We start from the raw sequence: 144,179 nt of genomic DNA, 5'->3' as shown, positions 1-144,179 counted from the left end.
GCAACGAAACGACGCATGCGTCGTCAAACGCGGCAAAACGCGAACAAAAAAAACGCATGCGTTTTTCATGTTAAATATAGGAAAACACGACGCATGCGTGTATATGCGGTAGAAACGCTGCGGCAAAAAAACGCAAATGTGAAACCAGCCTTACTCCTTCTACTCTACTACTCATGGATCTCTCTTGCGAATTGATTTGGCGCTAGGTAATGAATTGTTGACACAATTGATTTGTAGAGTGGGATATCTTCCAAGAGTGATCTCATAGTAACATAGTAACATAGTAACATAGTAACATAGTTAGTAAGGCCGAAAAAAGACATTTGTCCATCCAGTTCAGCCTATATTCCATCATAATAAATCCCCAGATCTACGTCCTTCTACAGAACCTAATAATTATATGATACAATATTGTTCTGCTCCAGGAAGACATCCAGGCCTCTCTTGAACCCCTCGACTGAGTTCGCCATCACCACCTCCTCAGGCAAGCAATTCCAGATTCTCACTGCCCTAACAGTAAAGAATCCTCTTCTATGTTGGTGGAAAAACCTTCTCTCCTCCAGACGCAAAGAATGCCCCCTTGTGCCCGTCACCTTCCTTGGTATAAACAGATCCTCAGCGAGATATTTGTATTGTCCCCTTATATACTTATACATGGTTATTAGATCGCCCCTCAGTCGTCTTTTTTCTAGACTAAATAATCCTAATTTCGCTAATCTATCTGGGTATTGTAGTTCTCCCATCCCCTTTATTAATTTTGTTGCCCTCCTTTGTACTCTCTCTAGTTCCATTATATCCTTCATGAGCACCGGTGCCCAAAACTGGACACAGTACTCCATGTGCGGTCTAACTAGGGATTTGTACAGAGGCAGTATAATGCTCTCATCATGTGTATCCAGACCTCTTTTAATGCACCCCATGATCCTGTTTGCCTTCGCAGCTGCTGCCTGGCACTGGCTGCTCCAGGTAAGTTTATCATTAACTAGGATCCCCAAGTCCTTCTCCCTGTCAGATTTACCCAGTGGTTTCCCATTCAGTGTGTAATGGTGATATTGATTCCTTCTTCCCATGTGTATAACCTTACATTTATCATTGTTAAACCTCATCTGCCACCTTTCAGCCTAAGTTTCCAACTTATCCAGATCCATCTGTAGCAGAATACTATCTTCTCTTGTATTAACTGCTTTACATAGTTTTGTATCATCTGCAAATATCGATATTTTACTGTGTAAACCTTCTACCAGATCATTAATGAATATGTTGAAGAGAACAGGTCCCAATACCGACCCCTGCGGTACCCCACTGGTCACAGCGACCCAGTTAGAGACTATACCATTTATAACCACCCTCTGCTTTCTATCACTAAGCCATAAACCTCTGGAGCTGCTTATTAAAAAGACCGAGGGGTGGTCTAGACAGGGGAGTGGGTGGAGGCTCCATCCACTATGGTTGGAACATATTAATACGGAAGCAACAAAGGGGTAGTTAGACGAATATTGGCAGATCAATGAAGGTAGTATTTACAGACGAGTGGTGTGGGATGCCATGATGGAATATTTGAGGGATCTTCTGTTTCAAAAAATTTCTAGATGTAAGTCTAAAACTAGGTTGGTTGACAGGGCACTGATGGAGGCTTTAGAAAGGGTGGAAAGGGAACTGATAGTGAACCTGTCAGTGGAGAGTCAGAATGGGCTCAAGAAAGCTCAGGAGGGAGTCAACGAACTCTATAAAGAAAGTAGGGAGGAAAAGAGCTTTCCAGAAGGCACGATTCTATGATGAGGGTGAAAGGGTGGGGCATTTTCTATCAGTAGTGGCGGCAGCACAAAGGGAATCCTCATTTGTATACAAGCTGAAGATGGAAGAGGGGATGGAGGTCGTAGATACGGAGGATATACCGGAATATTTTAGATGGTTTTATGACGAGCTATACTCTTCAGGAGCCTCATCAGCAGAGATGGAAGGATTTCTTGGGGCGACAGGACTCCCTAGGATCGCAGAGAGTGACAGGAGGAGACGAAGTGCCTGTAATACAGGAGGAGGTTGAAACAGCAATAATATCTATGACAAATAATAGGGCTCCGGGGGAGGACGGACTCCCGGGTGAGATCTATAAACAGTTGGTTAAGATGGTAGCACCTAGACTAAAGGCTGTCTTCTAGGAGGCTGTGGAGTGTGGTGCACTGCCATTGTTCATGAGGCTGTGATAGTGGTCATCCCTAAGGAAGGTAGAGATCCAAAGTTGGCAGTCCTACAGTCCTTTTGCGGCAGTTCAAGTATCTGGGCATTCAGGTATTGCTCCTGCTCTAGAGCTATATAGACCTGAATCTGATCCCGCTACTGGGTAAGTTCAGAAGCAAGGTGGGGGCATGGCGTAGATGATATCTATCAATAGTAGGAAGGATCATTCTGATTAAAATGGTGCTGATGTCCCAGGTGTTGTACGTGCTGCACAATGCCCCATATTGTTACCTAAACGGTGGATCCGTACAATCAATTCTATATTTAGGGATCTTGTGTGTGGGAAAAAACAACCAAGGATTAGACTGGAAATATTACAGAGGCCCAAAGATGAGGGGAGCTAGGACTCCCGAGTCTGTGAATTTTTTATCTAGCAGCTCTGGACCAACAGCTGAGGGGATGGAGAGAGACAGAAGTCACGGGTTCGGTGTAGCAAATATTGACTCGGGTACTGGGGAAAGACTCATTGGTTCAAGGACTGGAGGCAGGTAGTTTTAGAAAACTGAGACTGGCATGCCCCACTCTGGCCCTGGTTTAAAAACTGAATGAGAAGGAATTCAATACATGGCCCAATTACAGGACTCGCGGGGACTAGTGACTTTTGAGAAACTACAGGAGGAATAAGAGTTATCTGAGACCTGTGGATTACAGTATAGATAGCTCTGTCGCGCTTACATGGCGCAGAGTAAGACTGTTTCTATGAAAGTCCAAAGAGACATATTGGTGGACTATGTGTGTAGTGATGGGAGAACAAAAGGAGTTATGTCAGGTATTTAGAAGGACTTAATGCACACCTTTTTAATCAATTACCAGATTAAGGCTAAAGAGAAGTGGCAAGACGAATTGGGACTGATAGAAGAGGATAAGTGGATGGTGATTATGGAATACATACCCCAATTGTCACTGAGTGAGCCAGGTATACTCTCACAAAAATATGTGTGCCTTAGAGTGTACAGGACCCCTGAAAGACGATATAGGGCAGGACTGAGACAGACATCTGACTGTCCTCGTTGTCATGCGATGGGGTCGGGATCTTACATATGTTGTGGCAGTGCTCCAGACTGGGCTCATACTGGACAGCGGCTATTAACACTATGGAGGGAGTGTATGACTGTAGGATTGAGAGGGATCCTGTAGTTTGTACTGTAGTTATGGTACTATATAAATAAATAATAATGTGGAGGAGATTCAGATTCAAAATCAGCTCAAATTGGCGATATCTAGGTTGTTATACATTGCACGTAAATTAATAGCTAGGTATTGGATAAATGAAGAACCACCGATGATACAAGAATTTTTTAGACAATCAGACTTTATTGTAAATATGGAAAAAGGTATTTATGCCAAAAGAAAAAGGGAAAAAAACATTCAATGCATTGTGGACACCGTGGATGGAGAGATGATGATCCTGAAAGGAGTATGTGCTTCTGAGTATTTGTTGCTGATGTTTCTATAAGGGGGGAGTGAGGGGATGTGCTGTAATTGAAAATTTGTGACCTTGTTGGACATTGTAATACCTGGACTCTGTTTCTTTGTTTGAATTTTGTTAATAAAAATCTGATTAAAAAAATAATAAAGAAACACACACAGATTAAAAATATGTATTTTAAATATAAAAACAGACACCATCTCTCACCCATTTATTTACAAAAAAAAAAAACACATGCAGGTCCAATGTAGACCACAAGGTACCGCGTAATCCACATCGAGGTCCCAAGATGATCCCCGGCTCCAATACATACAGAAGCCACAGTGACATCATAAAAAGTGACCACTCCCTGTGTATGCCATTCACACACTATGGGTGGCATGGAAGCTGCCACCTGTGAGGTCACCTGAGATTACAGTTTGCGGTTATCACAGTACCCTCTGTGTGAGCCGCCAGCTGTCACTTGAGGTGAACTCAAGGAGCACAGTGACCGGCAATACGCATAACCGGGCAGAATCACTGTAGTAGGTTGGATTGCCGGATTGCCCCCTGCGTGACACGGTGGCACTACAGTATGGAAGTCCGACAGTGAACCGGTAGAATCATTAGAGTACATCAGATTATTGAATCACTGTTGGACTGCGTTGCCCATTAAAATTTGTTATACAACCCCTTGCAAAAATTATGGAAGCACCGGCCTTGGAGGATGTTCATCCAGGTGTTTAATTTTGTAGAAAAAAAAGCAGATCACAGACATGGCACAAAACATTTCAAATGGCAACTTTCTGGCTTTAGGAAACACTAAAAGAAATCAAGAACAAAAAATTCCTGACACTGAAGTGGCCTATAAAGTATATAGTTTGAAGTCTGGGATCTGCCTATATATATTTAGTTTTCCGACTGTTTCGGATAACATGATAGATGATTTTAGGGTTTTCTTCGTCTAGTCTCGCTTGAATATAGGTTAATATTAAATAGTCTCCTAATAAGTCGCCTTTGGTGAGGACGACAAAACCCATAGAAATGAGAGGCTTGGAGAGCGAGTGTGTATATGTCACCTCACCTCACCTTATATACTGATATGTGGGGTAAATGTTTTTTCTATTAGTCACCTTCTGACTAACCTTCAGGGGGTGAATTGTGGGTATAGTTTTACATTTGGAATTAATAAAGTTTAGTTTAATCCTTTTGTCAGTGAATCTTCTAATCAAGGGATAATTATATACATACAGTGTATAATTTTTTTTTCTTAGTAAACTTATTCCTGATCTTTGGCCTCATTAAAATATAAACACTCATACTCTGCTGTTGCATGGCCTCTGCTTCAAAGGTGTTGAGACTCAGTACCCTGGGGCTTATGTGAGTTTGTCACATCACTCGAGCCCTGCGCCCAATCAGCCCCAGCTTCACTGTTACCGTCTTCGGACGTATTGAATATCAACAGGAAGCCAGGGCTGTAGCTGCTCTCTGACTTCCTCATGATGCTCGATTTGTCCGAAGGTGGGGACAGTGACACCAGCGCTGATTGGGCACAGGGCTCACATGACGTAAAAACTTCCAAAGAGAACCAAGAACGCAAGTGCTGAAACGGTGCCAGCATGGGAGTTTTGTATAAGTGTTTTTATTTTAAAAGAACCAAACATGAGGAATGAGAAGGGGTTGTCCAACTAGTGGACAACCTTTTTAAACATCAATAATCCCACACAGAGAAAAGTCATTATCATACCGAGAGTGAGAAATTAATTACTGGATAATCATATTTTGTTGACCATCAAAAATAACTCAGACCGGGAGAACCTATATATATTAATTACAAATTGTACAAAAACAGCGGCTTGGGTTTATCCCTTCCCCACATGTGCCATACTAGTACTGCTCTGCGGGAACTGTGTTCCCGCAAAACGCAGTACTAGTACGGCGGCACGATCGCGCAGCCTCACGCTGAGCGCTGCGGCGATCGCGTGCGGGTGTCAGCTGTATATGACAGCTGATACCCTGCAGCAATGCCCACGATCGGCGCTAGCGCCGATCATGGGCATTTAACCCCTCTGATGCCGCTGTCAGTAGTGACAGCGACATAGAGGGGCATCGCGCAGGGACGGGGGCTCCCTGCGCTCTCCCCTCGGAACAAGATGCGATTGCATTGTTCCGTGTTCTGGAAGGAGTCCCCAGATCCAAAATGGCCGCGGGGCTCCTTCCGGGTCCTGAAGTGAGATGGCTAGCCGGCGCCTGCTCAGAGCAAGCGCCGGAAAACCTCTTGTACTGCCTGTCAGATCGCTGATCTGACACAGTGCTATGCAAAGTGTCAGATCAGCGATCTGATCTAATATAGTGATGTCCCACCCTGGGACAATGTTAGAAAGTAAAAAAAAAAAACCAAATAAAGAAAAAAAATAATTCCCAATAAATCCATTTATTTATGTAAATAAAAAAACAAACAATAAAAGTACACATATTTGGTATCGCTGCGTCCGTAACGACCCGCTCTATAAAACTATCCCACTAGCTAACCCATTCAGTGGACACCGCAAAAAAATAAATAAAAAGCGAGGCAAAAAACAACGCTTTATTATCATACCGGTGAACAAAAAGTGGAATCACACGCGATCAAAAAGCCGGATATAAATAAACATGGTACTGCTGAAAACATCATCTTGTCCCGCAAAAAAAAGCCGCCATACAGCATCATCGGCAGAAAAATAAAAAAGTTATAGCTCTCAGAATAAAGCGATGCAAAACCAATTATTTTTTATATAAAATAGTTTTTATTGCAAAGAGGGCCAAAAGATAATAAAATGATAAAAATTAGGTATCGCTGTAATCGTACTGTCCTGAAGAATAAAGCTGCTTTATCAATTTTACCACACGTGGAACGGTATAAACGCCCCCCTAATAGAAATTCAGGAATTGCTGTTTTTTGTTAATTCTGCCTCCCAAAAATTGGAATAAAAAGCGATAAAATGTCATGTGCCCGAAAATGGTACCAATAAAAACGTCAACTCGTCCCGCAAAAAAACAAGACCTCACATAACTCTGTGGGCCAAAATATGGATAAATTATAGCTCTCAAAATGCGGTGATGCAAAAAGCGTCTTTCAGTGTGTGACGGCTGCCAATCATAAAAATCCGCCAAAAAAACACTATAAAAGTAAATCAAACCCCCCTTCATCATCCCCTTAGTTAGGGAAAAGTAATAAAACTTTAAAAAATGTATTTATTTCCATTTTCCCATTAGGGTTAGGGTTGGGGCTAAAGTTAGGGTTGGGGCTAAAGTTAGGGTTCGGCTTAGGGTTGGGACTAGGGGCTAAAGTTAGGGTTAGGGTTGGGGCTAAAGTTAGGATTTGGATTACATTCACAGTTGGGATTAGGGTTGGGACAAGGGTTAGGGGTGTGGTTAGGGTTATGGTTGGGATTAGGGTTAGAGATATGTTTGGGTTAGGGTTTCAGTTAGAATTGGGGGGTTTCCACTGTTTAGGCACATCAGGGGCTCTCCAAACGCGACATGGCGTCCGATCACAATTCCAGCCAATTCTGCGTTGAAAAACTAAAACAGTGCTCCTTCCCTTCCGAGTGCTCCCGTGCGCTCAAACAGGGGTTTACCCCCACATACAGGGTATCAGCGTACTCAGGACAAATTGGACAACAAATTTTGGGGTCCAATTTCTCCTGTTACCCTTTGTTAAAATACAAAACCGGGGGCTAAAAAATAATTTTTTGTGGGAAAAGGATATTTTATTTTCATGGCTCTGTGTTATAAACTGTAGTGAAACACTTGGGCATTCAAAGTTCTCACAACACATCTAGATTTCTTGGGGGGTCTAGTTTCCAATATGGGGTCACTTGTGGGGGTTTCTACTCTTTAGGTACATCAGGGGCTCTACAAATGCAACGTGATGCCTGTGCACCAATCCATCTAAGCCTGCATTCCAAACGGCGCTCCTTCCCTTCCGAGCTCTGCCGTGCGCCCAAACAGTGGTTCCCCCCCCACATATGGGGTATCAGCGTACTCAGGACAAATTGGACAACAACTTTTGAAGTCCAATTTGGCCTGTTAGAAAGGAAAAATGATTTTTTAATTTTCACGGCTCTACATTCTAAACTTTAGTGAAACAATAGGGGGTTCAAAGTGCTCACCTCACATCTAGATAAGTTCCGTAGGGGTTCTACTTTCCAAAATGGTGTCACTTGTGGGGGGATTCCACTGTTTAGGCACATCAGGGGCTCTCCAAATGCGACATGGTGTCTAATTTCAATTCCAGCCAATTTTGCATTGAAAAGTCAAACGGCGCTCCTTCCCTTTCGAGCTCTGCCATGCGCCCACACACGGGGTATCAGCGTACTCAGGACAAATTGCACAACAACTTTTGGGGTCCAATTTGTCCTGCTACCCTTGGGAAAATAAAAAATTTGGGGTGAAAAGATCATTTTTTGTGAAAAAATATGATTTTTTTTTTACGGCTCTACATTATAAACGTCTGTGAAGCACTTGGAGGTTCAAAGTGCTCACCACACATCTAGATTAGTTCCTTAGGGGGTCTACTTTCCAAAATGGTGTCACTTGTGGGGGGTTTCCACTGTTTAGGCACATCAGAGGCTCTCCAAACGCGACATGGTGTCCGATCTCAATTCCAGCAAATTTTAAATTGAAAAGTCAAATGGTGCTGCTTCCCTTCCGAGCTCTGCCATGCGCCCAAACAGCGGTTTACCCCCACATATTGGGTATCAGCGTGCTCAGAACCAATTGTACAATGACTTTTGTGGTCCAATTTCTCCTGTTAACTTTTTGAATGTGGTTTTGAGTACCTTGAGGGGTACAGTTTTTAGAATGGTGTCACTTTTGGGCATTTTCTGTCATATAGACCCCTCAAAGTTACTTCAAGTGTGAGATGGTCCCTAAAAAAAATGGTTTTGCAAATTTTGTTGTAAAAATTAGAAATCGCTGGTCAATTTTTAACCCTTATGACTTCCTAACAAAAAAATTATGTTTCCAAAACTGTGCTAATGTAAAGCAGACATGTGGGTAATGTTATTTGTTAACTATTTTGTATGATATGACTCTCTAATTTAAGGGCACAAAAACTAAAATTTTAAAAATGGCTAAATTTTCAAAATTTTCGCCAAATTTCCATTTTTTTTCACAAATAAACGCAAGTCAAATCGAATAAATTTTACCACTATCATAATGTACAATATGTCACAAGAAAACATTCTCAGAATCACCAGGATCCGTTGAAGCGTTTCAGAGTTATGACCTCAAAGTGACAGTGGTCAGAATTGAAAAAAATGGCCTGGTCAGGAAGTTGAAAACAGGCTTCGGGGTGAAGGCGTTAAGGATGGAATATTATATGGGAGTTTTATGGAATAAATTCAAGGTGAGAATATTACATGGGAGTTTTTTAGAATAAACCAAATACCAGCAGAAAATAAACAACCCAAAACAAACAATTATCAGTAAAAATAACTCATCTTTGTTAGGTAAAGTATAAAAGAATTGCACCATTTTCCGATACCCGTCGTATCTCCATTTTTCATGATCTCGGGTTGGGTGTGGGCTCATTTTTGTGTGCCGAGCTGACCTTTTTAAGGGAATACCATTTTGGCGCAGATGCAATCTTTTGATCGCCCATTATTGCATCTTAATGCAATGTTGCGGCGACCAAAAAAGCGTACTTCAGGCGTTTTGATTTGTCTCATTGCGCCGTTTAGCGATCGGGTTAATTCTTTGTTTTATATTGATTGATGGGGCAATTCTGAGTGCAGCAATACCAAATAAGTATGTTTTGATTTTTTTTTATAGTTTTATTTTAAATGGGGCAAAAGGGTGGTATTTGAACTTATACATATATTTTTAAGTTTTTTAAAAACATTTTTTTTTATTTTTGGCATTGCGAAGACATGCAGCATTTTATCTTAATTAACCAGACGAATATTTTTAGCAAACGAAGCATAATAGACTGTTAGGTCGGCCTCACACTAGCGTGTTTAACGGACGTAAGAGAGGTGCAGAAAATACGGATTGCATACAGTACAATGATTTTCTATGCCCCAGCTCCTATCAGCCGTATTTTACTGATCCGTATTATATGGTCTTCTATGGCTGTAGAAAATTGCAGCATGCTGCGTTTGTCACCGTATTGCGCAAAATATACGCCAATGAAAGTCTATGGGGGCGAGAAAAATACAGATTACAGGTGGACCAGCAGTGTGACTTGCGAGAAATACGCAGCGGTGTTCTATAGAAAAGCCGGCAATTCAGTGCGGTGTACAGTAAAATCACACTGACAGGTTGGAATAGAATAGCTAAGATAAATGTCTACACATAGTATAGGGGTATATACATATATATATGTTAGTGAGACACATATATGTATATATATATTAATATTTCATACAGCGCTAGATAGCTTAAAAGCCGGTAATTTTTTTTACTTGCGTATTGCACACTACTAATGTTAGTAGTGTTTATGTGCAAAATTTGGGCGCTCTAGCTATTAAATTAAAGGGTTAAATCGCAAAAAAATTTGGTGTGGGCTCCCGCGCAATTTTCTCCACCAGAATGGTAAAGCCAGTGACTGAGGGCAGCATACAACATAAGGATGGGTTGAGAGCTATTGAGTTCTTAGGTACATCAGTCCTCCCAGTTGATAGAAAAAATGTGGTACTTTAATTACTTGAGTTCACGCTCACACAATTTTTTTGTTTTTAAGGGGTCCTTCTTCCTGCAGGTCCAGGGGACAGCTATGGGGGGCATCGTATGCACCTGCATATGCTAATCTTTTCCTGGGGTTGTGGGAGAGGGACCTCCTCCTGTCAGATCAGCTGTCGTCAATGTGCCGTGTCCTATCTTGGATGTGGTACATTGATGACATATTGCTGATCTGGCAGGGGTCAGCGGATTCTTTGAAATAATTTTTTCTTTTTTTGAATAATAATGACTGCAACATTCATCTTACTTACCAAAGGAACTTTAATGAAATTGAATTTCTTGATGCTAAACTTAAAAGGGATGGTAATGATGAGCTACAGACAAATATTTTTTGTAAAGAGACCGCCACAAATATGCTTTTGCATGCCTTCTACTCCCACCCTAGTCATGTTATTCAATGTGTTCCTACAGGACAATTTTTGTGTCTCCGTAGACTATGTTCTACGGAGAGTGACTTCCTTATCCAAGCATATGACCTTACACTCTGCTTAATTGAACGTGGTTACAGCAAGTGGATTACAAAAAAGGGCAAAAAATTCCACGAGACACAATCTCCTCTATAACACTCAGGTTAAAGGGGACAATGATATTGTCCAATTTATAACCAATTATCATTCCCAGTTTCCATTATTGAGGAAGGCACTTGATAAATCTTGGCCTATTCTCAAAAGCCGATCCGGTTATCTCGAGGTTCCTACCTGAGAGGGCTGCCATCTTGCCACGTCATGGAATCTTCGTGATATTTTGTGCACAGCCATTATATGGGCGAACCAACAAAAACCTTTTTGAGTACCATGGCTGTGAGGTGTGGATGTGTCCCGTGTGTCGCTGCATAGCATGTCCGATCATTGAACGCAGTGATACATTTTCAAATGCTAATCAATCACGAACTTATAAGAAAAAAATCACATGCACAAGTACTGTCATTTATTACGCTACGTGTCCCTGTGTGAAAATGTATGTGGGTTTCACAACACGCCAATTAAAGGTGCGCACAAGGGAGCACGTACTCTGATTAGCTGCAGCTGCGACCAATGTGGATACATCCACACTCAAAACAATTCCTCGTCACTTTAAACTTCATCATGGGTGTGATGGCAGCCTTCTCAGGGATTGACATGATTGATGGTAATATTTGGGGGGGTGCCTTTGGGGGAGGTGTCTCTAGGAAATTTGCCCAGTTGGAGTCCAGATGAACTTGGACTTTGTGCACATTACATCCATCTGGAATCAATGAAAATATAAATTATGCCCTTTTTCTGTGATCACTTGTGTATTTTTGCTTTTATATATATCTCTATATGTATTTATTTTCATTATGTCATTTTTTACTTGGATATTAATTTTGTTTGTCTCTTGTGCTGTAGTTTCTACAGCCTAGGTGATTTTGTCTATATTGGCTTCGGTTTAAGATCTCTTCAGTGAAGACCAGAATTTGATAACCTCCTTTATGAAGATCTTGTGGATTTGGAGACGGATATTGCGATGATTCATGTCTCTTTATTGTTGTAAAAATGCTGCTATTATATGGATATATTATGTGTAATTCACCTGTCTCTTTACCGTGTGTAATAAATCTTTTTTTAATTGAGGGAGGCTTTCCAGTCTGTTCATTCATTCTCATACTCTTACCGCTATCCCTGTACCGTCAGTATGCCCCCTGCCTGTACACACGAGTTGGCTCTGCCTCGGTGCCCCCTCCTGGCTTTCGGCGTCTCTATGCGGTGATACACCTCGCTGCATGCCGATGCTGGGGGGCGTCGCAGTAGTCATAGTGACACGCGCGTCACCTCCGGCCGTGGACATGACTTCCGGTCAGGTGACACCGCACAGATTGATGTGAATGGTGGCAGTAAATATAAGAGGAGCACCAGAGAAGGGTTGCGTGTGCCCCTTGATGAAGGCGCACACACCCCTCTTGGCCCCTTCCAGGAGCGGCGCACTCTGCACTTTATTTAAATGTAATCTTTCCACTGGTAACCATTGTTTTTTGCTGGGGATGCATTATGTGATTCACCATAAGCTTTATACTTACCATATAGGGCCAGTAGTGTTATACCTGTAGCGCAGACCACAATATGTGATTTATTATGGAGTAATATACATGTTCATTATTCTGTGTAATTTGCTCTTATTGCTCTGGGTGGGTGTTCGTGGGGGTAAGTGTGCCCTTTTAGTTATGGCCTATGTTCCAGTTATCATCTGTCTACATGTCGATATTTTTATGGCCTGATGGCAAAAATTGGTCTAGGGCATATTGTTTTTTTCCAAATTCTGTGGACTCAGCCCAAATTCTCTTGAGAAGTTCCACTTTTGAGCCAGGTCACTCTGACATATGGACAGTTCTGGAAAGTTCCTCCACATTTTCTTATGTTCTATATCTCATATCCCAGGATGTGTTTGACAACCCATTGAATAACTCATATTTATGCCAGATCATTGTGTAATGCCTCATTTCCCTTTTATATTGTCATATAAAAGACCACCCTATCAATTCATTAAACAGAGACTATTTGGAAAGACAACAAGCAGTCTGTCTCTCTGATTATTACTTCATAGCTTGGCTACCCCAGACAGAAAAAAACCTAAGGAGATATGGAAATCCCTCCTCTAATACTCCAGACTTACTACTGTCCGAGCGTGACAGTAAGCTTCATCAAGATGAGGAGTTTCTCCATTTGTTGCAGGGGAAGAAAAAGGCTGCATTGGTAGCATTCACATTAGTGGTAACTAATTTTTTTTAGAAAACTCAAAAGCAGATAACTATGAAGAGTTGGTGGAAAATCTCCTCAAAACATATGAGGATCTTGGCTGTAACATATCCTTAAGGCTATGTGCACACGTTCAGGAATGTGTGCAGATTTTTCATGCAATTTTCCTGAAGAAAACCTGATGTTTTCTTCCGGAAATCCGCATGCGTTTTAGGTGCGTTTTTGATGCGTTTTTTTCTAGCGTTTTTAATGCGTTTTTAAGCGTTTTTAATAACAAATAAAGTTGGTTAAAAAAAAAAGGAAAAAAAGAGACTCTCACAGGTCATTTCCTGTTCCATCCTCGCTTCTCCATTTTGCTTTTTTGCTGCTTTCAACATGCCGCACGTTCAGCCCCATTGGCGTCTTTCGCCACAACAAAACCATCTTTTGTTGCTGACGGCACTGATTTTGCTGCACCACCACACTGAGCAGGTAATATAATGTCATTAGATGTGCACACTATGCGGACTATGCTGTGGATTTGTAGTGTTTCTGTTGCTGCTGATCGGCTACTTCCCACTTCCGTAACGCTTCCTCGCAATCTGTCGTTTTGGGATAAAACGGATCCTGCATATGTGCTTGCAGGATTTTATTTTCCCATACACTTGTATTAGCAATGGTTTGCGATGTTTTGCCGTACGTTGCATCCATTGTGCGATGTATGTGTCTTTTTTTGGCAGACCGTCGACACGTAAAATCCTTACCTATATGTTTTTCTTGGTGCATCGCATCCGCCATTTTTGACTGCTCATGTGCACCAGAAAATACACCCCCTCCTCCCCAGACTGCAGAATGGGCAGCGGATGTGTATAAAAAATACATCTGCTGCCCACGTCATGCAGTTATTTCACAACGTCCATGGGTATGTCGGCGTCAGTGTATTGCGACGGAACAGTACTGATGGAAGTGAAAGTAGCCTTAGCAGCGATTGTCTATGCGTTGTACAGTACCATATACAGTGGGGCAAAAAAGTATTTAGTCAGTCAGCAATAGTGCAAGTTCCACCACTTAAAAAGATGAGAGGCGTCTGTAATTTACATCATAGGTAGACCTCAACTATGGGAGACAAACTGAGAAAAAAAAATCCAGAAAATCACATTGTCTGTTTTTTTATCATTTTTTTTGCATATTATGGTGGAAAATAAGTATTTGGTCAGAAACAAACAATCAAGATTTCTGGCTCTCACAGACCTGTAACTTCTTCTTTAAGAGTCTCCTCTTTCCTCCACTCATTAACTGTAGTAATGGCACCTGTTTAAACTTATTATCAGTATAAAAAGACACCTGTGCACACCCTCAAACAGTCTGACTCCAAACTCCACTATGGTGAAGACCAAAGAGCTGTCAAAGGACACCAGAAACAAAATTGTAGCCCTGCACCAGGCTGGGAAGACTGAATCTGCAATAGCCAACCAGCTTGGAGTGAAGAAATCAACAGTGGGAGCAATAATTAGAAAATGGAAGACATACAAGACCACTGATAATCTCCCTCGATCTGGGGCTCCACGCAAAATCCCACCCCGTGGGGTCAGAATGATCACAAGAACGGTGAGCAAAAATCCCAGAACCACGCGGGGGGACCTAGTGAATGAACTGCAGAGAGCTGGGACCAATGTAACAAGGCCTACCATAAGTAACACACTACGCCACCATGGACTCAGATCCTGCAGTGCCAGACGTGTCCCACTGCTTAAGCCAGTACATGTCCGGGCCCGTCTGAAGTTTGCTAGAGAGCATTTGGATGATCCAGAGGAGTTTTGGGAGAATGTCCTATGGTCTGATGAAACCAAACTGGAACTGTTTGGTAGAAACACAACTTGTCGTGTTTGGAGGAAAAAGAATACTGAGTTGCATCCATCAAACACCATACCTACTGTAAAGCATGGTGGTGGAAACATCATGCTTTGGGGCTGTTTCTCTGCAAAGGGGCCAGGACGACTGATCCGGGTACATGAAAGAATGAATGGGGCCATGTATCGTGAGATTTTGAGTGCAAACCTCCTTCCATCAGCAAGGGCATTGAAGATGAAAAGTGGCTGGGTCTTTCAACATGACAATGATCCAAAGCACACCGCCAGGGCAACGAAGGAGTGGCTTCGTAAGAAGCATTTCAAGGTCCTGGAGTGGCCTAGCCAGTCTCCAGATCTCAACCCTATAGAAAACCTTTGGAGGGAGTTGAAAGTCCGTGTTGCCAAGCGAAAAGCCAAAAACATCACTGCTCTAGAGGAGATCTGCATGGAGGAATGGGCCAACATACCAACAACAGTGTGTGGCAACCTTGTGAAGACTTACAGAAAACGTTTGACCTCTGTCATTGCCAACAAAGGATATATTACAAAGTATTGAGATGAAATTTTGTTTCTGACCAAATACTTATTTTCCACCATAATATGCAAATAAAATGTTAAAAAAACAGACAATGTGATTTTCTGGATTTTTTTTTCTTAGTTTGTCTCCCATAGTTGAGGTCTACCTATGATGTAAATTACAGATGCCTCTCATCTTTTTAAGTGGTGGAACTTGCACTATTGCTGACTGACTAAATACTTTTTTGCCCCACTGTATATATATATGTAATTGTCTATTTTTCCGTATGTCTGTCTGTCTGTCTGTCTGTATTTCTGTCTGTCCTTGAAATCCCGTGTCCCTGCATGGTCGATGCCGCCAGGCAGGCCTCGACCAATCAGCGACGGGCACAGTACCGACTTTGAAATACCGCGTCTCTGATTGGTCGAGGCCGCCAGGCCAATCAGCAACGGGCACATCGACGTTGATGTCAAAATGGTTGCCATGGCGATGATGATGTCATAAAGGTTGCCTCGATCAAACATCGACGGACACAGTCTGCCGCGAATTCTTGAATCATCATTGTCCATATACTACTGGGACATGCATATTCTAGAATACCCGATGCGTGAGAATCGTGCCACAATTCTGTGTAAATAATAAATACTATATTCTCCCATAGGAGCAATCTCGGAGAAGGAATAGAAGACGTCCAAAACGGATGTGGGTTCATCCCATTATTAATGAGCGGGAGGAAAAGGGACACTTCCATGTCCTTTACCAAGATTTAAGGAGGTAAGATATAGGTAGAAATGATATATTGTCTTCTGTGTTCACCTTTTTTTTTTTTGATGTTATAAACTGTTGTGTTATATATCTGTGGTTTGAGAATTTTTTTTTTTTTTTACATTCAGTTTTCCTGAAAAATTTATCCAGTTTAGCCGGCTTACGATTCAGGCATTTGATCGCCTTCTTATAATTCTGGCTCCACAACTCAGCTACGAAGACACATGTATGCGAAGATCAATCTCTGCTGAGGAAAGGCTGCTCATCACCTTGCGGTAAGGCCCTTTTTAAAAAAAAAAAAAATAAAAAAAAAAACTCCACACATTGGCCCCATAGTTAATGCTGCAACAGTGCCCCCATAATGCTGCTATTACGTCCCAATGCTGCCAGTTCCTCCATAATGCTGCTATTACGTCCCAATGCTGCCAGTGCCTCCATAATGCTGCCACTGCGCCACAATACTGTTAGTGCCCCTATAATGCTGCTGCTGCCACAGTGCCGCCATAATGCTGCCAGTGCGCCACAATGCTGCTAGTGCCCCTATAATGCTGCCACAGTGCCGCCATAATGCTGACAGTGCGCTACAATGCTGCCATTGCCCCCATAATGCTGCAATTATGTCCCAATGCTGCCAGTGCCCCCATATTTCTGCCACTGCGCCACAATGTTTACAGATCTAGTGCCCCTGAATCGTACTAGTTATGTTGTCATGCATATTTTCATAATTATTTAAAATATTCTAATTTTTTCACATTTTTTTCCAGGTTTTTGGCCACAGGAGAGAGCTACACATCCCTGCACCTCCAATTTAGGGTTGGCAAATCCACCATCTCTCTAATTGTGAGGTGCACATGTGCCGTCATCTGGCAGAAGTTGCAGCCCATCGTGATGCCTTGCCCAACCGAAGAGACTTGGCTGCAGGTAGCAGCAGGCTTTCAGTCTGTGGCCAATTTCCCCAACTGCATAGGTGCTGTCGATGGCAAACATGTGAGAGTGCTGAAGCCACCAAGATCAGGATCACGCTTCTTTAATTATAAAAAATATTTTTCTGTGGTCCTGATGGCGGTGGCTGATGCCCATTACAAGTTTGTTGCCATCGACGTTGGTGCTTATGGCAGTTCTGGGGACTCTCGGGTGCTGCAATCATCACAGATTGGACTTCAAATTCTTCAAGATGGCGGAACGCTCCCAGCCCCAAGACCTTTGCCTGGTTCCACACATCCTGTACCCTTTGTGATGGTATCGGATGAGGCATTTCCCTTAAAAACTAACCTGCTGCGCCCATACCCACGAAGGGCACTGGATGACCGGCGGAGGATTTTCAACTATCGGCTGAGCCGTGCACGAAAATATGTGGAATGCACCTTTGGGATCATGTGTAGTCAGTGGAGGATCTTTCACACTGCCATCCAGCTAGATACGGAGACCGTGGACACTGTGATCAAGGCATGCTGTGTTCTCCACAACTACGTTCGGGAATACAGCACAGAGGTAGTTGAGGAGTCACAGCTGTCTGAATTAATTGCAGTGGACAACTTGGGTCAAGGCAGGCAATCCATCTCGGGGGTGCGTGTGCGAGAAACCTTCACTGACTACTTCATGAGTCCTGAAGGTGCCGTGCACTGGCAATACTCCTGTGCCGGTGTTGAGCAGCATGAACAGCAGAGAAGATCGAACACTTAATCCCCATCAAGATGTCAGCCTGTTCAGAAGAGCAAATCGGATGGCTAACCCCAAAACAATCACAGCCCTTGTGTTCTTCATCAGTACAGCTGAGCAGATTGGATGGCTAACCCCATGCATTCAATGTCCTTTTGATCTTTATCATTTAAAAAACAAAAGGAATTAATAAATAAGAATTTTGTTTGAAAAATCAAACCTTGTGTCCGCAACTTACTCTTTAGTCACTGACAGTTATTATCCCATTACTCACAGTTCATAATTTGCTAATTGAAATAAACTTTTTTTAGAATAAGAAATTACCAGACATTTTTGCAAAAAACAAATTTAGTTTTTATTCATAAATAACACTGTGTACTACACATAAAAACAAAACGTCTTTAAATGACGTTGGTATTATAACACAAGGACAAACATTGTCCAGAACAGTCCATCAAAAATGGACAATATAACAACCTGTCAATAGGACAAAATACTGCATCAACAATGGATTTGTGAACAACCTGTCAACAGAACAGTTGGGTTGGGGACAGAAATCCAAACAAATTGACCTTTGTCTGGACACACATATTTCCCAAAAATATATGTATAATTTTTTTCCAAAACAAAATATGTGTACTACACATAAAAATGTAACGTCGGTAACAGACGTAGCTTGTAGAAAAAAAGGACAAACATTGTCCAAAACAGTCCATCAAGAATGGACGCTATCAAAACCTGTCAACAGGACAAAAGTGCATCAACTATGGATTTTTGAACAACCTGTCAACAGGACAGGGGGGTTTAGGACCTAATTCATCAAAATTGCTGGTACTCTGGCTCGTACCCATACCCCGGAAACATATCTTGCGACGAAATACTCGTGTTTTGGGAAACATTATGGTCAGAACTTTGACGAGTTGGACAGTGGCTTGAATTATAGGCTTCAGCTGCGTCGGGCCTGTGTGCTGCATGAAAAAACCTTTGAGAAGCAGCTGCTGGTGGTGGTGGTGGCGGCCCACTTGGGATCGTAAATGCTTTCATAATTCCCACCACTATGTCTTGTGGTGGGGGGATTGCTGATGGGACAGCAGCAGACATTAGGACTGCACTAACTGCTGTCATGCACAGGCTCTGCCTGTCCCATGTCATGGACCTTAGGCGGCTAGCTACCACAGATCCAAATTTATCCATTTCATCTTGTGGAGATGAATGGTCTATCATATTGAGGGTTCGACTTGTGAGTGCCTCAATGGCACCAGTCGAACCATCCTTTTTTTTCCCCTTCTTGGGTGCTGGCCTAACCATTGGCACAGGACGGGCAGAACCAGACCCCAACCCAGTGGGCCTTGAACCCCCAACAAAGGAGCTGGACGCAGCAGAAGAGGCAGGAACAGCAGCGGAAGACAACACCGCCGCATCCACCGCAGATGACGAACTTGCCACAGTACAGGTGGGGGGCATAACTGCAGCTTGCATGGATGATGACTGCCTAGGCAAGGGTGGATTTGGTGAGGAGCAAATAGGATAGTCCTCCACCTCCTCTCCATCACCCAGCTCCAGGCTGTTGTCTTCCTGGACCGGTGGGGTTAAGGCCCTAACATTGCCTTCAGTTCTGTACAAGGAATAAAAAAAGACTTTGTCAATACAAGAGTACTGTGAAACGTGGAAAATTCCAATAAATATATATATATATATATATATATATAAAACTTACCGCCGCAAATTTCTGCTTGTTAAAATGAATTGCAGCTGGTCTGCAAACGGCACCCTCTTTTTTGAGGGCGAGCTGCCACTTTCTACCTTCTGTGCCTTCATCAGTCTGTCGGTCACTGATCTCCAACGTTTTTTCACATCTTCCACTGAAATTGAAAAATTTATAAAAATTAGAAAGGAAATAGATGGTGGCCCAGTTCTAACGCATCGGCTACTACAGAATATGCATGAACACGTAGTATATTGGACAGGACAAGTACTATATTGCCCAGCCACGTATGTCCACAAGTTTAACCAATCCAAAGTGGCACTGGACAGAGGGGATTTATGATCAGGTTGTGCAGTGATTTTGCAGAGACCGCTGACACGACAGGTACTGCTGCATCGAACTTGCCGCTTGCACTGTTAAGGACAGGGCGGGAGGTCGGAGGGTGAGAATAACGTTATTTTTATTATTTTTTAATTTCAATCTTTGTACTATTGATGCTGCATACGCAGAATCTATAGTAAAAACATTGTCAAACAGGGTTAGGTGTATAACCAGAATGCGTAACACCTCGCCTTGTTAACGATGTCATTAACCCTGTGTGAGGCATGACTAGAGGGGAGTATGGAACGGGCACTGACTGCGGTGAGGAAAGAGCGGCCATATTGACGCCAGTCTGAGCCCGTCGCACATTGGTTGTGACAATGTTTGTGTGCTTTTTGCCACAACAAACCAGCCACTTGGATTACATGAAAGACAAAATCACCAAACAATGAATATCCGTGACAGAAGGCCAGACCTAAAGAGGGAAGTGACACAAATAGACAATTAGATAGTACATACGTAATAAAAATAACACGAATTTAACATACTTACAAATAAGTTTTTGGCCCGCTTTTGGTAGCTGAGGCCACTGTGGATAAATTTCTGTTACAATGGCTGGCCAGGCATCACGTTTAGAGGCGGAGGCTTTGTACTCCTCACTCGCACGGTCCCAGACCTCCGGGTGTTTTTCTATCTACAATTTTGATAGAGAACCAGTCACTATATTTGATAAAATTATTATTTTGATAAGAAATATAAAAAAAATCAGTACACTTATGGTGCCACGATTCTAACGCAGCAGTTATTAGACATATGTATTTCTGTATATAGCAGCCACATACTATGTAGCACAGTCCACGACATTTTTTAGAATACCCGATGTGTGAATACAGGCCACGCAGTACATAACAGTGTACACGCAGTATATGGTCGGCGTCACACTCAGCATAAGACAATACGGTCCGTATTTTACGGCCGTAAATCGGTGACAATTCCCCAAAATATTGGTCCATATCTCCTACGTAGGCAGGGTGTGTCAGCGTATTTAGCGCATGGCATCCTCCGTATGTAATCCGTATGGCATCCGTACTGCGAGATTTTCTCGCAGGCTTGCAAAACCGACATGCGGACATACAATGGATCCATGTGCTCCAAAAAATAATAAAAACATATACACTCTCTCTCTCACTCTCTATATATATATATTTATATATATATATATATATATATATGTGTTAGTGAGACACATATATATATATATATATATATATATATATATATATATATACATATATATATATTTCATACAGCGGTAGTTAGCTTAAAAGCCGGTAATTAAATTCCCGACTTTTGCTATCTCCTTCCTAAACCCGACATGATATGTGACATGGTTACATACAGTAAACCATCTCATATCCCCATTTTTTTGCCTTTCCACACTAATATTGTTAGTAGTGTGTATGTGCAATATTTGGGCTTTCTATCTACTAAATTAAAGGGTTAATTTGGAAAAAAAATGGCGTGGGCTCCCGCGCAATTTTCTCTGCCAGAGTAGTAAAGCCAGTGACTGAGGGCAGATATTAATAGCCTGGAGAGGGTCCATGGTTATTGGCCCCCCCCCCCGGCTAAAAACATCTGCCCCCAGCCACCCCAGAAAAGGCACATCTGGAAGATGCGCCTATTCTGGCACTTGGCCACTCTCTTCCCATTCCCGTGTAGCGGTGGGATATGGGGTAATGAAGGGTTAATGCCACCTTGCTATTGTAAGGTGACATTAAGCCAGATTAATAATGGAGAGGCGTCAATTATTACGCCTATCCATTATTAATCCAATTTTAGTAAAGGGTTAAAAAATACACACACACATTATGTAAAATGATTTTAATGAAATAAAAACGAAGGTTGTTGTAATAATTTATTGAACCCTCAATCCATCTGAAGACCCTCGCCCTGTGACAAAGAAAAAATAATAAACCAACAATATCCTTACCCTCCGCAGATCTGTAACGTCCAACGATGTAAATCCATCTGAAGGGGTTAAAATATTTTGCAGCCACGAGCTTTGCTAATGCAGTCATGCTCATGGCTGCAAAAACCCCGGAGAATGTAGGTAAAGTTGGTCAATGACCTATATTTACCTGCATTTGTGGTGAGGCGCCCTCTGCTGGATATTTCTAGATCGTGGGAACTTTCCTAGAAAGCTCCCAGGCTCTAGTTCATAAGAGGGCGCCCTCTGCTGGTTGTCCTCATATGAACTAGAGCCTGGGAGCTTTCTAGGAAAGTTCCCACGATCTAGAAACATCCAGCAGAGGGCGCCTCACCACAAATGCAGGTAAATATAGGTCATTGACCAACTTTGCCTACATTCTTTGGGGTTTTTGCAGCCATGAGCTTGACTGCATTAGCAAAGCTCGTGGCTGCAAAATATTTTAACCCCTTCAGATGGATTTACATCGTTGGACGTTACAGATCTGCGGAGGGTAAGGATATTGTTGGTTTATTATTTTTTCTTTGTCACAGGGCGAGGGTCTTCAGATGGATTGAGGGTTCAATAAATTATTACAACAACCTTCGTTTTTATTTCATTAAAATCATTTTACATAATGTGTGTGTGTATTTTTTAACCCTTTACTAAAATTGGATTAATAATGGATAGGCGTCTTATTGACGCCTCTCCATTATTAATCTGGCTTAATGTCACCTTACAATAGCAAGGTGGCATTAACCCTTCATTACCCCATATCCCACCGCTACACGGGAATGGGAAGAGAGTGGCCAAGTGCCAGAATAGGCGCATCTTCCAGATGTGCCTTTTCTGGGGTGGCTGGGGGCAGATGTTTTTAGCTGGGGGGGGGCCAAAAACCGTGGACCCTCTCCAGGCTATTAATATCTGCCCTCAGTCACTGGCTTTACTACTCTGGCGGAGAAAATTGCGCGGGAGCCCACGCCATTTTTTTCGGCCATTTAACCCTTAATTTGCCTTCAACCATTAAAATTTAATAGCTACAGGCAAGTAAAGGGTTAATGGCGTAAAAAAATGGCGTGGGCTCCCGCGCAATTTTCTCCGCCAGAGTAGTAAAGCCAATGACTGAGGGCAGATATTAATAGCTTGGAGAGGGTCCACGGTTTTTGGCCCCCCCCCAGCTAAAAACATCTGCCCCCAGCCACCCCAGAACAGGCACATCTGGAAGATGCGCCTATTCTGGCACTTGGCCACTCTCTTCCCACTCCCGTGTAGCGGTGGGATATGGGGTAATGAAGGGTTAATGCCACCTTGCTATTGTAAGGTGACATTAAGCCAGATTAATAATGGAGAGGCGTCAATAAGACGCCTATCCATTATTAATCCAATTTTAGTAAAGGGTTAAAAAAAAAACACAGTCTGGAAAAAGTATTTTAATTAAATGATCACAACAGGTTTTTGACAATTTTTTTATTTTACAGCAAAGGGTTAACTATTCTGGCTGACCGGAGATGGACTGATAAGTTCATCTCCGGTCAGCCCGTGAGTCCGCGCAGCCGCAGTGATCAAAGAACGAGTCCCCCCGAACAGCGCGAGCTGCCTTCGGGAGAACTCGGTATACAATGAACGGGATCGCTTTACGATCCCGTTCATTGTATCGGCGGCCGCGGTTTAGAGCAGCCGCATGTTATGTGGCTGCTCTAAACTGTAGATCATCGTGGGACACTCGTTTATTTGGATGCTGCGGAGGGTAGGTATATGTTGTGGTTTGTTTTTTTACTATTTTTTCTGACGAGGGATTCGTGGAATTGGGCGTATAGGTGAGTATGGGTTTTTTATTTTTTTATTTATTTGAGGTGGCGATTGGCGGGGACAGGTAAGTATATTTTATTTTCACAGGTAACCACTGGTCACCAATGAAAGTTTATAGGGGTGTGGGGGGGTTTAATACGGGCCACTGGCCACCAATGAAACTTTATAGGGAGGGGGGGGGGTTAATAAGGGCCACTGGCCACCAATGAAACTTTATAGGGAGGGGGGGGGGGTTAATAAGGGCCACTGGCCACCAATGAAACTTTATAGGGAGGTGGGGGGTTAATACGGGCCACTGGCCACCAATGAAACTTTATAGGGAGGTGGGGGGTTAATACGGGCCACTGGCCACCAATGAAACTTTATAGGGAGGTGGGGGGTTAATACGGGCCACTGGCCGCCAATGAAACTTTATAGGGAGGTGGGGGGTTAATACGGGCCACTGGCCACCAATGAAACTTTATAGGGAGGGGGGGGGGTTAATACGGGCCACTGGCCACCAATGAAACTTTATAGGGAGGGGGGGGGAATACGGGCCACTGGCCACCAATGAAACTTTATAGGGAAAGAGGGGGGCATCGTGGATTTAAAAAAAAGTGTTTTTTTGCACGCAGGAACAGTTCGATGGGAAATACTGCTCCCATCGAGCTGAGCCTGCTGCTACTATAGGGAATAGACATAGGCCGATGGGAGTAGTAGTAGTCTCATCGGCCTATGTCTGACAACACACATACACCATATACACCACACACACGAACACACACATAGACACTTACCACACTAATCATGAAAGGCACATCCAGCGCCATCCGGTCATACCAGTCCATGCTGGCAGCCATCATCCAGGAAGACGAATATTGTCTTCCTGGATTATGGGATGCTCCTGGCATGATGGGATGGCCATGTGACTTCCGGTCGGCCGCACTGTGTACCTCCGCAAATCTGCTTGAATTCCGCAAATTTTTTATAAATTTGCGGAATTCAAGCGGTACAATACAAGTCTATGGGCACGGAATCGCCGCGATTCCGCAAATTAATGAACATGCTGCGTATTTTACCGCGAATCTTTTCCGCTGCGGAAAAATGCTCAGTATGTGCACATAATTTGCGGTTTCCATTATAATTGATAGGATGCTTAATCTTAGCGTTTTTTTCGCGGTTTTATAGCGTTTTTATAGCGAAAAACCGCGGGAAAACCGCGATAAAAACGCTACGTGTGCACACAGCCTAAAGATTCATTTCTTACCTTCGCATCTAGACTTTTTTCAATCAAACTGCGGATCACTGAGCGACAAACACAGTGAGAGATTTCACCAAGAAATTGCGGCTATGGATAAAATATGTCAAGGAAAATAGAATCCATAAATGCTTGCAGATTACTGTTGGACAATTTTAAGAGATGATCCAATGCAGGAGTACAAGAAACAAGCAAAAATGTGTCGTCACTCAATGGGGATCACATTTTGTACAGCAATTTCTGTAACTGTTTATAATTTGCAAAAGTGTTTTAGCTATTTGAGTTTCCTCTAAATAAATATCAGAAAATTGGCCTAACAAAATATTCTGCATCTTTGTTTGCAAAAATAATGTTTCAAAGTACTGAAACTCATTATATAGAAGGATCTCCAAATAAACATTTTGTTAATTATGCATACCTATGCAAAAAAAAAACGCCCACAAAATAAGTACAATAGCAAGTCTGTTAAATATATGAACAAGCTGAAAATAAGAGTACATGCTAATAAATAAGCATGTATTTTATTGAAACAATTCATTGCAAATACAAACATATAACACAGTCAGTGCGGGAAGCTGACGGCGGGGGACGTGACAGACATCGGAATGTGAGTATGTAGTTTTTTTGTTTTTTTTTTACTTTTACAATGGTAACCAGGATAAATATCGGGTTACTAAGCGTGGCCCTGCACTTAGTAACCCGATGTTTACCCTGGTTACCCGGGGACTTCGGCATCGTTGAAGACAGTTTCAACGACGCCGAAGTCGTTCCCCTGATCATTGGTCGCTGGAGAGAGCTGTCTGTGTGACAGCTCCCCAGCGACCACACAACGACTTACCAACGATCACGGCCAGGTCGTATCGCTGGTGGTGATCGTTGGTAAGTCGTTTAGTGTAACGGTACCTTTAGAGGAGCTGGAAGTGCTGTTTGTATTAGGATAGTGAAGGGGTTAATGAGTGCAAACAGTCAATAATTAAACATGACATAATAACCATCCTAGGAACAGTCAAAATTAGAGTATACATATTAAGCAAGTGTACATATGTCTGAAATGTTCAGTGTAGCACTGTTTATAAAATGGATGTCTGACAGTCTATGCACTATGGGTAAGTGAGATATAAGAGCACATCCATTTTAGCCCATACCCTGAAGACAGACATAGTGATAATAAAAGTATCACCTACAAATGTGTAAGCACATCGAATGACTAAGAGGATGGTAGCGCAAAACACACAGGTTAAGCATAACAGCAGTTACCCATTGGTGTAATTATTGCAGCATCCCAGCTTGCTATACCCGACGTACGTTTCGCTTTTGGTTGCTTCCCCCTGAGGATTGAAAATTCTTCAGCTGCTCACTCAGGACATGCAGCCTCTGTGCAGGTCCAGTTACCTTTCCTTTCCTGCTCTGCAGCAATCAGGTTAAGGCCGGCTTCACATTCAGCGTATGAAAATACGGTCCGTATATTACGGCCGTAATACGCAGAAAAGTCCCGAAAATAGTGGTCCGTAGCTCCTCCGTAGGCAGGGTGTTTCAGCGTTTTTTGCGCATGGCATCCTCCGTATGTAATCCGTATGTCATCCGTACTGCATGTTTTTATCGCAGGCTTGCAAAACCGACATACGGATATACAAGGGATCCATGTGTAAAAAAAAACAAAAAACATATATACTGTCTATATATATCAGTAGACACATATATATTAATATTTCACATTCACAATATTTCACATTCATATTACACATATATATATATTAATATTTCATCCAGCGCGATGTAGCAGAAAGCCGGTAATTCAATTACCGGCTTTTGCTTTCTCCTTCCTAAAACCCGACATGATATGAGACCTGGTTTACATACAGTAAACCATCTCATATCCCCATTTTTTTTGCATATTCCACACTACTAATGTCAGTAGTGTGTCTATGCAAAATTTGGCCGTTCTAGCTAGTAAATTAAGGGGTTAAATGGCAGAAAAAATTGGCGTGGGCTCCCGCACAATTTTCTCTGCCAGAATGTAGGTAAAGTAGGTCATTGACCTATATTTACCTGCATTTGCGGTGAGGCGCCCTCTGCTGGCTGTTCTTAGATCGTGGGAACTAGAAAGCTCCCTGGCTCGAGTTCATAAGAGGGCGCCCTCTGCTGGTTGTCCTCATATGAACTCGAGCCAGGGAGCTTTCTAGGAAAGTTCCCACGATCTAGGAACAACCAGCAGAGGGCGCCTCACCGCAAATGCAGGTAAATATAGGTCAATGACCTACTTTACCTACATTCTCCGGGTTTTTGCAGACATGAGCTGCTGCATTAGCAAAGCTCGTGTCTGCAAAATATTTTAACCCCTTCAGATGGATTTACATCGTTGGACTTTACAGATCTGCGGAAGGTAAGGATATTGTTGGTTTATTATGTTTTTTTTTGTTACAGAACGAGGGTCTTCAGTCATTGGATTGGGCGTTCAATAAAATATTACAACAACCTTTGTTTTTATTTCATTAAAATAATTTTTAATAATGTGTTTGTGTATTTTTTTTAACCCTTTACTAGTATTGGATTAATAATGGATAGGTGTCATAATTGACGCCTCTCCATTATTAATTTGGCTTAATGTCACCTTACAATAGCAAGGTGGCATTAACCCTTCATTACCCCATATCCCACCGCTACACGGGAATGGGAAGAGAGTGGCCAAGTGCCAGAATAGGCGCATCTTCCAGATGTGCCTTTTCTGGGGTGGCTGGGGGCAGGTGTTTTTAGCCAGGGGGGGGGCCAATAACCGTGGACCCTCTCCAGGCTATTAATATCTGCCCTCAGTCACTGGCTTTACTACTCTGGCGGAGAAAATTGTGCGGGAGCCCACGCCAATTTTTTCCGCCATTTAACCCTTTAATTTACTAGCTAGAACGGCCAAATTTTGCATAGACACACTACTAACATTAGTAGTGTGGAATATGCAAAAAAAATGGGGATATGAGAGGGTTTACTGTATGTAAACCAGGTCTCATATCACGTCGGGTTTAGGAAGGAGAAATCAAAAGCCGGTAATTGAATTACCGGCTTTCTGCTATATCGCGCTGGATGAAATATTAATATATATACATATATGTGTCTACTGACATATATATATATATATATATATATATATATATGTGTATATATATAGACAGTATATATATTTTTTTTATTTTACACAGGGATCCCTTGTATAGCCGTATGTCGGTTTTGCAGGCCTGCGATAAAAACACGCAGTACGGATGACATACGGATTACATACGGAGGATGCCATGCACAAAAAACGCTGAAACACCCTGCCTACGGAGGAGCTACGGACCACTATTTTCGGGACTTTTCAGCGTATTACGGCCGTAATATACGGACCGTATTTTCATACGCTGTGTGTGACGCCGGCCTTATACAAACCTCCCATGAAGGTGCCGTTCCAGCGGTGTTGACACGTGTGTTCCCTGGGCTCATGTGAGGTTACATAGTAACATAGTAACATAGTTAGTAAGGCCGAAAAAAGACATTTGTCCATCCAGTTCAGCCTATATTCCATCATAATAAATACCCAGATCTACGTCCTTCTACAGAACCTAATAATTGTATGATACAATATTGTTCTGCTCCAGGAAGACATCCAGGCCTCTCTTGAACCCCTCGACTGAGTTCGCCATCACCACCTCCTCAGGCAAGCAATTCCAGATTCTCACTGCTCTAACAGTAAAGAATCCTCTTCTATGTTGGTGGAAAAACCTTCTCTCCTCCAGACGCAAAGAATGCCCCCTTGTGCCCGTCACCTTGTCCGTCAGGTTGTTACATCATGTGAGCTGTGTGCCAAATCAGCAGCGCTATCTTCACTGTCCCCACCTTCATACAAAAGGAACATCAAGAGGAAGTCAGAGAGCAGCCGCAGTCTTGGCATCCTGTTGATTTTCAAAACATCAGAAGGCAGTGAAGTCAGCACTGATTAGACACAAGGCTTGTGTGATGTATCAACCTCAAATGAGTTCAGGGAATGCGAGTCAAAACACCGCAGGAATATCACCAACATGGGAGGTGAGTATGAGTGTTATTATTTTAACGAGGCCAAACATGAGGAATGACAAAGGGTTGTCCCATTTTCGGTTCAAACATTTCCAGCATTTTGAATATGAAAAAGGCCTCTCCCCTGAGTGACTTCTCTGATGTTTATTAAGAGATGATTTCCAAGCAAAACAGTTTCCACATTAAGAATATAAAAACGGCTTCTCCATTGTGTGACTGTCCTGGTGGCAAAGAAGAGATGCTTTCTTCACAAAACATTTTCCACATTCTGAACAGGAAAAAGGCTTCTCTCCTGTGTGGGTTCTCTGATGTCTATCAAGATGCACTTTCTGGTTAAAACATTTTCCACATTTTGAACATCCAAAAGGTTTCTCCCCTGTGTGAATTCTCTGGTGATTAACAAGAATCCATTTCTGGTTAAAACATTTTCCACATTCTGAACATTTAAAAGGCTTCATCCCTTTGTGGGTTCTCTGGTGACTAAGAAAAGATGATTTCTTTACAAAACATTTCTCACATTCTGAACATGAAAATGGCTTCACTCCTGAGTGAGTTCTCCGATGTGTATCAAGAGATAATATCTCTGTAGAACATTTTTCATATTCTGAACAGGAAAAAGGCTTCTCCCCTTTATGGGTTGTCTGATGGATAACAACATCTGATTTCTGGATAAAACGTTTCCCACATTCTGAACATGAAAAAGGCTTTTCACCTGTGTGAGTTTTCTGATGTTTGATAAGACTTGATTTCTCTGTAAAACATTTCCCACATTCTGAACATGAAAAGGGCTTCTCACCTGTGTGAGTTCTCTGATGTTTAACAAGACTTGATTTCTCTGTAAAACATTTCCCACATTCTGAACATGAAAAGGGCTTCTCACCTGTGTGAGTTCTTTGGTGTATAACAAGATTCCATTTTTGGTAAAAACATTTCTCACATTCTGAGCATGAAAAAGGCTTCTCTCCTGTGTGACTTCTCTGGTGCTTAACAAAATGTGATTTCTGTGTAAAATATTTCCCACATTCTAAACAGGAAAAAGGCTTCTCTCCTGTGTGAATTCTCTGGTGTTTAATCAAATCTGATTTTTGGTTAAAACGTTTCTCACATTCTGAGCATGAAAAAGGCTTTTCCCCTGTGTGAGTTCTCTGGTGCTTAACAAAATTTGATTTCTGTGTAAAATATTTCCCACATTCTGAACAGGAAAAAGGCTTTTTCCCAGTGTGAGTTATCTGGTGCTTAACAAAATTTGATTTCTGCGTAAAATATTTCCCACATTCTGAACATGAAAATGTTTTTTTCCCTTTGTGAGTTCTTTGGTGACAAACAAGATTTGATTTCTGGTTAAAACATTTCCCACACTTGGAACAAGAAAATCTATTCACTACTTTGCAATTTTTTTTATGCTTAGGAAAAGACTTTTTGAGGGGAAAACTATTTCCAGATTCTGAACATGAAAATGACTTCTTTGCTTTAGGAGCAGTTCGTTTTTTAACGCTTATTTTAGGACTTTGATTTTCCTTACTGGTTGGTAATGAATCAAAAGACAGGACCTGTTTCCAAGGACCAGATGACAGATCTTTTCTGTGAAAGGATGATAGTATATCTGGAGTAATGGCATTCACTTCAATTGTATCTAGTGGGATCTCAAGATCATTTGATTTAAAAATTAAAGATGTCTGCTGTTCCTCTGATCTCCTGGTACAATTATCTGCCAAGAATAAAATCAATTATTATTTTTGAATAAAATACCCTTGAATTTTATATATATTTTAACATTTATACTTAACCCCTTCATGACCCAGCCTATTTTGACCTTAAAGACCTTGCCGTTTTTTGCAATTCTGACCAGTGTCCCTTTATGAGGTAATAACTCAGGAACGCTTCAATGGATCCTAGCGGTTCTGAGATTGTTTTTTCGTGACATATTGGGCTTCGTGTTAGTGGTAAATTTAGGTCAATAAATTCTGTGTTTATTTGTGATAAAAACGGAAATTTGGCGAAAATTTTGAAAATTTCGCAATTTTCACATTTTGAATTTTTATTCTGTTAAACCAGAGAGTTATGTGACACAAAATAGTTAATAAATAACATTTACCACATGTATACTTTACATCAGCACAATTTTGGAAACAAAATTTTTTTTTGCTAGGAAGTTATAAGGGTTAAAATTTGACCAGCGATTTCTCATTTTTACAACGAAATTTACAAAACCATTTTTTTTTAGGGACCACCTCACTTTTGAAGTCAGTTTGAGGGGTCTATATGGCTGAAAATACCCAAAAGTGACACCATTCTAAAAACTGCACCCCTCAAGGTACTCAAAACCACATTCAAGAAGTTTATTAACCATTCAGGTGCTTCACAGCAGCAGAAGCAACATGGAAGGAAAAAATGAACATTTAACTTTTTAGTCACAAAAATGATTTTTCAGCAACAATTTTTTTATTTTCCCAATGGTAAAAGGAGAAACTGAACAACGAAAGTTGTTGTCCAATTTGTCCTGAGTACGCTGATACCTCATATGTGGGGGTAAACCACTGTTTGGGCGCACGGCAGGGCTTGGAAGGGAAGGAGCGCCATTTGACTTTTTGAATGAAAAATTGGCTGCACTCTTTAGCGGACACCATGTCACGTTTGGAGAGCCCCCGTGTGCCTAAAAATTGGAGCTCCCCCACAAGTGACCCCATTTTGGAAACTAGACGCCCCAAGGAACTTATCTAGATGCATAGTGAGCCCTTTAAACCCCCAGGTGCTTCACAAATTGATCCGTAAAAATGAAAAAGTACTTTTTTTTTCACAAAAAAATTCTTTTCGCCTCAATTTTTTCATTTTCACATGGACAACAGGATAAAATGGATCCTAAAATTTGTTGAGCAATTTCTCCCGAGTACGCCGATACCTCATATGTGGGGGTAAACCACTGTGTGGGCACACGGCAGGGCTCGGAAGGGAAGGCGCGCCATTTGACTTTTTGAATGGAAAATTAGCTCCAATTGTTAGCGGACACCATGTCGCGTTTGGAGAGCCCCTGTGTGCCTATGCATTGGAGCTCCCCCACAAGTGACCCCATTTTGGAAACTAGACCCTCCAAGGAACTTATCTAGATGCATACTGAGCACTTTAAACCCCCAGGTGCTTCACAGAAGTTTATAATGCAGAGCCATGAAAATAAAAAATAATTTTTCTTTTCTCAAAAATGATTTTTTAGCCTGGAATTTCCTATTTTGCCAATGGTAATAGGAGAAATTGGACCACTAATGTTGTTGTCCAGTTTGTCCTGAGTACGCAGATACCCCATATGTGGGGGTAAACCACTGTTTGGGCGCACGGCAGGGCTCAGAAGGTGAGGGAAAGCCATTTGGCTTTTTAAATGGAAAATTAGCTCCAATCATTAGCGGACACCATGTCGCGTTTGGAGAGCCCCTGTGTGCCTAAACATTGGAGATCCCCCACAAATGACCCCAGTTTGGAAACTAGACCCCCAAAGGAACTAATCTAGATGTGTGGTGAGAACTTTGAACCCCCAAGTGCTTCACAGAAGTTTATAACGCAGAGCCATAAAAATAAAAATTTCTTTTCTCAAAAATGATTTTTTAGCCCGCAATTTTTTATTTTCCCAAGGGTAACAGGAGAAATTTGACCCCAAAAGTTGTTGTCCAGTTTCTCCTGAGTACGCTGATACCCCATATGTGGGGGTAAACCACTGTTTAGGCACATGCTGGGGCTCGGAAGTGAAGTAGTGACGTTTTGGAATGCAGACTTTGATGGAATGCTCTGCGGGCGTCACATTGCGTTTGCAGAGCCCCTGATGTGGCTAAACAGTAGAAACCCCCCACAAGTGACCCCATTTTGGAAACTAGACCCCGAAATGAAGTTATCTAGATGTGAGGTGAGCACTTTGAACCCCCAAGTGCTTCACAGAAGTTTATAACGCAGAGCCGTGAAAATAATAAATATGTTTTCTTTCCTCAAAAATAATTTTTTTAGCCCAGAATTTTTTATTTTCCCAAGGGTTACAGGAGAAATTGGACCACAAAAGTTGTTGTCCAGTTTCTCCTGAGTAAGCTCATACCCCATGTGTGGGGGTAAACCACTGTTTGGGCACACGTCGGGGCTCAGAAGGGAAGTAGTGACTTTTGAAATGCAGACTTTGATGGAATGGTCTGCGGGCGTCACGTTGCGTTTGCAGAGCCCCTGGTGTGCCTAAACACTAGAAACCCCCCACAAGTGACCCCATTTTGGAAACTAGACCCCAAAGGAACTTATCTAGATATGTGGTGAGCACTTTGAACCCCCAAGTGCTTCACAGACGTTTACTACGCATAGCCGTGAAAATAAAAAATAATTTTTCTTTCCTCAAAAATGATGTTTTAGCAAGCAATTTTTTATTTTCTCAAGGGTAACAGGAGAAATTGGACCCCAATAATTGTTGCGCAGTTTGTCCTGAGTATGCTGGTACCCCATATGTGGGGGTAAACCACTGTTTGGGCACACGTCGGGGCTCGGAAGTGAGGGAGCACCATTTGACTTTTTGAATACAAGATTGGCTGGAATCAATGGTTGCGCCATGTTGCGTTTGGAGACCCCTGATGTGCCTAAACAGTGGAAACCCCTCAATTCTACCTCCAACACTAACCCCAACACACCCCTAACCCTAATCCCAACTGTAGCCATAACCCTAATCACAACCCTAACCACAACCCTAATTCCAACACTAACCCCAACACACCCCTAACCCTAACCACAACCCTAATTCCAACCCTAACCCTAAGGCTATGTGCCCACGTTGCGGATTCGTGTGAGATTTTTCAGCATCATTTTTGAAAAATCCGTGGGTAAAAGGCACTGCGTTTTACCTGCGGATTTACCGCGGATTGCCAGTGTTTTTTGTGCGGATTTCACCTGTGGATTCCTATTGAGGAACAGGTGTAAAACGCTGCGGAATCCGCACAAACAATTGACATGCTGCGGAAAATACAACGCAGCGTTTCCGCGTGGTATTTTCCGCACCATGGGCACAGCGGATTTGGTTTTCCATAGGTTTACATGGTACTGTAAACCTGATGGAACACTGCTGCGGATCCGCAGCCAAATCCGCACCGTGTGCACATAGCCTAATTCTGAAGGTATGTGCACACGCTGCGGAAAACGCTGCGGATCCGCAGCAGTTTCCCATGAGTTTACAGTTCAATGTAAACATATGGGAAACAAAAATCGCTGTACACATGCTGCAGAAAAACTGCACGGAAACGCAGCGGTTTACATTCCGCAGCATGTCACTTCTTTGTGCGGATTCCGCAGCGGTTTTACAACTGCTCCAATAGAAAATCGCAGTTGTAAAACCGCAGTGAAATGCGCAGAAAAACCGCGGTAAATCCGCGATAAATCTACAGCGGTTTAGCCCTGCGGATTTATCAAATCCTCTGCGGAAAAATCCACAGAGGACCAGAATACGTGTGCACATACCGATACCCTAACCCTAGCCCTAACCCTACCCCTAACCCTACCGCTAACCCTAACCCTACCCCTAACCCTACCCCTAACCCTAGTTCTTACCCCAACATTAGTGGGAAAAAAAATTCTTTATTTTTTTTTATTGTCCCTACCTATGGGGGTGACAAAGGGGGGGGGTCATTTACTATTTTTTTTATTTTGATCACTGAGATATAATCTATCTCAGTGATCAAAACTCACTTTGGAACGAATCTGCCGGCCGGCAGATTCGGCGGGCGCACTGCACATGCGCCCGCCATTTTGGAAGATGGCGGCGCCCGGGAAAGAAGACGGACGGACCCCGGGTAAGTATAAGGGGGGGGAGATCAGGGCACGGGTTGGACGTCGGAGCACGGGGGGGGTGGATCGGAGCACGGGGGGGGGGATGGATCGGAACACGGGGGGTGGTGGATCGGAACACGGGGGGGTGGATTGGAGCACGGGGTGGGGGATCGCTGTGCGGGGGGGTGGATCGGAGCACGGGGGGGATCGCTGTGTGGGGGGGTGATCGGAGTGCGGGTGGGTTTGATTGGAGCACGGGGGGTGTGATTGGAGCACGGGGGAGCGGACAGGAGGACGGGGGAGCGGAGCGGAGCACAGGACGGAGGGGAGCGGAGCACAGATCGGGGGGCTGGGGGAGCGATCGGTGGGGTGGGGTGGGGGCACAGTAGTGTTTCCAGCCATGGCCGATGATATTGCAGCATCGGCCATGGCTGGATTGTAATATTTCACCAGTTTTTTAGGTGAAATATTACAAATCGCTCTGATTGGCAGTTTCACTTTCAACAGCCAATCAGAGCGATCGTAGCCACGGGGGGGTGAAGCCACCCCCCCTGGGCTAAACTACCACTCCCCCTGTCCCTGCAGATCGGGTGAAATGGGAGTTAACCCTTTCACCCGATCTGCAGGGACGCGATCTTTCTGTGACACAGCATATGCGTCACAGGTCGGATTGGCACCGACTTTCATGACGCATACGCTGTGTCACAGGTCGGGAAGGGGTTAAACAGGGTAATGACAGTTCACAGTCTAATAGAAAACCTCATAGGATGAGCCAGTATAGCATGGTGTTCAACTGTTAATTCACTCAGCACCAACCTACATCTCCTCCCTCATCTCAGTCTACCACCCTACCCATGCTCTCTGTTCTGCTAATGACCTGAGGTTAGCATCCTCAATAATAAGAACCTCCCACTCCCGTCTCCAAAACTTTTCACGTGCTGCACCAATTCTTTAGGATGCACTACCCAGGTTAATGTGATTAATCCCCACAGTTTTAAGGGTTCATTAAAAATGCATTTGTTCAGACTGGCCTATCGTCTCAACGCATTAACCTAACTATCCCTGTGTTGCTCATTAAAAAAATTTACCATAACCAGGTTCCTCGCATCATGTTCCCCCATGCTTTATGCATTTAATAGCCCATTGTGTCTGTACTGTTACATACTTAGGCTGATAACCAGTTCATGCAGCATTACATGAACACCCGATTCTTACACTTTGGCTGGTCCGAACAGCAAAGCAATTTTTACCATCCACCTTTCGCGTCTCCCCTTTTCCTCATAGTTTGTAAGCTTGCGAGCAGGGTCCTCATCCCTCTTGGTATCTGTTTTGATCTATGTGTTTATTGTTATGCTGTAATGTCTATTGTATGTACAAGTCCCCTCTAAAATGTAAAGTGCTGTGGAATATGTTGGCACTATAGAAATAAAATTATTATTATTATCATGGTGTGTACCATCTCCTACAGGAGCTGCTCCTGCAACTTCTGCTTGTCATCAGGCAATTTCTTATTCATTCTGCAGGTGACGCTGGTGATGGAGGAGACGTTAGAACCAGATGCTCTGGCACAAGCTCTGTTCAGCCACTAAGATTAGGGTTGCTGGGACAAGTAGTACCATCCAGTCTGGCAGTACAGGTGTGTGTGCTGTCCAGCTGAAGTAATCTGTTCCTTGCGTCAGTGAACTAGAGAGCACCATACCCTACTAAAACTTCAAGCATATTTCTGGAAGCTGACAAGTACACCCTTATTCTCCTTTGGCTCAGTCCTCTGTGCTCAGCTTCTGGCTTGTGTATTTGTTTCCTGTTGTTACCATGGCCTGTTTACTGACTACTCTTGTGTCTTCTGATTATCTATTTTCTCTAAACACCTGGTTCTGAAGCAGCTATCTGACTATTCTTCTTTCCATGTCACACCATAGAAGAGCAGGTATCACCAGGGCCCAAGCTTAAGAGTCTATGTGTAAGTCCAGATCCATGTAAAGGGATTAAAGTATGATGTGCAAAGCAAACCTTGAGATCTGAAAAATGAGGTAGATAGTGCCAAGCCTGGTCACAGGGGCCATCTTCTGAGCTGCCAGATGACCACGAACAGTGCCCCCATTACATTGTGTCTGCAAACAATTCCAGCAAAATCTGCATTCAAATGGCTAAATGGTGCTACTTCCCTTCTTAACCTGTCACCTGCTTAGACAGTAGTGTGTTGCGAATTCGGTTGTCGGGCTCCCTCCTGTGGTCATGAATGGTACTTCGGCTGGTTCTGTCCATGGACTTCCTCTGGTGGGTGTTTCTGAGTTTCACAGGTGACGAGGTTAATTCGTTAGCTGCTGCTCTATTTAACTCCACTTAGATCTTTGCTCCATGCCACCTGTCAATGTTCCAGTATTGGTCTGTTCACTCCTGGATCGTTCTTGTGACCTGTCTTCCCATCAGAAGCTAAGTTCCAGCTTGTATTTCTTTGGTTTGCTATTTTTCTGTCCAGCTTGCTATTTATTTGTTGTCTTGCTTGCTGGAAGCTCTGGGACGCAGAGGGAGCGCCTCCGCACCGTGAGTCGGTGCGGAGGGTCTTTTTGCGCCCTCTGCGTGGTCTTTTTGTAGGTTTTTGTGCTGACCGCAAAGTAACCTTTCCTATCATCGGTCTGTTCAGTAAGTCGGGCCTCACTTTGCTAAATCTATTTAATCTCTGTGTTTGTATTTTCATCTTTACTCACAGTCATTATATGTGGGGGGCTGCCTTTTCCTTTGGGGAATTTCTCTGAGGCAAGGTAGGCTTTATTTTTCTATCTTCAGGGCTAGCTAGTTTCTTAGGCTGTGCCGAGTTGCATAGGGAGCGTTAGGAGCAATCCACGGCTATTTCTAGTGTGTTTGATAAGTTTAGGGATTGCGGTCAGCAGAGTTCCCACGTCCCAGAGCTCGTCCTTATTATCAGTAACTATCAGGTCATTCCGTGTGCTCTTAACCACCAGGTCCATTATTGTCCTGACCACCAGGTCATAACAGTACAGGTGGCCCAAAGTACTAATGCATCTCAATAGAGGGATAAGAGAAGTTCTGAGACCATTTTTTTTTTCTTTACAGTGTGTTTTGTCTTTATTTTCCCCTTTACCTCTGGGTGGTTCAGGACACTGGTGTAAACATGGACATTCAAGGTCTGTCCTCTTGGATGGATAATCTCACTACAAGGATACAAAATATTCAAGATTTTGTGGTTCAGAATCCGATGTCAGAGCCTAGGATTTCAATTCCTGATTTGTTTTTTGGTGATAGATCTAAGTTCTTGAATTTCAAAAATAATTGTAAATTGTTTCTTGCCTTGAAACCTCGCTCCTCAGGTGACCCTGTTCAACAAGTAAAGATCATTATTTCTTTGTTACGTGGTGGCCCTCAAGACTGGGCATTTTCCCTTGCGCCAGGAGATCCGGCATTGCGTGATGTTGATGCGTTTTTCCTGGCGCTTGGATTGCTTTATGACGAACCTAATTCAGTGGATCAGGCAGAGAAAATCTTGCTGGCTCTGTGTCAGGGTCAGGATGAAGCGGAGATATATTGTCAGAAGTTTAGAAAGTGGTCTGTGCTCACTCAGTGGAATGAATGTGCCCTGGCAGCAATCTTCAGAAAGGGTCTCTCTGAAGCCCTTAAGGATGTCATGGTGGGGTTTCCCATGCCTGCTGGTCTGAATGAGTCTATGCCCTTGGCCATTCAGATCGATCGACGCTTGCGTGAGCGTAAAGCTGTGCACCATTTGGCGGTACTATCTGAGCATGGGCCTGAGCCTATGCAATGTGATAGGACTTTGACCAGAGCTGAACGGCAAGAACACAGACGTCGGAATGGGCTATGTTTTTACTGTGGTGATTCCACTCATGCTATCTCCGATTGTCCTAAGCGCACTAAGCGGTTCGCTAGGTCTGCCACCATTGGTACGGTACAGTCTAAATTTCTTTTGTCTGTTACTCTGATTTGCTCTTTGTCATCCTATTCTGTTATGGCATTTGTGGATTCAGGCGCTGCCCTGAATTTGATGGACTTGGAGTATGCTAGGCGCTGTAGTTTTTTCTTGGAGCCCTTGCAGTATCCTATTCCATTGAGAGGAATTGATGCTACGCCTTTGGCCAAGAATAAGCCTCAGTATTGGACCCAATTGACCATGTGCATGGCTCCTGCACATCAGGACGATATCCGCTTTCTGGTGTTGCATAATCTGCATGATGTGGTCGTTTTGGGGTTGCCATGGCTACAGGTTCATAATCCAGTATTGGACTGGAAATCTATGTCTGTGTCCAGATGGGGTTGTCAGGGGGTACATGGTCATGTTCCATTTTTGTCTATTTCGTCTTCCAGTCCTTCTGAAGTTCCAGAGTTTTTGTCAGATTATCGGGATGTATTTGATGAGCCCAAAGCCAGTGCCCTACCTCCTCATAGGGATTGCGATTGTGCAATTAAGTTGATTCCTGGTAGTAAGTTTCCTAAGGGTCGATTGTTCAATTTATCTGTGCCAGAACACGCCGCTATGCGGAGTTATATAAAGGAATCCTTGGAGAAAGGCCATATTCGCCCGTCGTCATCACCGTTAGGAGCAGGGTTCTTTTTTGTGGCCAAGAAGGATGGTTCTTTGAGACCTTGTATTGATTACCGCCTTCTTAATAAAATTACAGTCAAATTTCAGTATCCTTTGCCGTTGCTGTCTGATTTGTTTGCTCGTATTAAAGGGGCTAGTTGGTTCACCAAGATAGATCTTCGAGGGGCGTATAATCTTGTGCGTATTAAACAAGGCGATGAATGGAAAACAGCATTTAATACGCCCGAGGGCCATTTTGAGTACCTGGTTATGCCATTCGGGCTTTCCAATGCTCCATCAGTATTTCAGTCCTTTATGCATGACATCTTCCGAGAGTACCTGGATAAATTCCTGATTGTGTATTTGGATGATATTTTGGTCTTTTCGGATGATTGGGAGTCTCATGTGAAGCAGGTCAGAATGGTGTTCCAGGTCCTTCGTGCGAATTCCTTGTTTGTGAAGGGGTCAAAGTGTCTCTTTGGAGTTCAGAAGGTTTCATTTTTGGGGTTCATATTTTCCCCTTCTACTATCGAGATGGACCCTGTTAAAGTCCAGGCCATTTACGATTGGACTCAGCCGACATCTGTGAAGAGCCTGCAAAAGTTCCTGGGCTTTGCTAATTTTTATCGGCGCTTCATCGCTAATTTTTCTACTGTTGCTAAACCGTTGACTGATTTGACCAAGAAGGGTGCTGATGTGGTCAATTGGTCTTCTGCGGCTGTAGAGGCTTTTCAGGAGTTGAAGCGTCGTTTTTCTTCTGCCCCTGTGTTGTGCCAGCCAGATGTTTCGCTTCCGTTTCAGGTTGAGGTTGAGGCTTCTGAGATTGGAGCAGGGGCTGTTTTGTCGCAAAGAAGTTCTGAGGGCTCGGTGATGAAGCCATGTGCTTTCTTTTCTAGAAAGTTTTCGCCTACTGAGCGTAACTATGATGTTGGTAATCGTGAATTGTTGGCCATGAAGTGGGCATTCGAGGAGTGGCGTCATTGGCTGGAAGGAGCCAAGCATCGCGTGGTGGTCTTGACAGATCACAAGAATTTGACTTATCTTGAGTCTGCCAAACGGTTGAGTCCGAGACAGGCTCGATGGTCATTGTTTTTCTCCCGTTTTGATTTTGTGGTTTCGTACCTTCCGGGCTCTAAGAATGTGAAGGCTGATGCCCTGTCAAGGAGTTTTGTGCCTGACTCTACGGGTGTTCCTGAGCCGGCGGGTATTCTCAAAGAGGGGGTAATTTTGTCTGCCATCTCCCCTGATTTGCGGCGGGTGCTGCAAAAATTTCAGGCTGATAGACCTGACCGTTGCTCAGCGGAGAAACTGTTTGTCCCTGATAGATGGACTAGTAGAGTTATCTCTGAGATTCATTGTTCAGTGTTGGCTGGGCATCCTGGAATCTTTGGTACCAGAGATTTGGTGGCTAGATCCTTCTGGTGGCCGTCTTTGTCGCGGGATGTGCGTTCTTTTGTGCAGTCCTGTGGGACTTGTGCTCGGGCTAAGCCCTGCTGTTCTCGTGCCAGTGGGTTGCTTTTGCCCTTGCCGGTCCCGAAGAGGTCCTGGACGCATATTTCTATGGATTTTATTTCGGATCTCCCCGTCTCTCAAAAGATGTCGGTCATTTGGGAGGTTTGTGATCGCTTTTCTAAGATGGTCCATTTGGTACCTTTGTCTAAATTGCCTTCCTCCTCTGATTTGGTGCCATTATTTTTCCAGCATGTGGTTCGTTTACATGGTATCCCGGAGAACTTCATTTCTGACAGAGGTTCCCAGTTTTTTTTCAAGGTTTTGGCGATCCTTTTGTGCTAGGATGGGCATTGATTTGTCTTTTTCCTCGGCTTTCCATCCTCAGACAAATGGCCAAACCGAACGAACTAATCAAACTTTGGAAACATATCTGAGATGCTTTGTTTCTGCTGATCAGGATGATTGGGTGTCCTTTTTGCCGTTGGCTGAGTTCGCCCTTAATAATCGGGCCAGCTCGGCTACTTTGGTTTCGCCGTTTCTCTGCAATTCTGGTTTCCATCCTTGTTTCTCTTCAGGGCAGGTTGAGTCTTCGGACTGTCCTGGTGTACATACTGTGGTGGATAGGTTGCAGCAGATTTGGACTCATGTGGTGGACAATTTGACATTGTCCCAGGAGAAGGCTCAACGTTTCGCTAACCGCCGGCGCTGTGTGGGTCCCCGACTTCGTGTTGGGGATTTGGTTTGGTTGTCGTCTCGTTATGTTCCTATGAAGGTTTCCTCTCCTAAGTTTAAGCCTCGTTTCATTGGTCCGTATAAGATTTCTGAGGTTATCAATCCTGTGTCATTTCGTTTGGCCCTTCCTGCTTCTTTTGCCATCCATAATGTGTTCCATAGGTCGTTATTGCGGAGATACGTGGCGCCTGTGGTTCCATCCGTTGATCCTCCTGCCCCGATGTTAGTTGAGGGGGAGTTGGAGTATGTGGTGGAGAAGATTTTGGATTCTCGTGTTTCGAGACGGAAACTCCAGTACCTGGTCAAGTGGAAGGGTTATGGTCAGGAAGATAATTCCTGGGTTTTTGCCTCTGATGTTCATGCTGCCGATCTGGTTCGTGCCTTTCATTTGGCTCATCCTGGTCGGCCTGGGGGCTCTGGTGAGGGTTCGGTGACCCCTCCTCAAGGGGGGGTGTACTGTTGTGAATTCTGTTGTCGGTCTCCCTCCTGTGGTCATGAATGGTACTTCGGCTGGTTCTGTCCATGGACTTCCTCTGGTGGGTGTTTCTGAGTTTCACAGGTGACGAGGTTATTTCGTTAGCTGCTGCTCTATTTAACTCCACTTAGATCTTTGCTCCATGCCACCTGTCAATGTTCCAGTATTGGTCTGTTCACTCCTGGATCGTTCTTGTGACCTGTCTTCCCATCAGAAGCTAAGTTCCAGCTTGTATTTCTTTGGTTTGCTATTTTTCTGTCCAGCTTGCTATTTATTTGTTGTCTTGCTTGCTGGAAGCTCTGGGACGCAGAGGGAGCGCCTCCGCACCGTGAGTCGGTGCGGAGGGTCTTTTTGCGCCCTCTGCGTGGTCTTTTTGTAGGTTTTTGTGCTGACCGCAAAGTAACCTTTCCTATCCTCGGTCTGTTCAGTAAGTCGGGCCTCACTTTGCTAAATCTATTTAATCTCTGTGTTTGTATTTTCATCTTTACTCACAGTCATTATATGTGGGGGGCTGCCTTTTCCTTTGGGGAATTTCTCTGAGGCAAGGTAGGCTTTATTTTTCTATCTTCAGGGCTAGCTAGTTTCTTAGGCTGTGCCGAGATGCATAAGGAGCGTTAGGCGCAATCCACGGCTATTTCTAGTGTGTTTGAGGTTTAGGGATTGCGGTCAGCAGAGTTCCCACGTCCCAGAGCTCGTCCTTATTATCAGTAACTATCAGGTCATTCCGTGTGCTCTTAACCACCAGGTCCATTATTGTCCTGACCACCAGGTCATAACAGTAGTGTACAACTGTATATAGGGTATTGGCGGAGTCAAGAGATAATGGAAAATAATTTGTTAGGTCCATTTGTTTTCTATTATCCTTTGTGAAGAATTCTAAAGTTATTACCACAAAGTGACATGTCAGATTTGAAAAATGGGACCTGATTATGAACACAAATCTGGCTGTGGGAAGTGGTTAAATCAGAGTATATTAGGCACTAACTACTGTAGTAAAAAATTATGAGTATAGACAATAACACATCTACTCAAATAATAAAACTCAACAGTCTTCATCAGTAGAAAATAATCAGCTAGTGGAAAAACCTCTCTAGAGTAATTAGAGTATGTGGCTCAGTGGCTCTTGGCAATCTAAACTAGCGTAAGGTCCAATATTTTCTGTCAGATGAGTTTCTTGAAGAAATAATAGACAGTTAAAGAAAACTTTTTAAAATAGTGCAGAGCTGAGATGTCTTAAATTTAGACTTTGGGCATTTGTAAGAGGCAAAGGAGACCTTTTTTTACCTAAAGACTACCATGGAGCTACAGACTGATAAGAATCTGTGACTTCTCTGCATTTAGTGGTTACTTCTCACCTGCGCGGTTATCTGTAGGAATCTCCTCTTTACACCACTCATCTCCCATCACATATGTCTCTGTATATTTAATATGGGTCAGATCTTCACACTGAAACAAATATTGTAAAAGTATAAAAGTCACAGACAGATGGAGAAGTTATGATCTGCTCTAACAACCTGCCATCTCCACCATTCTCGTTACACAAGTATAAAACATATAATACTGGTGGATAAAACAAGACTGAGCACAAGACCTTCACAGCCGTCTACACATCATAGGGGAGATCTCATGACACCTTCTCTCCATCTACCTGATGATCTTGGAGAACATGGGGATCTTCTTGTTTACACTCCTGTTCAAGAAGAAGATGGGGACATCTCTCTGGTGTTGTCCTCTTACTGGATAGAACTGGAAAAAACACATACACGGACTGAATTCATTATTTACATACAGATAATTATAGGCCGTGTGTATTTAATACTGTCTATTACCTGGTAATTTGAGGGGCTGGGGAACCTCCATCATGACGTCCTTGTACAGATCTTTGTGTCCTTCTAAATAGTCCAATTCCTCCATGGAGAAATAGATAGCGACATCCTGATACCTTATAGGAACCTGACACATACAATGATACCATCATCCCGCCAATCCCTTCATAGCGTTACAATGTCCCACATTCCCAGCAGTGTCACCTCTCCAGTCAGCAGCTCAATCATCTTGTAGGCAAGTTCTAGGATCTTCTGGTCATTAATGTCCTCATGTATCAGGGGGTGAGGTGGAGGACCCGTGATTGGGCTCAGGGGTCTTCCCCATCCTTCAGACACAGGGTCCTGACAGGTCTCTCTCTTCTTCACTACTGTGTAATTCTGACAATGGAGAGACATTAATAAATCTCACTACAGACATTCCCATAGATAAGAATGATGTAATGTGACGTCATCAGAATCTCTCACCTCTCCAGTAAGCCGGAAGATGATCTCTAGGGTGAGGTGTAATATCTTTTCTGCCATCTTGTCTCTGTTCATATCAATCTTTGATGGGTAAAGCCAAAAAAACTGTCTTAATATAGAAGATGTCCACTGAGAGGATATTGAAAATACCTGAATAGGAAGAAGTTGAGCTGATGAAACATCATGAAGAATTATGTTTAATAATACAATTACTGGAGACAATAAGGGAAACATATCAGCAGATAGAACTTGTAGATTTTATAATCGGTAGTCTAAAACACAAGTTGAGTGGCTGACCAATATATCTCCTTTATGCACTCTTCCGTGTTTGTTATAACAGACCTAGTCGAGGATTATTAAAGGTGATAGTTTTCCCACCAAATAGAAAGGACACTTGTGGCTATGGGAGGTTTTTACTTGCTACAGTTCTAGTGGGATTTACTCGGTAAAGTGCCTTTGTGGTAAAGTGGACGTTGGACAAACTTCACCATTAACCCCTTAGTGACAGAACCAATTTGGTACTTAATGACCGAGCCAATTTTTACAATTCTGACCACTGTCACTTTATGAGGTTATAACTCTGGAACGCTTCAACGGATCTCGCTGATTCTGAGATTGTTTTTTCGTGACATATTGTACTTCATGTTAGTGGTAACATTTCTTCGATACTATTTGCGATTATTTATGAAAAAACGGAAATATGGCGAAAATTTTTAAAATTTTGCAATTTTCAAACTTTGTATTTGTATGCCCTTAAATCAGAGAGGTATGTCACGAAAAATAGTTAATAAATAACATTTCCCACATGTCTACTTTACATCAGCACAATTTTGGAAACAACATTTTTTTTTGTTAGGGAGTTATAAGGGTTAAAAGTTGACCAGCAATTTCTCATTTTTACAACACCATTAGGGACCACATCACATTTGAAGTCATTTTGAGGGGTCTATATGATAGAAAATAACGAAGTGTGACACCATTCTAAAAACTACACCCCTCAAGGTTCTCAAAACCACATTCAAGAAGTTTATTAACCCTTTACGTGCTTCACAGGAACTGAAACAATGTGGAAGGAAAAAATGAACATTTAACTTTTTTTTGCAAATATTTTAATTCAGAACTATTTTTTTTTTATTTTCACATGTGTAAAAACAGAAATGTAACCATAAATTTTGTTATGCAATTTCTCCTGAATACGCCAATACCCCATATGTGGGGGTAAACCACTTTTTGGGCGCACCGCAGAACTTGGAAGTGAAGGAGCGCCGTTTGACTTTTTCAATGCAGAATTGGCTGGAATTGAGATCGGACGCCATGTCACGTTTAGAGAGCCCCTGATGTGCCTAAACAGTGGAAACTCCCCACAAGTGACACCATTTTGGAAACTAGACCCCTTAAGGAACTTATCTAGATGTGTGGTGAGCACTTTGGACCCCCAAGTGCTTCACAGAAGTTTATAACGTAGAGCCGTGAAAATAAAAAAATGGCATTTGTTTACACAAAAATTATCTTTTTGCCCACAAATTCTTATTTTCACAAGGGTAACAGGAGAAATTAGACCACAAAAGTTGTTGTGCGATTTCTCCTGAATACGTCGATACCCCATATGTGAGGGTAAACCACTGTTTGGGCGCACCGCAGAGCTTGGAAGTGAAGGAGTGCCGTTTTACTTTTTCAATGTAGAATTGTCTAAAATTGCGATCGGACGCCATGTCGCGTTTGGAGAGCCCCTAATGTACCTAAACAGTGGAAACCCCCCACAAGTGACCCCATTTTGGAAACTAGATCCCCCATGGAACTTATCTAGATGTGTGGTGAGAACTTTGAATGCCCAAGTGCTTCACAGAAGTTTATAATGCAGAGTCGTGAAAATAAAAAATATATTTTTTTTCCACAAAAAAGATTTTGTAGCTCCCACGTTTTTATTTTCACAAGGGTAACAGGAGAAATTGGACCACTAAAGTTGTTGTCCAATTTATCCCGTGTACGCTGATGCCCCATATGTGGGGGTAAACCACTGTTTTGGCGCACGGCAGAGCTCGGAAGGGAAGGAGCGCCATTTTGGAATGCAGACTTAGATAGAATGGTCTGTGGGCGTTATGTTGCGTTTGCAGAGCCCCTGATGTACCTAAACAGTAGTATCCCCCCACAAGTGAATCCCGAGTATGCTGATGCCCTATATGTGGGGGTAACCCACTGTTTGGGCGCACGGCAGAGCTCAGAAGGGAGGGAGCACCATTTGACATTTTGAGCGCAAAATTGGCTGTCGTGTTTGGAGACCCCCTGATGTACCTAAACAGTGGAAACCCCCCAATTCTAGCTCCAACCCTAACTCCAACACACCCCTAACCCTAATCCCAACCCGATCCATAATCCTAATCACTAACCCTAACGATAATCACAACCCTTACCCCAAAACAACCCTAATGTCAACCCTAACCATAACCCTAATCAAAACCCTAAATCCAACACACCCCTAATCCTAATCTCAACTCTAACCTCAAACCTAACCCTAATCCCAATACACCCCTAATCACAACCCTAACCTTAACCCTAATCCCAAACCTAACCCTAATCCCAAGCGTAACCCTAATGCCAACCCTAATCCAAACCCTAACCCTAATCCCAACTCTAACCCTAACTTTAGCCGCAACCCTAGCCCTAACTTTTATCCCCAACCCTAGCCCTTACTCTAACCCTAAATTTAGCCCCAACCCTAACCCTAGCCCTAACTTTAGCTCCAACCCTAACCCTAGCCCTAACTTTAGCCCCAACCCTAACCCTAGCCCTAAGGCTACTTTCACACTTGCGTCGTTTGGCATCCGTCGCAATCCGTCGTTTTGGACAAAAAATGGATCCTGCAAATGTGCCCACAGGATGCGTTTTTTGCCCATAGACTTGTATTGCCGACGGATCGCGACGGATGGCCACACATCACGTCCATCGTGCACTGGATCAGTTGTGTTTTGGCAGACCGTCCGCACAAAAAAATGTTCAATGTAACTTTTTTGTACGTCGCGTCCGCCATTTCTGACCGCGCATGCGTGGCCGTATCTCCGCCCCCTCCTCCCCAGGACATAGATTGGGCAGCGGATGCGTGGAAAAATTACATCTGCTGCCCACGTTGTGCACAATTTTCACAACGTGCGTCGGTATGTCGGGCCGACGCATTGCGACGGCCCCGTACCGACGTAAGTGTGAAAGAACCCTAACCCTAAATTTAGCCCCAACCCTAACCCTAAATTTAGCCCCAACCCTAACCCTAAATTTAGCCCCAACGCTAACCCTAATTTTAGCCCCAACTGCTCTTCTCCTGAGAGGACGCAGGAGGACCCAGGGACACCGGTAAGTATGGCAGGGTCCCTGAATCCCCCTATTTCTCTGTCCTCTGATGTGCGATCACATCAGAGGACAGAGAATTACACATTGCTTTTTTTTTTTTTTTTGCGGTCGCCGGTAAACAGTTAATTACAGGCAATCGCAAAACAGGGTCGGTAAAACCGACCCCAATCATGTTCTTTGGAGTCTCGGCTACCCCTGGCAGCCGAGACCCCAAAGATCCTCCCGGTGCCGGCCCATCAAGAGAATGCCAAGAGTGTGCAAAGCAGTCATCAAAGCAAAAGGTGGATACTTTGAAGAACCAAGATATAACACATATTTTCAGTTGTTTCACACTTTTTTGTTAAGTATATAATTCCACAGGTGTTAATTCATAGTTTTGATGCCTTCAGTGTGAATTTACAATTTTTAGTCATGAAAATACCAAAAAAATCTTTAAATGAGAAGGTGTGTCCAAACTTTTGGTCTGTACTGTATTTCTAGTATTAATAAGTTATAATCCTGTCACTCACTGGAGGTGCGGTTGTTGTTTGTTTCTTTCCCTTTGTTGTTTCTGGTGTGATTTATTATCTCTATGTCATGTATGTGCATTGGTTCTGACATTGGGGATCTTGTTGTCAAGTGGCAATCACTATATAAGGAACACCCAAGGGATATGACGGAAGCTTGTAAAAGGTGTCCGCCTCCGCAACGTGGCAACAGGTGCGTGTTCACACCACAACTCCCTTTTCATGACGTCTCTATGAAACGCTGCTTGTGCTAATAGCTGATGAATCTCACGTCATGGATCTGACAGGATCTTCTCCTGGATTGTTATATAGGACTTACAGGAGGAAACAGAAAGCAGAATGTCCAGCAAGTTTCTGCCTTATGTTCATGCAAATTCCCTGAAGAATTATCAATTGTATCTACTAAAATGCTCGAGTGCTCGTTACTCGAATCTAGTAGGTCGGAAGCTCCGATAGACCTGATTCGAGTACCTAGTATGATGAAAGTTAATAAGAAATTTGAGCATTTTTCCTAAAACCCTAACAGGAAGGCTGGCGGGCAGGAAAATTGCTGAAATGAATGGAAACAGCGCTCAAATGGAATTCGAACAGCATGAGAGCCGCACTCCACATCTACTATATAATTGTCTAAGGGTCACTTCTGTCTTTCTGTCTGTCTTTCTGTCACAGATATTCATTAGTCACGGCCTCTGTCTGTCATGGAATCCAAGTCGCTGATTGGTCGTGCCCGCAGTCCGGCAGGAATATGTCCGCTCTTTCCTCCCTGCAGTCAGTCAGTGCCCGCTCCATACTCCCCTCCAGTCAGCCCTCATACAGGGTTAATGCCAGCGATACCGGACCGCGGTGTAACACACTCCGGTTACGCAGCTATTGACCCTGTGTGACCAACTTATTACTATTGATGCTGCGTATGCAGCATCAATAGTAAAACAATCTAATGTTAAAAATAATAATTAAAAAAAAGTTATTCTAACCCTCCGCCGTCGCGTCCTGTCCTCGGCACTGCAAGCGGCAGGTTCTGCTTGAAAAGATGCTATGGGAGAAGGACCTTCCATGACATCACGGTCATGTGACCGCGACGTAATCACAGGTCCTGCGCTCATATCAATCCTGGGACCGGAAGCTGCCGGGTGCACCGCACACAAGCGCCGGAACTACAATGGGCTCTTCGGATGGTGAGTATGTTTCTTTTTTATTTTGCAACCTGTTACATACATGCCTGGGCAATATACTAAGTAGCTGGGCAATATACTACGTGTCTGTGCTGTATACTACGTGACTGGACAATATACTACGTTGCTGTGCAATATACTACGTGGCTCTGTGCTGTATACTACGTCGCTGTGCAATATACTACGTGACTGGGCAATATACTATGTGGCTCTGCTGTATACTACATCGCTGTGCAATATACTACATGGATGGGCAATATACTACATGGCTCTGTGCTGAATACTACGTCGCTGTGCAATATACTACGTGACTGGGCACTATACTACGTCACTGGGCAATATACTACGTCACTGGGCAATATACTACGTGGCTGGGCAATATACTACGTTGCTGTGCAATATACTACGTGGCTGGGCAATATACTACGTGGCTCTGTGCTGTATACTACGTCGCTGTGCAATATACTACGTGACTGGGCAATATACTATGTGGCTCTGCTGTATACTACATCGCTGTGCAATATACTACATGGATGGGCAATATACTACATGGCTCTGTGCTGAATACTACGTCGCTGTGCAATATACTACGTGACTGGGCACTATACTACGTCACTGGGCAATATACTACGTCACTGGGCAATATACTACGTGGCTGGGCAATATACTACGTGGCTGGGCAATATACTACGTGGCTGGGCAATATACTACGTGGCTGGACAATATACTACGTGACTGGGCAATATACTACATCGTTGGACAATATACTACGTCGCTGGACAATATACTACGTGACTGGGCAATATACTACGTGACTGGGCAATATACTACGTGACTGGGCAATATACTACGTGGCTGGGCAATATACTACGTGGCTGGACAATATACTACGTGACTGGGCAATATACTACGTGACTGGGCAATATACTACGTGGCTGGGCAATATACTACGTGGCTGGGCAATATACTACGTGGCTGGGCAATATGCTACGTGGCTGGGCAATATGCTACGTGGCTGGGCAACATAATACGTGGCTGGCCAATATAGTACGTGGCTGGCCAATATACTACGTGACTGGGCAATATACTACGTGACTGGGCAATATACTACGTGACTGGGCAATATACTACGTGACTGGGCAATATACTACGTGGCTGGGCAATATACTACGTGACTGGGCAATATACTACGTGACTGGGCAATATACTACGTGACTGGGCAATATACTACGTGGCTGGGCAATATACTACGTGGCTGGACAATATACTACGTGACTGGGCAATATACTACGTGGCTAGCCAATATACTACGTGACTGGGCAATATACTACGTGACTGGGCAATATACTACGTGGCTGGGCAATATACTACGTGGCTGGGCAATCTACTACGTGGCTGGCCAATATAGTACGTGGCTGGCCAATATACTATGTGACTGGGCAATACACTACGTGACTGGGCAATATACTACGTGACTGGGCAATATACTACGTGGCTGGGCAATATACTACGTGGCTGGGCAATATACTACGTGACTGGGCAATATACTACGTGACTGGGCAATATACTACGTGACTGGGCAATATACTACGTGGCTGGGCAATATACTACGTGACTGGGCAATATACTACGTGACTGGGCAATATACTACGTGGCTGGGCAATATACTACGTGGCTGGGCAATATACTACGTGGCTGGCCAATATACTATGTGACTGGGCAATACACTACGTGACTGGGCAATATACTACGTGACTGGGCAATATACTACGTGGCTGGGCAATATACTACGTGGCTGGGCAATATACTACGTGGCTGGGCAATATACTACGTGACTGGGCAATATACTACGTGACTGGCCAATATACTATGTGACTGGGCAATACACTACGTGGCTCTGTGCTGTATACTACGTGGCTGGGCAATATACTACGTGGACATGCATATTCTAGAATACCCGATGTGTTAGAATCGGGCCACCATCTAGTAGAGAATAATGGAACCTCCACCACTTACCTCCACCTGCAGAGCCGCACTCCACATATATGGCTGCTCTGTGCGCACAGGACCTGTGATGAGGTCACAGGAGGGGAGGAGTCAGGGGTCACATGATCAGGGGCCTCAGTGAATGATCTGAGTGAAGAGGCTACATGGAAACTTCTCCTCAGTCAGTGACGTTTCCGCCATTATTTCCCCTCACTACTGGCACAAATAGACCCCACACATGAGGGAATTATTACCAGCTACCCGACGTCTACTATATGGTGACATATGATTGTGTGATCGACTCTATACGAGGAGCTAAAATGCGGAAATCTTGTTTATTTAACCCCTTCCAGAGTCTGGCTAATGCTCATATATGGCCATCCATCTCTCCAGTTGCCGTGGGGTTTTTTTGTAAAAAAAAAAAAAAAATGGAGGGCTGCGTCTGTGCTTGGATTTTAGAGAGATTAATAAAATCACGGTTCACAATCCCTCTCCTTTACCCATTATACCTGACCTGTTTAACCAATTACCTAGAGATACATGGTTTCACAAACTTAATGTGAGAGGGGCATCTAACCTTGCACACGTACATCAGGGTGATGAATGGAAGACCGCATTCAATACCCCTGAGGGTCATAATGAAAATTTGGTGCTGCCATTTGGATTAACCAATACTCGGACAGTCTTTCAAAGTTTCTTAAAGACTTTTTTTGCTCACTGGTGGGTAGATTTGTGGTAATTTACCTGGATGACATATTGAGTTTCTCCCATACTCTGGAGAAGCATCGTGAGCCTGTCAGACAGGTTCTGCAGATCCTACATGACAACTATTTGCTAAATTGAAAAATTGTGAATTTGAGGTACAGCAGGTCCAGATCTTAGAACATTTGGTTTCTACTTTGGGATATCAGATGGATCCCATTAAGATCCAAGCAGTCATTGATTGGATATAACCTAGTAACCTGAAAGCGTTGCAGAGATTTGTTGGCTTTGCAAATTTTAATCGGAAGTGCCTTGTGCAGGCGTGTACTACGGAGGACAGAGAATGAACTTCAATCCAATATTGCAGCCAGCATGCAGCCAGCGGGTAAGGAAAGGGTGAATCAAAAACCCCAAAACCCCGCCTCCATGGCTGAAGATTGTTCCCTCCAAATTCAGGTGACAGAGTCCCTTTAAGAACTTTTTGGTCATAACCAAGTGTTACTCTGGCATCACACAATCAATGGAGTGAGAAATTAGTGAATAATCTCAAGAACCTTTTTTACATGCAAACAGAAAGGTTCATAAAACAATTCATCACATGATAAAATGTAGTCCAGGAACTCAGATACAGTCCAGTATGGATAAATACCCGGGAGATGAAAGTCACAATCCTCCACTTAGAGATAGATATGACAGTGTGGCTCCAGATACGTCTCCGTATAGAATCCCTCAGCTAAATTTCCAGGGCAATCTAGATTTCTCCAAGTCTCTCTGGGGCAAAGGCCTTAGCATTAACATCCCACAAAGGATATATCTTGCTTGTTTCTCTCTTCAGAAGGATAGAAAATCTTTCTTTATACCCACATGTGTGTTTCAGGTCAGCATCAACAGGTCAGGGGGGAGATGGGATGAGTTTAACTCTCATTGTCAAGTAAGCAAAAGTGTGCAGCATATTTTTCAGAGTTCCATTAAAGGGAACCTGTCACCTGAATTTGGCGGGACTGGTTTTGGGTCATATGGGCGGAGTTTTGGGGTGTCTGATTCACCCTTTCCTTACCCGCTGGCTGCATGCTGGCTGCAATATTGGATTGAAGTTCATTCTCTGTCCTCTGTAGTACATGCCTGCACAAGGCAAGATTGCTTTGCGCAGGCGTGTACTATGGAGGACAAAGAATGAACTTCAATCCAATATTGCAGCCAGCATGCAGCCAGCGGGTAAGGAAAGGGTGAATCAAACACCCGAAAACTCCGCCCATATGACCCAAAACCAGTCCCGCCAAATTCAGGTGACAGAGTCCCTTTAAAGTGTTCACATAGTCTGTTAGTCTCAGGGTGATATGAGGTGGTGTGGATAGATCAAACACTACAGGTATGACAGACGGTCTGGACCAGGGATGACATGAACTGAGTCTCTTGATACAATAATATTTCACTGGGGAACCCTAGCAGGGTAAAGATGGTAACAACCTTCACTGCTATAATAATGGACAGGGCCACGGCTTCAGGATATCGTGCGGCATAGTCCACCAGTTTCAAGATGTATTTTTTCCCTGACCAGCTGGGATGGGCCAAAGGTCCTATGATGTACACAACTACATGTTGAAATGGTTCCCTTCTTCAGTTTTGGGCAAGGGCTATGTTTGCTGACACACATCGCAGGTGTGCAATGATGAGCTACCGACTGCGAGATGCCAGGCCAGAAAAATTTTGGGTGAGTCTTTTTAGTCCTTTTAGTCCCTTGATGCCCAGCGAAAGGGATGTCAAGGGCCAGTTGGAGTAGCTGGGCCCTGTACTTCTGAGAGACAATGAGTTGCCCAGTCGCTGTGTAAGGAGGTGGCAGAGGACCTCAGTGCTCCCTCTCTCCTTCCTTCATGACCCCGATCACTTGATATAAACATGTTCTTAATATATTGTGTTAATGTTGTTCTCACTGTATGTGCCTTGAAATTCCATTGAACTGCCTCATATTGATGTGATGTATTTGCCAGGCACGATCGTGTGTAAATGTGTCTATATCCTTTCATTGTGTGGAGTCCCAATTTAAATCATCTATGTTCTATGTCTTTATTGCTTTGCTGTGTTTGCTCTGTATATTGTTCTGTGTCATTGTATTAGAGTTAGGGAAAGGAAGGAGTTAAGGATGTGGGCTGGGTCAGCAGCAGCAAAATGCGCAGGAAGCTGCTGCTCCAGTCAGTAGCCCAGCCACTTTGGCCTGGACAGGAGTGTGGTTTTCAGTCTGGGCATTGCCAGACTCCCAGGAGGGAGAAGAGCTGTTGCACCGGGCACAAAGGGACATTGCCAGACTCCCAGGAGGGAGAGGATTTGCTGCCTCTGACCAAGGACTAATTATTCAAAGACTGCAGCACGAGCCCCAGGACTCTGGAAAGGCCCCCCGCTGAAGGGGTTTTAAGCACCCAGATCCCAGCGAGTGGACTACTGTAAATCTCGGCTATTGTGGGGCTGTTGCGGGTACAGCTGTGGACAGCATCAGGGAAAGAGCAGGGATCCAGTGTTGTACTCTATTTCATCATCCCTGTCATTTTCATTATCCATGTTATTAAAAAAGTTTCTTCCCTGTTGAGCTATAGACTTTGCTTGTGGATTGTGTTCATTGCATCCATCTCTGGGGCAGCACGGTGGCGCAGTGGATAGCACAGCAGCGCTGGAGTCCTGGGTTCAAACCCCACTAAGGACAACATCTGCAAAGAGTTTGTATGTTCTCTCCGTATTTGCGTGGGTTTCCTCCAGGTACTCCGGTTTCCTCCAACATTCCAAAGACATACTGATAGGGAATTTAGATTGTGAGCCCCAACGGGGACAGCGATGATAATGTGTGCAAAACTGTAAAGCCCTGCGGAATATGTTGGCGCAAAATAAAGGTTATTATTTATTATTATCTCTGAACAAGGTACCCGGGGTGCTCACTGACTGTCACTTAAAGTTGGCTTGGCTGGGACTACTACAGCTGCTTCAGGGATGCCTGAACCTTTGTTGCACAATAATACAATCCCTTTTCTTGGGTGAAGCTATCCCCATTGTCTCCCACATGACCAGTTTCTGCCCTTATCCTAAGGAATGCCAAGGTAGTGTCACCCTCTGCTTCTCTTCTAAACTCATCTGTTGGAACACAAGACTCTTCAAATGTAGAAGCAGGGAACAGATTGCTTACCAACTCTGATGGGAGTCGTGCTTTCTCCCCGGTAAAGTTCGGATGTCGTGGTGCCTGAAGGGCCTGTATTCGGGTAACGGCTCCCACAAAATAGCACTGTAACCTTTCCTCAGGTGGATGGAGTGCACAAAATTCTCCAGACGAGGTGGGAGTGCTTGGTGCTCACTCCGAGTCCTTGAGGCAGAGCTGAATTGCAGGTGCCCAGGCTGCCCACACCCATAACATCTCCTCTCTGTGATTCCCTCAGGTCATGGTTGGAACTATCAGGGCCCAGGATTGTAAGGTGTGGTTGTCATCAGCCTGCAGCTGAGTGAAGGGGCAGATATAAGAGGAGGGGGCTGGGGCACGGGACCAGGTTGTGATTGTTTATACAGAAGCCTCTTCCATTGTGGTTGGATAGTAAGGGCCTCATCAGCCAGGGATGCAGCTCTGTCCAAGGTGTGCGGTGTGCGCTTCCAAACCCATTCCCGTATTTCTGTGGGGCACTTGGCAATAAATTGTTCTATAAGGAACACCTGTATAACATCTTCCACAGTGAAGGCATTTTCCTCTTCCATCCATCTCCGACATACCTGGAACATCTTATGGGCATACATCCTACTCGATCCCCCTGTGGTGCATGTGAGGTCTCGGAACTGGGCCCTATATGAATCTGGGGTAATAACGTGGTAATCCATAATAGTCCATTTTACAATGTTATAATCCCAGTTCTGCTGTGAGTCGATGGTACGGTAAGCCTCCGCAATGCTTCCGTTCCGAAGTCCCACTAACAAATGCATCCAGCCAGAGTGGAGCACCTCCACACACTGCTGCTCAAAGTCCTTGAAGAACCCCTCCACATCTCCGGAGACCTCATCAAATGGCATGAAGCCCATCCGGGTAATCAGTCCAGGCTCCCGGATTGTTAGGTTTGCACTCCAAATTACATTACTCCCTCTTTGGGGCTCCATTACTTCTTGTCTCCGCAGTGCTTGGCAAGCAGCCTCCTCTTTATACTCCTGAAGAATGCCTGAGCTCAGAACTGCCATTCATTCTTCGTACCATACCAACCATTGGCTTTTTGGGGTGGGGATCCCCGTTTCCAGTGCTTGTCCATTAGACATCTGTGAGGAGGTGGTCTGTCTAGCAACCACCAGTAGATCAATTAAGGCCTGTTTAGTCAGTCACTGGTAGTTCAGGCCCAGATCTCTAGCTCTCGACTGTAGACTGGAAACACTCCAGTTTCTGTATTCGCACTGTGGGTGGTTCTCCATGGAGTTGCTCTCTGTTCATCCCACTGCTTCCACTAATTGTCATGGGGTCCTACTCTGGTATCTCACAATCAACAGAGCGAGAGATGAGTGAACAGTTTTAAGAACCTTTATTACATGCAAACCGAAAGGTTCATAAAACAATCTAGCACGGAGAAAATATAATAGTCCAGGAACACAAATACAGTCCAGTAATGGGATAAATGACCTGGAAGATGAGAGTCACAATGCTCAGCTTACAGATTGATATAGCAGTGTGGCTCCAATACTTCTCCGTAAAGTCTTCTCCAGCAGTATTTTCAGGGCAATCCGGTTTTCTGCAAGTCTCTCTGGAGTGCTGGCCTTAACATCAACATCATAGAAAAACCACAAGAATAGGACTACAAATCCTCCAAAAATTCAAGATTTAATACAGCACAAAGGGACTGCAGAGTTTACCTGTCCAGGTATCTGAACTAGTGCACTCCTAGGATGCAGCAAGCCCATGTGATAAAGATGGCGGCAATACAGGTGCAAAACATTGATGTGGCAACCACTGATGAGGCAACCACTCAAATAACAGCATGCAATTTGGAAAGCATCCTACAGTTGTATGAACAGAGACTTAAAAACAGACCAAATACACATTTAAAAGAAAAACAAAAGGGAAAAGGTAGAAGTTAATTATATGCTCCATAGCTCAAATAAAAGGGTATCCACAAGCATAAGAAAAACAACTTTTTTGAAAAACAAAACATGTGAATAGATGCAGTGCCTTGATTAGTGTTGATACAGGAAAGATATATATCTTGGTACCGTGTTAGCCAGTAGATAGAAAAATATTTAGAATTGAGAGTCCTCAGTGGTTGATACCTTTTAATGGCTAACTGAAAAGATGGTAACAAATTGCAAGCTTTCAAGACTACATACGTCTCTTCATCAGGCAAAGACTAAAACAAATTCTGAAGAATCACATATTTATGGACAACATAGTATAGAAAAAAAAGGGGGAAAAACTATGGATAAGACAGGTGACATGAAGCAGAATTACCAAAATTTGATTAGTGTTGAGCATTCCAATACTGAAATATCGGCTATCGACCGATATTCCCTGTATCGGAGTTCCAATACTGAGTTCCGATACGTTTAGAATATGGAATACCGGAGTCGCAAAGTCCCATAATGCAATGAGCCAGTTTGATTTTAATTAGCCAATGAGGATCCTAAGAAGTGTGGGCACATCCTGTTAGGCATGTTAACTAATGGCATGGCTGTGATTGGCAGCTGAAATGATGTCATGATGCACTATAATGGAGTGTGGGCGGTGCGTGGGCAGAGACTGCGTGTCTGTGTATGCGGGCGGGGTCTGTGCGGGACCGTCGGGGGTCTGTGAGGGCCTGCCGGGGTCTGTGCGGACCTGTCGGGGGTCTGTGCGGGCTGCCGGGGGTCTGTGCGGGCCTCTCGGGTGTCTGTGCGGGCTGTCGCGGGTCTGTGCGGGCTGTCGGGGGTCTGTGCGGGCCTCTCGGGGGACTGTACAGGCCTCTTGGGGGTCTGTGCGAGCCTCTCGGGGGTCTGTGCGGGCCTCTCGGGGGTCTGTGTGAGCCTGCTGGGGGTCTGTGCGGGCCTCTCGGGGGTCTGTGCGGGCCTCTCGGGGGTCTGTGCGGGCCTCTCGGGGGTCTGTGCGGGCTTCTTGGGGGTCTGTGCGGGCCTCTCAGGGGTCTGTGCGGGCCTCTCGGGGTCTGCGCGGGCCTCTCGGAGGTCTTTGTGTCTGTGTGCAGGCATCGTCCGATGGGGCTACAATGACAGTGATTGACACATTAGCCAATGATGGGACAGTAGTAGTCCCATCATCCGGCTAATGTGTTGAATGTAAAAAAAAACACAAACATGCATTCTACATACTACATACATACAACAGACCCCCGAGAGGCCCGCACAGACCCCCGAGAGGCTCGCACAGACCCCAAACCAGGGATTCAAGCTTCAGGAGGCTAATTTGCATATTCCAGGTGCCTTCTGGGAGAAGCGAAGTCTCCCTAAGCTAGAAGATCGTTGGGTACAGCCGGGACCAGCTGCTTCGAAAGCATCACCAAACCAGGGATTCAAGCTTCAGGAGGCTAATTTGCATATTCCAGGTGCCTTCTGGGAGAAGCGAAGTCTCCCTAAGCTAGAAGATCGTTGGGTACAGCCGGGACCAGCTGCTTCGAAAGCATCACCAAACCAGGGATTCAAGCTTCAGGAGGCTAATTTGCATATTCCAGGTGCCTTCTGGGAGAAGCGAAGTCTCCCTAAGCTAGAAGATCGTTGGGTACAGCCGGGACCAGCTGCTTCGAAAGCATCACCAAACCAGGGATTCAAGCTTCAGGAGGCTAATTTGCATATTCCAGGTGCCTTCTGGGAGAAGCGAAGTCTCCCTAAGCTAGAAGATCGTTGGGTACAGCCGGGACCAGCTGCTTCGAAAGCATCACCAAACCAGGGATTCAAGCTTCAGGAGGCTAATTTGCATATTCCAGGTGCCTTCTGGGAGAAGCGAAGTCTCCCTAAGCTAGAAGATCGTTGGGTACAGCTGGGACCAGCTGCTTCGAAAGCATCACCAAACCAGGGATTCAAGCTTCAGGAGGCTAATTTGCATATTCCAGGTGCCTTCTGGGAGAAGCGAAGTCTCCCTAAGCTAGAAGATCGTTGGGTACAGCCGGGACCAGCTGCTTCGAAAGCATCACCAAACCAGGGATTCAAGCTTCAGGAGGCTAATTTGCATATTCCAGGTGCCTTCTGGGAGAAGCGAAGTCTCCCTAAGCTAGAAGATCGTTGGGTACAGCCGGGACCAGCTGCTTCGAAAGCATCACCAAACCAGGGATTCAAGCTTCAAGAGGCTAATTTGCATATTCCAGGTGCCTTCTGGGAGAAGCGAAGTCTCCCTAAGCTAGAAGATCGTTGGGTACAGCCGGGACCAGCTGCTTCGAAAGCATCACCAAACCAGGGATTCAAGCTTCAGGAGGCTAATTTGCATATTCCAGGTGCCTTCTGGGAGAAGCGAAGTCTCCCTAAGCTAGAAGATCGTTGGGTACAGCCGGGACCAGCTGCTTCGAAAGCATCACCAAACCAGGGATTCAAGCTTCAGGAGGCTAATTTGCATATTCCAGGTGCCTTCTGGGAGAAGCGAAGTCTCCCTAAGCTAGAAGATCGTTGGGTACAGCCGGGACCAGCTGCTTCGAAAGCATCACCAAACCAGGGATTCAAGCTTCAGGAGGCTAATTTGCATATTCCAGGTGCCTTCTGGGAGAAGCGAAGTCTCCCTAAGCTAGAAGATCGTTGGGTACAGCCGGGACCAGCTGCTTCGAAAGCATCACCAAACCAGGGATTCAAGCTTCAGGAGGCTAATTTGCATATTCCAGGTGCCTTCTGGGAGAAGCGAAGTCTCCCTAAGCTAGAAGATCGTTGGGTACAGCCGGGACCAGCTGCTTCGAAAGCATCACCAAACCAGGGATTCAAGCTTCAGGAGGCTAATTTGCATATTCCAGGTGCCTTCTGGGAGAAGCGAAGTCTCCCTAAGATAGAAGATCGTTGGGTACAGCCGGGACCAGCTGCTTCGAAAGCATCACCAAACTTTTGCCTGTAGGACATTATTGCAAGAGAGCTTGGCTGAGTAGATTACACAAGAAGGAAAACACACAGCAAGTCAGCAGGATCTAGGAGCAACATGGCAGATGTGACAACCTAGATGGTGAGCTGCAGCATGTGCTACATGTTCACAGATCGACCAGAAGAAGAATCCAATTTCACCTGTCAGAAGTGTAGACTAGTGGCCCTTTTAGAAGAAAAGGTGCGGGGTCTGGAAGAAAGAATAGCAACTTTGAAACTCATCAAAGAGAATGAAGACTTTCTAGACAGAACAGAAGCATCTCTACTGGTCACAGAAGGTGAAAAAAGTGTCAGAGAACCTCCAAAAGCAGATGAGTGGAAGCATGTGACCAAAAGAAGCAAGAAGACCATGGAGAAATCACCAACCACACAACTGAAGAACCGATATCAAATCTTGTAGAGGATGAAGATGGCACACCTAAGAATGAAGCAATACCAGCAAGCAAAAAAGAAAAGGGCACACAGCAACAAGTGACAGCAAAAAGTACAGCCAAGAAGCAACGAAGAGTGGTGGTGGTGGGAGACTCACTACTGAGAGGCACAGAAGCAGCCATCTGCAGACCGGACATAACTGCAAGAGAAGTATGCTGCCTTCCAGGTGCGATGATCAAGGATGTGACCGATAGGATACCAAAGCTCTTCAGCTCCAAGGACGTCCACCCATTTCTTCTGATACATGTTGGCACCAATGACACTTCAAGGAAGGACCTACCGACAATCTGCAAGGACTTTGAAGAGTTGGGGAAGAAAGTAAAGGAACTGGATGCACAGGTAGTTTTTTCTTCTATCCTTCCAGTAGACGGGCATGGCACCAGGAGATGGAACAGGATCCTTGATGCAAACAACTGGCTAAGACGATGGTGCAGACAACAAGGATTTGGATTCCTGGACCACGGTGTGAATTACTGGTATGATGGACTCCTCGCCAGAGACGGACTACACCTCAACAAACCTGGGAAACACACATTCGCCAGAAGACTCGCTACACTCATCAGGAGGGCGTTAAACTAGAAGAAGAGGGGACGGGAAGAAAAACATTAGACTCGAACAAAGACGACCCAGGAAAACATACTCAGAAGGGAGGTAAGAACATTTCTAAAACAATCCACAGTGAGGAGATTGGAACAAAACAAAATCCTCTAAACTGCATGCTCGCAAACGCCAGAAGCCTGACAAACAAGATGGAAGAACTAGAAGCAGAAATATCTACAGGTAACTTTGACATAGTGGGAATAACCGAGACATGGTTAGATGAAAGCTATGACTGGGCAGTTAATTTACAGGGTTACAGTCTGTTTAGAAAGGATCGTAAAAATCGGAGAGGAGGAGGGGTTTGTCTCTATGTAAAGTCTTGTCTAAAGTCCACTTTAAGGGAGGATATTAGCGAAGGGAATGAGGATGTCGAGTCCATATGGGTTGAAATTCATGGAGGGAAAAATGGTAACAAAATTCTCATTGGGGTCTGTTACAAACCCCCAAATATAACAGAAACCATGGAAAGTCTACTTCTAAAGCAGATAGATGAAGCTGCAACCCATAATGAGGTCCTGGTTATGGGGGACTTTAACTACCCGGATATTAACTGGGAAACAGAAACCTGTGAAACCCATAAAGGCAACAGGTTTCTGCTAATAACCAAGAAAAATTATCTTTCACAATTGGTGCAGAATCCAACCAGAGGAGCAGCACTTTTAGACCTAATACTATCTAATAGACCTGACAGAATAACAAATCTGCAGGTGGTTGGGCATTTAGGAAATAGCGACCACAATATTGTGCAGTTTCACCTGTCTTTCACTAGGGGGACTTGTCAGGGAGTCACAAAAACATTGAACTTTAGGAAGGCAAAGTTTGACCAGCTTAGAGATGCCCTTAATCTGGTAGACTGGGACAATATCCTCAAAAATAAGAATACAGATAATAAATGGGAAATGTTTAAGAACATCCTAAATAGGCAGTGTAAGCGGTTTATACCTTGTGGGAATAAAAGGACTAGAAATAGGAAAAACCCAATGTGGCTAAACAAAGAAGTAAGACAGGCAATTAACAGTAAAAAGAAAGCATTTGCACTACTAAAGCAGGATGGCACCATTGAAGCTCTAAAAAACTATAGGGAGAAAAATACTTTATCTAAAAAACTAATTAAAGCTGCCAAAAAGGAAACAGAGAAGCACATTGCTAAGGAGAGTAAAACTAATCCCAAACTGTTCTTCAACTATATCAATAGTAAAAGAATAAAAACTGAAAATGTAGGCCCCTTAAAAAATAGTGAGGAAAGAATGGTTGTAGATGACGAGGAAAAAGCTAACATATTAAACACCTTCTTCTCCACGGTATTCACGGTGGAAAATGAAATGCTAGGTGAAATCCCAAGAAACAATGAAAACCCTATATTAAGGGTCACCAATCTAACCCAAGAAGAGGTGCGAAACCGGCTAAATAAGATTAAAATAGATAAATCTCCGGGTCCGGATGGCATACACCCACGAGTACTAAGAGAACTAAGTAATGTAATAGATAAACCATTATTTCTTATTTTTAGTGACTCTATAGCGACAGGGTCTGTTCCGCAGGACTGGCGCATAGCAAATGTGGTGCCAATATTCAAAAAGGGCTCTAAAAGTGAACCTGGAAATTATAGGCCAGTAAGTCTAACCTCTATTGTTGGTAAAATATTTGAAGGGTTTCTGAGGGATGTTATTCTGGATTATCTCAATGAGAATAACTGTTTAACTCCATATCAGCATGGGTTTATGAGAAATCGCTCCTGTCAAACCAATCTAATCAGTTTTTATGAAGAGGTAAGCTATAGGCTGGACCACGGTGAGTCATTGGACGTGGTATATCTCGATTTTTCCAAAGCGTTTGATACCGTGCCGCACAAGAGGTTGGTACACAAAATGAGAATGCTTGGTCTGGGGGAAAATGTGTGTAAATGGGTTAGTAACTGGCTTAGTGATAGAAAGCAGAGGGTGGTTATAAATGGTATAGTCTCTAACTGGGTCGCTGTGACCAGTGGGGTACCGCAGGGGTCGGTATTGGGACCTGTTCTCTTCAACATATTCATTAATGATCTGGTAGAAGGTTTACACAGTAAAATATCGATATTTGCAGATGATACAAAACTATGTAAAGCAGTTAATACAAGAGAAGATAGTATTCTGCTACAGATGGATCTGGATAAGTTGGAAACTTGGGCTGAAAGGTGGCAGATGAGGTTTAACAATGATAAATGTAAGGTTATACACATGGGAAGAGGGAATCAATATCACCATTACACACTGAACAGGAAACCACTGGGTAAATCTGACAGGGAGAAGGACTTGGGGATCCTAGTTAATGATAAACTTACCTGGAGCAGCCAGTGCCAGGCAGCAGCTGCCAAGGCAAACAGGATCATGGGGTGCATTAAAAGAGGTCTGGATACACATGATGAGAGCATTATACTGCCTCTGTACAAATCCCTAGTTAGACCGCACATGGAGTACTGTGTCCAGTTTTGGGCACCGGTGCTCAGGAAGGATATAATGGAACTAGAGAGAGTACAAAGGAGGGCAACAAAATTAATAAAGGGGATGGGAGAACTACAATACCCAGATAGATTAGCGAAATTAGGATTATTTAGTCTAGAAAAAAGACGACTGAGGGGCGATCTAATAACCATGTATAAGTATATAAGGGGACAATACAAATATCTCGCTGAGGATCTGTTTATACCAAGGAAGGTGACGGGCACAAGGGGGCATTCTTTGCGTCTGGAGGAGAGAAGGTTTTTCCACCAACATAGAAGAGGATTCTTTACTGTTAGGGCAGTGAGAATCTGGAATTGCTTGCCTGAGGAGGTGGTGATGGCGAACTCAGTCGAGGGGTTCAAGAGAGGCCTGGATGTCTTCCTGGAGCAGAACAATATTGTATCATACAATTATTAGGTTCTGTAGAAGGACGTAAATCTGGGTATTTATTATGATGGAATATAGGCTGAACTGGATGGACATATGTCTTTTTTCGGCCGTACTAACTATGTTACTATGTAACATACTACATACATACTACATACATACTACATACAACATACTACATACATACTACATACATACAACATACTACATACATACAACATACATACTACATACAACATACTACATACATTCAACATACATACTACATACATACAACATACATACTACATACAACATACATACAACATACTACATACATACAACATACATACTACATGCATACAACATACTACATACATACTACATACATACTACATACATACTACATACAACATACATACTACATACATACATACAACATACTACATACATACTAAATACATACATACATACTACATAAATACTACATACATTCTACATACATACTACATACAATACATTCATACAATACATACATATAACATACAGTACATATAACATAGAGTACGTACTCACCATCACTTGTCACTTTGATCCCCGAAGCCAGTGTCACCTGTAAAAAATATCAAAATAACAAACAAACAATATACTCCCTGTCCGCAGAAATCCACTAGTGTCCCACAACGATCTCCTATGGAGAGCAGCAGCATCAGCTGATGCGACCGCTCTCTAGGGGCCACAGGAATACAATGACAGGAATATGGTATCCTTCCTCACTATTCCTCTGCCGCTGTAAAAAAACAATATACTCCCTGACCCGCAGAAATCCACGAGTGTCCAACGACGATCTCCCGTGGAGAGCAGCAGCATCAGCTGTCATATGTTATATGTACTGTCATATGTTGTATGTTGAATGTACTGTCATATGTTGTATGTACTGTCATATGTTGTATGTTCTTTCATATGTTGTATGTACTGTCATATGTTGTATGTTCTGTCATATGTTGTATGTACTGTTGTATGTTGTATGTTCTGTCATATGTTATATGTTGTATGTACTGTCATATGTTGTATGTACTGTCATATGTTGTATGTTCTTTCATATGTTGTATGTACTGTCATATGTTGTATGTTCTGTCATATGTTGTATGTACTGTTGTATGTTCTGTCATATGTTATATGTTGTATGTACTGTCATATGTTGTATGTACTGTCATTTGTTGTATGTACTGTCATATGTTGTATGTTGTATGTACTGTCATATGTTGTATGTACTGTCATATGTTGTATGTTGTATGTACTGTCATATGTTGTATGTTCTGTCATATGTTGTATGTTGTATGCACTGTCATGTTATATGTTGTATGTACTGTCATATGTTGTATGTTCTGTTGTATGTTCATGCTTTTTTTTTTTACATTCAACACATTAGCCGGATGATGGGACTACTACTGTCCCATCATTGGCTATTGTGTCAATCACTGTCATTGTAGCAGGCATAGCCCGATGGGATGTGTAGTCCCATCGGACGATGCCTGCACGCGCACACAACCCCAAGGACCCCCCCACAGCCCGCCGTAGACCCCCAACAGCCCACCGCAGACCCCCGACAGCCTGGCACAGACCCCCGACAGCCCGGCACAGACCCCCTACAGCCCGGCACAGACCCCCGACAACCCGCTGCAGACCCCCAGCAGCCCCGCAGACCCTCGCGATCGCCGCACATCTTCTCCGCACACACACAGTCCCCCCCTCCCAACCTGCAGCGTTTCTCACAGCAAAACCGCAGATCTTTTTTAACCTACAAGGAAAGAAAGGGTTTATTTTCATTCTGGTATTTGTGTCCCATTGACTTGCATTGGTTTCCGGTATCGGAATCGGCGATATCTGATATTTTTTGGGTATCAGTCTGATCCAATCCGATCCAATATTTCCCGATATCGGAAGGTATCGCTCAACACTAGCCTTGATGTATATACCAAAACATTATCATGTATATTGAAGGATGAGGTCATGTCGTATATTAAGTCCCAATGGATGTCTTGTATTTAACATAAATATCCAAAAAGACTCTCTGTTTAAAATTTTCTCCTAAAGTCGCCTCTTCTCACTGCATTATGAACCTGTTCAATAGCCTTGAATCTAAAAGAGGTTAAATCCCCTCCTTGTACAAGTAAAAAATGCTTGGATGCTGCAGGCGAATTTTGAACAGAGAGTCGTTTTAGATATTTATATTAAATACAAGACATCCATCATTAATATACTACATTAAAAGCTGCATAACTCACAAACAAACAACACCACCACATGTTCCAGGGGGTAATAGATTATTCAACATAATTATTGTAAATCGTAAAACCCCATGTGGATACTTTATCCAAAGGACACATCTGTTTGCATAAAACTCAATTCCACTAGGGAACAATGATGTACTAGTCCAACAGTCAATTTAATATACAAGTCTTTATTGAAAACATTAAGAATAGAGCATAACCAGGTGTGTATAAATCACAGCTTGAGACAATATATGCCTACGGCCCCATACTCACCATTAATAACCCCTACAAAAAGTGCTATCACAGACTATTCTATTATATGTAACTGCAGGGTGTCAGCCCAAGTAGTAGGACACCTGCACCGAATGTCTGTCACATATATAACTCGCTGCAATACATCCCAATAGAGACCTCATTTGAAAATCAAGAGTTCTTGTATACTCACAACAAAGTGCAGAGTGCGCAGCGAACTTGGGGTGCCTTTTTGCTGTTTTTTTCTGAATTTTTGGAGGATCTCTGAATCCTCTTTTTCTGCTATTGCTGTTTAGAACATGGTGATCACATTGAGGAGTGTTTGGATCTGTATGGTCCATGTGCAAGGTCCTGGAAGCCTATGTGTTGGGAGTGATATCTCCCTGAATAGCACGTGGTGGGGCTTTGGCACTGAGTGACCTATGTGTTGGATGGTCCCAGCTGGGGATGGACATCCTGAAGAGTGCATGGAGAGGCCTGTGTGTTGGACGGTCCCAAGTGAGGATGGACGTCCTGAACAGCACATGCAGTGGCCTGTGTGTTGTACAGTCCCTGGTGGGGATGGACGTCCTGAAGAGCACACAGAAAGGCCGAATGTGCTGAGTCTGTGAAGGCACTGCGTTGGGGAGCTACTGACCTTCTTAGGGTCTGGACTGTCGGGAGTGCCCTGGTCACAAGGACAGTGATCCTCATAAGGCAGCTCCCCAGGAGAGAGGACTGACAGGAGGTCAGTGTGTGGAGCAGGAGCTCCAGAAGGGTAACACTCGGGAAGGGGGCTATTATAACGGCAGAGAAGTATCTGCCAGTGGAACAGACTGTGGGTGCTTGTTGTGTTCCATGGACATTGATGATCTGTTCGGCGTACGGTCACCCACAGTAACTGGACTAAGTGAGAAGTCCGGCATGTTTAGTGACTGTGAGTTGAAGCTGTATAAATGTATATAATGGACTGTTCATGGTACGGTTTATGATGCTATAATAAACTCCATAGACTGTTTAAGTAGAAAGTGTTCCTGTGTGCCTGAATATCGCGGCCAAGTGTCCCTCAATACACTCAGTAAGCGCAGTCTTACTGTCTAAACAACCATGAATAAGGCTCATCGGAGCTGAAACGCATCGGTTGTATCCACGGTGATAAGAACAGCACTTACCATGTTTTTATGGATGTGATTTATTTTTTCAATAAAATTGGACATTTTATTTACTTGCTTCTATGCTGGATTTTTCCTCTTCGTTTGCCTCAGCTGGATCCCAGGCTTTTCCATGCGCTTCCCAGCAGGATTGTGGCTGCATCAACAGTGAGCTGACTCTTCTTTTTCCCCTTCTCCACTTGTTTCCATTATCATTTATACTAGGCACGTGCCAATTAGCAGCTATAATTAATCAAGCTGAAGTCAAAACTTCGGATGCTGGTCCCACTTAACAGAAACAGTTAACAATGCAAGGAAATGGGAATTAGCATGATGCAAAGGAAAAACAAATATATCCAAAAAGGGATGTGACATTTCAATAAGTTACACAGGGTATAACAGATAAACGTGATTTTGGAAAAAAAAAGATCAATTAGGTAAACATGCATCTATGACTTTGTAATGTCCCAAAAACAACATTTGATGATATTTAATGAGCACAAAAATGAAATGTGCATTTGTCCTTCATGATTGTCATAAAGCAAAAAGACCAAAAATGATGGAAACCTGTTAAAAAACGCTTCCAAACATATACTGTTCACATATGCCACACCCCAGTAGGTGGGTGGAATGCCTGGGTAGAAAAATCTGTGTATGACGGTGAGGCCAGTTTCACACGTCCAGATAATTCCAGTACCGTACAAAAACGGTACTGGAGTTATCCGTGTCCGTGTGTCCGTGTGCACACGTGGCACATCAGTGTGGCACACGGGCGGCACACGTGTGCCGCCCGTGTGCCCACTGGGTACCACACGCACCATGCCGGAGACAGCGCTAAAGTTTAGCGCTGTCCCCGGCATCGTGCTGAAGCCCCATTCATATGTTCCCTGCAGCAGCGTTTGCTGCAGGGAAGATATGAATATTAGTGTGTAAAATGCAGATCCAGGAACCCCCCTCCCACCCCTTTGTGCGCTTCCCGCCCCCCCCCCCCCCCCCCCCCGCTGTGATTAAAATACTCACCTAGCTTCCGGATCCCTCGCCGCAGCGTCCTCTCCTGGCCGCAGCTTCTCCTGTATGCGGTCACGTGGGCCGCTCATTTACAGTACTGAATATGCGGCTCCACCCCTTTGGGAGGTGGAGCCGCATATTCATGATTGTAATCGGCGGCCCCACGTGACCGCAGACAGGAGAAGCTGCGGCCAGCACAGGACGCTGCTGCGAGGGATCCGGAAGCTAGGTGAGTATTTTAATCACAGCGGGGGGGCGCACAGGGGGTGGGAGGGGGGGGACCTGGATCTGCATTTTACACACTAATATTCATATCTTCCCTGCAGCAAACGCAGCTGGAGAGAAGATATGAATCGCGGATTCAGCACCAGTGGGGGGGACAGCGCTTGATGTAGCGCTGTCTCCTGCACGGCACACGGACTGCACACGGACAATGTCCGTGTGCGGTACGTGTTTTACACGGACCCATTGACTTTAATGGGTCCGTGTAATCCGTGCGCTCCCACGAACACTGACATGTCTCCGTGTTTGGCACACGGAGACACGGTCCGCAAAAAATCAATGACATCTGAACAGATGCATTGATTTTTATGTGTCTACGTGTGTCAGTGGCTCCGGTACGTGAAAACTGGCCTGAAACTGCTTGTCCTTCCCCTGTGTTATGTCCTTCCCAATCTGCTCTCTAGGAAGGAGGCTCCGATGCCTCCTGTCCACAACCTGCAGTTCCACAGACCACAGTCAACAACCACATCCAGTTCGTTCTCCCAGCTTTTTTCTCATGCCCCCAGACCTGTTTGTTGGGTCCAGTAGAAAAATGTTCAGCTCTCCCATTGACTTGCATTGGATTCGTTATTTGGTATAAATACACAGATATTAGAAATTATTCATGACGATTTTCCCGCATCCAAATATTTCACTGTTTGCTCATCACTAGTTACTGATGTTGGACATGATGGAATAATCCATCCAACATTTTCTGGTATATTCAGCACCATCCTGAATGGGATCCATATTCAAATTCCAGGATGAACAATATCAAGCAAAGATCACCAATGCTGTGTAAAGGAAAAGAGGAAAAAAATGAATGAACAACGAATTAAAATCATCTAAAACCACTTAAGTTTAAGTATATCATCAAGTATATCATCCATACATGGACATATATACTGGATGACACCAAAAGGGGTCAGAGAAAAGGAACAAAGCTGTTCTGTTCATTAAGGCCAAATATTTGAATAGTCCTCAATGCCCAAATATATTTGTCTCTAATTGTGCCAATTTTTGGCTGGATATGCCACCCCGCATCGTAGGAGTAATCATGTGAATCCTACAAAGTCTTAGAAGAGATGGACTGCAGACATGACTGCGTATGCCAAGTATGGTTTTTTCTTCGGGTGTAATTCTAAATACCGCCAAACCCCGACCTACTGTCCCAACCCATTCCTTAAATAAAAACACAACTATTTATATTCTTTTTGGATATTTTGCCCACAGCGGCCAACTTTTATTAACAAAATAACATAAACAGTAATACAATCAGTATATAAATTCGAGGGGAGGGTTCTTGGAGCTAAAAGATCTGGCAAAACCCCAAAAAGAAGATCGACCACCATAATACCCTCAGCCGTACATCACCAGCTCGAGGGCACCGTACATCCCGTTCCAGGAAGAGAAAAACCACCAACAGCTCCCAGGGTATAACCCCGTCCAGAGCCCATACCAAAATGCCAGATCAAACCCCACAACATTCTAAATTGCCTGTAATTATCTTCCAATTCCTTCTCCCTACCAATCAGCATCAACTCCAAGAACCCCCACCCCCCCCACCACACACGAACAGCCCTGACCACCTCAGGCTCGTGAGTGCCCCAACGTCACCAACGCCCTTTCCAACCCTTCTTGTAATGCCAAAGTCCACAAATCAATTCCAATCGCATTTAAGTGAACTTCGTCCTCCAACCAGTAATTACCAACCCCGATTCCAATTCAAAATGCCTGACGCTAATACCCCCATTTCTGGAAACGAAACCTGATACTGCCCTGTTTAACTTTACCCTAGCTCTGTTAATACCCTTCAAAGATCTAGCTACCATCCACCGCATCCTAGGCACAATATCTGACCACACGATCAACACACCCGGAAACGATACCCACAACCTCAAAAAGTCAAACCGTATGTCTCTGATTAATTCTCTGACCGTCCGTTACCCCCAAATCGTTCCCCCCCAAATGCACAATCAAAATGTCAGGCTGTCTATCCAAACGAACAGCGCTGGAAAATTCAGAAAGGGCCCTGCTCCAAACCATCCCCCTAAATCCCAACCAACGAATGACCACTTGCCACCTACTAAAACCCAGTTGTCTACCGTCTGGCCTGACATCGGCACGCAGCGACCCCCAATGCACGAACGAATGTCCGAAGATCCAGGCTAAATACGCTGACAAACGCAGCATGCTGCGATTTTCTACGCCCGTAACATACCGTATATTACGGATGCGTAATATACGGCAGATAGGAGCTGCCCCATAGAGAATCATTGGGCCGTATGCAATGCGTATCCTCTGGACGTATTTTCTCCGCTCATACGTCCGTAAAACTCGCTAGTGTGACGCCGGCCTAACGAGCAGATCTAATTTGATGCAGGTGTTAGTTTTGGTTATGAATATTTACAGGGTGATTCCATAATTTTTTCCTCAGAACTGAGTGATTCCATAATTTTCCCCCTATGCTTGGTTAAAAAAGTAACCATTACTGACTACCACATTTTTTGTTCTTGATTTCTTTTAGTGTTTCTTAAAGCCAGAACGTTGCCATTTGAAATGACTTTAGTTTTGTGCCATGTCTGTGATCTGCTTTTTTCTACAAAATTAAACAACTGAATGAACATCCCCCAAGGCCGGTGATTCCATAATTTTGCTAGGGGTGGTATAAATCCCTCCTGACCCCACACATAAACTTCCCCTCATCCAGCACCATGACAACCAGCACAGCAGAGTCCTGCATACACTGAGGCCCCTGATCATGTGACCCCTGACTCCTCCCCTCCTGTGACCTCATCACAGGTCCTGAGCGCACAGAACAACCGTGGTCTGCAGCTCTGCGGGTGGAGGTATGTGGAGATGGGCACAGGGGGGATATTAACCCCTTCAGCACTGAGACACTTTTGGGGTCCCTGTGTGGTGTGAACAGTGATGTAACATCTGAGGACAGAATGCGGCTTCGCTGGTTCCACATTATTCCCAGTCAGACACCTGCAGGATGAGAGAAGCCCAGAGAAGTTCTCCCACAATGCGATGACTCCTCTCCTGGCTCCAGCACAATAATGTAGATACCAGTGATGAGTGACCGCTCTCCACTACTCGATCCGGCATCGGGGGCTCGGACAAGCTTGTTACTGGAGTATCGCAGGTGATGGAGCGCCGTGCTCGAGTTCCCAGCCAATAAACATGCGGGGATTGCCCGCCATACACGGTGATGCTGTAGCCATGTTGGGTACTGGTATTACTGTGACTGTCCGGCCGCATCACGTTATCGGGTTTATAGAAGACCCAGTGAGGCGACGCTCGGCACACCGTCCTCAGGAAGCAGCTCAGGGAGAGTTGTTATAGGAGGGAGCGCTTAGATTATTGTCAGCCCCCTAAGGCCAGGGTCACACCTAGCATAGGAAAATATGGTCTGTTTTTTACAGCCGAGATATGCAGAAAAGTTCCTGAACAGTGATCTGTATTCAACGCAAGGATGCGATTTCTTCTCCAAAAATTATTGCAAAATGGACATAGAATGGATCCATGGACTCAAATATTCGTGAAAACATATACAGTGTATATATATATATATATATATATATCAGTGAGATACATATATACATATATATTTATATTTAATACAGCGCTAGATAGCTTAAAAGCCGATAATTCAATTGCCGGCTTTTGCTATCTCCTTATCAAACCTGACAGGATATGAGACATGGGTTTACATACAGTAAACCATTTCGTATCCCTTATATTATTACATATTCCTCACTAATAATGTTATTAGAGTCTGTGTGCAAAACTTTGGAGCTCTAGGTGTTAAAATAAAGGATGAAATCACGGAAAAAACTGGCATGGGCTCCTGTGCAATTTTCTCCGCCAGAGTGGTAAAGCCAGTGACTGAAGGCAGATATTAATAGCCTAGAGAGGGACCATAGTTATTGCCACCCCCTGGCTAAAAACATCTTCCCCCAGCCACCCCAGAAAATGCACATCTGTAAGATGCGCCTATTCTGGCACTTAGCCTCTCTCTTCCCACTCCCGAGAAGAGTAGAATTTGTATTATGGCAAGAAAAAAGCAGCTAAGTAAAGAAAAACGAGCGGCCATCATTACTTTAAGAAATGAAGGTCAGTCAGTCCTAAAAATTGGGAAAACTTTGAAAGTGTCCCCAAGTGCAGTTGCAAAAGCCATCAAGCACTACAAAGAAACTGGCTCACATGAGAACCGCCCCAAGAAAGGAAGACCAAGAGTCCCATCTGCTGCTGAGGATAAATTTATCCGAGTCACAGCACAGTTAACAGCAGCTCAGATTAGAGACCAGGTCAATGCCACACAGAGTTCTAGCAGCAGACATATCTCTACAACAACTGTTCAGAGGAGACTTTGTGCAGCAGGCCTTCATGGTAAAATAGCTGCTAGGAAACCACTGCTAAGGACAGGCAACAAGCAGAAGAGACTTGTTTGGGCTAAAGAACAGAAGGAATAGACATTAGACCAGTGGAAATCTGTGCTTTGGCCTGGTGAGTCCAAATTTAAGATCTTTGGTTCCAACCACCATGTCTTTGTGCGACGCAGAATAGGTGAACGGATGGACTCTACATGCCTGGTTCCCACCATGAAGCATGGAGGAGGAGGTGTGATGGTGTGGGGGTGCTTTGCTGGTGACACTGTTGGGGATTTATTCAAAATTGAAGGCATACTGAACCAGCATGGATACCACAGCATCTTGCCGCGGCATTCTATTCCATCCGGTTTGCGTTTAGTTGGACCTTCATTTATTTTTCAACAGCACAATGACCCCAAACACACCTCCAGGCTGTGTAAGGGCTATTTGACCAAGAAGGAGAGTGATGGGGTGCTACACCAGATGTCCTGGCCAGCAGGTGTTCTGTGCTGCGGCTGTTCGGTGCTGCGGGGGGCTCTGCCGACATCTTGTGAAATCCCAGAGTCCCTGCAGTTACATGGTTTCCTATGCGGTGGACTGGACTCCGGGAAAATGGCTGCCAGCCAGAAGCAGCGCATGCGCATATGGATATCTCAGCACAAAGTTCTCGGGAGATGAGTTCTCAACGCTGAGCTCTCATCTCCTGAGATCTTGGTGCTGAGATCTCCATCTATGCATGTGCCGACCCTGGCCGGCAGCCATTTTGTTAGAAAAATCAGATGTAAAAAAACAAAAAAGAAAGGTCAGAATAAAACATGAGAGACGTTCACTACACTTATGCCCTCCCTATAAATTTACCTGGCGCTAACTATTCTTTTTTTTGTAAAAGAAAAATGGACGTTACCAACAATACACCATACGCTCCCCTAATGCACTATCTAAAATTTTACAGAGCGCAAATAATTATTTTTTGTGCAAAAGAAAAACGGACATTACCAACACTGCAACGTATGCTCCCCTCCTGCACTACAAAAAAAGTATTTGACACAATTAATTATTTTGCAAAGGAAAAATAGATGTCACCAACCACCCAACGTACGCTCCCCTAATGCACTTGCTAAAAATTTACTCGACGCAAATAATTATTTGTTTGAAAAAGAAAAGTGAATGTCATCAACAATGCAACATACGCTTCACTAATGCTCTAGAAATTATCCGGCAATAACATTTATTTATTTTTTATGCAAAAGAAAGACGCCACCTCCCTATCTATATAATTACTCTGTATGATTTTTTTTTTTCTCAAAATCGTCCGTTAGCAACCACTGAATTCCACTACTTCCAGGGGCGCCGCTACCATGTAGCAAGTTGAGTACTTTGCCTCAGCGGCACTGCCTGCAATGAAGAGAGGGGGCGGCAGATTCAGTTAATACTGTATTCAGGGCTCCCAACCGTCCCGAATGGCCGAATCCCCTCATCCAGCCCTCCCCGCCTCATGTGACTGGTCACGTGATTGTGACATCATCACAGGTCCTCAACCTGAGGTCACTCCTCTCCTGCATCTGCTGGGGATGCTCATAGTAGGCTGTTCTGTGTGCACAGGACCTGTGACGATGTCACCGGATGGGAGGAGTCAAGGGTCACATGATCAGTGGCCTCAGTGTATTCAGGACTCTGCTGTGCTGGTTGTCATGGTGCTGGAAGAGGGAAAGCTTATGCGTGGGGTCAGGAGGGGTTTACAGTGTGGATGTGGTGGAGCCGAGCCGTGTGTGTACGAGGTGTGCGGAGCTGAGCCGCGTGTGTATGAGGTGTGCGGAACTAAGCCGCGGGTGTACGAGGTGTACGGAGCTGAGCCGCGTGTGTACGAGGTGTGTGGAGCTGAGCCGCGGGTGTACGAGGTGTACGGAGCTGAGCCGGGTGTGTACGAGGTGTACGGAGCGGAGCCGCGTGTGTACGAGGTGTACGGAGCGGAGCCGCGTGTGTACGAGGTGTACGGAGCTGAGCCGCGTGTGTACGAGGTGTACGGAGCTGAGCCGTGTGTGTATGAGGTGTATGGAGCCATGTGTGTACGAGATGTACGGAGCAGAGCCGTGTGTGTGTGTACGAGGTGTACGGAACAGTGTGTGTGTGCGAGGTGTGCGGAGCTGTGCCGCGTGTGTCTGCGAGGTGTGTGGAGCTGAGCCACATGTGTGCGAGGTGTGCGGAGCTGAGCCACGTGTGTGTACGAGGTGTGCGGAGCTGAGCCTCGTGTGTACGGGGTGTACGGAGCGGAGCCGTGTGTGTGCAAAATGGAGCCCTGTGTGTACAAAGTGTATAAAGTTGACCCGTGTATGTGTACGGAGCAGAGCTGTGTGTGTATGTGGCGGCGCCATTTTGCAGTTCGCATCAGGCAGCAGAGAGGCTAGTTTCACCCCTGGCTTCTTCAACACGTTGCGTATAAAATTCCTGCCAAGTTTTTTGTGTTCTCTAAAACAAAAATCAGACGTCACCAAACACTGTGACTTAAAAAAGTCCCCAGGCGCAGTCTCTGATCAGCAGTGATACCGATCAAAGGGCCGTGGGCACGGGAAGAGCACAAATGCTCAGCGCAGGACGTCGCACACACGAACAAAAGTATAAAACAGTGCGCTAAAAATTAAATTGGGAGGGGGATGAGGGGACTGGAACAGGGATGGGGGTGTCGCTGCTGCTGGAGCAAGCACACAGCACAGCAGTCAGATCGCAGGAGAATCTTGCACAGCAGGACGCAACACCAGGAGGCACAGATTGCAGGGGGATCTAAGGTATAGATGACGTGCAGAGCGGTGATCGCTATTTTAATCAGGAAAGGTGACGTCATCAACCCACCCATTGTGATGGCTATGATTGGTGCTGTGTCAAAAAGCACTAATCACAGCATGTCACTTTTGTTTTCAACTTTATTAACACATTGCTGATGGAGGGGGGGAACATACCCCCAGTGCAACATGCAGGGATGGTCTGCTGTCAGGAACATCATCCATCTTAACCCAGTCACCACACGATGCAGCACGCTGACCAGAAATAGCGGTGCTGTACAGGTTTGCGGAACGCAGATCGCACGAAGCAGTATATATATGGCGCATGTTGGGAAAGGGTTCACTTTTTTAGCCCCTTAGAGACCCTGCTCATTTTGTTTTTTTGCGTTTCTGTTTTTCCCTCCTCTTCTTCCCAGAGCCATAACTTTTTTTATTTTTCCATCAGTATGGCCATGTGAGGCCTCGTTGTTTGTGGGATGCGGTGAAATTGCAAACAAAGTGCAATTCCACAACTTTTTGGGGATTTTTTTTTTTTACCATGTTCACCAAATGCTAAAACTGACCTGCCATTATGATTCTTCAGGTCATTATGAGTTCACAGACATCAAACATGTCTAGGTTCTTTTTTATTTAAGGGGTGAAAAAAAATCCATAGTTAAAAAAAAAAAATTGCGCCATTTTCTGAGACCCGCAGCATCTCCATTTTTCGTGATCTCGGGTTGGGTCAGGCTTATTTTTTTGTGTGCCGAGCTGACGTTTTTATTGATACCATTTTGGTGCAGATACGTTCTTTTGATCACCCGACATTGCATTTTAATGCAATGTTGCGGCAACCCAAAAAAACATAATTCTGGTGTTTTGACTTTTTTTCTCGCCTTTAAGTGATCAGGTTAATCTATTTTTTATTGATAGATTGTGCGACTCTGAACGCAGCGATATCAAATATGTTTGTTTTTTTATTGTTTTATTCTGAGTGGGGCAAAAGGGGGGTGATTTAAACTTTTATATTTTTTATTTGTTCAATATTTTTAAAACCTTTTTTTTTTTTTTTTAACTTTTCGCATGCTTCAATAGTCTCCATGGGAGACTAGATGCTGCCATAACCCGATCGGCTCTGTTACATACTTGCGATGCCCAGATCTATATGTAACAGAATTGCTGACTTGTTATGAGCACCAATCATTGGGTGGCACTCATAGCGATCCGGCACTGATAACCATAGAGATCTCCAGGAGATCTCTGGTTGTCATGCCAACCCACCGCTACCCGCGATCACTTGACGGTGGTCACCAGTGGGAGGATTTCCGTCCGGAAGTGAGCGTTACATGCCGCTGTCTGAGTTTGACAGCGGCATTTAACTATTTAATAACTGCGGGTGGATCGCGATTCCACCTGCAGCTATTCCGGGCACATGTCACCTGTTCAAACCAGGTGACATGTCCCGGAAAGATGTGGGCTCAGTGCCGGAGCCCAGATCAAAGCGAGGAAAGCGACCTCTGCCGTACTAGTACGGCGGAGGTCACAAAAGGGTTAAACCTATTAAATAATTAATAAAAAAAAACTGATTTGGGGTCCCCACTATTTTTGATAACCCGTCAAGGTAAAACAGGCAGGGGCTGATATTATCAGGCTGGGAAAGACCATGGATATTGGTTCCGTCCCAAACTAACAATACAAGCCACCCCAGAATGGGCACATTACATTAGATGCGCCAATTCTGCCACTTTTCCAGGCTTTTGTTGTTCTGGCAGCTTATGGGGCTCTCCCAGTGAGTCATGGCACTTGCAAACAATTACAGTAAAATCTGGCGCTCCTTCCCTTCTGAGCTTGCACTGTGCCTGAAAAATATTTCCAGATTACATGTAGGGTATTGGTGCACTCAGGAAAAAATGAACCTCGGTTTGTTTTCTTTTTAAATTTACTATTAGCCCTTAAAAAAAATAAAAACTTGGGGCTAAATCAACATTTTAGTGGTAAAAATATAATTTTATTTTTTCTTCAGTGGCATAAAATTCTGTGAGGCACAAGTGGTATGAATATGATTACTGCACCCATTGGGGAGTGTGGTTTGTAAAATGAGTTCACATATGGGGGGTTTCTCTTGTTTTGGCATCTCAGGGGCTCTGCCAATGTGACATGGCATCCAGCAAAGCCTGAAATCCAATATGGTGCCTCTTCCCTTCTGAGCTTGGCACTGTGCCTCAAAAGTAGTATTCCCTACATATGGGGTATCGGCATACTCAAGAGAAATTGTATAACACATTTGAGGGTGCAATTTCTCTTGTTACCCTTATGAAAATGCAAAATTTAGGGCTGAAATAAAATTTTTACAAGGAAAATGTGATTTTTATTATTTTCACGGCTCAATGTTATCAACTTCTGTGAAGCACTTGGGGGTTCAAAGTACTCACCACACATTTAGATAAGTTCCTTGGGGTCTAGTTTCCAAAATGTTGTCACTTATGTGGGTTTTCCATCAGGGGCTCTCCAAACGCGACATCGTGTCCGATCTTAATTTCACAAAACTTTGCGTTGAATAAGTAAAACGGTGCTCCTTCTCTTCCAAGCTCTGCCATGCGCCCAAACAGTGGTTCTCCTCACATATGGGGTATCGGCACACTCAGGACAAATTGCACAACAACTTTTGGGGTCCAATTTCTCCTGTTACCCTTGGGAAAATAAAAAAATTTGGATCTGAAGTAAATTTTTTATGAAAAAAAGTAAAATGGTAATTTTTTTTAAACATTCCAAAAATTCCTGTGACGCACCTGAAGGGTTAATAAACTTCTTGAATGTGGTTTTGAGAACTTTGAGGGGGTGCAGTTTTTAGAAATGACACCACTGGCGTATCTACTGTCATATAGACCCCTCAAACCGACTTCAAATGTGATATGGTCCCTAAAAAAAATGGTGTTGTAAAAATTTGAATTTTCTGGTCAAATTTTAACCCTAATAACTAGGTAACAAAAAAAAAAATGTTGGTTCCAAAATTGTGCTGATGTAAAGTAGACATGTGGGTAATTTGTGTGACATACAGTGCCTTGCGAAAGTATTTGGCTCCCTGGAACTTTTCAACCTTTTCCCACATAAAGATACCAAATGTAAATTTTTGGCGAAGAATCAACAACAAGTGGAACACAATTGTGAATTTGAACAAAATTTATTGGTTATTTTAAATTTTTGTGGAAATTCAAAAACTGAAAAGTGGGGTGTGCAATATTATTCTACCCCTTTATTTTCAGGGTATGTGCACACGTCCGGATTTTTAGCGTTTTTTTGGCGGAATTTCGCAATAAAAACGCTATAAAATCGCTAAAAAAACGCAAACATGAAGACTGATCAGAGATGCAAGTATCAAAGAAAACAGTAAAGCCGCACCCTATAATTATATAGTCTCTGTGGACATCGAGGCGCACGTTCTCACCAGGGGGTCCATCCCAGACAGAACATCCAAATCCAAACTGAAGAAAAGGACAGCGCCACACCGGCTAGTGAAAAGCAGCTCACATATTTATTCTGCCTCCTGCGGCAACGTTTCTGTCCGAAGACCTTTGTCAAGCTTGACAAAGGTCTTCGGACCGAAACGTTGCCGCAGAAGGCAGAATAAATACAGTCATGGCCAAAAGTATTGACACCCCTGCAATTCTGTCAGATAATACTCATTTTCTTCCTGAAAATGATTGCAAACACAAATTATTTGGTATTATTATCTTCATTTAATTTGTCTTAAATGAAAAAACACAAAAAGTATTGTCCGAAAGCCAAATCGGATATAATTCCACACCAAAAATAAAAAAAGGGGTGGACAAAAGTATTGGCACTGTTTGAAAAATCATGTGATGCGTCTCTAATTTGTGTAATAACAGCACCTGTAACTTACCTGTGGCACCTAACAGGTGTTGGCAATAACTAAATCACACTTGCAGCCAGTTGACATGGATTAAAGTTGACTCAACCTCTGTCCTGTGTCCTTGTGTGTACCACATTGAGCATGGAGAAAAGAAAGAAGACCAAAGAACTGTCTGAGGACTTGAGAAACCAAATTGTGAGGAAGCATGAGCAATCTCAAGGCTACAAGTTCATCTCCAAATACCTGAATGTTCCTGTGTCTACCATGCGCAGTGTCATCAAGAAGTTTAAAGCCCATGGCACTGTGGCTAACCTCCCTAGATGTGAACGAAAAAGAAAAATTGACAAGAGATTTCAATGCAAGATTGTGCGGATATTGGATAAAGAACCTCGACTAACATCCAAACAAGTTCAAGCTGCCCTGCAGTCCGAGGGTACAATAGTGTCAACCCGTACTATCCGTCGGCGTCTGAATGAAAAGGGATTGTATGGTAGGAGACCCAGGAAGACCCCACTTCTTACCCCGAGACATAAAAAAGCTAGGCTGGAGTTTGCCAAAACTTACCTGAAAAAGCCTAAAACGTTTTGGAAGAGTGTTCTCTGGTCAGATGAGACAAAAGTAGAGCTTTTTGGGCAAAGGCATCAACATAGAGTTTACAGGAGAAAAAAAAGAGGCATTCAAAGAAAAGAACATGGTCCCTACAGTCAAACATGGCAGAGGTTCCCTGATGTTTTGGGGTTGCTTTGCTGCCTCTGGCACTGGACTGCTTGACCGTGTGCATGGCATTATGAAGTCTGAAGACTACCAACAAATTTTGCAGCATAATGTAGGGCCCAGTGTGAGATAGCTGGGTCTCCCTCAGAGGTCATGGGTCTTCCAGCAGGACAATGACCCAAAACACACTTCAAAAAGCACTAGATAATGGTTTGAGAGAAAGCACTGGAGACTTCTAAGGTGGCCAGCAATGAGTCCAGGCCTGAATCCCATAGAACACCTGTGGAAAGACCTAAAAATGGCAGTTTGGAGAAGGCAGAGCTTTGTAAGAAACTCATTGATGGTTACCAGAAGCGGTTGGTCGCAGTTATTTTGGCTAAAGGTTGTGCAACCAAGTATTAGGCTGAGGGTGCCAACACTTTTGTCTGGCCCATTTTTAATAATAATAATAATAATAATAATGATCTTTATTTTTATATAGCGCTAACATATTCCGCAGCGCTTTACATTTTGCACACATTATCATCACTGTCCCCGATGGGGCTCACAATCTAAATTCCCAATCAGTATGTCTTTGGAATGTGGGAGGAAGCCGGAGTACCCGGAGGAAACCCACGCAAACACAGAGAGAACATACAAACTCTTTGCAGATGTTGTCTTTGGTGGGGTTTGAACCCAGGACTCCAGCGCTGCAAGGCTGCAGTGCTAACCACTGCACCACCATGCTGCCCCCATTTTTGGAGTTTTGTGTGAAATGATCAATGTTTTGCTGTTTGCTTCATTCTCTTTTGTGCTTTTTCATTTAAGACAAATTAAATGAAGATAATAATACCAAATAATTTGTTTTTACAATCATTTTCAGGAAGAAAATGAGTATTATGACAGAATTGCCGGGGTGTCAATACTTTTGGCCATGACTGCATGTGAGCTGCTTTTCACTATCCGGTGTGGCGTCGTCCTTTTCTTCAGTTTGGATTTGGATGATCAGAGATGCAGCCACTGCAGAGATCTACAGCTGATGTGGGACAGTCTGTCCATAGGACAACAATCAGTCATACACTGCACAAATCTGGCCTTTGTGGAAGAGTGGCAAGAAGAAAGCCATTTCTCAAACATATCCATAAAAAGTGTTGTTTAAAGTTTGCAACAAGCCACCTGGGAGACACACCAAACATGTGGAAGAAGGTGCTGTGGTCAAATGAAACCAAAATCGAACCTTTTTTCAACAATGCCAAACGATATGTTTGGCATAAAGGCAACACAGCTCATCACCCTGAACACACCATCCCCACTGTCAAACATGGTGGTGGCAGCATCATGGTTTGGGCCTGCTTTTCTTCAGCAGGGACAGGGAAGATAGTTAAACTTGATGGGAAAATGGATGGAGCCAAATACAGGACCATTCTTGAAGAAAACCTGTTGGAGTCTGCAAAAGACCTGAGACTGGGACAGAGATTTGTCTTCCAACAAGACAGTGATCCCAAACATAAAGCAAAATCTACAATGGAATGGTTCACAAATAAACGTATCCAGATGTTAGAATGGCCAAGTCAGAGTAAAGACCTCAATCCAATCGAGAATCTGTGGAAATAGCTGAAAACTGCTGTTCACAAACGATCTCCATCAAACCTCACTGAGCTCGAGCTGTTTGCCAAGGAAGAATGGGCAAGAATTTCAGTCTCTCGATGTACAAAACTGATAGAGACATACCCCAAGTGACTTGCAGCTGTAATTGCAGTAAAAGGTGGCGCAATAAAGTATTAAGTTAAAGGGGCCGAATAATATTGCACGCCTCACTTTTCAGTTATTGAATTTCCACAAAAATTTTAAGTAACCAATAAATTTCGTTCAACTTCACTATTGTGTTCCACTTGTTGTTGATTCTTCACCAAAAATTTACATTTGGTATCTTTATGTTTGAAGCATGATATGTGGGAAAAGGTTGAAAAGTTCCAGGGAGCCGAATACTTTCACAAGGCACTGTATCTCTGTGATTTAGGCTGTGTGCACATGTAGCAGATTTTTCCCCTTTTTTTCGCTATAAAAACGCGAAAAAATGCATACATTATGCATACCATCATTTAGAATGCTTTCCGCAATTTTTGTGCACATGATGCGTTTCTTTCCACGAAAAAAATGCATCGCGGTAAAAAACGCAGCATGTTCATTTATTTTGCGGATTTTTTGAGGATTTCCCACTATATTATTGCATTGGGAACCTCCGGAAAAATCCGCAAAAAAATGCACCAAAAACACGCAAAAAACGTATGCGGATTTCTTGCAGAAAATGTCCAGTTTTGCTCAGGAACTTTCTGCAAGAAATCCTGAACGTGTGCACATAGCCTTAAGGACCTGCAAATTGAAAGTTGGAAAATTGCAACATTTACAATATTTTCCCAAATTTCTGTTTTTTTCCAAAATAAACGCGTCATATCAAAGAAATTTTACCGCTATCATGAACTACAATATGTCACGAGAAAACAATGTCAGAATCACTGGGATCCATGGAAGCGTTCCAGAGTTATTACATCATAAAATGACAGTGGTCAGAATTGTAAAAATTGACCTGGTCATTAACGAGCAAACCACCCTCGGGAATAAAGGGGTTAAACACTATTGCATGTTAAATAATAAATGTTGCATAACAAGTGACACATAAGTAATGCAAAACATATAACAACCTCATAGATGGTGTACTGCTAGCTCAATGTAAAATTACTAAAAGAGGGGAACTATCAGAATGAACAAGTAATGGAATAAAGCAAAATAAACCCCATAAAATAGGGGAGGCTCCAGTATCATCAAGACATGTAGATTTAAGCCTCTTGGCAGCCTATGATAATCTACTGCGTAGACCCAAATTCCTTACCCAATAAGGTCCAAGCCTACCTCAGTAAGGCTACTTTCACATTTCCGTCGATTACGGGCTGTCGCAATGCGTCGTTCTGTGGAAAAAACGCATCCTGCAAAGTTGCCCACAGGATGCATTTTTTGCACATAGACTTGTATTACCGACGCATTGCGACGTATGGACACAGGTTCCATACGTCGTGCAGTGGATGCGTCGGTATTTGGCGGGTCGTCGTATCGAAAAAACGTTCAAGGGAACATTTTTTTTCATACGTTGTGTCCTGCATTTCCTACTGCGCATGTGCAGCCGGTACTCCGCCCCCTCCTCCTTGGGACCTTACAGTGGGCAGTGGACGCATTGAAACACTGCGTCCGCTGCCCACGTTGTGCAGAATTTGCACAACGTCCATCGGTACATTGCGCCGAAGCTTAGCGACGGCCCCGTACCAACGGAAGTGTGAAAGAAGCCTAATAGAGACCTGAGCAGCCCATAAAGGCACTTTTAGATCACTTCATATGATCAAGAGGGGAGAAGGACCTACGCGTATCGACATACAGTGGCATGTAAAAGTTTGGGCCCTCCTTGTCAAAATAACTTTTATTGTGAACAATTTAACAAGTTGAAGATAAAATGATCTCTAAAAGGGCTAAAGTTAAAGATGACACATTTCCTTTGTGGTTTAGGAAAATATATATATATATATATATATATATATATATATATATATATATATATATATATATATATATATATTGTAATTTTTTTTAACATTTTAAAAATTACAAAAAGGAAAATGGGCCGATGCAGAGGTTTGGGCACCCTGCATGGTTAGTACCTAGTAGCACCCGCTTTTGAAAGTATCACAGCTTGTAAATTCTTCTTGTAGCCAGCCAAGTGTCTTTCAATTCCTGTTTGAGGGATTTTCATCCATTCTTCCTTGGAAAATTCTTCCAGTTCTGTGATATTCTTGGGTCATCTTACATGCACTGCTATTTTGAGGTCTAGCCACAAATTTTCAATGATGTTCAGGTCACAAGACTGTGAGGGTTATTGTAAAACCTTCACCTTGCACCATTTGAGGTAGTCTATTGTGGATTTTGACATTTGTAGAAGTCATCCTCTTTTCAACTTCAGCTTTTTTACAGATTGTGTTATGTTTGCATCAAGAATTTGTTGAAATTTCATTCTTCCCTCTACCCATGAAATGTTCTCCGCGCCATTGACTACAGAACAACCCCAAATAAACATAAACCATATAAGGTACCATAGGTGAAATGGTGCTGTTGAGACAAACCACAGTGCACATGTCTCACATCAGTGCACCAACAGGACTCTCCCTATCAGATATACCGTATATTACATTAGGAGAAAATTGGAGATGGGTCCAAATGTAACAAAATACAAAATTTATTAAATATAAATATAATATTTTTTTTATAGTGTCGTGTGTGTTTTGATTATAATTCATTTTGTTTTTTCCTTATTTTTTAGTTCATAGCATAATTTGTATATATGGATGCATCGTTATGTATCCGGCACCATTGGATCGTCTGAGCCTGATATTAGGAGGAAGAGTTGAACACTGGTGGCACAACTTTCGCTTTTTTATTATGCTGTTTTCACTATATACTGATTGAATCGTGGGTGTTATATACATTCCATTCCTATTTGTATTATTTGTATATTCAGTATTTCATGTGCACTTATATATTGGTAAATGTGCATTAAGCACATCATTTGGGGACATGTTACACATATATTGTGCACTTGTTAATGTCTCTTTGATATAATTAATTTCTTTTTATATCCACATATTGTGTGGTTATTCACATGCCATTATCTTATGTATATATTGGCCAGCATTCCTCTTTATGGCTCTTTTGTTGTATATTAGTGTTTTAAACATATGTCTAATTACCTGTATAATGTTTTGATACGTTCGATCTGTTGCGCTATGTATCCGTTCACTTCTGGTATCCCCTCTGTTTCAATATCCTTCCATGCTCATGTGCGCATGTCTCGGATCGATGCGCTCTGGAGCATCGCTTAGGCATACTCAAGCCGACATGCGAGATCCAGCGGTGTTCTATTCTTTTTCCCTGGCTCGCGTGTCGGACGTTTGCCGGAAGTGATGTAATCACCGGCGTGCTGATCTGTGGACATGCGCCGCACAAGTGAGCATGGTACTGTGGGGGTATTTAAGGGTGTCTGGACATACGGCACACTACCACACCTTGACAAAGAAGGCGAAACGCGCGTCGGTGGCGGCGGGGGGCATCGATCCTGACCTGGCATATTATGGGTAAGCACATTTGGTGGTTTATGAACCGGGGTGTACTCAGATGGTAGTGCGCACTACATTATACATCTGATTTAAACTAGTCATTGGACCTAATACTGATACTATACCCTGGGTTCATTTAGTTACTAACGGCACTTAGCCTGTCTTTCTTACCCATGCTGGCCATTGTTCCATCTTGTTTGTCAGGACTTTTGCCCCACTTTTTCCCGATTCTAGTCTTGTACTGTATATATTATAATTTTTGTTGTATATTTAATAAATTTTGTATTTTGTTACATTTGGACCCATCTCCAAGAACAACCCCAAAGCATGATTGCGCCACCCTCAAGCTTAATGGTTAGAGATACATGAATATTTTCCTGAAATTCAGTGCTTTTTTTACACACAAACCTTTGATCATTGTGGCCAAAGAGTACTATTTTAACCTCATCGGTCCACAGGATTTTTTTTCAAAATGCATCAGGTTTGTTTAGATGTTCTTTTGCATACTTCTGATGCTGAATTTTATAGTGAGGATGCAGGAGAGGTTTTCTTCTTAAGGCCATATTTGTACAGGTGTCTCTGAAAAGTAGAACAATGTACCACAACTCCAGAGTCTGGTAAATCTTTCTGAGGGTCTTTTGCAGTGAAGAAGGGGTTCTGATTTGCCTCTCTAGCAATCCTACGAGCAACTCTCACTGAAATTTTGCTTGCTTTTCCAGACCTTATCTGGACCTCCACTGTTCCTGATAACTGACATTTCTTAATTTCATTTCAAACTGAGAAAAGAGCTTTGCTATCTTCTTATAGCCTTCTCCTGCTTTGTGGACCACCACCATTTTCATTTTCAGATTGCAAGGCAGCTGCTTAGAATAACCCATTGTGTATTTTGGCACAAGGTTAGAGGTGGCTAGGTTTTTATAAAGCTGGGAAATTTGCATCAACTGCCCTTTCCTAACAATGATAGTAAACAAGCCATAACTCTAACAGGCTAATTAAGGTCTGAAACCTTGGTCAAAATTATTTTAGCACAGAAATATCCAAGGTTGCCCAAACCTTTGCATAGGCCCATTTTCCTTTTTGGAATTTTTAAAATGTAAAAAATGACAATATATTAGGTGGGAGGGGTGATGCCTCCTAAAGAGAAGCCAAGGAAATCAAATTAGGCACTTTGATACAAATGGAGAGGCAGTGGGAATGTTCTTCTTAGGCTATGTGCACACGTTGCAGATTCGTGTGCGGATTTTTCCACACCACTTTTGCAAAATCCGCAGGTAAAACTCACTGCGTTTTACCTATGGATTAACCACGGATTTACCGTGGAATTCCTGCGATTTTTGTGCAGATTTCACCTGCGTTTTACCACCTGCAGATTCTTATTGAGGAGCAGGTGTTAAACGCTGCAGAATCCGCACAAACAATTGACATGCTGCGGAAAATACAACGCAGCGTTTCCGCACGGAATTTTCCATAGCATGTGCACTGCGGATTTGGTTTTCCATACGTTTACATGGTACTGTACAATGCATGGAAAACTGCTGTGGATCCACAGGGCCATATCCGCAAGGTGTGCACATACCCTTAGTTATCTGGAGTAGGTCAGGTGGAGGTGTGAATTGTATCCATGTAGTGACTCATAAATCTAGGTGTTAAATTGAGTTCTAGTGTCAAAGAATTGAACATCTTTATCAGTTTGAATTCCCAATTTTTTCTCTCTCTGTTGTCCTTAAAATGACTTTTTAGTATTAAGACGTTTAAGTCTGTCATACTGTGTCCTGGTCCAGAGAAATGTTTTCCCACAGGTGTGTCCATTTCATTCCTGATAGTGTGTCAGTTTAGATTCACCCTTGTTTGTAGTTTTTGCATGGTTTCCCCAATATAGAGGACTCCAGGGCATCTCGTACATTGTATCATGTACACCACGTTGGAGGATGTACATGAAAAGAAATCCATGACCTTATAGTCCTGGTTTGTGTTTGGTGTGTGGACTGTATTTGTCGGTAATATGTGGGTACAAGTTTTGCATTTTTATTGTTACATAGGAATGTGCTCGTCACTGATGGTGATAAGAGACCTCTGACAAGGAGGTTCCTTAAAGCCCCTTTCACACATCAGATTTTTGCTATCAGTCGCAATCTGTTGAATTTTGAAAAAAAAACGGATCCGGCAACTGATGCCACTGGATCCGTTTTTTTCTTATAGACATGGATTGCGATGGATGGCTTCACGTTTCATCTGTCGTTCGCCAGATCTATTGAAAATTGTTTGTCCAGCGGCCAGAGACAACGGACAAAGTAACATTTTTTGTTTCCGCCGTCCGTCTTTTGCTAGAATGGAAGCCTATGGATGCCGGATCCGTCAAATGACGGAATCCGGCGATGGATTACATTTTTTTAACTGAGCATGCTCTGCTTGGTTCGGATCCAATTAGCCAGCCCCCCTAGTCAGATCTGTCGGAAAAAATGAATTAATCGCATCAGTTTTTCACATTCTGCGACGGATCCGTTGAGCCAACAGATTGTGACTTACAGCAAAAAACTAATGTGTAAAAGAGGCCTAAGTTAGGGGGCTGTTTGTAGGAGAGAAGTGGTAGTTCTGGGAATATTTCTTTCAATTTGTGGCCTCTGTGGAATATGGGTTGGAGATCAGCAACAATTTTCCTTAGGATGCTCATGTGGGGATTGTATGTGACCACAAGAGGCACCCTGTCCTCCCTCAGTGTGTAATCCATGAGGCTGCTTCTTGGGATCCTTGTAGTTCTGTGGATCTGTTCACCAGTGGATGGTATCCTTGTTGTAGAAATATATTCCTCAGTAATAGCCGGACATCCTGTGGACTTATGATAAATTGATGCTTGTATGGTGTTGTCCTTGACATCCCCCCACATAGAGTATAATGTTTCCACAGTACTGCCATCCCCCACACAGTATAATACTGCCACAGTACCGCCATCCCCCACGCACAGTATAATGTTTCAACAGTTCTGCCATACCACACACAGTATAATGTTCCCTCAGTACAGCCACCCCCCACACACAGTATAATGTTCCCACAGTACCAGTATCCCTCGCACAGTATAATGTTCTCATAGTACCACCATGCCTCCACAAAAAGTATAATTTATGCACAGTACAGCCATCTCGCCACACACTATAAAATATTCACACAGTACCGCCATTCACCTGCACACAGTACAGTGTTCTTACAGTAGCGCAATCCACCCACACACAGTATAATGTTCCCACAGTACGTCATCCCCCCCACACACAGTATAATCTTCCCACAGTACTGACATCCCCCATACCCACAGTATAATGTTCCCTCAGTACCTCCATCTTCAATTAAATTTTGCAACATTTGAACATATTTTTTGGGGGTGTATTTCATGCAGTATATGAACACATACAGATGGAAAAATGCCCCCAAAAAAGCATCATATCCAGAGGAAAAAAAAAAACCTGTATATGGAGACATTGGCCTCAATTAACTCGTGTCTAGGTGTTCTTACAAACAAGCTTTTATAAAAGCCTCAAACTTCTGTGTGTGACTCAGACATGAGATCTAACGTGATAGGAGATTACAGTGCGGGGAAGATGGGAAACCTTCATATAGACGGCCGGTGGTGATGGAGTCAGGGACAGACTCTGGACAAATCTGTTTCTAGAGCCATAGTAGAAGATGAAGATGTCGTCCTCATCATAAAGTAGTTATTTCTCCTGTCACGTGTAATGAATATCTCCTGCAGTATTGCTAATGCCGATTCCAGTGTCGGTAAATGAGATGAGAATTAGCGTTATGGAAGATGAGTCTATGAGAAACGTATTCAGCTGCCGACTCCGAGGAAGAAACTGCTTGTTGTCTGTGGCCTAAATTTATAGGTTTTATTAGTAGATGTAAAGAAGAAAACTACTGTAAAATAACAAAAATATCATTGCTGCTTCCCCATAGTTTGTAAGCTTGCGAGCAGGGCCCTCACTCCTCCTGGTATCTGTTTTGAACTGTATTTCTGTTATGCTGTAATGTCTATTGTCTGTACAAGTCCCCTCTATAATTTGTAAAGCGCTGCGGAATATGTTGGCGCTATATAAATAAAAATTATTATTATTATTATTATTATTGCTGCTTGGGTCCTCGCTAGTGATGAGCGAGTATACTCGTTGCTCGCGTTTTCCCGAGCACGCTCGGGTGGTCTCCGAGTATTTATGACTGCTCGGAGATTTAGTTTAACTTGCCGCAGCTAGATGATTTGCGGCTACTAGACAGCTTGATTACATGTGGGGATTCCCTAGCAATCAGGCAACCCCCACATGTACTCAGGCTGGCTAATAGCCGTAAAGCATCCAGCTGTGGCGATGAAAACTAAATCTCTGAGCAGTCATAAATACTCGGAGACCACCCGAGCGTGCTCGGGAAAACCCGAGCAACGAGAATACTCTCTCATCACTAGTCTTCACCAGTCTTTTTTTGTATTTTCTGGTCAGTCCCAAACATCTTGTGATTTCTACAGCCAATCAGTTGCCGAAGCAGTGAGTTACGTAGCCAGTGATTTGGAACATGGAGAACATGTCTTAGTCAGTAATTCAACTTATGTTCCAGTCCATACAAGAATAGAGAATACAACATCTATACGTTTTAAATCCTGATATGTTTCCCCTTATTATCTCCAGTAATTGTATTATTAGGCTATGTTCACACGTTCCTGATTTCCCTCCTTTTTTTTCAGGACTAAAAACCGCAGCTCTTGGCAGAAAACGCAGGTCCTTTTTTTGGTGCGTTTTTTGGTGCGTTTTTTGATGCGTTTTTTGATGCGTTTTTTAGTGCGTTTTTTTTAATGCAGTTTTCTATGCAGAGTCTGTGTGTTTTCTAGGAAGTTTTTTAGGGTTAAAATGGCTGGAAATACCCTAACCCTACCCCTACCCCTAACCCTAACCCTACCCCTAACCCTATTCTAACCTTAGTGGAAAAAAAAAATTCTTAATTTTTTTATTGTCCCTACCTATGGGGGTGACAAAGGGGGGGGTCATTTACTATTTTTTTTATTTTGATCACTGAGATAGGTTATATCTCAGTGATCAAAATGCACTTTGGAACGAATCTGCCGGCCGGCAGATTCGGCGGGCGCACTGCGCATGCGCCCGCCATTTTGCAAGATGGCGGCGCCCAGGGAGAAGACGGACGGACGGACACCGGGAGGCCGGGTAAGTATAAGGGGGGGAGAGGAGGGCACGGGGGTGGTGGCGTCGGAGCACGTGGGGGTGGCATCGGAGCATGGGGGGGTGGGATTGGGGCACGGGGGGGCGGGATTGGGGCACGGGGGGGCAGCCACACCGCAGCGGTTCTGCACCACAAACCGCAGAAAACCCACAGATATTTTTTTCATCTGCGGGTTTTACTGTGGGTTTGACCTCACAATGGAGGTCTATGGGTGCAGAACCGCTGCAGTTCCGCAAAAAGAAGTGACATGGTACTTCTTTTTTTACCGCGGCTATTCAGCGCGGCTTTTTTCGCGATTTTCCGCAATGTGGGCACAGCAGTTCCTGTTTTCCATAGGGTACATTGTAATGTACCCTGCATGGAAAACAGCTGCGGACCCGCAGTGGGAAAATCGCGGCGGTTCCGCATTAAAAAAAGGACGGTGTGAACATGGCCTTACACAGGATTTTTATGATGTTGAATCGTCTCATCATCTTCTCATACAGGTCTCTACAATATCGGATCTTCTCAGTGACGATCTTCTGTATAAGCTAATTTTCCCGATTTACCCATTAAATATGGCTATGGACAGAGAAAAGATGGCGGAGAGGATATTACACCTCACCCTAGAGATCCTCTTCCGGCTTACTGGAGAGGTGAGAGATTCTGATGACGTCACATTACATCATTCTTATCTATGGGAATAACAGATGGACAGAACTGGAGAGGTGAGGACTCTAGAAATGTCTGTAGTGAGACTTATTAATGTGTCTCTCCATAACCAGGATTACACAGTAGTGAAGAAGACCTCTAGTGAGCGCTGTGAGGACCCAATGTCTGAAGGATGGGAAAGACCCCTGAGCCCAATCACGGGGCCTCCTCCTCATCCCTTAATACATGAGGACATCAATGACCAAAAGATCCTAGAACTCACCTACAAGATGATTGAGCTGCTGACTGGAGAGGTGACACTGCTGGGAATGTTGGGACATTATACAGTAACACTATGAACGTATTGCAGGGATGACGGTATCATTGTATGTGTCAGGTTCCTATAAGGTGTCAGGATGTCGCAGTCTATTTCTCCATGGAGGAGTGGGAGTATTTAGAAGGACACAAAGATGTATACAAGGACGTCAAGATGGAGGTTGTCAAGGCCCTCACATCACCAGGTAATAGACAGGACTAAATACACACGGCCTATAATTATCTGTATGTAAAGAATGAATTCAGTCCCTGTTTGTGTTTCTTCCAGATCTATCCAGAAAGAAGATAACACCAGAAAGATGTCCCCGTCCTCTTCTTCCACAGGACTGTAAACAAGAAGATCCCAATGTTCCTCAGGATCATCAGGTAGATGGAGAGAAGGTGTCATGAGATCTCCCCTATGATGTGTAGGCGGCTGTGAAGGTCTCGTGCTCAGTCTTGTTTTATCTACCAGTATTATATGTTTTATACTTGTGTAATGAGAACGGTAGAGATGGCAGGATTAGAGCTGATCATAGATGTGACTTCTACATCTGTCTGGAACTTTTACAATATTTGTTTCAGGGTGAAGATCTGACCCATATTAATACTACAGAGACATATGTGAGGGGTGACGAACGGTGTAAAGGTGAGATTCCTACATATGACTACCCAGGTGAGTAATGACCACTAAATGCAGAGAAGTCACAGATTCTACTCAGTCACCGGCTGTGGCTGCTATATTGATTGTGCAAATCATATCATAATCAAGTGATCACCATTTTGCCTCTTGACCACAACATTCTCCTCTACCCAAAACTGCTCAAATAACTTTGGTCATTGAAAGACCTTTTCTATAGAACTTACAACCTGGAGGACCCACGTACCTTCGGGGATTAGAAGACGCTGACCGTTACCTGCCCAGATCTGTAAACTACAAAGACAAATGACAGCGTACGTAGAATGTGCTGACAAGTTAGAAAATCACTTGAAGAAAAATATTATGATGGGCCTGTAAGAGAAAGCAGAGGGTAATGATGCTGTTGGCTTCCTAGATCCCTGATATCTTATTGGATGAATCTCCCTTCTCTCATTTCTGTGCTGCTGAATGTGCTCATACGGTACCTACAAGACCAGGTCCAGTCTTTCTGACCAAACTTTGAATTTCTGTGTAGTAGCAGAGTTTCCCTTTATCCTGACTTTTCAATGTATTTTAAAACTGACTAACTTCAAACAGGATTGTGATAAACTACATTAAAAAAATTACACCTGTCCATGATAAATCTCTAAGGCTACGTTCACATTTGCGTTGCGCGCCGGTGCGTCGACGACGCAACGCACGACGCACAAAAAACGCGCGCAAAACGCGCGCAAAAACGCTGCGTTTTGCGACGCGTGCGTCGTTTTTTGACGAAAATCGGACGCACGAAAAATGCAACTTGTTGCATTTTCTTGCGTCCGACGCTAGCGTCGGAAACGACGCACGTGTCGAAAAACGCGACCAAAAAAACGCACGCGTCCCCTATGTTAAACATAGGGGCGCGTCGCCGCTGCGTCGCCGACGCAACAGCGACGCACATTAGCGTAACGCTAATGTGAACGTACACTAAGCTGTTCACCGCTGATGGCTGTAATATACATTTATTTATACCTGCAGGAGATGTGTTGGAATTAGTGATGAGCGAATGTGCTCACCACTACTCGGTACTCGGCGAGCACCGACTATTTCCAGGATTATTCAGCGGGAGCTCGGGTTTCCGAACTGCAATTCTGGCGCTTTTTACAGCGCCAATGACAATGCAGGGATTGTCAGCCATGCACTGTAATACCGCAGCCATCTTTGTTGTAGTATTTCAGTGATTGGCTGTCCGCACAGCGGCATCAGGTCTATAAGAGACCTGGCACCGCCCTGCTCGGCACATTCCGCTCCGGACTCAGCTACTGCTGCTGAGATAGGGTCAGAATCATCCTTTTTAGGCCGGGATCACACATACGCGAGATACGGCCGAGTCTCGCAGGTGAAAACCCTCCTCTGGCGCCAGCACTCCGGAGCGGAGCGTGCAGCCGCACAGCAACACATGGAGCTGCACGCTCCGCTCCGGAGTGCCGGCGCCAGAGGAGGGTTTTCACCTGCACGACTCGGCCGTATATCGAGTATTGTGATCCCGGCCTAATAGTTAGGCCGGCCTCACACTAGCGTGTTTTATTGACGTAAGGGAGGTGCTGAAAATACGGATTGCATACGGTACAATGCTTCTCTATGCCCCAGTTCCTATCAGCCGTATTTTACTGATCCGTATTATACGGTCTTCTACGGCCGTAGAAAAACGCAGCATGCTGCGTTTGTCACCGTATTGCGCAAAAAATACACCAATGAAAGTCTATGGGGGCCAGAAAAATAAAGATTACACACGGACCAACAGTGTGACTTGCGAGAAATACGCAGCGGTGTTCTATAGAAAAGCCGCCAATTCAGTGCGGTGTACAGTAAAATCACACTGACAGAATAGAATAGATAAAATAAATGTCTACTGTTGTGAATTCTGTTTTCGAACTCCCTCCTGTGGTCATGAATGGTATTTCGGCGAGTTCTGTCCATGGACTCCCTCTGGTGGCTGTGAGTGGAGCTGCTGCTTCTGAGGTTCCTTCCACAGGTGACGTAGTTTATTCTTTGGCTGGCTGTTCTATTTAACTCCACTCAGATCGTTACACCATGCCAGCTGTCAATGTTCTTGTACTGGTTCAGTTTGCTCTTGGATCTTTCTGGTGACCTGTCTACTCCAGCAGAAGCTAAGTCCCTGCTAGTTATTATTTGTTCATTGTTTCCTTGTCCAGTTGGCTATCATGATTTTGTCTTGCTAGCTGGAAGCTCTGGGATGCAGAGTGGCACCTCCGCACCGTGAGTGCAGAGCTGTACTGTTATGGACCTGGTGGTTAGGAGCACCCGGAACGACCTGATGGTTAAACTCACACAGGACACTGCGTTGCTCACTAAAAAAACACAAGAACCATACAGACTGGCGGTGCTGCTTATAAACAAGGAGGAAACGGCCAATTCAATATATGGCACCAGATACCACGCTTAAGATATTAATGCTTCACTAGATAACGTAAAAAACAGCGTGTGGCATAGCAAGTATCTAAACCGTCTCCAATTAACCTCCTTCTTTTAGAATGCCAATCTTAGCTGATGTCTCCAGTTATGTAGGACAAATATTCAAATACAGTCCATTTTTTGTCCCTAAACAGCATAACCATCAAATTCCATCAGGAATATAAACCGATAACATGGCGCTGCATTAGGTACTCATCCTGGGGTTAATGTGCCGTTCGCCTCGTCACTGTGCAGCCTCAACGCGTTTCGCCCCTCTGGCTCATCAGGAGGCTCGATCAAATCCCATGTGTCTGGATGAGTGATAATCCTTAGGAATACTGATGCATTTACCTCATTTTAAATTGGACCGCCGGAGCGTCCTCCGTGTGAACTTCCTGTTGCGAGGCTGGAAGTTGCGTCGCGTACCCACCAACCCATATGGTAATGCGGGTCTCATAATGCGCTTGCTCAAAGTGGAACGCTAGACGCATCCCTGCGTTCCACTGGGGACGCACTGCGCCTGCCTCCCGAAGCTCAGGGGGTGTGGCCCAGACGTGCTCTATCTGTACGTTCCACCTCCTACGACACGCCGTTCCCGAATTATGAATTTTCTGAGAGGGAGATGTAGGTTACATGTAGGCTGTCACTTCATCGATGATACCCCAAGTAGTCCTTGTGCATGGGATAGATATGCGCTACAAAATAGGAGGTGGAACGTACAGAGAAATATAGCGTTCCACTAAGTGAAACGCAGAGAGGAACACAGCGTTCCACCTCGAGCATGCACATTTGAGACTGTGCACAAGGAGAGAGGATCTTATACGCCTCGGCACCAGGCCTGAAAAGGAAATACATGGATAGAGCACGTCTGGGCCACACCTCCTGAGCTTCGGGAGGCAGGCGCAGTGCGTCCCCGGTGGAACGCAGGGATGCGTCTAGCGTTCCACTTTGAGCAAGCGCATTATGAGACCCGCATTACCATATGGGTTGGTGGGTACGCGACGCAACTTCCGGCCTCGCAACAGGAAGTTCACACGGAGGACGCTCCGGCGGTCCGATTTAAAATTAGGTAAATGCTAGTGATGGGACTTCGGGGTTTTTTTTGGGAATCGGCTCTTTCGGCTCGGCTCAGCAAGAAGAGCCGGCTCTTTCGGCTCTTGAATCGGCTCTTCAGTAATCTCACCAAAATAATGACACAAAACCTTCTAGTTAACAGATTAATATTGTTTATATTATTTTTCATTATAAGAACATCAAACAAATGCAAAAAATGTGCAAAACAGCAGTATGACTTAACAGTGAAACATTTTTAGAAGGTCATTAGGACAAATTGGCATTAAGAAACACTAAGTGCCTCAGTTTGGACGGGCTGATCCGGTTTCTTCTCTCTGTGATTATCTGCCCTGTTTTGGAGAAAATTCTCTCTGAAGGGACTGATGTTGCTACTGAACACAGGGCAGGATGCCAATAAAGGCATCTTTCACACTAGCGTCGGGCTCGGCCCGTCGCAGTGCGTCGGGCCGAGGTTACCGACGCTAGCGTTGTCTCTGCTGCACAACGGGTGCAGCGGATGCTGCTTTTCAGCGCATCCGCTGCCCCATTGTGAGGTGGGGGCGGAGTTCTGGCCACGCATGCGCGGTCGGAAAGACGATCCGTCGGCTGCAAAAAACGTTACGTGGAACGTTTTTTGCAGCCGACGGTCCGCCACAACACGGCGCAACCGTCGCCCGACAGTTGCGACGTGTGGCAATCCGTTGCGTAATGTTAGTCAATGGAGAAAAAACGCATCCTGCAAACACTTTTGCAGGATGCGTTTTTTCTGCAAAATGACGCATTGTGATGGATTGCAGTTAACGCTAGTGTGAAAGTAGCCAAAGATGTAAGAAGACAGTGCATGAGGACAAGTGAAACTTGAGCTGTGACTGGCTGCTCTGTGGTCACATGTTCTGCCTTCATTTACATCCTGCTTCTGTATTGGCCAGGTGAATGAGATAACACTGAGCGCTGCTGCCGACTCCTCTCCTACAGGACTTTCAGCAGCAGCTTTCCTCTCTCCCCCTCCAGCACAGTCTCTCCTGGCTCCTCTCCTCCCCCTCCACCACCAGGCTGAGGGAAGGGAGGAGAGCAGAGAGCCACTAGATAACAAGCGGCTCACTGATGGGTGTCGGCTCATATCGTTCACAGTGAAGAGCCGGCTCTTTGAGTCGGCTCGTTCATGAACGTCACATCACTAGTAAATGCATCAGTATTCCTAAGGATTATCACTCATCCAGACACATGGGATTTGATCGAGCCTCCTGATGAGCCAGAGGGGCGAAACGCGTTGAGGCTGCACAGTGACGAGGCGAACGGCACATTAACCCCAGGATGAGTACCTAATGCAGCGCCATGTTATCGGTTTATATTCCTGATGGAATTTGATGGTTATGCTGTTTAGGGACAAAAAATGGACTATATTTGAATATTTGTCCTACATAACTGGAGACATCAGCTAAGATTGGCATTCTAAAAGAAGGAGGTTAATTGGAGACGGTTTAGATACTTACTACTACTTACTATCGATCTGCAATCGATATTTGCAGATGATACAAAACTATGTAAAGCAGTTAATACAAGAGAAGATAGTATTCTGCTACAGATGGATCTGGATAAGTTGGAAACTTGGGCTGAAAGGTGGCAGATGAGGTTTAACAATGATAAATGTAAGGTTATACACATGGGAAGAGGGAATCAATATCACCATTACACACTGAACGGGAAACCACTGGGTAAATCTGACAGGGAGAAGGACTTGGGGATCCTAGTTAATGATAAACTTACCTGGAGCAGCCAGTGCCAGGCAGCAGCTGCCAAGGCAAACAGGATCATGGGGTGCATTAAAAGAGGTCTGGATACACATGATGAGAGCATTATACTGCCTCTGTACAAATCCCTAGTTAGACCGCACATGGAGTACTGTGTCCAGTTTTGGGCACCGGTGCTCAGGAAGGATATAATGGAACTAGAGAGAGTACAAAGGAGGGCAACAAAATTAATAAAGGGGATGGGAGAACTACAATACCCAGATAGATTAGCGAAATTAGGATTATTTAGTCTAGAAAAAAGACGACTGAGGGGCGATCTAATAACCATGTATAAGTATATAAGGGGACAATACAAATATCTCGCTGAGGATCTGTTTATACCAAGGAAGGTGACGGGCACAAGGGGGCATTCTTTGCGTCTGGAGGAGAGAAGGTTTTTCCACCAACATAGAAGAGGATTCTTTACTGTTAGGGCAGTGAGAATCTGGAATTGCTTGCCTGAGGAGGTGGTTATGGCGAACTCAGTCGAGGGGTTCAAGAGAGGCCTGGATGTCTTCCTGGAGCAGAACAATATTGTATCATACAATTATTAGGTTCTGTAGAAGGACGTAGATCTGGGGATTTATTATGATGGAATATAGGCTGAACTGGATGGACAAATGTCTTTTTTCGGCCTTACTAACTATGTTACTATGTTACTATGCCACACGCTGTTTTTTACGTTATCTAGTGAAGCATTAATATCTTAAGCGTGGTATCTGGTGCCATATATTGAATTGGCCGTTTCCTCCTTGTTTATAAGCAGCACCGCCAGTCTGTATGGTTCTTGTGTTTTTTTAGTGAGCAACGCAAATTTATATAAGTATCAAATAGCGGGCTGTACAAAGTACTATTTGCCGTCATATGCCTTCGTCCACATGTGTTCTATTCTGTTTTTAATCACGCTGTGGGGTGCAGGATTCCCTAGACGTAGGTTGGTCTATGTATAGTCGGTAGGGGTCCTTTAGGACACGATTGTGTGGGTAGAGGGGCCCATAGTGTTAATAGGGCCTTATAGGGACCCCAGGGTGAGCCGACGTTGAGCGGGGGCGCCATAACGTTATCCCATAGGGTGCCAACCCCCGCTGTTAGGCAGACCACTACGTAGATCATTTGTAGGGTATTCCTAGTTATCCTCACTAGCTTTTTGTCACAGTGTTTGTTTTTGGGTGTTTGGTTTAGCCACAGGTTGGTGGCCTTTTAAAGTATTTAAACTATTTAATAAAATTTTGTTTTTTTGAGTTACTTATGATTTTCAAGAAAGCCTACTCTAAAATATATAATTATATGAACCTTATAAGAATTTAGACAAGGGTACCAAATGAACCATCTTAGAGAAGCGATCACAAACCACCCAAATGACCGACATCCTTTGAGAGACAGGGAGATCTGAAATAAAATCCATGGAAATATGCGTCCAGGGCCTCTTCGGGACCGGCAAGGGCAAAAGCAACCCACTGGCACGAGAACAGCAGGGCTTAGCCCGAGCACAAGTCCCACAGGACTGCACAAAAGAACGCACATCCCGTGACAAAGAAGGCCACCAAAACGATCTAGCCACCAAATCTCTGGTACCAAAGATTCCAGGATGACCCGCCAACACCGAACAATGAACCTCAGAGATAACTCTACTAGTCCATCTATCAGGGACAAACAGTTTCTCCACTGGACAACGGTCAGGTCTATCAGCCTGAAACTTCTGCAGCACACGCCGCAAATCAGGGGAGATGGCAGACAAAGTTACCCCCTCTTTGAGAATACCCGCCGGCTCAGGAACACCCGGAGAGTCAGGCACAAAACTCCTTGACAGGGCATCAGTCTTCACATTCTTAGAGCCCGGAAGGTATGAAACCACAAAATTGAAACGGGAGAAAAACAGCGACCATCGAGCCTGTCTAGGATTCAACCGTTTGGCAGACTCGAGATAAGTCAAATTCTTGTGATCCGTCAAGACCACCACGCGATGCTTGGCTTCTTCAAGCCAATGTCGCCACTCCTCGAATGCCCACTTCATGGCCAACAACTCTCGATTGCCAACATCATAATTGCGCTCAGCAGGCGAGAATTTTCTAGAAAAGAAGGCACATGGTTTCATCACCGAGCCCTCAGAACTTCTTTGCGACAAAACAGCCCCTGCTCCAATCTCAGAAGCATCAACCTCAATCTGAAACGGGAGCGAAACATCTGGCTGGCACAACACAGGGGCAGAAGAAAAACGACGCTTCAACTCCTGAAAAGCCTCTACAGCCGCCGAGGACCAATTGACCACATCAGCACCTTTCTTGGTCAAATCAGTCAACGGTTTAGCAACACTAGAAAAATTAGCGATGAAGCGACGGTAAAAATTAGCAAAGCCCAGGAACTTCTGCAGGCTCTTCACAGATGTCGGCTGAGTCCAATCATAAATGGCCTGGACTTTAACAGGGTCAATCTCGATAGTAGAAGGGGAAAAAATTAAACCCAAAAATGAAACCTTCTGAACCCCAAAGAGACATTTCGACCCCTTCACAAATAAGGAATTCACACGAAGGACCTGGAACACCATTCTGACCTGCTTCACATGAGACTCCCAATCATCCGAAAAGACCAAAATATCATCCAAATATACAATCATGAATCTATCCAGGTACTCTCGGAAGAGGTCATGCATAAAGGACTGAAACACAGATGGAGCATTAGAAAGCCCGAATGGCATAACCAGGTACTCAAAATGGCCCTCGGGCGTATTAAATGCTGTTTTCCATTCATCGCCCTGTTTAATTCGCACAAGATTATACGCCCCTCGAAGATCTATCTTGGTGAACCAACTAGCCCCCTTAATCCGAGCAAACAAATCAGACAGCAGCGGCAAAGGGTACTGAAATTTTACTGTGATCTTATTAAGAAGGCGGTAATCAATACAAGGTCTCAAAGAGCCATCCTTCTTGGCCACAAAAAAGAACCCTGCTCCCAACGGTGATGACGACGGGCGAATATGACCTTTCTCCAAGGATTCCTTTGTATAACTCCGCATAGCAGCGTGCTCTGGCACAGATAAATTAAACAGTCGGCCCTTAGGAAACTTACTACCAGGAATCAAATTAATAGCACAATCGCAATCCCTATGAGGAGGTAAGGCACCGGATTTGGGCTCTTCAAATACATCTCGGTAATCTGACAAAAACTCAGGGACTTCAGAAGGAGTAGAAGGCGAAATTGACAGCAATGGAATATCACCATGTACCCCCTGACAACCCCAGCCGGACACAGACATAGATTTCCAATCCAATACTGGATTATGGACCTGTAGCCATGGCAACCCCAAAACGACCGCATCATGCAGATTATGCAACACCAAAAAGAGAATATCCTCCTGATGTGCAGGAGCCATGCACATGGTCAATTGAGTCCAGTACTGAGGCTTATTCTTGGCCAAAGGCGTAGCATCAATTCCTCTCAATGGAATAGGATACTGCAAGGGCTCCAAGAAAAAACCACAGCGCCTGGCAAACTCCAAGTCCATCAAATTCAGGGCAGCGCCTGAATCCACAAATGCCATAACAGAATAGGACGACAGAGAGCAAATCAGAGTAACGGACAAAAGAAATTTTGACTGTACCGTACCAATGGTGGCAGACCTAGCGAACCGCTTAGTGCGCTTAGGACAATCGGAGATAGCATGAGTGGAATCACCACAGTAAAAACACAGCCCATTCTGACGTCTGTGTTCTTGCCGTTCAGCTCTGGTCAAAGTCCTATCACATTGCACAGGCTCAGGCCTACGCTCAGAGAATACCGTCAAACGGTGCACAGCTTTGCGCTCACGCAAGCGCCGATCGATCTGAATGGCCAAGGACATAGACTCATTCAGACTAGCAGGCGTGGGAAATCCCACCATGACATCCTTAAGGGCTTCAGAAAGACCCTTTCTGAAAATTGCCGCCAGGGCACACTCATTCCACTGAGTAAGCACAGACCACTTTCTATACTTCTGACAGTACACCTCCGCTTCATCCTGACCCTGACACAAAGCCAGCAAGATTTTCTCTGCCTGATCCACTGAATTTGGTTCATCATAAAGCAATCCAAGCGCCAGAAAAAACGCATCTACATCACGCAATGCAGTATCTCCTGGCTCAAGGGAAAATGCCCAGTCTTGAGGGTCACCACGCAACAAAGAAATAATGATTTTTACTTGTTGAACGGGGTCACCAGAGGAGCGGGGTTTCAAAGCTAGAAACAGTTTACAATTATTTTTGAAATTCAGGAATTTAGATCTATCCCCAGTAAACAAATCAGGAATTGGAATTCTAGGCTCTAACATCGGATTCTGAACCACAAAATCTTGAATGTTTTGTACCCTTGCAGTGAGATGATCCACACAAGAGGACAGACCTTGAATGTCCATATCTACACCTGTGTCCAGAACCACCCAGAGGTTAAGTGGAAAAGAAAGACAAAAAACACTGCAGAGAAAAAAAAATGGTCTCAGAACTTCTCTTATCCCTCTATTGAGATACATTAATACTTTGGGCCAGCTGTACTGTTATGGACCTGGTGGTTAGGAGCACCCGGAACGACCTGATGGTTAAACTCACACAGGACAAGCTCTGGGAAGTGGGAACTCTGCTGACCTCAACCCCTAATCCTATCACACAACTAGAAATAGCCGTGGAGCGTACCTAACACGACCTAGACGCCTCTTCACAGCCTAAGAGCTAACTAGCCCTAAAGATAGATGGCTGGGACAGACGTTTTTAGCCAGGGGGGCCAATAACCATGGACCCTCTCCAGGCTATTAATATCTGCCCTCAGTCACTGGCTTTACCATACTGGCGGAGAAAATTGCGCGGGAGCCCACGCCAATTATTTTCCGCGATTTAACCCTTTAATTTAATAGCTAGAGCGCCCAAATTTTGCACATACACACTACTAACATTAGTAGTGTGGAATATGCAAAAAAAAAGGTATATGAGATGGTTTACTGTATGTCTTATATTCTAGGTTCTTCAAAGTAGCCACCTTTTGCTTTGATGACTGCTTGCACACTCTTGGCATTCTCTTGATGAGCTTCAAGAGGTAGTCACCAGGAATGGTCTTCCAACAATCTTGAAGGAGTTCCCAGAGATGCTTAGCACTTGTTGGCCCTTTTGCTTTCACTCTGTGGTCCAGCTCACCCCAAACCATCAGGTCATCTGGCGTAGCACCCCATTACTCTCCTTCTTGGTCAAATAGACCTTACACAGCTTGGAGGTGTGTTTGGGGTCATTGTCCTTTTGAAAAATAAATTATGGTCCAACTAAACGCAAACCGGATGGAATAGCATGCCGCTGCAGGATGCTGTGGTAGCCATGCTGGTTCAGTATGCCTTCAATTTTGAATAAATCCCCAACAGTCTCACCAGCAAAGCACCCCCACACCATCACACCACCTCATCCATGCTTCACGGTGGGAACCAGGTGTGTAGAGTCAATCCATTCACCTTTTCTGCGTCGCACAAAGACACTGTGGTTGGAACCAAAGATTTCAAATTTGGACTCATCAGACCAAAGCACAGATTTCCACTGGTCTATTGTCCATTCCTTGTGTTCTTTAGCCCAAACAAGTCTCTTCTGCTTGTTGCCTGTCCTTAGCAGTGGTTTCCTAGCAGCTATTTTACATGAAGGCCTGCTGCAAAGTCTCCTCTTAACAGCTGTTGTAGAGATGTGTCTGCTGCTAAAACTCTGTGTGGCATTGACCTGGTCTCTAATCTGAGCTGCTGTTAACCTGCGATTTCTGAGACTGGTGACTCGGATAAAGTTATCCTCAGAAGCAGAGTGACTCTTGGTCTTCCTTTCCTGGGGCGGTCCTCATGTGAGCCAGGTTCTTTATAGCGCTTGGTGGTTTTTGCAACTGCACTTAACAACACTTTCAAAGTTTTTCCAATTTTTTGGACTGACTGACCTTCATTTCTTAAAGTAATGATGGCCACTCGTTTTTCTTTACTTAGCTGCTTTTTTCTTGCCATAATACAAATTCTAACAGTCTATTCAGAAGGACTATCAGCTGTGTATCCACCAGACCTCTGCTCAACACAACTGATGGTCCCAACCCCATTTATAAGGCAAGAAATCCCACTTCTTAAACCTGACAGGGCACACCTGTGAAGTGAAAACCATTTCCGGTGACTACCTCTTGAAGCTCATCAAGAGAATGCCAAGAGTGTGCAAAGCAGTCATCAAGGCAAAAGGTGTCTACTTTGAAGAACCTTGAAAATAAGACATATTTTCAGCTGTTTCACACTTTTTTGTTAAGTATATAATTCCACATGTGTTAATTCATAGTTTTGATGCCTTCAGTGTGAATTTATAATTTTCATAGTCATGAAAATATGGAAAAATCTTTAAATGAGAAGGTGTGTCCAAACTTTTGGTCTGTACTGTATATACTAGCTGAAGAGCCCGGCGTTGCCTGGGCATAGTGTAGTGAATTCTGCTTTTGGGCTCCCTCCGGTGGTTGTAGGTGGTAATGCAGTTGTCCCTGGGCTGCAGTCCTGGTCAGGTGTATCTGCTGATTGCAATTCTGACTGGGGTGTTTAGGTTTGCAGGATTCATTAGTCCTTGCCAGTTGTCAATGGTTTTTGGGAGGTGTTGGACCTCTGTCTGGTTTCTCCTGCTTAGCTGCCAATTCAGCAAAGATAAGTGTCTGTTTTTTTTTCTTTGGCACACTTGCTGTGTGCTGGATTTTTGATTGTATTTCTGCTCTGTGTGTAGGATTCTCTGGAGTTGCAGATATACGTTCCACGTCTTTAGTTAGACGGAGGAATTTTTCGTATTATCTGCTGTGGATATTTTTGGAAGGGTTTTAATACTGACCGCACAGTATTCTGTCCTATCCTTTCCTATTTTAGCTAGAGTGGCCTCTTTTGCTAAATCCTGTTTCTGCCTGTGTGTGTCTTTCCTCTCCTACTCACAGTCAACACTTGTGGGCGGCTGCCTATCCTTTGTGGTTCAGCACTGAGGCAAGGTAGTATTCCTATTTCCATCTATAGGGGTATTTAGTCCTCCGGCTGTGACGAGGTATCTAGGGTTTGTTAGGAACACCCCACGGCTACTTCTAGTAACGGTGTTAGATCAGGATTTGCGTTCAGTACAGTTACCACCTACTCCAGTGAAAGTTATTCATGCGGCTTCAAGGTCACCGGATCATAACAGCATAGTAAATATCTGTGGTTAGTTATAGCACCTCACTTCTCTTATTTTCCCATCACGCCTCTCATTTTCCCCATCACATCTTTCATTTTCCCTCTCACATCTCTCATTTTCTCCCTCACACCTCTCATTCCCCCCTAACACTTGTCATTTCGACCTCACATCTGTCATTTTCCGATCACTCCACTATTTTCCCTCACTCCTCTCATTTTGCACTCACACCTTTTCATTTTCACCTCACACCTCTCATTTTCACCTCAGTATATACATGTTTGTCATCTCCCTTATATATAGTATACACCTGTATGTCATCTCCCCTGTATATAGTATATACCTGCTGTATGTCATCTCCCCTGTATATAGTATATACCTGCTGTGTGTCATCTCCCCTGTATATAGTATATACCTGTATGTCATCTCCTCCTATATATAGTATGTACCTGTATGTCATCTCCTCCTGTATATAGTATATACCTGTAGGTCATCTGCTCCTGTATATAGGATATACCTGTGTCATCTCCTGTATATAGTATATACCTGTATGTCATCTCCTCCTGTATATAGTATGTACCTGTATGTCATCTCCTCTATATAGTATATACCTGTGTGTCATCTCTCCTGTATATAGTATATACCTGTGTGTTATCTCCCCTGTTACATAGTATATATCTGTATGCCATCTCCTCCTGTGTTAGACCTCGTTCACACGTTATTTGGTCAGTATTTTTACCTCAGTATTTGTAAGCTAAATTGGCAGCCTGATAAATCCCCAGCCAACAGGAAGCCCTCCCCCTGGCAGTATATATTAGCTCACACATACACATAATAGACAGGTCATGTGACTGACAGCTGCCGTATTTCCTATATGGTACATTTGTTGCTCTTGTAGTTTGTCCGCTTATTAATCAGATTTTTATTTTTGAAGGATAATACCAGACTTGTGTGTGTTTTAGGGCGAGTTTTGTGTGTCAAGTTGTGTGTATTGAGTTGCGTGTGGCGACATGCATGTAGCGACTTTTGTGAGAAGAGTTTTGTGTGGCGACATGCGTGTAGCAACTTTTTGTGTGTCGAGTTGCATGTGACAGGTTAGTATAGCAAGTTGTGTGCAGCAAGTTTTGCGCATGGTGAGTTTTGCGCGTGGCGGGTTTTATGTGTGGTGCATTTTGAGTATGTGCAAGTTTTGTGTGAGGCAACTTTTGCATGTGTTGCAACTTTTGTGCATGTGGCAATTTTTCCGCGGGTGCAAGTTTTGTGTGTGGCGAGTTTTCCCATGAGGTGAGTTTTGAACGTGTGGCGAGTTTTGCGTGAGCCTAGTTTTGCATGTGGCGAGTATTACGCGTGGCCAGTTTTGAGCGGCGACTTCTGTGTTTCGACTTTTATGTGGCGAAGTTGGTGTATGTGTGGTGAAATGTGTGCTGAGGGTGGTATTTGTGTTTAAGCACGTGGTAGTGCGTGGCGCATTTTGTGTGTGTGTTCATATCCCCGTGTGTGGTGAGTATCCCATGTCGGGGCCCCACCTTAGCAACTGTACGGTATATACTCTTTGGTGCCATCGCTCTCATTCTTTATGTCCCCCTTGTTCATATCTGGCAGCTGTCAATTTGCCTCCAACACTTTTCCTTTCACTTTTTCCCCATTATGTAGATAGGGGCAAAATTGTTTGGTGAATTGGAAAGCGCGGGGTTAAAATTTCACCTCACAACATAGCCTATGACGCTTTCGGGGTCCAGACGTGTGACTGTGCAAAATTTTGTGGCTGAAGCTGCGACGCTTCCAACACTTTTCCTTTCACTTTTTCCCCATTATGTAGATAGGGGAAAAATTGTTTGGTGAATTGGAAAGCGCAGGGTTAAAATTTCACCTCACAACATAGCCTATGATGCTCTCGGGATCCAGACGCGTGACTGTGCAAAATTTTGTGGCTGTAGCTGCGACGGTTCAGATGCCAATCCCGGACATACACACACACATACACACACACACACATTCAGCTTTATATAATATATATATATATATATATATATATATATATATATATATATATATATATATATATATATATGTATGTGTGTCTCACTGATATAAGATTCAAGATTGAAAGAAGCTTTATTGGCAGGACCAAATACACCACATCAGTTTTGCCAAAGCAAGTGTATAAAGGCAATAGGGATAGGGACTGTGGGGATGTTGGGTAGGAGCTGTAGGGAAGGTGGATGGGGGCAGATCCATTGTGGGGGTTATAGTCCATGGCATAGGGGAGGTGGATGGGGCAGATCCATTGTGGGGGGCTATAGTCCATGGCATAGGGGAGGTGGAGGGGGCAGATCCATTGTGGGGGCTATAGTCCATGGCATAGGGGAGGTGGATGGGGGCAGATCCAGGGTGGGGGCTATAGTCCATGGCATAGGGGGGGTGGATGGGGCAGATCCATTGTGGGGGCTATAGTCCATGGCATAGGGGAGGTGGATGGGGCAGGTCCAGGTTGGGGGCTATAGTCCATGGCATCATAGTTCTCTTTCTCGCAGTCTATGACATTCGCTCACATACCGCGCTGCTATCTCCACTGCTCTCTCTTCTTCTCCCAGCAGGATATATGTTTTCTCTTCCTCCTTCATGGTGATGAAGTCTGGGAAGAGATGTGAGAGTCTCCTGAAGTGAGTGTCCCTCACTGCTGAGTATTTGGAGCAGTGTAGCAGGAAGTGGGTTTCGTCCTCTATGGCCTCCTGGTCACAGTGTTGGCACAGTCTTTCCTCCCTGGGCTTGTAGCTCTGCCTGTGTCGGCCACATTCGATGGCCAGACTGTGGGCACTGAGTCTATATCGGCTCAGGATCTGGCGGTCTCTGGGGTCCAGGAGTTTCTCCAGATATGGGGCCAGTCTGTAGTCTCTCTGTAGGCTCCGGTACATGGTCAGTTTCTGTGAGCTGATGATATCATTCTTCCAGTCACTGACATACCTCTCCTGGCCTTCGTCTGCCATCTTCCTAATTCCGGCTTTTGTCAGGTTGTTGTGATTGGTGTTCTGGTCCGGTTGGGTTTGGCTGGGCTGTTCCGAGGGTTCTGGTTTTTCTGTTTCACCTACATGTATCAGGGCTTTATGGTGATGGGAGCTTGGATTGCTCCTATGCAGGTGAGCCCGGAATGACAGCGCCCTCTTTAGAACTGTTAGGTGTAGAGGGAATCTGCCCAGCTCGGCCTGACAAGCACTGTTGGAGGTGATCCGATGGACCTGGAGAAGGTGCTTGCAGAATTCCAGGTGGAATATTTCTGTTGGACTGGAATCCCACTTTGACCAGTCTGGGTAGGTGTGAGGACCCCAGACTTCGCTGCCATACAGGAGGATTGGGGCGATGATGGAGTCGAAGATTTTTAGCCAGACCCTCACTGGTGGCTTCAGATGGTAGAGTGTCCTTCGGATGGAATAGAAGATATATATATATATATATATATATATATATATATATATATATATATATATATATATATATATATATATATATATATATATATATATATATATATATATATATATATATATATATATATATATATATATATATAATTGTCTAAGGGTTTTTCCGTCTGTCTGTCCTGGAAATCCCGGCTCTCTGATTGATCAGAGACCGGCACAGCATCAACGTAGAAATCCCGCGTCTGATTGGACCAATCAGCAACGGGCACAGCGACGATGATGTCATAAAGGACGTAGACATCTCACGGGCACAGCGACGATGATGTCATAAAGGACGTAGACATCTCACGTTTCTGATTCAGCGACGGGCACAGTATCGACGTAGATGTCATAATGGTTGCCATGGCGACGATGATGTCATAAAGGTTGCCGACCAATCAGCGACGGGCACAGTGTGCTGCGAATTCTGGAATCATCATTGTCCATATACTACGGGGACATGCATATTCTAGAATACCCGATGCGTTAGAATCGGGCCACAATCTAATATATATATATATATATATATATATATATATATATACATATATATATATATATATATATACATATATATATACATATATATATATATATATATATATATATATATATATATATATATATATATATATATATATACACACATACACATACACATATACATATACATATACACACACACACACACACACACACACACACACACACACACACACACACACACACACACACACACATATATATATCGGAACACATACGGAGGATGCCATGCGCAAAATAGCTGACACACCCTGCCTACGGATGAGATACGGACCACTATTTTGGGGACTTTTCTGCGTATTACGGCCGTAAATTACGGACCGTATTTTTATACGCTGAGAGTGTGAGGCCGGCCTTAGTGTAGGTCTGCAACTGTTCAATCCACAACTCCTGAGAAACCAACAGTCCTTTTTAGGGCTAATTCGGGGGACAAGAGTTTGCAGCGCTAGGTAGGCAGGGGAGTCTATGTGCACATATCCACATCAGTGCAAGGCAAGCAGGCACTGTATGTGAGTATATAGATCTCACTGCATACATCAAACAGCTCCATTACTGTCTGCTGCTGCGTATTTTATATATAACTAGCTGCAGTTTTCTGTGGCAATTTTTATTTTTATATTTTCTTCACCTTATATCTGCTCCTTTTATAGCCCCCTTATTTCTACATTTATTTGCTTGGTCACGCTGCAGACTACAGCCAGGTCATTTTAATGGAAGAGCGTGCAAATCTAATTTTTTTTTTGTCCCAGCCATCAGATGTGAGTGCGCCCCAATTTTTTTTGGGTGTGTCATAGCCAACTTGTTGACACAATTTAGTTGTGCCAAAAAAAAATCAAGGCCACATTTAGCTCAGTCTGTTATCTCACGGTGACAGCTGGTGTATCTGTGTTGGAAAAATCGTACCTCCGCAGGCATAAGTTGCATAGTTCTGTCTGCTAGCCTTCTTCAACTCTTTTTTTTTTTTTTTCCAAAAAAATCTGCAAAAACCCCAAAAATCTTTCATACAATCCGTTATGTCAGGCTGAGGCATGTTGTGTCTGTGGTGGAAAAATCGTACCTTCGCAGGCATAAGTTGCATAGTTCTGTCTGTTAGCCTTGTTCAACATATTTAAATTTTTTTCAAAAAATCATCAAAAGCCTCCCAAAAATGTATACAGTCTGTTATGTCAGACTGAAGCCTGGTGTATCAGTGGTGGAAAAATCGTACCTTCGCAGGCATAAGTTGCATAGTTCTGTCTGCTAGCCTTGTTCAATTCATTTTAATTTTTTTTTTCAAAAAATCATCGAAACCCCCAAAAAATTTATAGTCTGTTATGTCAGGCTGAGGCCTGGTGTATCAGTGGTGGAAAAATTGTACCTTCGCAGGCACAAGTTGCATAGTTCTGTCTGATAGCTTTGTTCAACTCTTTATTTAAAAAAAAAAACTGAAAAATCCCCCAAAGAGTCTATTATGTCAGGCTGAGGCCTGGTATATCTGTGGTGGAAAAATGGTAGTTTCGCAGGCATACGTAGCATAGTTCTGTGTGCTAGCCTTGTTCTACTTTTTTTTTAATTTTTTCAAAATTTCACATTCAACAGAAAAGATAATTATACAGTCTGTTGTCTGTGGCTGCGACCTGTAGTATCTGTGGTGGAAAAATCTTAGCTTTGAAGGCATACTGATCAGATATAATTTTACACCAAATAAATACATTTGTGTTGAGCTTTTGAAATAGTTCAGTAGTCCATTTAAAATGGGCAATGCTTCGGGCAAGGGACGGGGAAGTGGACGTGATGCTGATGGTGCATGCAGAGGACAAGGCCGTGGCCAAGCTGAAAGTGGACCACAACAAAGACCCACATCTTCTCGCTCAACCTTCCTGTCCCAGTTTCTAGGGGATCACACCACACCACTATTGAAGCCGGAGCAGTGTGAAACTGTTGTTGGTTGGATAGCAGATAATGCTTCCAGTCACTTAGCCACCACCACCACAATGTCTGCCACACGGTCAAGTCTGAGTAGCCATGACTGTGGACTGGATATTCATACATGAACATACTGAATAAACATTTTTTTATGGGCATCATAAACACCCTTTAAAAAAATGATGTGGGTGTTGCATCAGGAACAACGGTCACCCTGTTGATAAGGTGATGGAGGATGAGGAGGAGGATGACAACAGCAAATAGCCAAAATCAGGAAGTGTATACCCATGTGTGGGTGTGAAGAGGTGCATGGGAATAGACCTCCCAAAAAAAGACACTGGATTTGAGTTTGTTATGCTGCTATCATTCGGTGGTGTTGAGAAGTCTGGCCTATTCCAACCCTTGTTCATTTTTATAAGAGTCAGCCTGTCAGCATTTTCAGTTCACAGACTAATGTGCTTATCAGTTATAATTCCACCAGCAGCAATAAAAACCCACTCTGCCAAAATGCTAGCAGCAAGGCAGGCCAGGACCTCCAAGGCGTAGAGAGCAGTTCTTGCCACGTCTCCAGCTTGCATACCCAATAATTATAAGGCACAGAGGAATCACGGAGGACATTGGTACAGTCAGCAAGGTACTCCCTCAGCATGTTCCCAAACGTTGCACTCTTTGTGAGAGTACCCCGCGCCTCAAGGCCTGTGTAATGGGTGGGTCTGAGAAAACTCTCCCAGAACCTTGCCAGTGTTCCCCTGCCTCTGCTGGATTGGAGTTGTGTCTCTCTTGCCTGTACTCCTAGGTTGTCCAACGAACTGTGACCTCTGTCACCAGCATTTTCAGATGGGAATTTATTTAATAATTCCACAACAAGGCCCTTCTGATATTGCCCCATTTTAGTAGACTGGTCTGCCTCGGGAATAAGAGATAGAAAGTTCTTCTTGTAGCATGGGTCTAGAAGTGTCACCAACCAGTAATGACTGTCACCCAAACTTTTGAAAATGCGAGGGTCACGGGAAAGGCAGCGTGACATAAAGTCAGGGATGCGTGCCAGACTGCTAACAGGCAAGACTTCCGTGTCCTCACTAAGAGGATGAATGACCATGCTCTCCTCCTCCTCCCTGTCCTCAGGCCATCCACGCTGAACAGACCGTATGACAGTTGTGGAGGTAGGACCGTCTATAGTGCATGAAACTAGCTCCTGTCATGATCCAATGCCCCTTGAAAAAGATGTGGAGGATGGCCTCATAAAAAATGATCCATTATAAAGGAGCAGGTCTCCTATACTTGTAATGCCCATACACTAAGTGTATGGGCTGACAAACAATTCCCCCTGGGGGGTACACATCAGCTTTAAAAAAATTTAAAATTTTTTTACGGGCATCATAAACACCCTTGCCAGAAACTAGAGTGGCTGTTGCATCATAGAATACATTCACCCTCATGATCTAGTGGTGGTATCTTATGAGACGTGGAGGATGTCCTCCTATGAATATTTTCCCAATTTAAAGGTTCGGGTCTCCTATAGTTGTAATGCCCATACACAAATTGTATGGGCTGACAAACATTTTTCCCTGGGGGATACATATTTTTTAAAACATTTTTACGGGCATCATAAACACCCTTGCAAAAAACTAGAGTGGCTGTAGCATCACGGAACACGTTCAACCTGGTGTACTAGTGGTGGTGGATGATGAGGAGGAGGATAACACCAAATAACCAAAATCAGGAAGTGTATACCCATGTGTGGGTGTGAAGAGGTGCATGGGATTACATCTTCCAAAAAAAGACACTGTATTGGAGGTTATGTTTCAGGTGGTCAGGCATCTAGGAAATAGCGACCACAATATTGTACAGTTTCACCTGTCTTTCACTAGGGGGACTTGTCAGGGAGTCACAAAAACACTGAACTTTAGGAAGGCAAAGTTTGACCAGCTTAGAGATGCCCTTAATCTGGTAGACTGGGACAATATCCTCAGAACTAATAATACAGATAATAAATGGGAAATGTTTAAGAACATCCTAAATAGGCAGTGTAAGCGGTTTATACCTTGTGGGAATAAAAGGACTAGAAATAGGAAAAACCCAATGTGGCTAAACAAAGAAGTAAGACAGGCAATTAACAGTAAAAAGAAAGCATTTGCACTACTAAAGCAGGATGGCACCATTGAAGCTCTAAAAAACTATAGGGAGAAAAATACTTTATCTAAAAAACTAATTAAAGCTGCCAAAAAGGAAACAGAGAAGCACATTGCTAAGGAGAGTAAAACTAATCCCAAACTGTTCTTCAACTATATCAATAGTAAAAGAATAAAAACTGAAAATGTAGGCCCCTTAAAAAATAGTGAGGAAAGAATGGTTGTAGATGACGAGGAAAAAGCTAACATATTAAACACCTTCTTCTCCACGGTATTCACGGTGGAAAATGAAATGCTAGGTGAAATCCCAAGAAACAATGAAAACCCTATATTAAGGGTCACCAATCTAACCCAAGAAGAGGTGCGAAACCGGCTAAATAAGATTAAAATAGATAAATCTCCGGGTCCGGATGGCATACACCCACGAGTACTAAGAGAACTAAGTAATGTAATAGATAAACCATTATTTCTTATTTTTAGGGACTCTATAGCGACAGGGTCTGTTCCGCAGGATTGGCGCATAGCAAATGTGGTGCCAATATTCAAAAAGGGCTCTAAAAGTGAACCTGGAAATTATAGGCCAGTAAGTCTAACCTCTATTGTTGGTAAAATATTTGAAGGGTTTCTGAGGGATGTTATTCTGGATTATCTCAATGAGAATAACTGTTTAACTCCATATCAGCATGGGTTTATGAGAAATCGCTCCTGTCAAACCAATCTAATCAGTTTTTATGAAGAGGTAAGCAATAGGCTGGACCACGGTGAGTCATTGGACGTGGTATATCTCGATTTTTCCAAAGCGTTTGATATCGTGCCGCACAAGAGGTTGGTACACAAAATGAGAATGCTTGGTCTGGGGGAAATTGTGTGTAAATGGGTTAGTAACTGGCTTAGTGATAGAAAGCAGAGGGTGGTTATAAATGGTATAGTCTCTAACTGGGTCGCTGTGACCAGTGGGGTACCGCAGGGGTCAGTATTGGGACCTGTTCTCTTCAACATATTCATTAATGATCTGGTAGAAGGTTTACACAGTAAAATATCGATATTTGCAGATGATACAAAACTATGTAAAGCAGTTAATACAAGAGAAGATAGTATTCTGCTACAGATGGATCTGGATAAGTTGGAAACTTGGGCTGAAAGGTGGCAGATGAGGTTTAACAATGATAAATGTAAGGTTATACACATGGGAAGAAGGAATCAATGTCACCATTACACGCTGAATGGGAAACCACTGGGTAAATCTGACAGGGAGAAGGACTTGGGGATCCTAGTTAATGATAAACTTACCTGGAGCAGCCAGTGCCAGGCAGCAGCTGCCAAGGCAAACAGGATCATGGGGTGCATTAAAAGAGGTCTGGATACACATGATGAGAGCATTATACTGCCTCTGTACAAATCCCTAGTTAGACCGCACATGGAGTACTGTGTCCAGTTTTGGGCACCGGTGCTCAGGAAGGATATAATGGAACTAGAGAGAGTACAAAGGAGGGCAACAAAATTAATAAAGGGGATGGGAGAACTACAATACCCAGATAGATTAGCGAAATTAGGATTATTTAGTCTAGAAAAAAGACGACTGAGGGGCGATCTAATAACCATGTATAAGTATATAAGGGGACAATACAAATATCTCGCTGAGGATCTGTTTATACCAAGGAAGGTGACGGGCACAAGGGGGCATTCTTTGCGTCTGGAGGAGAGAAGGTTTTTCCACCAACATAGAAGAGGATTCTTTACTGTTAGGGCAGTGAGAATCTGGAATTGCTTGCCTGAGGAGGTGGTGATGGCGAACTCAGTCGAGGGGTTCAAGAGAGGCCTGGATGTCTTCCTGGAGCAGAACAATATTGTATCATACAATTAGGTTCTGTAGAAGGATGTAGATCTGGGGATTTATTATGATGGAATATAGGCTGAACTGGATGGACAAATGTCTTTTTTCGGCCTTACTAACTATGTTACTATGTTACTATGTTTCGCTCTTATCATTCAGTGGTGTAGAGAAGTCTGGCCCCATCCAGCCATTGTTCATTTTTATAACAGTCAGCCTGTCAGCATTTTCAGTTGACAGGAGGATGCGCTTATCAGTTAGAATTCCCCCAGTAGCACTAAAAACTCGCTCTGAAAAAATGCTAGCGGCAGGGCAGGCCAGGACCTCCAAGGAGTTAGAGAGGCAGTTCATGTCATGTGTCCAGCTTGGATACCCAATAATTATAAGGCACAGAGGAATCACGTAGGATGTTGGTACAGGCAGCAAGGTACTCCTTCAGCATCTTCTCAAACATTGCACTTCTTGTGACGGTACACCGCGCCTCTGGACTTAGGCAATGGGAGGGTCTGAGAAAACTCCCAGAACTTTGCCAGTGTTCCCCTGCCTCTGCTGGATTGGAGTTGTGTCTCTCTCGCCTGTACTCCTTGGTTGTCCAATGAACTGTGACATCTGCCGCCAATGTTTTCAGATGGGATTTTTTTTTATAATTCCGCAATAAGGGCTCTCTGGTAGTACAGTATTTTAGTACACCTGTCTGCCTCTGGAAGAAGAGATTAAAAGTTCTCGTTGTAGCATGGGTATAGAAGTGTCACCAACCAGTAATGAGTGTCACCGAAAATTTTGATAATGCGAGGGTCACGGGAGACGCAGCACAACAAAAAGTCAGCCATGCATGCCAGACTACTAACAAGCAAGACTTCCGTGTCCTCACCAACAGGATGACTGACCATGCTGTCCTCCTCCTCACTGTCCTCAGGCCATCCATTAAGAACAGACGGTATGACAGTTGTACTTGTAGTACTGTCTATAGCGCATGAAAAGTAGCTCCTGTTCTTCCTCCTCTTCCTCATTGTCTACCATTCCACATTGGGACAACATGAGTCTGGGCCGTGTGTAATCACCCTGTATGGTTCCTTGCTCTATGTGCTCGTGCTCCGCCTGCAATGCATCCTCTTTCATTATGATCAGAGAGCTTTTCTGAATGCAGAGAAGTGGGATGGTGATGCTAGTTATCGCATTGTCACCGCTCACCATCTTGGTGGACTCCTCAAAGTTTTGTAGGATGGTACACATGTCTGACATCCATGTCCACTCCTGAGGTTTTATGTGTGGATTCTGACCTGAATAACGACGGCCTTGTTGATGCTGGTAGTGAACAACTGCCCTATTCTACTCACAAATACTTTCCAACATATGCAATGTAGAGTTCCAAAATGTACACCACACACCAGTCGGTGAGCCGGAAGCTGCAAACGCTGCTGAAACATGGCAAGGGTGGCTGAAGCTGTAGCTGACTTTCTAAAATGGGCACATAGGCGGAGTACTTTCACAACCAGATCCGGCAGCTCCGGGTAGCTTTTGAGAAACCGTTGAACGATGAAGTTAAGCACAAGGGACAGGCATGGTACGTGTGTGAGCTCACCTAGCCTCAGAGCAGCCACCAGGTTCCGGCCATTGTCACATACAACCAAGCCAGACTGTAGGTTCTGCGGTGTCAGCCACAAATCTGACTGCTCTTTCAGAGCTGTCCACAACTCTTCAGCATTGTGCGGATTGTCACCTAAGCTTATTAGCTTCAACATAGCCTGTTGCCACTTAGCTGAGGCAGTGCTGCTGTGCTTCCAGCTTGTGACTGATGCACTCATTTCGGAGATGGAGGCTGAAGAGGAGGAGGTGCAGGAGCTATAGACTGTGGGGACAACCCTGATTGACGTACGGCCTGCAATCCTCAGCATCCGGAAGACATGTTCGATCCCAAGGTCCAACTGGGTCCCGGCTTCCACTATGTTAACCCAGTGTGCCGTCAGTGAGATGTACCGTCCCTGCCCACAAGCACTTGTCCACGTTTCTGAGGTTAGGTGGACTTTCCCAGTTAATGCATTGTTGAGGTCACGGGTAATGTTGTGGGACACATGCTTGTGTAATGCCGGGACGGCACACGGGCAAAATAGTGGCAGCTGGGGACCGAGTACCTTGGGATGGCCGCAGCCATCAGGTTGCTGAAAGCTTCTGTCTCCACGAGCCTAAAAGGCAATAATTCGAGTGCAAGCAGACGAGAAATGTGTGAATTTAGTACTGTGGCCTGTGGGGCATTAGCTGCATATTTCCGCTTGCGTTCCAATGACTGGGGTATGGACAACTGAAGGCTGGGACAAGGACGTGGACGTGCTTGATGATGGTGCAAGTTGAGTGTGGGGAACAACAGGTGCAGGGCAGGAGGCATCTTCGCATGCACCGTGGACAGGTAATTGGCTTGCACTCATAACAGTGGAAGAAGCAGTGATGTCACCCGCAGACACTGTTCCTGGAGTCTGAGGTTCGGCCCACAAAGTCGGGTGCTTTGCTGCTATGTGCCTGATCATGCTGGTTATGGTCAGGCTGGTAGTTTTGCTACCCCTGCTGTTGCGGGCTTGGCAAGTGGTGCAAATAACCTGTTTGGGGTAATTGGCAGAGTATTTATAAAACAACCAGACTCGGGAAGACCTAGAAGTTGGACTGGCAACTTCCATCATTTTGGTGTTACGGGGCCTTCGGTCTGTGGCCACTAGACTGCTTGTTCCTGCCTGGAGTGCTACACCTCATTCCCCATGTGTGCTGCTGTCCTCGCTCCTCATGTCCTCCTGCCAGGTTGGATCAGTTACTGTATCATCCCCCACCTCATCTTCCACATCCACACCCTGACTTTCTGGCGATTGTGTCTCATCATCGTCCACCTCTTGTGACACTTTTCTACCATCCCCTTCCTGTGACCGTGGCTGCTCAAATATTTGGGCATCGCTACATGCGATCTCATCTTGTCCCACTTCAAGTGGACCGGGCGAGAGGCCCGAATCTATAAATGGAAAAATGAACAGCTCTTCAAAGTTTCCAAGTGTGGGATCAGTTGTCTCTGGGCACTCGGCATGGTGGGAGGAAGGAGGATCAGGGTGAGTAATATGCAGCCCAGACTCATGGCTACTCAGATTTGACTGTGTGGAAGACGTGGTGGTGGCAAAGTGACTGGAAGCATTTTCCGCTATCCAACCAACAACCTTTTGACACTCCTTCAGTAGTGGTGTGCTGCGGTCCCCTAGTAATTGGGACAGGAAGGTCAAGCAAGAAAATGTGGGTGTTGTGGCCCAATTTCAGCTTGCCCACGGCCTCGGACTCTGCATGAACCATCGGCATCATGTCCACTTTCTCTTTCCTTGCCACTCGCATTGCCCATTTTAAATAGGACTACAATATTTTCCACATTCACTACAAATGGCTGAATTTGTATATGAATATAAATGATCCATGTGCGGGAAAACCACAGTTTAAAATATCTGCCCTGTAGGTAACAAATTTTTTATTTATAAAACTGGAGTCAATAACTAGGGTAAGACACAGCAAAAAAAAGTTCAATGGAGGCCTCAGATGCCACAACTTTTAGCCCACAGATAGATGAGGCATGTCATGGAGATACCACACCGCAAAATATGTGGCATGTCTTTTTTTTCACAGCAAAATATTGTGTAGAACTAGGGTGTTGTGAATTCTGTGGCAGAGCTCCCTCCTGTGGTCACAAGTGGTACTTCGGCTGATTCTCTCTGGGAGCTTCCGTTTGTGGAGGAAACTGGTACTGCTGCTTCTGAGTTTCCTCCCTCAGGTGATCTGGTGAGGTCGTTAGGTGCTTCTCTACTTAACCCCACCTAATGCTTTGATTCATTCTTCCTGTCAATGTTCCAGTGTTGGACTTGTGTTTCTCTGGATCATTCCTGTGGCCTGCTGCTCTGCATAGCTAAGTGCTTCTTTGCTATTTGTTGCTATTTTTTCTGTCCAGCTTGTCTATTTGTTTTGCTGGAAGCTCTGGGAAGCAAAGGGTGTACCTCCGTGCCGTTAGTTCGGTACGGAGGGTCTTTTTGCCCCTTTGCGTGGTTTTCTTTAGGGTTTTGTGTAGACCGCAAAGTTATCTTTCCTATCCTCGTTCTGTCTAGAATATCGGGCCTCACTTTGCTGAATCTATTTCATCCCTACGTTTGTCTTTTCATCTTACTCACAGTCATTATATGTGGGGGGCTGCCTTTTCCTTTGGGGTATTTCTCTGAGGCAAGGTAGGCTTATTTTTTCTATCTTCAGGCTAGTTAGTTTCTCAGGCTGTGCCGAGTTGCATAGGTAGCGTTAGGCGCAATCCACGGCTGCCTCTAGTTGTGTTTGGAGAGGATCAGGGATTGCGGTCTGCAGAGTTCCCACGTCTCAGAGCTCGTTCTATTATTTTGGGTTATTGTCAGATCACTGTATGTGCTCTGACCTCCATGTCCATTGTGATACTGAACTGCCTTTCATAACACTAGGGTAAGGCACAGCAAAAACAGTTGAACGTAGGCCTCAAATGCAGTGTAGCCCACAGATAGATGAGGCATGTCACAGAGATACTACACTGTAAAATATCTGGCCTTTATTTTTGTTTTTTACAGCAAAATAGTGTGCAGAACAAGGGTAAGACACAACAAAAAAAGTTGAATGGAGGCCTCAAATGCCACAATTTGTAGCCCACAGATAGATGAGATGCGTCACCAAGATTCCACAATGTTCAATATCTGGCCGGTATTTTTTTTTTTGCCCAGCAATATTGTGTCAATAAGTAGGCAATGACACAACAAAAAAATTCTATGGAGCCCTGAAATGCCACAATTTTGAGCGCAATGATATGCGATCCATGTGACGTACAAAACCCAGTTTAAAATATCTGCTCTGTTGCTAAATATTTTTTTTGCATTTATATATTTTTGGGGCAGCAAAATGGTGTCAAGAAATTGTATACGACGCTCCAAAAAAATTCTACTGTACCACTAAAATTGGCAGAATTTTCTGCGTAGTCAGATGTGATGGCTGGGATGGGCAAACCCGTTTAAAATAGTTGCATTTTCACGCTGTACTATGAAAAAGATCTGGCTGTCTTCAGTGTCAACAAGCAAATGGAAAAAAAGGGGGCTTTTGACTGATTTGGAATAAAATAATCAGGATTAAGAAGCCAAAAAAATTCTTCCTAGCCTCTGATACCTGGGGCTAGGTATATATGTAATAGGCAGCAGCAGCAGACAGTAATGAATTGGACCCCCTTGTTGTATGCAATGATATCTATATACCCACATACAGTGCCTGCATGACTAGCACTGATAAGTATAGCGCCACATACACTCCCCTGCCTACCTACCACTGTAATCTATCTACTTCGTTATTAGTCCGTAGAACAGAGGTCCCCAACGTTTCTGACCTTGAAAGCCACATTCAGCTCTGAGAGAGGGTTGCAAGCCACATCCAGCCTTGAGAGAGGGTCGCGAGCCACATTCAACTCCTGCCCCCTCACAATAGTGGCAACCAAAGCCCCCATTACAGGAATAATGGTAACTAAAGCTTTTCCACAAAAATCACCCCAATGCAGTAAACTAAGATTCAGGGGTTCCCACAATACCCCCATTCAGTATTCTCCTATAAACTCCCAAGACACTATCACATCCAGCCTCAAACACCTCCTTTGACAGGTACTATAATTTTGTCTCCAGCGTTAAAATATCTCAAAACCCCTAAGAGCAGAATATGTGCATCCAGATCTGCTCTTCTGTGCAGCGCTGCTCACAAAATTCACCATTTTCGGATGAGCTCTTCATACCTGTTTGCAAGACCTGGAGTTAATGCACCAAGCTTGCAGATATTCGCAAGCCACAATTCATGGGCCCGCGAGCCACATGTGGCTCCCGAGCTACAGGTTGGGGACTTCTGCCTTAGAAGAACTGTTGCTTTAGCTAGATTTGTGTAAAATATGATAGTATACTCTCACTAACTGATAGAAATGTTCAAAAATAAAAAAATCAAGGATATTTTATCCAAAAATAATAATTGTTTTTTATTTTTGGCAGATGACTGGATCAGGAGATCAGAGGGACAGTTGACATCTTCAATTTTTAAATCAGATGATTTTGAGATCCCACAGGATACAATTGAAGTGAATGCCATTACTCCAGATATACCATCATGCCCTCACAGCAAAGATCTGTCATATGCTCCTTTGAAACAGGTCCTGTCTTCTGATTCATTACCGACTACTAAGGAAAATCAAAGTCACAAAAGAAGCATTAAAAAACAAACTGCTCCTAAAGCAAAGAAGCCATTTTCACGTTTAGAATATGGCAATAGCCTTCGTCTCAAAAAGTATTTTCTCAAACATCAAAAAATTCACATAGCAGAGAATAGATTTTCTTGTTCCAAGTGTGGGAAATGTTTTAACCAGAAATCAAAACTTGTTCGTCACCAGCGAAATCACACAATGGAGAAGCCATTTTCATGTTCACAATGTGGGCAATGTTTTATTCACAAATGGAATCTCAATAGCCACCAGAGAGCCCACACAGGGGAGAAGCATTTTTCATGTTCAGAATGTGGGAAGTTTTTTAACCGGAAAGCACAACTTGAAAGCCACCAGAGAACCCACACAGGGGAGAAGCCTTTTTCATGTTCAGAATGTGGGAAATGTTTTAAACAGAAATCAGATTTGGTTAAGCATCAGAGAACTCACACAGGGGAGAAGCCATATTCATGTTCAGAATGTGGGAAATGTTTTATACAGAAAGGAAATCTTGTTAACCACCAAAGAACTCACACAGGGGAGAAGCCTTTTTCATGTTCAGAATGTGAGAAATGTTTTGCAGAAAAATCATTGCTTATTAAACATCAGAGAACCCACACAGGGGAAAAGCCTTTTTCATGTTCCGAATGTGGAAAATGTTTTAACCAGAAATCGCATCTTAATACACATCAGATATGCCACACAGGTGAGAAGCTTTTTTCATGTTCAGAAAGTGGGAAAGGTTTTGCAGAAAAATCAGTGCTTATTAAACATCAGAGAACCCACACAGGGGAGAAGCGTTTTTCATGTTCAGAATGTGGGAAATGTTTTAGGCGGAAAGCGCATCTCGAAAGCCACCGGAGAACCCACACAGGGGAGAAGCCCTTTTCATGTTCTGAATGTGGAAAATGTTTTATACAGAAAGGAAATCTTGTTAAACACCAAAGAACTCACACAGGGGAGAAGCCCTTTTCATGTTCTGAATGTGGAAAATGTTTTATACAGAAAGGAAATCTTGTTAAACACCAAAGAACTCACACAGGGGAGAAGCCTTTTCCTGTTCAGAATGTGGAAAATGTTTTGTGAAGAATCATCTCTTCTTAGCCACCAGAGAAGTCGCACAGGAATGAATCCTTTTTCATGTTCTTAATGTGGGAAATATATTACAAGTAAATTGACTCTAAATAAACATCAGAGAAGTCACACAGAGGAGAGAAGCCTTTTTCATGTTCAAATGTTGAAAATTTTTTAACCAAAATGTTATCTTATGTTTGGCATTGTTAAAAAAAAACACTCATACTCACCTTCCGATCCAGTGCTGTTCCCTTGGTTTCAGCAATTGCTTTCCTGGGGTTCATGAATAAGAGGTTGTTGCATCACTCAAGCTCTGCACCTAGTCAGCTCTAGCTTCACTGTTCCCGCTTTTGGATGTGTGCTCTCTGACATCTTCTTATTGTTCGATGTGTCCAAATGTGGGGATAGCGACGCCAGCGCTGATTGAGCAGGTATTATAGGTTTGAGTGTTTTTATTTAAACTGAACCAAAAATAGGGAATGATAAGGATTTGTATACGTAGTGGACAACCCCTTCAAAGAACAAAGATCAAAAATCCCACACAAAGAAAAGGTTATTATGATACTGTAAGACAGCACTTACTGCATGTGTTGGGGGACACTCGCTTAGCAACGGGATTCAGGCACGATTTTCTCCAGTAAACAGTCCATGCAGTTTATTTACATGTCATAAACCGCCATGTTACACATCACACACATACAGTTCATAGTACACAGCTTCCTTCATTTAACAAACATTACAGTCCTCTTCTAACCAGTTCCCGGGGTAGTCCGTGCGCCATATCAATGTATCTATTCACATAGCATTACACAACATTAGGTTGCCGTCTCTAAACACGCCGGACCTCACTTTGTCCAGTTACCGTGGGAGACCACACAGTTCATTAACTTCCATGGAAGATCATAGGCACTAACAGTCTGTTCCACTGGCAGATACTAGTCTGCCCATAACCCCCATTATTTGGAGTTACCTTACAGGAGCTCCTGCTCCACACGCTGACTCCTGATCAGTCCTCTTTCCCTGGGAAACTGCCTTACTGGGATCACCGTCCTGGACCATGCCTTGCTCACGAGGCCACCCGACAGTTCCAGACCCACAGAAGGATGGTAGCTTCCCCAACACAGTAGCTGGCACAGGCTCTGCAGGACCATGGCCTCTCCATGTGCTATTCAGGACGTCCGTCCTACTCCCAGGAACAACCAACACACAGGCCTTCAGGTATGCCGCCTCTCTGTGTGCTATTCCGGGATCCAGTCCACACACAGGACCTCCCAACACACAGGTCTTCCTGTCTTGCAGGACCTCACATTCCGACCATTCAGGTCCATACACTCTCCACATGTGACCCAAACCATGGTCACATTATGTACCTGTAACCACCCCCATAGGTGGACAGTATGTGTGGTTAGTCAGACCTGCCCAGCTCTCCGATTAATTCTGTAAGCCTCCCTTTTAGTAAACAAACACAAGGCTTGTAGGACTACAGGTCCCATAGCGACATTACTGGCTTACAGTGCAGAGGATCTCTGCGACACCTACCGGCCATTCACAATGACGTCGGTCACTGTCTCATTATCACAGTTATGCCTGTGACTGCCATGCACTCGCATGACCTCAATATGCCTCCGTGCGTATTCTGAGAACATGCAGCACCCACTAGCAGTATCAGGGGTCACTGCCTCACAAATCCCCCCTCTGTTCAATCCTTTTGGGTTGAACACTTGCCATAAACCAGGGACCTTGAGACCGGGCACCCGTGTCACCTTGCCCTACAAGTCAAGAGGGCCCTCTCAGTCATCTCTGAGCGGACGCTCCTGAGACGTAGTCTATCACTGTGTTAAACATTCCCTGCCCCCACCGGTCAATATGAAGGTCTTGAGCTTCAGCCCCTGAGTCACAGTCTGTGTCATCAGACCCTTTTTAGTCTCCACATTTTTCCAGTACGCCCCTTCACCCGACCTTTCCATGGCCACTACCCACGGTTGATGCAGTCATACATCCCACTGACAGTCGAGCCTACTGTTCGGTCTGAGTCTGACCCATCTAGTACATCACAGGGGCTACTGTCCAGGTCCCTCAGCCTTGTACTGGGAGTAGAACTGCCACTTGCAGATTCTCAGCCTCCTTGGCTTGCTGAACGTCTTTGGCTGTCAGCTATTCTGTTATTTGAAGGGCCCTTTCTGCTCCCTTTGCCTTGGGTTGAAGGCGGCTGCCATCTTATGTCCTGCAGCTGTTTATTAATCTGCAGTTGTTGCAGTCTTAGCTGCTCAATCTCCCTCAGGTATGTCACCCGATATTTAAGGAGCATTCGGATATATGTAAGGCTTTTCCTTGAGCCGACAATGACAAATTGTACCATCCCATCTTTACCAGCTACCTGGGCTTCGTCCACAGCTTGAATCTTTACTCTCACCACACCGGAGTTATTCACCTTCTCCTGCATCACCTTTCCACATCTATCCAATGATTTTACTCACCAGATTTCTGGGCATTTGAACGATGTCTTCCACAAAGCCCAGCTGACTTTGAGCTTTCTTCGCATGCTCCAACCGTCGAGCGGCTTCCTTATTCATCAACAGGATCATTTGTTTTGTGCGGAGGCATTGTAGGTGCATATCCCTCAGAATAGCCACTTGCTTCACTGTGACTTCCCTAGTTGACAGTATCACCAACTGTTTCGTCTCTGGTGCCCAGTTCACACTACATGCTTCTACTGCCTTTCTAAAGGCCTCATTCACATCCTCACTGGCACACGCTTCTCGCACATTTTCGGGTACCTCTATCACGCACGCAGTGAAGTCTCATTCTCTTCATGGACGGACGGCACTGGCTTTGCCATGGACCTTTCCATCAAGACATCTGCCATGACTGGGTGATTGTCTTGTTCTGTTCTTAGCGCACATTCTTCTTCAGCTTTCTTCTGTAAGACCCTTCGCCAAGATGGGCATTTGCAGCTCCGCCTCGTTACCACTCTGGCACTACCGCTATAAGTCTGCGACCACCAACGTAATGCTTCTCTGAGCACCTCCATATCTTCCAAAATGGCCTTGTTCTCTGTTTGACACGTTAACAGGTGACTTCTGAGCTCAAAGTCTTCCTTCTCCAGCTCATCCACTCTGCGCTCAGCCACTTGTCTCCGGACCCTTTATTGTTTGACATGCTCTTTCACTGTCTCTTTAAGCAGCTCTATCTCATGATCCTGTTCTCTTTTGGCCAGCACGTGTCGCACCATCACTTCTTTAATATTTTCAGTTGGGCCAGCTTGCCCATCCACACTCTGCCTCTTCAGAGTTCCACTTGTTCCGGCATCTGCAGGATCAACTATCTTGGTTCTTCCTTAACTTGCTTCCAACCCCTGGATTGGTTGAGCTTCCATCACTTGAGGAGGTATCTGCTTCAGGCCCCACTCCTTTGGTGGTCTCCTCCACTTCTGCACCCTCAGACTCAGCACTGTCATCTTCAGCCCTCAATTGGGTCTCAACAGTGTCAGCTTCAGCCCTCTCTTGGGTCTCAGCAGTGACATCCTTAGCTTTGTCCTGATTCTCGGGGACTTCAGAGCACTTAACACACTGTAGCTCCTCAACATTAGATTTTCTGGAGCCTTCACCCTACTTGGCCCTAGCATTTGCTACAGGCAACGACACGTCACCTTCCTACCCGATCTCATCATCTGGAAGAGAACTCACATGGTAGGTAAAAGTAGACAACCTTCTATTATCAGCAAGTCACTTAAACAACTTCTTTGTGGCCCTTGCTCCTCTGGCAACGGGAGGACTTGCCATTTGTGCCTGGGTCAACCTTACTGCACTCTTTTCCCCTTGCGTAAGAGTCACAGTCTGGATTGGAGTCACCTTGCCACAAGTCCCCACTTCGAACGGTGTCGGACTCCATTCCTGGATCTTCCCCGTCTTCAACAGTTACACTTTTGGTCACCTCTGCCAAGTCCCAGAGTTAGTCAGACTCACTCTTCTGTCCAGTCATACTTTCTGATATTGCTGCCACCATCCTGTCGCTGTCCACCATCTTCCTTGGTCATGCCTAACTCAGGTTTGTTAATTCTAGGGGATTTGTATTCTTCATATTTTTACCCACCTATACATTCTATCTCTACAGACACTTTTTTCTATCCACCAGACCCACAGGGCAGACAGTCTACTTGCGGTGGATACCGCGTAGCTGCACCAGTCCTCTGCGCACCTTTTTCCTTTCCTTCTACGGCTGGACTGCCACATCATTTAGTGTTTTCCTCAACACTCTCCAGTTGATGCAAACTAACTGTATTGGGGCCCACTATATGGTTCACATCACCTCGGCTATATATCTAGCACACTGATGAAGGTCCACGCGGACCAAAACGTTTGTGACTACTGTATGTACATTAAATTTTCCCCTTTGCATCACATTTCTGGAGTGTGCCAATTATAAATTATTTCACTTAGCTAGAGTCTTGGCACAGGGTAATTTATTGAATGGGACCAGATGACAGATCTTACTAAACCGGTCCACAACAACCCAGATGACAGAAAAACCCTCAGAGACCGGCAGATCGATGATAAAATCCATAGCAAGATGTTACCATGGCGAACTAGGAACCTCCAAAGGGCACCGCAACCCTGCAGCCAGAGCATGTGAGGCCTTCGACTTAGCGCACACAGTACACTGACGCACCCACTTGATGATTTCTCTCTGCCACTCTGGCCACCAGAAACTTTGACCGATCGACTTTCTAGTTTCTGAAATCCCTGGATGACCCACCTACCGAGACTCATGACATTCAGCAAACAAGGCTCTCCGCACAAATAATTTACCATACGGAGTGTTAGTTGGTAATTAATTAGATCAGAGCCACATATACGTCCTCTTAAGGACAGACAAAACTCCCAATAGTACATATACAATTAGAAAGAGGAGTCAAGCTGCCAGTTAGGTCAATAAAACTGTTTCAAAAATTTATTAAATACCAACATGATATACAAAGTCAAATAAACAACTAGTACAAAATATATAGTCCATATAGGGTTACTATGTGAAGGGTACAGGTAACAAATTCACGTACCACACCAGAATGTCATACGACTTAAGGTCCCAGGTTAAGAGCACAAGGTAAGTATACCATACTAGTGATAAAACACTTGTTAGTCTCACTGTGAGCCCATTTAAAGTAACTGTCACAAACAATGTCTAGGACTGGACCTTACTCATGTTAGTCGTGGAGTGGACGTGAAAAGTGCCAGCCCCTACGGGCGTTTCGCGTAGGCTTCGGGGGGCCATACAGCGTGTGTCACTACCCAGATATTTATGATGCCACCGCACCTGAAGATCATTACAGGACTGTGTAGTCGGCGCATGCGCTAGTGACGTCCGCGCCGGAACTAGCATCGCCGCACAGCTTCCCGAGCGCAGCGAGAAGCCAGAGAAGCCAAAACCATGGCAACTGTGACACACCCGCCTCACCCAATGGGCGCCGGCCGCGATGCACCGTCACAGGCATGCACACACGTCCCCTTAATAGAAATGAAAAACAAAAGCAGGTATGTGATGCGCTATATATAGAGAATAATACGCTGTGTATATGTGCCTAAAGTGCTGTGCAAAAGAGGGATATTTACTCATAAAAACCAAGTACACAGAATAAACAAATATGCATCACATGCGAACATTATACAATAATAAAAAACGATAGTCATATTAAATACAACAAAACATGATGACATGTTAATATAGTGTCTATAATAACGTGGTTCAATTTTCCAAGGTAGTGGTGTGAAGAGGTAGATATAATTCCTGCTTTCATAGTCACGCATAATGGTGAAGAGGACATCAATCACAAAATAGTCCCATACTGAATAACTAAAAATAAGGATAAAAATCATAAAGTAAATACAACAATACAAGGACACACAGACATAAAAACTAAGTCCAGATAATAGTATTAAACAAAACTAGAGGAAAGAGGCAAAGCTAATCTGCTCGTTGAGACCAAAGGGAACCAGTGTATTGAGGACAGTGATCCACCTACATTCGCGCTGGAAGAGAAAGCGTTTAATATCACCACCTCTAATACCAGCATGGATCCTGTCGATCCCCCACACCCTAAGATCGTTCGGGTTACAATTGTGTTTTTCCCTAAAGTGTCTCGGGATGGTTTTTAAATTACCCACATCACTTTCATCCTTGGCTGCTACAATCTCTCTCACGTGTTCGCGTGTTCTCACACGCAATTCACGTGAGGTCAGTCCCACATAGATTAGATCGCAAGTACATTTTGCGTACTATATTACGTACTTTTACATGAAATGAATTCTCTGATTTTAAAATCATGCGACCCATCCGAGGACGTGAAAGATATTGCTCTCTGGTGGTTTTTGCATGCCAAGCAATCCATACAGGGAAAGAAACCTATCCTTGATTTATTATTGCCAAAAATTGCAGGGGATTTTGCCACATAGTGACTTTTTACTAATATGTCCCGTAAATTTTGACTACGCCTAGCTGTCATGAGTGGGTTATTAGATAGATGCTGACTGAGAATTGGGTCCGTTTTCAAAACTGACCAATGTTTGGATAAAATAGACCTTATTTCATCCCAGTTTGCATTAAACGTGGTGAAGAACATAGTTCCTTCTTGCTGTCCATTTATTCCTGTCCTCTTATTTCCAGACACATGCCTGAATTGGTCCTGAGATAGCAGAGAGGTCCTGTTAGTTTGGCTCTTTTATAGCCTTTTTTGATACATCTTTTGCTGTACCCACGCTCACTAAATCTCTCCCCAAGGTCCACAGGATGGTGCTCAAAAGCCTCTTCTGAGGTACATATTCTCATCATCCGGAGAAATTGACCCACAGGTACAGCTCTGATGGTCGGCCCGGTATGTGCGGATGACGCATGTAATAGTGCGTTTACTGAGGTCTCTTTTCTATACACGTCCGTACCAAGCGAACCATCAGGCTGTACCTGTATTTTTAAGTCCAAAAAGGAAATTTCGTTAGGATGCCAGGAATATGTAAGTCTAATGTTGGAGTCGTTACGGTTCAACCTGGAAATAAAGCAATCCAAATCATAAACCGATCCCTGCCAAATAAAAAAGATATCATCTATGAAGCGGTACCAACCTAGAATTTGGGGGACAGCATGTGCGTCCTCTGAAAAAATGTCCCTCTCCCAAAATCCCAAAAATAAATTTGCATACGAGGGCGCACATGCCGCCCCCATAGCGGTACCATGCTTCTGCAGAAAAAAACGGTCTTTGAAAGTAAAAAAGTTGTGTTCCAGGATAAACCGCAACAACAAGTCCAACACTAGGTCCCTGACATCCGGGTCCAGATTACTTGATTCCAGGAAAAAACTTGCCGCCCTCATGCCATCCTCGTGACTGATGCACGTGTAGAGAGTTTCCACGTCAGCCGTTATGAGGAGCATGTCAGGCTCAATATGCAAGCCATCCAAACGCCTCAGGACGTCCGTAGTGTCCCTGACGCAGGAGGGCAATGTCTCAACTTGTGATCTTAAGTAGTGATCTATATATTTGCATAATGGTTCATTAAGCCCTCCTATGCCAGAGACAATCGGACGTCCCGGGGGTTCTGAGCATCTTTGTGGACCTTGGGGAGGAGATAAAAGGTGGGCACACGTGGAAACTCCACAGTCAGACCATCTCTTAGCTTTTTAGTAATGACCCCTCTTTCAAAAGCCATTTCCAAAATACCACACACCTGTGCCTGGAAATTCTTAATTGGATTTTCTTTTAACATAACAGGCCTCCTTTTCGTATTTCTCAACCGGCCAGACTACCACATTTCCCCCCTTGTCCGCCGGTTTAATAACCACATCGGTCCTGGCCTGAAGTTGTACAAGTGCCTGTTTTTGGTTATGAGTAAGATTATTATCTCTCTTGAATCTGCTTAATTTTCTCAGGTCCTCTGTTACCAATCTGGTGAATATGTCCACCTGTGGCACCAGTGACAAGGGAGGAAATGTGGCAGATAAGGGGGCAATAGGCGGAGGAGAAATACCTGTAAAATCTGGAGATGCCTCAGCTTCCAATTCCTCCAATATATGGATTGTCTCTTGTTCAGATATAGGAGTTGTCTCCGAAGGCAGCCCATGTTTAGAGTGTAGCCATTTGAGTACCAATTTTCTTGAAAATAAATTCAAATCCTTTAGGACTGTAAAAAAATCAAAGGAATTAGGTACAAAAGAGAGTCCCAATTGTAAGACAGTTATTTGGTCCCTAGATAACGGTTGTGTCGAAAGGTTCATTACCTCAAGATTATTCTTTTTAGCCTTATTCTCCCTCTGTGGGGAAGTAAAGGCTTTCTGTTTAGTATATGATTTCCCACTTCTCAACCAGTTATCTCTCGGGGGATCCCTCCTCTCCATCGAGGGTCTCCGTCCCTCCACTGTTTGGCCTTTATCCTCATTAGATGATATAGAGGAGAACGAAACACGTGTTTGTGGATTCATATTGGGAGTATTCCTCCTCCATTTATAGATCCTGTTGTTCTTCAGATCAGTTAAATCTCGCTGGTATTTTTTAGTTTTCCTCAAAATAATGTCATTCTCCCATTTCTCTAAGTCAGCTAGACAGCTGAAGGATAGGGATACCTATGTTATGTTAAAAGAAAATACAATTAAGAATTTCCAGGCACAGGTGTGTGGTATTTTGGAAATGGCTTTTGAAAGAGGGGTCATTACTAAAAAGCTAAGAGATGGTCTGACTGTGGAGTTTCCATGTGTGCCCACCTTTTATCTCCTCCCCAAGGTCCACAAAGATGCTCAGAACCCCCCGAGACGTCCGATTGTCTCTGGCATAGGAGGGCTTAATGAACCATTATGCAAATATATAGATCACTACTTAAGATCACAAGTTGAGACATTGCCCTCCTATGTCAGGGACACTACGGACGTCCTGAGGCGTTTGGATGGCTTGCATATTGAGCCTGACATGCTCCTCGTGACAGCTGACGTGGAAACTCTCTACACGTGCATCAGTCACGAGGATGGCATGAGGGCGGCAAGTTTTTTCCTGGAATCAACTAATCTGGACCCAGATGTCAGGGACCTACTGTTGGACTTGCAGTTTATCCTGGAACACAACAAAACTGTCGTAGCTGTTTTCGTTCTGACCAATGTCAGCTGACAGATCACCAGTGAGACCAAATTGTGGAGAAAATGGACACTCAGACCAATCTTCCACCTCCTTCACCTTCAGACTAGGAAACTGACAACCCAGTGACAAATGTGTGCCCTGTTCTTGTCCCCTCCGGACCTGGTCCTGCCTTGATGACCACCATACCAATGCTGGGAGGGAAATAGACAGAATTCTTGACTAACACTGGGGCAGCCGGAACTGTGGTACACAAAGACTTGATACTGCCAGACATGATTACTGACGAGACTGTGGAATACGTGAGGGTAGGGGGACAAGCGACTGAAGCCCCTATAACTAAACAAGAAAAGACTAGAGTCACGAGACAGCCAAGAGGTGCTTACAAACTTATTGTTAGTGACAATACCCCTATGAATTGCTGGGAGCAGAGTTGAGTGCTGTCTAGGCACTATACAGTACTCTCCTGAGGGTATTACAGTCACAAGTGCCCTTTTCATATAAACACTTGTGGCAGAGGGATGCCAGGGTCTTCCACGTGCACATTATACCACAGGTAAATCCTGCCCTATTATAGTTACACTTAATTCCATTAATTTACCAGTTTAGTAGTTTCCTTACACAAGATGGTATAGTTACCGTGTATTTCTAGGTTGTCTTCATATGATATATAGTTTTTTTAGCCATTCATTATATTGGCTCAAACCATAGTCACTGTTTATTTGTCTTTTCCACTTCCTATACCTTATCGCAGGCAACTGGCATTGATATTTGGTATTTTTCAAATCCCTTCTTTTTGTATTTGGAACTGTTAGTTATGGATTTATATAGGGCTGTTACTTTCTTAGAATTGTACATTGCTGTGGCCTATGGCATTGTGCTCCCCCGTTTTATGACTCAGTATCTTTCGTAATTATATATATATATATATATATATATATATATATATATATATATATATATATACTCATATATATATATATTCATATATATATAATTTTCTTTTGATAACATATTTTGTGAATCAAATTTAGTTTTTTTTTAAGGGGTACTCTACCCAATCAAATACGGGTATAAATAATATTTGGACATTAATGTGTGACTTATATAAACACTTGTGTAATATTGCAGAAATGGTGTATATGGCAAAGTAACACCTGACACCAGAATGTCTGAGGACAGGGAAAAGAGTCAGGTACCAGACACCGTTTGGGCAAGGGGAAAATCTGAGGTGGGTCGGCTGCCCATTCCCCCTGTCATGATAAATTAAAAGAAGGAACCACTCCTCTTGGTTAAGGCAACACCCCTTTGTATCCCAGTAAGAAAAAAAGGACCCAAGGGTTCCCCTAGTGCTTACAGAATAGTTCATGACTTAAGGGCTATTAATGAGCCCTCGTATGCAAATTTATTTTTGGGATTTTGGGAGAGGGACATTTTTTCAGAGGACACATGTGCCGTCCCCCAAATTCTAGGTTGGTACCGCTTCATAGATGATATCTTTTTTTATTTGGCAGGGATCGGTTTATGATTTGGATTGCTTTATTTCCAGGTTGAACCGTAACGACTCCAACATTAGACTTACATATTCCTGGCATCCTAACGAAATTTCCTTTTTGGACTTAAAAATACAGGTACAGCCTGATGGTTCGCTTGGTACGGACGTGTATAGAAAAGAGACCTCAGTAAACGCACTATTACATGCGTCATCCGCACATACCGGGCCGACCATCAGAGCTGTACCTGTGGGTCAATTTCTCCGGATGACGAGAATATGTACCTCAGAAGAGGCTTTTGAGCACCAGGCTGTGGACCTTGGGGAGAGATTTAGTGAGCGTGGGTACAGCAAAAGATGTATCAAAAAAGGCTATAAAAGAGCCAAACTAACAGGACCTCTCTGCTATCTCAGGACCAATTCAGGCATGTGTCTGGAAATAAGAGGACAGGAATAAGTGGACAGCAAGAAGGAACTAGGTTCATCACCACGTTTAATGCAAACTGGGATGAAATAAGGTCTATTTTATCCAAACATTGGTCAGTTTTGAAAACGGACCCAATTCTCAGTCAGCATCTATCTAATAACCCACTCATGACGGCTAGGCGTAGTCAAAATTTACGGGACATATTAGTAAAAAGTCACTATGTGGCAAAATCCCCTGCAATTTTTGGCAATAATAAATCAAGGATAGGTTTCTTTCCCTGTATGGATTGCTTGGCATGCAAAAACCACCAGAGAGCAACATCTTTCACGTCCTCGGATGGGTCGCATGATTTTAAAATCAGAGAATTCATTTCATGTAAAAGTACGTATGTAATATACTACGCAAAATGTACTTGCGATCTAATCTATGTGGGACTGTCCTCACGTGAATTGCGTGTGAGAACACGCGAACACGTGAGAGAGATTGTAGCAGCCAAGGATGAAAGTGATGTGGGTAATTTAAAAACCATCCCGAGACACTTTAGGGAAAAACACAATTGTAACCCGAACGATCTTAGGGTGTGGGGGATCGACAGGATCCATGCTGGTATTAGAGGTGGTGATATCTTCTCTTCCAGCACGAATGTAGGTGGATCACTGTCCTCAATACACTGGTTCCCTTTGGTCTCAACGAGCAGATTAGCTTTGCCTCTTTCCTCTAGTTTTGTTTAATACTATTATCTGGACTTAGTTTTTATGTCTGTGTGTGTCCTTGTATTGTTGTATTTACTTTATGATTTTTATCCTTATTTTTAGTTATTCAGTATGGGACTATTTTGTGATTGATGTCCTCTTCACCATTATGCGTGACTATGAAAGCAGGAATTATATCTACCTCTTCACACCACTACCTTGGAAAATTGAACCACGTTATTATAGACACTATATTAACATGTCATCATGTCTTGTTGTATTTAATATGACTATCGTTTTTTATTATTGTATGATGTTCGCATGTGATGCATATTTGTTTATTCTGTGTACTTGGTTTTTATGAGTAAATATCCCTCTTTTGCACAGCACTTTGCACTTTAGGCACATATACACAGTATATTATTCTCTATATATAGCACATCACATACCTGCTTTTGTTTTTCATTTCTATTAAGGGGACGTGTGCGCATGCCTGTGACGTCGGCGTGACGGTGCATCGCGGCCGGCGCCCATTGGGTGAGGCGGGTGTGTCACAGTTGCCATGGTTTTGGCTTCTCGCGCTCTGAAGCTGTGCGGCGATGCTAGTTCCGGCGCTGACGTCACTAGCGCATGCGTCGACTACACAGTCCCGTAATGATCTTCAGGTGCGGTGGCATCATAAATATCTGGGTAGTGACACACGCTGTACGGCCCCCCGAAGAAGCCTACGCGAAATGCGCGTAGGGGCTGGCGCTTTTCACGTCCACTCCACTCCATGACTAACATGGGTAAGGTCCAGTCCTAGACATTGTTTGTGACAGTTACTTTAAATGGGCTCACAGTGAGACTAACAAGTGTTTTATCACTAGTACGGTATACTTACCTTGTGCTCTGAACCTGGGACCTTAAGTCGTATGACATTCTGGTGTGGTACGTGAATTTGTTACCTGTACCCTTCACATAGTAACCCTATATGGACTATATATTTTGTACTAGTTGTTTATTTGACTTTGTATATCATGTTGGTATTTAATAAATTTTTGAAACAGTTTTATTGACCTAACTGGCAGCTTCTGACTCCTCTTTCTAATTGTATATGGAGTGTTAGTTGGTGCAGCATTCTGGGCCTCTAGGATGCTACTCTCCAACTCAGAACCCAATGCTGCCACCACCACCCCTCTCTGCAAAATGCATTCCTCCTCAGTATTAACTGCTGGAGAGAAACTATGAGACAAAGCATCCTATTTAACATTCTTTGTCCCAGGGATATATGTTACGGAGAAATGAAACCGGGCAAAAAACCGTGCCCACCTAGCTTGATGGGCAGTCAAACGTTTAGCAGCATCCAGATATATCAGATTCTTATGATCAGTAAACACCTGTATATGATGTCTTGCCCCAACCAAAAAATGTCGCCAATGCTCAAACGCGAGTTTAATGGCCAGCAACGCTCTGTTTCCAACATCATTGTTGAGCTCAGTCTCCAGAAAATTTTTAGAAAAGCACAGGGATGCACCCCATCCTCTCCCTTCTGGGACAGAACTGCCTCCACCCCTACTGAAGAGGCATCAATCTCTACCAGAAATGGCTTGGTCTCAATTGTTTGGATCAAAACAGGAGCATAGCTAAGGCTACGTTCACATTAGCGTTCCGCTAATGTGCGTCGCTGTTGCGTCGGCGACGCAGCGGCGACGCGCCCCTATGTTTAACATAGGGGACGCGTGCGTTTTTTGGGTGGCGTTTTTCGACACGTGCGTCGTTTCCGACGCTAGCGTCGGACGCAAGAAAATGCAACAAGTTGCATTTTTCGTGCGTCCGATTTTCGTCAAAAAACGACGCACGCGTCGCAAAACGCAGCGTTTTTGCACGCGTTTTGCGCGCGTTTTTTGTGCGTCGTGCGTTGCGTCGCCGACGCACCGGCGCGCAACGCTAATGTGAACGTAGCCTAAACCTCTCCTTGAGATGCTCAAAAGCCTTAACAACCTCAGAGGACTATTGAACAGTATTAGAACCCTTCTTTGTGAGTTCAGTTATAGGTTTAGTGATCACAGAAGAATTCTTTATGAATTTTCTGTAATAATTAGCAAACCGTAAAAATCTCTGAACCGACTTCAAACATTCAGGCCTAGGCCACTCCAATACCACCTGAACCTTCACCGGGTCCATCTCAAACCCATCACTGGAGAAAAGGTACCCCACAAAAAACATTTTCTGTACCGCAGACTCGCACTTCTCCAATTTAGCAAAGAGTGAGTTTTCGCTCAAAATCTGTAGAACTTCGCGAACTCTCTGCCAATGCGACTCCAGATCAGACGAGTAGATCAAAATATCATCCAAATAAACAAAAACGCTCCTACCGATGAACGACCTCAGAATGTCATTAATGAAATTTTGAAAAAATGCAGGCGCATTAGTAAGGCCAAAAGGCATCACCAGACACTCAAAATGACCTTCTGGTGTATTAAAGGCTGTATTCGATTCATCGCCCTCAGCAAATTATATGCCCCATGAAGGTCAATCTTAGAGAACCCCTTCGCTCTGGTTAGTTGGTTAAACAAATCCGGAATCAGCGGCAACAGGTAAGGATTGCGCACAGTGATCTTATTAATCTCCCGAAGATCCAGACACGGCCTAAGGCTCCCATCCTTCTTTTTGACAAAAAATAATCCTACAACCACAGGGGACTTAGATGGTCGTATATGACCTGCAGCTAAACTAGTCTGTAGGTGTTCCTTTAAAGTCTCCTCAGGAATCGTCAGATTAAATAAACGATGTCCAAGAAAAAAAAGTGTTGTGCTCGCACTGCTGCCTTATGCGATCATCTTACGGTGTGCCTTGTAAAGCCACTCCAGTGTAACTACCCACTCATCCATGCAAGGGCACTCTGGGTGCACAGCCAAAAAAGTGCATAACAATCCAATGAAAAAAAGAAAACGGCTTGCACTCACCAGGCCCGATGAACTGTGACAGTCTTTATTAGAACATATGCAGTAAAATCAGGGAGAACGTGTCCATGTAGGATGACAGCTGTTTCGTGCACAACCGTGCTTCCACTGATCCGATTGATCGGATCAGTGGAAGCGTGGTTGCGCGCGAAACAGCTGTCATCCTACATGGATACGTTCTCCCTGATTTTACTGCATATGTTCTAATAAAGACTCACAGTTCATCGGGCCTGGTGAGTGCAAGCCGTTTTCTTTTTTTCATTAGATTAAATAAACGACTCTTAGGAAGTGTGGCACCTGGGACGAACTCAATAGAGCAGTCATAATCTCTATGGGTGGTAGAGCTTGCGACTCAACCTCCGAAAATACCCTCCAGAAATCCTGAATGGTTTCAGGTAGCTCCTTCTTCACAACAGCAGCAATGTGAACATTACAACAATTACCATAACACCCCTGACCCCAGGACGGACCTTATAGTACTAGACGACCAGTCCAGCAAAGGATTGTGCATTTTTTACCAGGGTAAACCCAAGACGACTGGAAACTAGGAGTTAGTCATACCGGTAATGGTATTTCCAGGAGTCCATCATGACAGCACCACAGGAGGTTGCTCTTCATATCCTTGATAGGGACAGGAACACAGAAGAGGTTAAATAGCCCCTCCCAACCTCCACCCCTCAGTGATTTTACAAAGTACCACATCAGGATGGATACAACACAATTTTATTGAACTTCCTCTCTACATGTTCGTATCACATATTAGACAAGAGTTCAAGGGGGGGCAAATAATGGGTGCTGTCATGATGGACTCCTGGAAATACCATTACCGGTATGACTAACTCCTAGTTTCCAGGTCGTCCACATGACAGCACCACAGGAGAAATACCAAATAACTCCTATTAGGGCGGGATTACAGCTTGGAGGACTTTTCTCCCAAAGCTAGTCTGCTGCTTTGAGAGAACGTCCAGCTTGTAGTGCTTGCAAAAGGTATTTGAGCTAGACCAAGTTGCCGCCCGGCAAATTTGATCCATGGATGCACACGCACTCTCTGCCCATGAAGCAGATACTGCTCTCAGTGAGTGGGCTTTTAGGTGATCTGGAGGAGATTCACCGGCTGAAATATACGCAGCGCAAATGGTAGATTTGATCCATCTAGCCAGAGTCGCTTTTGAGGCTTTTTTGCCTCTATTTTTCCCAGACATCTGGATAAAGAGATTTGAGTCAATTCTCCAGCTGTCTGTAAGTTTTAGATACTGCAATACTGTTCTCTTAACATCCAGGGAATGAAGAGAACGTTCTTTTTCGTTATTGTAGTTCTGGCAGAACGTAGGCAAAACTATTTCCTGGTTTCTGTGAAAGTCCGTCACAACTTTTGGAAGAAATGAAGGATCCAACTTTAAAACGATGCAATCTTCCTGTATCTTTAAGTATGGATCTGTTATGGACAGGGCTTGAATTTCGCCTATTCGCCTTGCTGTCGTTATTGCGACGAGGAAAACAGTCTTGAATGTCACAGATTTTAAGTCTGCCTGATCAAGTGGCTCGTACGGAGCTTTCCGTAGCTCATTTAGCACCAAAGTGAGGTTCCATGAGGGTACTGAGCTTCGTATTGTTGGTCTAAGACGTTGTGTAGCTTTGATGAATCTCCTTATCCAGGGATGATTTGCTAGTGGATAGTCATAAAAGGCAGTTAAAGCTGAGATTTGTACCTTTAGCGTACTAGGTCTCAAGCCCATATCAAAACCTGTTTGGAGAAAATTTAGTATTTGAGGAATATCTGGTTGTTGGAGAATGGATATTGGAGTATTGGTCTGTGCACAAAATTTCTTCCAAATCTTCTGGTATATAGCCGAGGTCACCGGCTTTCTACTTTTTTTCATAGTTGAGATAACTGACTCAGACAGTCCTTTTGATCTCAAGATCTCCCTTTCAAGATCCATGCTGAGAGTTGTAGCATCTTTAGATTTTGATGGACCAGTGGTCCCTGTATTAGAAGATCCCGTCTCAGTGGTAGTAACACTGGGTCCTCCACCGCCATCCACTTCAGCAGAGGAAACCAGCTCCTCTTGGGCCAATATGGCACTATTAGGATCACTACCGCTAGACCTTCCTGGATTTTCCTCAGAACTCTGGGAATTAGGGCTAGTGGCGGGAACGCGTATGCGAGTTCCATATCCCAATGTTGGGCCAATGCATCTATGCCAGTTGGATTGTCTCTTGGATTTAGCGAAAAGAATTCTTTCGTTTTTGTATTGCTCCTTGAGGCGAATAAATCTATTTGTGGGGTGCCCCACTGTTGGATTAACTGAGTAAAGATTTCTTCGTTTAGAGACCATTCTGACGGCTGTACCTTCTCTCTGCTGAGAAAGTCCGCTATTTGGTTCTGTGAACCTTTTAGGTGTACTGCCGTGATGGACTTTACGGTATTTTCCGCCCAGGAGAATATTTCTTCTGCTAGTGCCTGAAGTGGACGGTGCCTTGGTCCTCCTTGATGTAGGAGAAAAGCTACCGTGGTCGAGTTGTCTGAGAAGACTCGGATGTGGTGTCCCTGAAGCTCGTGCTGGCACCTTTTTAGTGCTTCCCAGACCGCTCTGAGTTCCCTGTAGTTGGAGGAACTGTCGCGTATCAATGGTGGCCATGTCCCCTGAAGGTATCGACCTTCTATGTGGGCTCCCCAGCCCCTTGAGCTTGCATCGGTGGTTATATTTATGCATGGAGATATTTTCCATGGTTTTCCTCTTTTGAGGTTTTTTATGTTGATCCACCATGAGAGGGACTGCTTTACCCTGCTGGGTAACCACATCCTGTTGTCTAGTGAATCTTTTCTTCTGTTCCATACCGAAAGAACTTCCTTTTGAAGCGTTCTGGAGTGAAACTGGCTCCACTGTACACTGGGAATGCATGAGGTCATGAGACCTAGAATCCTCATTGCTTTCCTGATGGAGATGTATTTCCGTTTTTTTATTGATTGAAGTTCTTTTTTTATTGACCGTTGTTTTTGGTCTGGCAGGAAGGAGTATTCTAGTTCGGAATTTAGTAGTACCCCTAGAAATATCTTCTGCGTCTCTGGTTCGAGACTCGATTTTTTTGTATTACCCACCCCAGACGTTTCAGGAGTGACGTGGTAATTCCTAAGGATTCTTCCATCTGTTGGGATGAATCTGCGATCAGCAACAGATCGTCCAGATATGGTGCGATGAGAACTTCCTTCTCTCTTAAGTAGGCCATGACCTCAGTCATGAGCTTCGTAAATATCCTTGGGGCAGAGGAGAGACCAAATGGTAGGCACTGAAACTGGAAATGAAGTATTTTCTTGTGGTTTCTTATTGCGAACCTGAGGAATTTTTGATCTGAGGGATGGATGGGAACATGATAGTAAGCATGTTTGAGATCTAGCGTGCACATTACAGAGTTCTTTTTTATTAGCGGTGTAATTGATTTGAGAGATTCCATCTTGAAGCGTTTGTACGCCACCCATTTGTTTAATGGTTTTAAGTTTATTATTGTTCGGTAATCTCCGTTTGGTTTTCTTATGGAGAACAGACTGGAGTAATGCCCCTGAAAATGTTGATGATGGGGTACCGGTATTATGACGTTTAATTCTAAGAGTTCCTGTATGTCTGTTATCAGCCTTTGATGTACTGCCGATGACTCTGTCTGTGTTACGCAGAATCTCTTGGGGGGTAGATGAGTAAACTCTATCCTGTAACCTTGTGCCACTGTCTGTAGAATCCACTGATTCTGAGTTATGTTCTGCCATCCTTCTTGGAAGTATTGTAGTCTCCCTCCTATATTGTTGGCGTCATTGTTTGCTGGGTCCTGTTGATTGGTCTCGAAAGGAACCTCTTCCTCTGCCTCCTTTAGGGTAGCTCCACCTACCGGACTTCCCCTTGCCTCTGTAGTCCTGTCTTGGGTGGGAGCGAGTTTTTCGGAAGAATTGCGGTTTCTTTGGCTTCTCCTCAGGGAAACCTTTCTTCTTATCAGATGCTTTTTCAAGTAGCTCGTCAAGGACTGGACCAAAGACATGAGAACCTGAGAATGGAATCGAACACAGCTTGTTCTTGGATTGGGTATCTCCCGTCCACGATCTCAGCCATAAGGCCCTTCTTGCTGCGTTTGACAGTGCATTATTCCGGGCAGCAAAGCGTACGGATTCCGCTGAAGCATCTGCCATGAAATCAGTCGCCATCTTTAAAACTGAAAAGGATTTAAGGATTTCTTCCCTTGGAGTTCTATTTTTAATATGACTCTCCAGCTTGTCCACCCAAAGACTCATGGACCTTGCTACAGAGGTAGCCGCTATATTCGTCTTCATAATGGCGGCTGACGATTCCCAGGCTTTTTTAAGATCTTCTGACCTCTTATCCATTGGGTCTTTTAACCCTGACGAGTCCTCAAAGGGAATAGCCGTTTTCCTTGTGACTTTGGCCACCGGAATGTCGATCTTTGGAACCGACTCCCAGACTTTAGTCTCTTCTGGGTCAAAGGGAAGACGGTATTTGAAGTCTCTCGGGACTACTAATTTTTTCCCCACATCTTCCCACTCTTCCATTATCATTGCAGTTATGTGATTGTTGACCGGGAAAACTCTATTCCTGCGAGTTCTCAGGCCCCCAAACATCTCGTCTTGAACTGATAAAGGCTCAGACGAGTCTTCTATTTTCATAGTGCTTCTTACTGCTTTTAGCAGTATATCCGTATTTTCGGATGAGAACAAGTATTTCTTCCGTTCTTCCGGAAGCACAGTTAATGTATTGTTCTCTTCGTCCGAGCCCGGATCGGAATAACCTGAGACCTCTCCTTCCTCGGAACTCACATCCATATCCCATCTAGGCCTTTTAGGCCGCGGAGATTGGGGTGGCACCATAGTAGACACTGTAGCTTGGACTTCGTCTCTAATCATAGATTTAATATTATCTAACAGCGAAGCCTGCTCGTCTTTGAGAAGTTTAGCGATGCATTTTTCGCATAATTTCTTGTTATAGCCCTCTGGGAGTTTGGTGGCGCACAGTGGGCATCTAATAGTCCTTTTTTTAGTAGTTGACCTCTCGGGAATGTCCTTATCCTGAAATGTAAAGGAGATCCCTGTAGGTACAGAACTAACTTTTTGGAATGCATCCCGTACCACATACTACTCACATGGTCCGTGTGCAGCTCTAAGGATTGGACGTCTGGGCGAGTAGCACCTTCCATGTTACTGGGTCAAGTGTGCTGTCAGATGTCAGTCATTAAGTAGCAATCTTACCCGGCTTCAAGACATCTGATTCGTCTTCCTTCCGAGCTCAGCTGCTGGCCTCCACGGTGATTTCAGGTTCCCAGCTGTACTGCGCATGCGTCATCTGGAACACATGCAGACCAGCCTGGGACCTGGAAACCGGCGCATAATCTCAGCCATTGCGCTCCGATCTCCCCCTGCAGCTCCCAGGCGCCCCGGAAACAACCGGCGCTGCCGACCCCCGGAATCCGGCCACGCCCCCCGGAAGTTGTCACCCCCGGCTGGAGCGCCGGACCGGAAGTTAGGGGAGCGACGCCAGCACCGGCCGCACGTGGAGCCTGAGGGAGCGCCGGACACCGCCGCCGCAGCCGCTGCCTCAGCGCCCCCTTTGATGAGGGGATGAGGCAGCGCATGGGAGCAGACAGCTCGACCTAGTCGCAGAGGGACCTCCAGCGGTATCGTGCGACTTCAGGAGTCGCCAGACTCTCACGGCCAGAGCCCCCTCCAGGAGGATGGACCGCACTCCGGAGCTCCTGCTCCAAGACCTGACCTCGGATCAGGTAAAGAAAAAAATCTAATCTTCTGGAGAACTCTCTCCTGCGTCTGTCCCTGATAGGGACAGGAAAAACACTGAGGGGTGGAGGTTGGGAGGGGCTATTTAACCTCTTCTGTGTTCCTGTCCCTATCAAGGATATGAAGAGCAACCTCCTGTGGTGCTGTCATGTGGACGACCTGGAAAAGGTAATTTAGCAAGGACAAACAAGTCTATACACTCCTGATGTTCCATATTCACAGTAAGTGGGAACCCGGAAACCTTTCGAGAAGTACCCCCATGTTCCAGAGGAGTGTAATCAATAGCCACAACAGGAATAGGAGATTACAATGGTTCAGAATCAAACTTATATTTGTCTAGGATCAATCAAATTAAGTGCAGAACCACAATCCACCATTACCTGAAAATCAATGGAGTGACCATGATATGTTGTATTACCAGAAAAAAAACCTGCGGATTGTAAAAACGCCATACGAACTGGAGTGTTAGGCCGGGATCACACATGCGAGAAACACATCCGTGTCTCACATGTGAAATCTAAGCTCTGGCGCCGCCACTGTGGAGCGGAGCATGTGGCTGCATAGCAACACATGGAGCTGCACGCTCCGCTCTGGAGTGCCGGTGCCAGAGCTTGGATTTCACATGCGAGACACGGACGTGTTTCTCGCATGTGTGATCCTGGCCTTACTCCTACTGACTTTTTTTTTTCTTTCCTTATGCGAACCTCACATTGCTTAATAAAATTATCAGCCTTACCACAATACAAGCATAGCCCTTCAGTAAACCTCTTCTCCCTCTCCTGGGAACGAGGACATCGCCCCAAGTTGCATTGGTTCCCCGCTGTTGACGGGGCTATCCTGAGAGATGGGGTTCAGCATTATAAGAGCCTTCTCTTCATTCTGTCTTTCTATCAATCTTCTATCCACACGGATAGCTAACTGCATAGCAGTTTCCAAAGTATCAGGTGCAGGATATGCAATGAGCAAATCTTTAACTCTTTCACTTAAACCTGCTAAAAACTGACTCTTGAGCGCTGTGTCATTCCACCTGACTTCTGTGGACCATCGTCTGAACAGGGTGCAATACCTCTCAGCATCAACAGAACCCTGTTTAAGCCATCTGAGCTCTGCCTCAGCTGATGTGACCTGATCAGGATCATCATATAACAACCCCATAGCAGAAAAAAAATGCTTCTACTGATGTCAAACAAGGATCATCAGGATGTAATGAAAATGCCCAGATTTGGGGTTCATTTCGCAATAAAGACATACTAATCCTCACATGCTGTAATTCTCTCCCTGAGGATCTGGGTCTAAGCCGAAAATATAGTAAACATGCATTTTTACATATAAAAAATTCCTGCCGTTTACTAGAGAAAAAAAAATCAGATAATCCTACCTTAGGTTCTTCAGAGCGTGCTTTGGAGTATGCGCTCCAAACTTAGCATCATTTTCTTTATTGTTGGTGGAGCGCATCCAGCGTCTCACCGATACCGGAAGTGATTTGGATACTTCTGGGGTTAGGGGTATTTACCGCTGAGCAGAACATGCTTTCAGATCCATGACTCTCGGACCACATGCAGCGTTCTTTCATTTCTTGCTGCCCGTCGCCCATCATTGGCATTCCCCTGATGAACCCCTTGGGACCTCCTAAGGGGGAAAATGTGTCGGGATGGGATACCATTTCCTTAAG

General features: G+C 44.1%; 3 protein-coding genes across 4 annotated transcripts; 2 read left to right on the top strand and 1 right to left on the bottom strand.

Moving 5' to 3' along the window:
• The first annotated feature begins 13,462 nt into the window (after positions 1-13,462).
• Positions 13,463-17,997, top strand: LOC138663661 (uncharacterized). Of its 2 annotated transcripts, XM_069749944.1 has the most exons (4): positions 13,463-13,554; positions 16,091-16,203; positions 16,323-16,469; positions 16,959-17,997. In XM_069749944.1, exons 2-4 carry the CDS (start codon positions 16,130-16,132, stop codon positions 17,875-17,877), a joined length of 1,140 nt encoding a protein of 379 aa, XP_069606045.1. In that variant the 5' UTR covers positions 13,463-13,554; positions 16,091-16,129; the 3' UTR covers positions 17,878-17,997. The 2 variants fall into 2 exon arrangements, with proteins under 2 accessions (XP_069606045.1, XP_069606046.1); XM_069749945.1 differs by lacking the exon at positions 13,463-13,554 and having other exon boundaries at positions 16,095-16,214.
• A 10,724-nt stretch (positions 17,998-28,721) lies between these two features.
• On the bottom strand, positions 28,722-51,282 carry LOC138663651 (oocyte zinc finger protein XlCOF6-like). Its single transcript, XM_069749930.1, has 7 exons — positions 51,246-51,282; positions 44,213-44,359; positions 43,952-44,125; positions 43,751-43,874; positions 43,570-43,667; positions 43,277-43,367; positions 28,722-30,640 (listed from the first exon to the last, which is right to left on the bottom strand). Exons 1-7 carry the CDS (start codon positions 51,270-51,272, stop codon positions 29,115-29,117), a joined length of 2,187 nt encoding a protein of 728 aa, XP_069606031.1. The 5' UTR covers positions 51,273-51,282; the 3' UTR covers positions 28,722-29,114.
• Positions 51,283-71,573: 20,291 nt separating this feature from the next.
• On the top strand, positions 71,574-122,182 carry LOC138663649 (oocyte zinc finger protein XlCOF22-like). Its single transcript, XM_069749928.1, has 7 exons — positions 71,574-71,611; positions 91,311-91,460; positions 91,590-91,769; positions 91,853-91,976; positions 92,060-92,157; positions 92,356-92,446; positions 120,778-122,182. The coding sequence occupies exons 2-7, from the start codon at positions 91,383-91,385 to the stop codon at positions 122,067-122,069; spliced, it is 1,863 nt and encodes a 620-aa protein (XP_069606029.1). The 5' UTR covers positions 71,574-71,611; positions 91,311-91,382; the 3' UTR covers positions 122,070-122,182.
• Positions 122,183-144,179: the final 21,997 nt, after the last annotated feature.

This window comes from Ranitomeya imitator, chromosome 2 (assembly GCF_032444005.1).
Source record: "Ranitomeya imitator isolate aRanImi1 chromosome 2, aRanImi1.pri, whole genome shotgun sequence".
Classification (NCBI taxonomy): Eukaryota; Metazoa; Chordata; class Amphibia; order Anura; family Dendrobatidae; genus Ranitomeya; species Ranitomeya imitator.
This window is presented reverse-complemented; position numbering and strand designations above follow the sequence as displayed.

Excerpts from the sequence above, each read along its gene's own strand:
- LOC138663661 (XM_069749944.1), top strand. The coding sequence starts at position 16,130 with ATGTGGGTTCATCCCATTATTAATGAGCGGGAGGAAAAGGGACACTTC. Across the intron at positions 16,204-16,322 it reads CTTTACCAAGATTTAAGGAG|TTTTCCTGAAAAATTTATCC; the intron begins GTAAGATATAGG and ends TTTTACATTCAG. Across the intron at positions 16,470-16,958 it reads AGGCTGCTCATCACCTTGCG|GTTTTTGGCCACAGGAGAGA; the intron begins GTAAGGCCCTTT and ends ATTTTTTTCCAG.
- LOC138663651 (XM_069749930.1), bottom strand. The coding sequence starts at position 51,272 with ATGTGGAGTGCGGCTCTGCAGGTGGAG. Across the intron at positions 43,668-43,750 it reads CCAGCCCCTCAAATTACCAG|TTCTATCCAGTAAGAGGACA; the intron begins GTAATAGACAGT and ends TGTTTTTTCCAG. Across the intron at positions 43,368-43,569 it reads ATGTTCTCCAAGATCATCAG|TGTGAAGATCTGACCCATAT; the intron begins GTAGATGGAGAG and ends TATTTGTTTCAG.
- LOC138663649 (XM_069749928.1), top strand. The coding sequence starts at position 91,383 with ATGGCTATGGACAGAGAAAAGATGGCGGAGAGGATATTACACCTCACC. Across the intron at positions 91,977-92,059 it reads CAAGGCCCTCACATCACCAG|ATCTATCCAGAAAGAAGATA; the intron begins GTAATAGACAGG and ends TGTTTCTTCCAG. Across the intron at positions 92,447-120,777 it reads TCCTACATATGACTACCCAG|ATGACTGGATCAGGAGATCA; the intron begins GTGAGTAATGAC and ends TATTTTTGGCAG.